At 42.4% G+C, this 144179-nt stretch overlaps 1 long non-coding RNA gene across 4 annotated transcripts; it reads right to left on the reverse strand.

The window, feature by feature from the left end:
- Nucleotides 1–20704: 20704 nt before the first annotated feature.
- Nucleotides 20705–77928, reverse strand: LOC127685378 (uncharacterized). Of its 4 annotated transcripts, XR_007977863.1 has the most exons (6): nucleotides 77799–77928; nucleotides 32093–32181; nucleotides 30444–30502; nucleotides 26139–26261; nucleotides 21835–21977; nucleotides 20705–21523 (listed from the first exon to the last, which is right to left on the reverse strand). It is a non-coding gene; the product is annotated as an uncharacterized LOC127685378 (long non-coding RNA). The 4 variants fall into 4 exon arrangements; XR_007977856.1 differs by having other exon boundaries at nucleotides 20705–21977; XR_007977862.1 differs by lacking the exon at nucleotides 77799–77928 and adding an exon at nucleotides 35146–35362 and having other exon boundaries at nucleotides 20705–21977.
- Nucleotides 77929–144179: the final 66251 nt, after the last annotated feature.

Genomic DNA, 144179 nt, shown 5'->3' on the forward strand with positions numbered 1-144179 from the left:
ATAGTACACTACAATCCTCCCACATGAAAGAAATTTGGGAAGAGTACCCCCCAGTTATTAATAAGACAATTCCCCCTTTTAAGATCTTGTTGGCAAAGAACTTGAACCTCAGTCTCTGCCTGGGGAGGCCACCAAATGCCTTTCAGAAACCAAGTCATGTGACTTTAGAGTCCCAGATCATGTGGCCCTCAGAATTACATGTTCTAAAAGTGATTGCTCCCTTTCTTTAGCTCATTTCAGCAGGCCCTGACTGTGGAAAGGTAAATTAAATGGGCTTCTTCCTTTTCTTAGGGTCCATAGCCCACTATAGCTAGAAATGGTGGTGTTATCTGAAGGTAAAATCTGTCTGGAATTTGGGTTGCTCCAGAAATGGACCCTAAGCAGTTCATGTTGGAGATTGCTCTAGGAAGCCAGGCCAGAGCCAAGGAGGTGAGCTAGGGGAGAGGGAAAAAAAGCCCAGAAATATGTTGCAGCAAGGAGGCTGCCACAGCCCAGACTCAACAGAGAACCCCAAGACAGTAGAGTATGCTTTAGGGTTGTCCTACCTCAAGAACAAGGAAGAAGGGGTGTTTTCTTCCGTGTCCCAGATGGCTTTGTTTGTAGTCCACACTGTAAGGCTTCAAAATCCTCATGCTCTGGCTCAGTCTGGGAACAGCTAAGACCCTTGCAGATGACACATTGACATGGAGAGAGTGCCAAAAGTCTGGGGCTACAAATGGAGGGACCACAGCTTCTTATACAGGGCCTGTAGTAGGCTTAGTAATATCCTCTACAGCAAATGCTCTCATCGTGGGGGGTAACAACCCCTCTGGGGGTCTCATACCAGATGTCTTGCACATCAGGTATTTACATTACAGTTCATAACAGAGGCAAAATTATAGTTATGAAGTAGCAACAAAAATAATTTTATGATTGAGGGTCACCACATCATGAGGAACTGTATTAAAGTGTCACTCCCTCAGCCTCTGCTCAGTCTTAGTCTCTGCAATTCTTGTAGGCAGGACAAACTTTGGGTCAAAAGTTTTGTGGGTGGGTTGGTGTCCTTATCCCTCCACTGGGAGGGCTACCTGGCTACTGGAAGTAGCCACTTCCAGCTCCATATCCCCCACTGCTAGGAGGAGAATGGCCACAGTGGGAGAGAATATGTAGAGTCTTGCAGTGGCTTGCAGTGCTAGAGTGAGTTGGTACCCAGGGGAGCCTTTCCCTTCTCAGAAGAGAAGAGAGGGGTGGTGGAAAGGGCTATGTGGATGATAGGACTGGGAAGAGAGGGGCAGTTGCAATCAGGGTATAAAGTGAATAATAATAAATTAATGGATGATTTTAAAAAAGGTCACAGCATTAGGAAGGTTGGGAACTACCGCTCTAGAGGCTTCCTTGTAGCCCTGACATCTGTGAATGTTATCTTACATGGCAGAAGTTTGCCAGTGATTAAGGATCTCAAAATAGGCATGTTACCCTGAACCATCTGGGTAAGCCCCAAATGTAGTCACAGTTGTCTTCACAGAGATTCCCAGTGGAGGTGGGTTCAAATAGAAGAGGAAACTTTTCTTTGACCTCATGAGTGGGGTTTGATTTGTTGTGGTCACAAGCCAAAAAATGCAATAGCCATTGGAACTTAAAAGAGATAATGAAGAGGTGCTTGGGGCTTCCAAGGAAGTGAGAGTGTGGTCTTGGTGATACCCACGTCTATCCACAAATGTCAACTTCTGCTGGATTGCTAGCCTCCAGAACCAAGACAAATTATGCTTTTGTTTTAGACCACCAGAATTATGATAACTTGTTACTGTAGTCACAAGAGAATAGAGTTCACATAGGAAAAGGTTGGGTCACAAAGGGAGGATAGATAGCATATGGGTAGAGAGAGCAGAGGGAAGTCTGCAGGTACACACATTATCTCATCTGAAACTGATGTCCATTTTCACATCATTTCTGTTCCTTCTCTTGCCATGACTGTACTTTCTGAAAATCTTTGCTCAATTCTTCATCTTTCTCAACAAATGCATGCACAGGTGGTAGCCAGACAATGTTCCTTTTTGCCTGGCATGTCTAAAAGGAAGCCATCTTTTGTCTATGTTTTTCTGTGTCTCATCTAAGTAGACACATATTCTACCATTTCTAGATCCTCCAAATATACTTACCTGGATCATGTGTGTGTTTTAATCCATTCCTGAACTCACCTGTTTTAGAATTCCACCTAAGTTATGATTGAAAGGGACCACTCAACTTTGAACCTATCCATGAGATATCCCCTAGACTGTGCAACAACAACAACAACAACAGGAGCAGCAGCAGCAACAACAACAACATGGTCCATTGTGTGGCCTCCAAGGGGCTCTGAAAGGTAAAGAAATACTTCTTGATAGAAATAGTATAAGACTAAAGAGGGAATGTTCATTAAAAAGTAACATCAGAAACCTCTTGATTATTTGGGACTTGGATCACAGATGGGAGTCCATCTTATTAAAGAAAATCTGCTGAGTTGTACCAGCTGGGGGCAGGGGGTGGAAGGAAGAAAATCTGAAAGAATCACACATTGCCACCCACAGGAGGAGCTGTATAAAGGAAGGAGGGGAAAATTTGCAGATCAGTTAGCTTCTTGGTGCATCATGTGGCCAGATGAGAAGCCTGAGTTACATCTGCAGGCAGATTGTACTGGTATTAATATTCATGCAGAGACTGTCTAGAAAGCTGTTTCCTCTGCATTTTTAGCAGCATGGTAGGTCTGGAGGAAGAATCGTTTCCTTTGTGTTGAGGATTTTGTGTTGCATTACTTTGGAGCTTTGTGGGGATTAATTTTAAAAGAACATTGTGAGAGAAAATACTAGGCTTGATGCAGGGAGGATGCTCCGAATATACAGTGGTTCAGGCCAGAACTGACCAATCAGGGCAGATGCTGCCCTGGAGGCTTTGCTGGGTCAGGTGCTAACCTTGTATTGGACTATAGAGAGGGGTGCATGCTTGCATGTGCATGTGCAGGTGCTGTGTGTGTGTGTGTGTGTGTGTGTGTGTGTGTGTATACATGCTATGGTGTTTAAGGATGTTAGGGACACTTGGGGGGTAGGGCTGAGAAAATCAGTATGTCCATACCAGTATGTGTGTCTAACTGTGAGCCCTCATCTTTTGAAAAAAAAAATAATGTGATTTGGGGTTAGAGAGATGGCTTAGTGGTTAAGAGCACATATTGCTCTTGTATAGGACCTGAATTCAATTGCTACCACCAGTATCAGGCAGCTCACAAATACCTGTAACGATGCCTGTGACTTGTGTAGGCACTTGTGCTCATGTTCTTATATCTCCTACACACACATATATGCACACATATACACACATACACACACAAATAAAATCTTTACACACCATGAGATCTATTTACTTAATGCTTGTTGTTTGTATCTACTCTGTGTTAGGGAATATGCCAGTTAAACTCTTGAGATCAGAAGCTGCTACCAACTAAGAAGCAATTGGACATATGTCACTGGTAATTAGTTGAACTGTCCAAGCACTTGTCTTATTTCATGCTTTTTTAGCTGTAGGTGATGAAAGTCCCATGCTATCTACCTTAAGTAAAATTGAAAGAGGGAAGATATTTCTTAGCTCAAATGACAGAAAGCTAAGATGCTGGTGCTACTGGGTTAGTGTATTAAGGGATGTGTCATGTATCTGTATGTGCTTTGCTTACTTCTTTTGGATGCCCTTCTGTTTGCATTTCCTTGATGCAGAGCCTTGACAAAGACCTGGGTATAAATTTTTATTAATTGTTAGAGTGCAAGAGGAAGCAGACAGAAGAGAGAGGGAGATGGGCAAAGAAGGAAGACAAGCCCACATGCACCAGAGGAAATGTGAAAAAACTGCTATGGGTAACTGAGACTCAGTCCTCGGGGAACCCTCTGAGGATATGATGCATCTGGGATCTCCAGAGAATTTTTCCTGAAATGCAGAGGGAGAAGGTTGGACTATATCTGTAAACCTTTTCTGCTTCTGGGACGAGGGTTACTTGGGGTTACTAAGTCCTCCGTGCTTCAGGGATCCCTGCGTGGCCCATATGAAGCAGTCAGTGTGAAACTCAGTATCAGGATGTGAGTGCCCACTCCAGTTGCCCTTATAACCTGCAGACTGTAGGAAAGTGACAAGATGCCTCCTAAAGACCTGTTAGGTTGAGCTCCACTCTGGATTCCTCATGATACTGCAGAGGGCTTCAGTGCCATCACAGGCATGGATGGGAAGCCAGATACAAATTCTTCTCCCTGCTGTCCATAGTTCATTCATCTGAATCCAAATGCTATAATTTCAGAATGTCATATCTTCGTGTTAGACTAAGAGCCATCCCACATTCTATCTCTCCTTCCACTGCATTGTGGGTGACATTCCATGGGCCCTCCCTGATGGGGCCCTCTAGGGTGAATTTTCTCCAACTGTGGATCTAGCAAGATGGTGCTCAAGGAGCTCCGCTCAGTGGCGACTGTTTGCAGTTCTGTGGCTGTGTGTAGGCTATGAGCTTAACCTTTTAGTTCACCCTCTTTGAAAAACACTTGCTAGTCTGCATTTGCACTGCCCTTCTATTGGAGCAGGTTTAAATGTCATTTTATGCTGGCATATTTGCTTTGTCTTGGGGAAGAGTGAGGTGAAAATTGCCTTGGTCTGCATCTCTTCCAAGCCTCATTTGTTAGTAGGGGTTACCTGCCTGGCTCTTGGGCCTAATGTGATTCTTCCAGGCTGATTCAATTTTAATGTCAACTTTCTTCTCAGCGACAGTCCCTGTGGGGTCTCAGACACCTCAGCCAAATCTCTTCTCAAGCGCTAGGTGTATGACTTGTAATCTGCTGGGTCCTGAACTCTGACTCCCTGAGCTTGGTTTGCCTTAGAGTCTCTGCTGAGGTCAATTGACTTAGGTTGGTGAATTATTTGGGTCAACATTTTTTTCCCTTGCAGGGAGGGCAGGAGGAAGTGCTGGTCAGACAGAAAGAAGTATATGTTGCCTCTGACTTAGTCTATCTTGGCAATCACTTCAAATCCTCACTGCAATTGGTCTGTGTTGATGAAACATGCTGATATTCTTAAGGCCTGGAAGGTCAGAACAGTTGCTTTCTGCCTCTTTTCCCTGTGAGCCTGATTGAGTTTAAGAAATAGGCTTTCCAGATGGATTGCTGGCCACAGAGCTTCGCCTTGTGGTGGTATGAGGGATGCTGATGCTGGATTTTACCTGCCCCTGGGAACCAATAACCATGAAGGTTTTCCTCTTTTGAGGTGGGGGTTGGGCATGACAGGGCTCAAGGCTTGAGGCTGGAACTCAGTATTAGGACATTCTTGTGACCACATGTGGAGCCAGGTTCCTCTCATTCCACAGTCCATCATGATGGAGGGCACTTCCGCAGAAAACCTTTGAATTAATCTCTTGGTACCCATGCCTTTTCAAACTTGGTTCTGGACTTTTATTAACTTTTACTTCAAACACAACAGTCAAAGGCACTGAAAACCTACAGAGAGACTTGAGTGAACGCCTCCTCTGTCTTGGAGGGGCTATAATTTATGTCCTGTGAGGACTGGCTTGCGGAAAGCGTGTATTCACTTCTATTTCTGCCTTGGCTTTGGGGCGGATCTAATTCTTTATCACCATTTAGCTTATGAAACACCTATTGGAGCAGTTTGCATTGACCTTCTGCATTCCTGCTGACAGTTGAGAGATAGATAGGCATAAATTAGGAAACAGAAGTTTCCTTTTTGAAAATCAGTGGCTATTTAACCCTTCTGAGGGTTAAGTAGGCAACTAAGATCCTTTTTTAAAGGTTTTATTACATTTTCTAGTTTATCCTATGTGTGTGTGCTCATGTGTGCAAACATATGCACACATTTACCTTTGCCATTGTATATTTTGAGGTCAGAGGGTAACTTGTGAGAGTCAGCTCTCTCTTTCTACCCTGTGGATTCCCAGAATAAGACTCAAGTCATCAGATTTGGTGGCAAGTACCTTACACTGACCCATCCCACTAGCCCACAGGATCATAATCTTTGAATTTAAAATGTTCTCTTAAGTCCCTGTGTTGTATTTATTGATATTTCCAGTTGAGTTTTTAATGTAATCTAGTATTGGCAAGTCTTTCTTCTATAGAATCAAACAGAACTGCTAATAGGGATAATTATTGTCTTGGTATTTGCTACACAGTAGAACTAAGAATTATGTTCAAGGAAACAATGTTTATAGCCACCTGACCATCTGTTGATTCACAGTGGTAACCTTTGTACCTCACCCTCTCTGTTCCTCACTTTCCTACAATGAATAGATAATGATACACCTACCTAGAGTTGGGGAAGCTGAGCATGGGCTCAGCAGTACAATCTCTTGCCTTGTATGTGCACAACTCTTCTCTCCATCTCCAACACCAAAGTAAACAACAAGAACAACATCTACCAGGCCCTATCTGATAGAACTATTGAGGTAAACACTAACCCAGACTAAGAGCTGAGATAAGAACAGTATCTAGTGTACAGAGTACTAGGTAATTTTTTATTACTATGACTTTTAAGTTATTTTAATTTTGGTTCATGCATCTGCAGGCATGTATATGTGTGAGTATGCATGTGTTTCTTTGTGTTAATGTGTGCAAATATACGTGTTCTTACATGTGCGCATGGAAGAGGCCAGAGGGCATCCTTGATCACTGTCTAGCTTATTTTCGAAACAAGGTCTCTTAATGGCCAGGAACATACCCATTAGACAAGGCTGAACCTGTCTTACGAACCCCTGAGAGCTGCCTGTCTCCATTTCCCCAGTGCTAGGATTACAGAGCAGCATCAACATACCCAGATTTATTTTTTTCTTTCTAAAGCAGAATAGAATTCAGATCCTACTGCTTGCAATGCAAATACTTTACTGACAGACCTATCTTCTCAGCCCTCAAATTAGTTTTAATATTATTTTAAGTGCTTGTCACTTAAATAATAATTATTTTAAGTGCTTGTCACAGGTTACAGCTATGCAGAAGCAAATGATGCACAATTGATAATTTAAAAATGGACTTCAATCCTCCAATGTAGGACCTAGGCTTGAAAACACAGTAGTGATTGAGGGAGTCACTATCCTCCTGGCAACCTAGTGGGACAGAAAGAGGATGAGCATAGGAAAATGTGATTTTGCTAAGAGGAAGTGAAGTAATTAATTGGACTGAAAGGTATGTGTATTTGGGATTCTTTGTGTGGTGACTTTCTGTGATTTGGTGTAGTTTGTTTCCATCAGTCTAAGTTTGAGGAGTTTGGGCCCAAGCTGGTGGTCCCACAGCTGGCAGGGAGAGTGTGTAGCAGGAGATGGATAGTAACACTGTATCCACAGTTATCAGAGGGGGCAGGGAGTGGAGCTACTTTAAAGCTTGTGTTCAACTCACTGTATCCTTTTTAGACAATCTGGTACTCCAGCCTATGGCACGGTACCACCCACATTTAAACTGGATTCTCCCACCTCAATTAACCTAATCTAGATAATTCCTCTGATACAAGCCTAAACTTTTGTTTTCACGGTAATTCTAAATCATATAAAGTTGACAAGATTCATCAGGGTTATCTTTGCTAAGAAGTGAGACTCTAGAGAGAACTTGGAAGAGAAGAGTGAAAATTTGGATATCTCACTGGAAGAACCTAAGTGTAAAAGGGAGATGTGCTAAATAGACATAATATTGAGGGAAACAAGTCTATGGTAGAATGTTGAAGAAAAGAAGCTGATGATGCCAAACAGCTCAGAGTTGCATGATGAGGAACTCTGCGGTATTTAGCCAAATGCTCATCTTCTCTGAATGCATCTTCCAGCAGATTGCAGGAATTGGAAGCAGCCAATGCTTTTGAGATTGAGAACTATCTGGAATAGAGATAGTGTTAAAGACAGTATGGATTCTGAGACCATGGCCTGCTGACAGAAAGATGGAGATTAATTGTTCTAAGTATCTACAAAACAGGTCCATATAATAACACATATCTTTGAATAACTGGTGATTTTAGGACTCAAGATGTGGGAGAAAAACTGTGCAATCTTGAGTGTGTGCTTCACATATTTCTTGATTTATTAACCGTGTGCACTAAGCAGAGGCACCAGGCTAGGCCACTACAGCAGCAAGCTCAGAGTCAAATAAAATCCATTTGGGGTAGAGCCCTGAACACAGCAAGCCTAAGGTCTTGAGAAGTTTTCAGTGCCTCCATTTTTATTCCGTCTAACAGAAAGACCATGATTCCTTAGGGCGGGGCTTCTTAAGCTTTCTAATGCTGAGACCCTTTAATATAGCTCCTTATGTTGCAGTGACATGCAACCATAAAATTATTCCATTGCTGCCTCATAACTGTAATTTTGTCACTGTTTTGAATTGTAGCATCAATATCTGATGTGCAGAATATCAGATATATGACTCCCACAGTGGGCATAACCCACAGGTTATGAAACACTGCTCTTCAAAAGAAAGACCTGCATGCTGTTCATTTGCAACTTAGGTTCAAAGATCTACTCAGGGCTGGGAGGGGTAACCCTGGTGACAGAGATTTACTGGTATAGAGATGGACAAATGGAGAACATGATGCCAGATAGGTCCTATACATGCCAGACAATGCCATGTGTCAAAATTTTCACCCCTCCCCCCCCTCACCTCCTCAACCTTCCCCAGCATCATCTACTTGATGGATGAGGACAGATATTCTTTCCTCCATGAATCCTTCCCGTTGGTGCCCTCCCATCTGAGGTTGTCCCTCTTTAAGACCCACACTCCTGTTCCCTTCACCCACAGTCACCATGTCAATCATGTGTGTTCTCTAACTTAGCCATATCAGTTTAGTGATACCTGGTTATGTTAATATTATATGCTCCTTATTTACATGCTCACGTGTAAACTAACAATAGCCCATTGCTTAGTAAATGAATGTGAGAGTCAGGGTGTGCAGAACACCTGATGAAGATGGGGGAGACACGATGGTGGAGAAAAGCTGCTTCCTATGTGTCTTAGAGGTATCATTGTGCCTGAAAGAAACCCAGACTGGACCTTCTGGATGTCACATTAGTGGTTTTCAGGAAAGACAGCTCAGAAGTCAGACTAGCAGAACCTGACACAAAGAAAGGGCTTTGGCACAACATCAAAAGCACGGCAAGTGAGTGAGCATCCATGTGTTTTAGGTTAAAATTAAATCTCTAAGGTATGTATGTATCGCATTTTATGATTCACTGCTTTAATTAACTTTTCCAGCGGACTCGCCAACTGCCAGCCCAACCTTACTGGATAACAGTAAAACTCTAAGGGCTACCTCTCCGTTATTACAGACGAGCACCCCTTGTGAATCCACTGTAAATATTTTAAATGCACGGCGAAAATAAAAATTACTAATCCAGAAGCAGGCGCAAGCCATAACTTAATAGGCCTCATCTTTCAGTCGTTTAGTTAATAAATATACTTTAGATATAAGATTAAGGAGCTGGTGAGATGGCTGAGATGGGAAAGGCACCTGCTGCCAAGCCTCATGACCTGGCTACAGTCCCTGGGATCCACATGGTGGAAGGAGGGAATTGATTTCCACAAGTTGCCCTTTAACCACCACATATGTGCTATGACATACAGATATACAGAGAGAAATAAATACCTGCAATTAAATAAAAATAAAGAAAGAATAAGATTATGATGACTTTAGCTAAGCTTGGTAAAACATTCCTGCAATCCCAGTACTCAGGAGACGGAAGCAGTAAGTAGGAACAGGAGGTAGGAACAGGAGGTTGTGGCCAGCCTAAGATAAATGAAACTTTTTCTCAAAAAATAAAATGTAACAGGGATTCTATTTTTTTGTACTCTGATTGTTGTTGTTAGATGATAAGCATTTTTTAGATTCCACAATACTCTTTCATTGGCTTTATGTTTATTTTGAATAACATCATGGTCTGTACACTTCAATCAATACTAAAAGTGTGTGAAACAAAAGTCCCAAGCCAATTTGAAGCCAAGAAACATGCAGAATCAAAGTTCAATAAATCCTACCTAGAATTAATTTTTCACAAACATATGGAGAAAAGTATAAATGGCCATGCAGAATGTATTTTTAGGAGCCTCTTTATATGAAATTACTTTAGACCTACTGAGAAGTTACGAATATAGTACCTCACATCCTCATCTCCTCCTTCCTCTGACTCTGCTAATATTAACACACACATTGCTTTGGCACATGTGCCATAGCTGAGAAACCAGCACTGAGCTGGTTCATTGCTGCTTATGAAACTAGGTTTTATTTGAATTTTAACAAATATTATACTGGTATTCTTTTAAATATTCCTTGGTCCAATTTATCATCCACTTGGCATTCAGCACAATATTTTAAAGTAGATACAATTTTACTATTTTAAATTTTTTTACTGATTATTAATAATAAAAAGAATTTAAGGGAGCATCTAGAGCTTTGAAACTACAGGCATTCCTATCACATGGATGATTGGTTACTGAATGTCATTATATTGACTCCTTTGTTTTTCTGTGACAGAATTTCCAAATGCTTCGGATGATAAACTTTATTTGGCCAAAAATTTAAGAGGATTCGTGTGTGTGTTTGTGTGTGTGTGTGTGTGTGTGTGTGTGTGTGTGTGTTTGCATGTGGAGGCCACAGGGCAACCTTTGTGTCCTTTCTCAGGTGCTTGATTTTGAGACTGACACAGGGATACTCACTGGCTTGGAGTTCTCAGTGTAGACTAACCTGCCTGGCCACCAAGCCTCAGCCATCCACCCACCTCTGCCTCTCCAGCATCAGAATTACAAGTGTTTGTCATTATAACTGACCTTCCTTCACACAGGTTCTGAGACATCAAACTCAGGTTCCCATGCTTGTGGCAAGTCCATAATGATTGCACTATGGTCAGGTTAAGAGAGTTTTAGTCTGTTGTGGCAGTCTTCACGGTATTAAGCTGATGACTTTGATTCTTCACGTCATGGTGGACCAGGAAGCAGAGAACACGCCACAGTCAGGGCTGGATAGAACAGTTAAAGGCCCACTGTAAAGACTCCCTTCAGCTAGATAGGACCCAACTCCTAAAAGTTCCACAACCTCCCCAAGCAGTACTGCCTACTGGGGATCAGGGCCTCAAATTGTGGGCCTCTGGGGGATGTTTCAGATTCAAACAATAAAAATCGCTATGTATTTTAAAGTAATTATGCAAAAGTTTTAAGAAGTTAGTGATTTCATGATACATCTTAAATAATATCTTGTCTTTGTTAAAGATACAATTCTGTTTTTTAAGATTGTAAAATCTTAAACCCCCAACCTTGATCTCATTGGTTACATGGCTTTGTAAAGTTTCAGGTTTTGAGTGCATATTTTCTTCTTTTCTTTTTAAAATTATTTTGTTTATTTACATTTCAGTCATCGCCCCTTCCCAGCCCCTCCCTCATGGTCCCTCATCACATTTCTCTTCCTCCTTGCCTCTAAGAGGGTGTTCTCCCACCCCCCATCCTTCCCCTTCTCTGGGGCCTCAAGTCTCTGGGGAACTAAGCACATCATCTCCCACTGAGGCCAGACCAGGCAAACCTCTGCTATATATGTGCCAGGGGCCTCAGACCAGCCTGTGTATGGTGGCTCAGTCTCTGGGAACTCCCTGGGGTCTGGGTTAGTGGAGACTGCTGGTCTTCCTATGGGGTCACCCTCCCATTCACCTTCTTCAATCTTTTCCCTAATTCAGTCATAAGGGTCCCCAACTTCAGTCCAGTGGTTGGGTGTAAATATCTGCATCTATCTTAGTCTACTGCTGGTAGGGGCTCTCAGAGGACAGCTATGTTAGACTCCTGTCTGTAAGCACATCACTAGCATCATTAATAGTATCAGGCCTTGGTGCCCCAGCCCATGAGATGGATCCCAATTTGAGCCAGTCATTGGACTGCCTTTCCTTCAGTCTCTTGTCCATTTTCATTCCTGCAGTTCTTTTAGACAGGAAAAATTCTAGGTCAGAAATTTTGACTGTGGATTAATAATCCAGGTGGATTCTCACCTCCTTGGTCTGTGGCATTTTCTAGGGGTCACCCTTGACCCCCAGGACAATTATTTCCATTCCTTCTTCTGGCCCTCTGGGCTTCACTATTGTCCCCCTACCCCCTTACTTGATCCTGTTCCCCTTTTCCTCTCCCCCTTCCCTATCCTACCCATATCCCTCCCTCCCCCTGCTTCCCATGATTATTTTCTTCCCCCTTCTGAGTGGCAATGAAGCATCCACATTTGGGCCTTTCTGCTTATTATACTTCTTACAATCTGTGGATTGTATCCTAGGTATTCTGGACTTTTTGGCTAATATCCACTTATCAGTGAGTATATACCATGCATGCTCTTTTGGGTTTAAGTTACTTCACTTAGGATATTTTATAGTTCCATCCATTTGCCTGCAAAATTCATGATGTCTTCATTTTTTAATAACTGAATAGTATTCTGTTGTATAAAGAAACCACATTTTCTATATCCATTCTTTGGGGCACATCTGGGTTGTTTCCAGCTTCTGGCTATTATAAATAAGGCTGCTATGAACATAGTGGAACATGTGTCCTTGTGGTATAGTAGGGTGAATCTTTTGGGTATAATCCCAAGAGTGGTATATCTGAGTCTTCAGGTAGAACTATTTCCAATTTTCTGAGTAACCACCAGACTGATTTCCAGAGTGTTTGTACCAGTCTTTAATCCCACTAACAATGGAGGAGTGTTCCTCTTTCTCCACATCCTCATAATCATCTGCTGTCACCTGAGTTTTTGATCTTAGCCATTCTGATTGATGTAAGATGGAATCTCAGGGTCTTTTTCATTTGGATTTCTTTGATGGCTAAGGACTTTGAATATTTCTTCTGTGCTTAGGCAGTGAAGTGAAGTGCTTCTTGGCCATTTGAGATGCTTCTACTGTGAATTCTATTTAGCTCTATACCCCATTTTTAATTGGATTATTTGGTATTTTGAAGGCTAGCTTTTTAAGTTCTTTACATGTTTTGGATATTATTCCTCCATTGAACGTAGGGTTAGTGAAGATTTTTTTCCCAATCTGTAGGTTGCTGATTTGTCCTATTGATAGTATCTTTTGCCTTACAGAAGCTTTTCAGTTTCGTGAGGTCTCATCTATCAATTGTTGATCTTAGAGCCTGAGCCATTGGTGTTCTGTTTAGGAAATTTCCATCTGTGCCAATGAGTTGGCTCTTTCTCTTCTATTAGATTCAGTGTATATGGTTTTATGTTGAGGTCTTTGATTCACTTGGACTTTAGCTTTATTCATAGTGATAAACATAGATCTATTTTCATTCTTCTACAAACAGACAGGCAGTTAGACCAGCAACATTTATTGAAGTTGCTTTTTTTTTCCACTGCATGTTTTTGACTTCTATCTTAGTTAGGTTTTACTGCTGTACAGACATGCTGAACAGACACCATGACCAAAGCAACTCTTACAAGGACAACATTGAATTGGGGCTAGCTTACAGGTTCAGAGGTTCAATCCATTATCATCAAGGTAGGAACATGGCAGAATCCAGGCAGGCATGGTGCAGGAGGAGTTGAGAGTTCTGCATCTTCATCTGAAGGCTGCTAGCAACATTCTGGCTTCCAGACAGCTAGGATGAGAGTCTTAAAGCCCAAGCCCTTCTAATAGTGCCATTCCCTGGGTCGAGCATATACAGCTTCTTTGTCAAAGATCCAGTGTCCATAGGTGTGTAAGTTTACTTCTGGGTCTTCAGTTCTATTCCATTGATGTACCTGTCTATCTCTGCATCAATACCATACAGTTGTTTTTTTTTTTTTTTTAAATCACTATTGCTGTATACAGCTTGAGGTCAGGGATGATGATTCTCCAAGAAGTTCTTTTATTGTTGAGAATTGTTTTGGCTAGCCTCAGTTTTTTGTTTTTTTTTTTTCGTATGAGGTTGAGAATTGTTCTTTCAAGGTCTGTAAAGAATTGTGTTGGAATTTTGATGGGAATTGCATTGAATTTGTAGATTGCTTTTGGTAAGATGGCCATTTTCACTATGATAATCCTACTAATCCATGAACCTAGGAGATATTTCCATCTTCTGAGTTCTTCTTTGATTTCTTTTTTCAGGGATTTGAAATTCTGGTCATATAAATCTTTCTCTTGCTTGGTGTTACAGATTGTGGGTCTGCTGCAGGATAACCAGGATTCTTTGGTCCAGGAAGACACAGGTCCGGCAGAAAATGACAAACTGACGTGACTACAGAGGTGGTTTGAAATCTGAATGTATTTTCAGGTATCTCCCAAAGTCCAGTCAAGTTAACATCTCAAATTAAGCATCACATACATCTGTAAAAGGCTAGCTAGGCTTTCTCGGGCAATACAGGGTGTTTACCCAAAGTCCAGGCCCATGCAGCTAAACTGCGTCTTCATCTTGGTCTCGGTGTCGCACTGGCCCGGGAGCTGAAGGATGATTCTCGTGCTTAGCCTCCTGGCGAAAATGGCGACATTGTAGAGCTTGGGAAGCTGTCTGGCTCGTGCTGTCTTTCAAGAGTACTTCTGCCTAGTCTGCCGGTTGCATTCTTCTCTGTGCCATGCCTGGGGCCATCGTAGGCCCGAGCCCAGGGCCATCATAGGCTCCTGGTGATCAGCTCTGGTAGCAGCCTCTAGCCTCTAACCTTCAACTTGATGAATTAACTAACTGGCTCCAGCTTTTTGGGCCAGCCTGGTAAATTAACCAGCCGTTAGCCCTTAGGCCCAGCCTGAAATGAACTAACTAACTTATTCCTCCTCCGAGTGTCTCCCTGAGTAGCGAAAATCTACTGCCTCTCTGAGTAAAAGTTTTCTACTGCCTCTCTATTCTCTCTTAGACTCAATTGAGTCTTCTTGAGTATTAAGTATATACTGTATCTTGAATCACACCTGGATAAGCTAAGAAAGGCTGTTTTTCTCAAGGACTCCCTGCGTGAGGCCTGTAACACAAAAGGACAGTTCCTTATAAACTTCCCTTGCTATTCAGGTGGGCCTGAGATAGCCTGTCTGCAAGCAAAATCAAGAGTTAAAGGTGGAACTGGATTAACTTGTGGGGGAAGGTAGCTAGGGAGCCAACTCAAATGTAAATTCTTTCTACCTTGCCCAATATTCATCGTATAGCAAGGACCTCATAAGATTTTTAAATGTAAATATCCTTAGTCTGGGCTATTGTTTGGAATATGCCTGCCCTGAAGGGAGTGACTAGAAAACCAAAAAAAAAAAAAAAAAAAAAAAAAAAAAAAGAACTTGTTACTGGAATTTTTGGAATGCCTTTTCTACCATAATAACATAAATGGTTGGAGTAAAGCAAAGCAGAAGTTTTTGGCTATAAGATAAATATTTACATATCTATATTTGCTTGGTTATACCATGTCTCAGCTATAAGGAAATAGAGTTTAGGAAATTTCCAAGTGAGATTTTTAACTTCTAAATATACAGTGAAGTCTGTTATTCCCAGGAGACATTTTTTCTTTTGACTCTGTCTGTAAAATATCATGTTTACAGACTTCACTGGGCCACGGCGGCAGCTTGGTAAGGGCTACACTAAGATATTTTATACTATTTGTGTCTATTGTGACGGATATTGTTTTCTTAATTTCTTTTTCAGCCCATTTATCCTTTGTGTAAAGAAAGGCTACTGATTTAATTTCTTATCTAGCCACTTTGCTGAAGTTATTTATTAGCTATATGAGTTCTTGGTGGAATTTGGTGGGTCACTTATGCATACCATCATGTCATCTGCAAATAGTGATACTTTGATTTCTTCTTTTCCAATTTGTATCCCCTTGATTTCCTTTTGTTGTCTAATTACTGTAGCTTGAACTTTGAATACTATATTGGAGAAAGAAAGAGAGAGAGTAGGCAACTTTGTCTTGTCCTGGATTTTAGTGGGATTGCTTCTAGTTTCTCTCCATTTAATTTGAAATTGGCTGTTGGCTTGCTATATATTGCTTTTATTATGTTTATGTAAGTGCCATGAATTCCCAACCTCTACAAGACTTTTAACATGAAGGGCTGTTATATTTTGTCAAATACATTTTTAGCATCTAATGAGATAATTATGTGACTTTTTCCTTGAGTTTGTTTATATAGTTAGTGTATTACATTGATAAATTTTCTTATATTGAACCACTCCTGCATCCTTGGGATGAAGCCTATTAGATCATGGTGAATGATGGATTTGATGTGGTTTTGGATTTGGTTTGTAAGAATTTTATTGAGGATTTTTGCATTGATATTCATAAGTGAAATTGGTCTGAAGTTCTATTTTTTTTTTGTTGGGACTTTGTGTGGTTTAGGTATCAGAGTAACTGTGGCTTCATAGAATGAATTTGGTAGTATTCCTTCTGTTTCTATTTTGTGGAATAGTTTGAGGAGTATTTGTATTAGCTCTTGGCAGAATTCTGCACTAAAATCATCTGGCCCAGGGCTTTTTTTCTTTTCTTTTTCTTTTTCTTTTTCTTTTTCTTTTTCTTTTTCTTTTTCTTTTTCTTTTTCTTCTTTTTCTTTTTTTTCTTTTTCTTTTTCTTTTTCTTTTTCTTCTTTTCTTTCTTTCTTCTTCTTTTTTTTTTTTTGGATGGGAGGTTTTTGATGACTATTTCTATTTCTTTAGGGGTTTGGGGACTGTTTATATGGTTTACCTGGTCTTGATTTAACTTTGGTACATGGCATCTGTCTAGAAAAATCATCCATTTTATCTAGATTTTTCAGTTTTGTAGAGTATAGGCTTTTGTATTAGGTTCTGATAATTTTTTAGTTTCTCAGTTTCTGTTGTTATATCTCTCTCAGTCTACTCTAAATGAATCTCAGTATCTCATAAACTCAGTCATTCCTCACAGTGTGGAAGGGTGAGGATGGCCCGACATGTATAGAGTGCTTGCCTTTCTTTCTTTATGCGTGTGCACATGTGTGTCTGTGTGTCTGTACTCGTGTATGTGAATGTGTGCATGTATGCATGTGTATGAGCATGTATGTGTATGTGCATGCATGTATGCATGCATGAGTATGTTTGTATGTGCTCCTGAGTGTGCTCATGTGTATGCACGTGCATATGTGTGTATGTGTTTGTGTGTGCATGCATGTGTGTTTGTGTGTAGGCTAGAAGGTGTCCTCCTCATTTGTTCTCTACCTTATTTTTATAGACAGGGTGGATCCTCCTGTCTCTGCCTCCCCAGTGCTAAGATTATACATGCATTCCCTTGAACCAGTTCTTTTGTGTGGATTTTAGGACAAGGAACTCAGGTTCTTGTGCTGACTGGGCTTTCTTGCTAGCCTTTATGAGCATTGCTTTGATACAAAATGGAATGAAAAGTCCCATCCACCAGGCCTAGATTCTCAGCCAGTGCAGAATTCAGGACCAGAATCACTAAGAAGGCAAATGTGAGGTGAAAAGACAAACAAACAGAAACTAGAAACACTTTAAGTTTCCAATATGTTAATTGGGTCTATAAAAAGCTCTTAGAAACTCCCCCCTTTATTGTTATTATTTTTTTAATTCCCACTATCTGCTGTTCTTTCAGTGTCTGCTACAGCAACATAATAGTCTATTTTCCCTCCATTTTTATCTCCCACGAAGAAAAATCAACAGCATATTATCATGTTTCTTCAACACAACTGAACTCATCTTATTAGGGAAAAGCAAAGAAGGAAGTGTCATCTTATTAGACGTGACATGATGTATATCCAACCATATGTTTTCAAAGGCATTCTGTCAGTGTTAATCAAAACTCTTCCAAATTTATGAACCTACAGAGCAGCATGTCAACCATATGGGAAATCTCTCTCTTCAATACAGAGAATCTGAATTAATAATAAACATTACTTAGTGAACCTAAATGAGAAAAACACATCAATGTTGAATCTAATAGAACTGGAAACTTATAAAAAATAATCCCTTGGGTGTTATTTTTTTTCAGTGTTCATCATTAAAGGGCTGTGTGCATACTCTGATTCTATGTGCTCATTTATTGGACAGAAGGTGGCTAAAATCTATTTCATGGTTGCTGCTGAAGTGTCAATTACTTTATTTCTCCCTTATATTTTAGAGGAAAATGTTTGACAAAACTGGGATTGAAAAGAAACCAAGAGGGCTGGAAAATATTGAGGGAAGTGCTTGCTGTGCAAATATGAGGACCTGAGTCCAAATATGTAAAGCCAGGGCCCCTGTACCTATGGTGCCAGGGCTCAATGGCAATGGGAGGTGAAGACAGCGTATCCCTGAGAGCAAATGAATAGCTGTCCCAGTGAACAGACCCAGTGGCAGTGGAAACACCCTGTCTCAAACAGAGGAAGGTAAAGATCTACACCTGAGATTATTCTCTGGCCTCCGCACTTGCTCCATGACATGTTCCTGTGTTCCCACATGAATGCACATGCACATGTGCACATACAGATACACACAGCCCCACACACAGACTTACACACAGACACACACAAAAACACACACACAGACACACATACAGAGGGGGGCAGAGAGAGAGAGAGAACGAGAACGAGAATGAGAATTAGGAAGTTTCTTTTCTCACTACTCAGTGTTTAAATTCTGCCACAGAGACCTTCCCTAATCTTCACCCATGAACTTTCTACAGAAAATGACTAGTCTTTCTCAAGCCTAGAACTCACCACCGCCCTTTGGTTATCTTAGGATTTATTAATATTTCAGAGTCTATGCTATTTGACTTAGACGATTCATAGCCCCCGATGGATTGGGAGCCTGGTAGGGTCTCAGCAGACCATCAAGTTCCTCTTAGTTGAAGAAACATTTTTCATTCTTGCATATGGATCTTAAATATGAACTTTCATAAGACTTGGGGGACAGCCATAATTGGGAACAGGCTTAATATGTGCCAGAAATGTACAGCTGTTGACCATAAACCCAACATAATGGATAGGGGTTAGGAACTGGGCCAGAGGTGGTAGGAAGGAGGAGCTAATCCATCCATATAGTACCTTCTCCATCACTCAGAGATAATTTGGATGAGGAAGAAGATGGTGATATTGATGAGGCTGGTGTCCTTGATAGCATCTAGATGGTGCTGCTAAAATTTCAGAAGCCTATGGAAATTAATTTATTTTTATTTAAAAGTTTCATTTTTAAATAATCCTTCATGAAGCTCCTTTTGGGTGTGGATGGGACTTAGTAACTTCTAGCCAATAGAACATAGCAAAGGTGAATGGAATTTCAAGAGGTACTTAAGGTTGATTGTATGTGAAAAGAGAGTCCTGGGTGGATTTGACTTAATGAGGTGAAAACCTGAAAGATTTCCTTTCTATCCTTTCTCTGGAATGAATAACAGGACACCTACACCAAGAGGTAAGACATTCACTAAAATCCCTGTAACTTCTGAGTAGCCAGGGTAAGTTAAGCATCTTTTGTTGTGTTATTTGACCTTTGTTCTTGATTCCAGACATAAGAGTTTGTAAGTCTATGGAGTTTCTGTGTGATGGAAGTGTCTTTGTTTTCATAGGGACTGTCTTTCTTTGCTCCAGAATTCATTGCAATGGGTTGACTTAGAGAAGAACCCCTAGTTAGTCTCAGGATGGGTCTCATAATCAGAACAACCAACTTATTAAAGGGTCACTGATTTCTAAACCTTTGGAAAGGCAACAGAGGGCTGGGGAATTTAATCTGATAGAGCTTTTCACAGGACTTGATAGGTTTCTGGTTTGATGAAGGAATCCAGGTTCAGTAGATGTTCCTGGGTGGTATTTCCTTTCCTTTGATCCCTTGCTGACCACGCACTTTATGGCTCTGCACATTAGTGTTTATATTCATCTATTAAAATAGACCAGTGGATGTGAATGAAGTACTTTGCTAAGCTCAGTCAATCAAACTATTAAAACTGACAAGGGTGTGGTGGGAACTCCCAGACTTTATATTTCATTAGTTCCAAATCACAATGGGCCTGGACTTGTGATTGATCTCTGGGATGGAACAACCATGTGAAACTGTGCCTTCAACTGATGGAATCTACTAATGTCCCAAAGTAGATGGCGTCAGAGCAAATAAAATTATTGGACAGCCTTATTTTTGCATCACCATGGCCATCATTGCTGTCAAAAACAGTTCAATGGAGAAAGTATTCATTTTGCCTTATAGAATAGAGGGATTTCAGTTCAGCATTCTGGGAAAGATATAGGTATGGGAACATCACCATCTATTAGTGGTGGTGACATCATAATGCTATAACTGTTCACACTGTGGCTGACCAAGAAACAGAGAACACAACTTGGAAATAGGGATAGGTATAACCATAACTAGTGACCTACCTAGAGATAGTCCACAGCCTCCAATACATTGCCACAAGCTGGAGAAAAGTCACTTGAAATGTGAGCTTGTGGGAAACACTTCAGAGTCAAGCTGTAACAGTCAGTGTAAAGGAAAAATTCCACACACACATTGGTGTCAGAAGTATTCCAAGTACAAGTGGTTCATAGGGCTTTGTGGCCAGGAATGGCAGATGGTTGCTGGCAGCTGAGAGCAGCTCTTGCTGAGACATATAAAACAGGGTCTCAACCCATGCACCAACAGTCACATGACTCAATACTCTGAGCTCCTCAAGGGGGAAAAAAACAACTTGATCAGTATATTATTATTATTAGTAGTAGTATTAGTATTATTTTCTATATTCTTTGTTTACATTCCAAATGATTTTCCCTTTCCCGGTTCCCCCTTCCCCATAAGTCCCATAAGCCCTCTTCCCTCTGTCCATTCCCCAATCAACCCCCTCCCGCTTCTCTGTCCTGGCAATCCCCTACAATGCTGCACTTGATTAGTATCTTGAGGACACTCTTTAGAGCACAGAGCCCATCTAAGCTGGAATAGAAGCCTGACCCTCAGAGATGGGGTTATAAGAAAGATGTACTCTACCAAAAATGTGAAATTTGTGGTAATTCACCATGTACCCAATGTCTTTATATGAAGGACAATCAAATTAATATGGAGATTATAGGTTTGGTCCAGGAATATGGTAATGAAGTTAGAGAGAAATGAAGGCCATAATTCTATTTTCAATTTTTTAGTATAAAATATTTTAAGTAAAAAATTGATCACCAGCTATTCCAAGACCACAGACAACCAAACAAAAATATGGTCTTTCTATTTTTTTCCAGAGACTCTTGTCCCCAGAGAGCATGATCTAAGTTCTTTTAGTTAGTTGCTGGGCACTAAAAGGTTTCAAAGGTGACTTCAAAGAGACTCTAATGGATACCCTGGGGTTCTCAGTCCTTCCAGGAAAGAAAACTATCCTTCCTCAATCTACTGAGTCTATTGCAGGTAGTATTAGAATCTAATCACGGCAAGATAAGCTCTTAAAATGGGCTTTAGACATGCCAATGGCATGTCCATGGGAATAGGGATAAGAATATCTGGAAAGAAAAATAGACTAAATCAAGGGTAGGTGTGCAGGTAAAATGATCCAGTCTAGAAGGTCTGGTGGGAGTCCGAGAGGATGTTGGCTGAACATAAAGCAATGGTCAGGCCCCTCTTCTCAAATATAATTTCTATCACAACGGCATGCAGTCTCTCCTTCCTCTTTCCCATATTCGGTGTTAATGATTTCTTCCCTGCATTCAAAAGATGGATTTAAATTGTCAATCAAAAGCCTTTCTGGCTAAAGTAGAACATATCTAAAGATTTAAGAATCTAGAGCCATGGGCAATGGTAGATGTGTCTTGAAATACATTTGGGAATCTTCTGTTGGGCCCTAGAAATCTCAAAGGAGATCTTCAATGAATTGAGTAAAGCAATTTGGGGGAAATACCATTTGAGCAGTGGCTTGGAGGATCTGACCATGAAGAAGGAATAGCTATCCATACTAAGGAACTGTGTAAGTCAATGTCCGGCTACCAATGCTGCAGTAACAAGCATTACTAACATCTTAGCACAACACAGGAGTATTTCTAGCTAGTGCTTCTAAATCATCTTCATTTGGCCTGAGTGGTTTGGTGTCCATCCTCCAGGTCTTTTCCTGTGTTCCCAGTCAAATTGGTAGATGGAACTTCAAACATCCAGTGATTGCTGAAAGAAAAAATTTAAACTATATATTTGGCTCTTAAAGCTTCCAGTAATACACAATACCTAGGTTGAATATGAATCCCAACCAGCCCCTTTAATGTTTATAAGATATTTATCTCAGCACTATCAATATATTTAGAGGCTAAACTATGAAATAGCAGGAAATTGTGCATGTTTCTGTGTTGCAAGAAAGAGTAAAAAAGATCAAACTGACACATTCCCACACTCATGCCTCCAACTCTGCCCCTTGGCAGCCTGGACAGCCATGCACTTGCAGGCAATAGCCAACTTGTTTTTATCTCTTGGAGACTCTCTGACTCCGAACTCCACAATCTCTCCACCCAGCTCACTAGGTTACCACTGGCAGGTCACTACTACACCAACCCCGTGCTTCAAATCTCCCATGGTCTTTGGGTTGTACATCTAGCAAACCCACACTTTGCCACTGTTATACCTTTCTCTCTTAAACCCAGACGAGCCACCGCATGAAGGAAAATTCAACACAAACTTAGTTCAGAAACAACGGTAGCTCAATCTCTGGGCATAACAACTAAAACCTAATCTTGTAAGCCTTATTAAAATCTGATTCCTCTGGTGGCAAATCCTTGTGGACCCGCTATGATACCAAGAAACTCCAGCAGCTACATCTTACCCATATGCTGTCCCTGCTTCCTCTCTTCCTCCATCCAACCTGGAAGTCCCACCTACTCACCCAGTGATTGGCTCCTTTGTTCATTGGTTCACAAGAACAGCACCAGGCCCATCCACAACATTTCTTCTCTTTTATAGGTTAGGGCATGTAGTTTCATGTAATTCAGTGAGTCAGGGAAGGATGATCTTGTATTAAGGAGGATGTGCTATTTGACTTTCCATAGCCAATACAAAGAACATTTAATTTATTTCAAAAGTTTCAATTCATGTTCATAAGGTGGAACACACCTGCTTATTTCATAGTGGCCAGGAAGCAGATTAAGATACAGGAAGGGTCCACATTACTATATATTGGGCAATTGCATCTTTTTCAAGACATAGCCTCACTATATAGCTTTGGCTGGCCTCGTACTTATTATGTAAGACCAGGATGGCATTGAACTCACAGAGATCTGCCCAGTTCTACCTCCAGAGTGCCAAAATTAAAAGCATGTGCCACCGTAGTTGGCCCTTTCAATTTCTTTTTGAATTATCTATTAATGTGTTTGTGCTGAATATAATCAAATTGTTATTATCCAAGGTAGCCTATAGTCTTGATATATCCCTTCAAAAATTTTGAATTAAAAATAGTGACTATTAGGAGCCAGAGAGATGTCTCAGTATAAGAAGAGTACTTGATGCATAAGCCTGGGGACCTGAGTTCAAATCCCCATAACCCACATAAAAGCTGGTGTGTTTGTGAATGCCTCTAACCCCAGCACTGGGTATAGATCCTGGGAGCTTATAGTCAGGCATAAGGTTCCATGCCTCGTGAGAATCCTTGTCTCAAAAAAAAAAAAAAAAAAAAAAAAAAAGTTAGGCTGTGATAGGACAGGATACCCAGCATCCTTCTCTGGCTTCCACACCTCTCCACACACATATAACTATTATACTGATGGTATGGTATAGCTCAGTAGTAAGAGTGCAGGCTTAGCATGTCCTCTGATCCTCACTTCTAGCAACTGTTACCATATCACAGATAGATTATAAAGTTTAACAAAATGTCCTTGTAGCTGAGCCAGTTGGGAGCCACTGATGTAATGCTAGACCTGACTCAGTGTGCAACTCATCCAGGTATCTGTCTCAGGTAGCTTAAAAAAACCAGGCAAATTGATCAAGCTGAGATAAATGTCTTGTGGATATTCAAGTGGCTATTGAAACTTATACTTTACGTTGGTAGAATATATGACTGAAGCCACCTTATAAGCTAGACACAATAGTTTCTTTTACTCATCAACTTCTTCCATATATTCCAGAATATAAATTTGCTTTGGAAATCCAAAGCAAACTCCTTAGGCTAAAGAAACAAGTAACTTCTCTTTGCATGCTTTTGCTGACATCAGTTGTCAATAAATATCTCATACACCTTAATCTCTGTGGTCAGGTCAGGAAAACAAATCTGCATGAAGAGTTTAGCATTTTCTAAATGTCCACCTGTATTGAGTCTCTGCTAGGGTAAATGGAGTGGGGGTGGGGGAGAGGATCTTTGTTCTTAAATCTTTTCAGAAATATTCCATCGTGTTATTTTCTTTCTGCCTTTGAATGTGCCCTGCCTCCAGCTCCTTTTATTGGTGTGGGCTGAAAAGATGTTGAATTCACTCAGTATATTCTGAGGGACACTCCCCCTGCACCTGTTCCTTTCTTCTGTTAAAGATCAGTCACAAAGGAATAGAGTGTGAGGAGGAGAGTTCTCAGCTCTCTCCCCTGATTACTACTTCCTCAGCCTCTGGAATTTTCTTACACTATTGGTTATGCCATATGATATCCTGCAGAAGTCCAGCAACCCCAAGAATTTTCCCTAGGCTTGGATTTTGCCATCCACCTGCAAGCTGCTTCATGACTAAAAGCCAGTCAGTGTTCTTATCTTGGGTGGCTATTTACTGTTGTGAAAAAAAAGTTGTTTTGGATCTAGTAGGAAAGAACAGCCCCCATGAAATTGGCATCTTTGAAAAATTTCCTGCATCAGACGAAAGCAAAGAATTTCCCAAATTCAATTGGCTGTTACACACACAATAATAATAATAATAATAATAATAATAATAATAATAATAATAAATAAAGTGGGAAACAACTTAAGCCTCCAGTGCAGGTGTGCTGGCAAAATGTTCTACACAACTTTCATGTGCCTCCTGTGCCAAATGCAAAGAAAAAAAGAAGAAAGGATGAAAGGAAGTAAAGTAAAACTGTTTGTACTGAGGGGTGGTGAACTGAGAAAAGGCACCTTCAGGAATGTTCTCTAAATTCCTTTACAATTTTTAGTTCTTATTTCTGACGGCAAAAATTATCTACAGTTCTGAAAAGATTTGAAAAATCCAAACAGCAGCATCAACAACAATAAAGACATTCCTTCCCCAAGTTATCATACCAGTTAGAGATAACTCTTAATTTTTGTATATGTACTTTATAACACTCTTATATGCATAAAAGACAGACATTTAAATTAAAGTTGTGTTACATTGCCTGCTATTTTTTGGATACAGGATCTAGGACCACAGATTGCACTTTATTTAGTTTATTGTACAAACAATCAAGTTTTTTTTCTTGGCATTTGGCAGACAAGCATCCAGAGCAGCATGTTAAAAGTGTTCAAAATCAATATTAATTTATCAATTTCTGGTTGTTTTTAAATTTCTCTCATTCTTTGTATTTTAATTTTTAACTTTAAATTCTATGATTGATACATATTTAAGATATGCTGTAGTTCTAAATTCATCTTGACAAAACTACTTGACAAAATACACATACTCTACTGTGATTTTTTTTTTATCAACTCAAAGACATTTATTTGCTTATTTGGAGAAAAGTAGAAGAAAGAAGCAGTATTAAATGCTGTTGTGTTTGCCTATCTCAGAATGGCCTCTGTTGATTCATTTGACACTTTAAGTTTGAATTGCATTTCATCTGAAACAAATATTTGATCTGCGCTCAGTTTTTATTGATGACAATTTTGCTTCTACTGACATTTTAAAGGTACTTCAGGATATTTTCTTTGGAGGGAGTGTATGGAATATGTCTTATAGAGTGAGAGAGTTTGGTTTTTATCCTTACTAGAGATTCTACCCCTTGAAGAGTTGTGTAATTCCCTTTGCTACTAATGGGAGTTGCACAGTAGCAAGGTGTATCTGTGCTGTGTTTGCTGCTGCCATCTATGGAGTTTGTCTTGCTCTTTTAAGGTCTTTCGGCTCAGCAGTTTGGTTCCAGCAAAGAGGCTTTTTTTTTCTTCTCAGTTCCAACATCCATGCAATCAGTGGCTTCTGGGGATTCCCCGAAATCGTGCAGAATTGTTTGCTTGGCTAATGGTTGAAGTGGTGAGCATGCACATATGCACGTGTGACTACGTGTGCACCATGAGCTCTAATTCTACCCCAGTTACACTTTTCATTCCTTTCTCCCCATCTTCATGTTCTCCTAATGTTAAAGAAGCAACAGGTAGAAGAAAATTACCCTACTCTGGCCAGTTGTCTGCCAACTTACCTCATGCTGTGAGGTTGTGAAGGAGAAAGCATCTTCTCTGGAAGTTCTGTTAGGGTCAGGGAAGAAATAAAGATTCCCTCACAATGCTGGTGATGCTGAAGAAGTCTGACTTTCAGTGTCTGTCTGGGAAGGTGGGAGGGGATGGTGTCAGTTAGAAAAGATGTAAGTGGAGGAGTGTCCTCTTTCTCCACATCCTCGCCAACACCTGCTGTCTCCTGAGTTTTAATTTTAGCCATTCTGACTGGTGTAAGGTAAAATATCAGGGTTGTTTTGATTTGCATTTCCCTGATGACTAATGAAGTTGAGCATTTTTTAAGATGTTTCTCCACTATCCAAAGTTCTTCAGGTGACAATTCTTTGTTTAACTCTGTACCCCATTTTTAATAGGGTTATTTGGTTTTCTGGGGTCTAACTTCTTGAGTTCTTTGTATATATTGGATATTAGCCCTCTATCTGATGTAGGGTTGGTGAAGATCTTTTCCCAATTTGTTGGTTGCCTATTTGTTCTTTTGATGGTGTCCTTTGCCCTATAGAAACTTTATAATTTTATGAGGTCCCATTTGTCAATTCTTGATCTTAGAGCATATGCTATTGGTGTTCTGTTCAGGAACTTTCCCCCTGTACCAATGTCCTCAAGGGTTTTCCCCAGTTTCTTTTCTTTTCCTTTTTTTAATTAGATATATTTTTTTTATTTATATTTCAAATGATTTCCCCTTTTCTGGCCCCCAACTCCCCGAAAGTCACATAAGCCCCCTTCCCTCCCCCTGTTCTCCCACCCACCCCTTCCCACTTCCCTGTTCTGGTTTTGCCTTGTACTGCTATACTGAGTCTTTCCAGAACCAGGGGCCACTCCTCTGTTCTTGTACCTCATTTGATGTGTGGATTATGTTTTGAGTCTTCCAGTTTTCCAGGCTAATATCCACATATTAGTGAGTGCATACCATGATTGATCTTTTGAAACTGGGTTACCTCACTCAGTATGATGTTCTCCAGCTCCATCCATTTGCCTAAGAATTTCATGAATTCATTGTTTCTAATGGCTGAATAGTACTCCATTGTGTATATATACCACATTTTTTTGCATCCATTCTTCTGTTGAGGGATACCTGAGTTCTTTCCAGCTTCTGGCTATCATAAATAGGGCTGCTATGAACACTGCTGGTGGGGTTGCAAATTAGTACAACTACTCTAGAAATCAGTCTGGCAGTTCCTCAGAAAACTGGGCACGTCACTTCCAAAAGATCCTGCTATACCACTCCTGGGCATATACCCAGAGGATTCCCCAGCATGTAATAAGGATATATGCTCCACTATGCTCCCTCCCTCTGCCTCCTATGACTATTTTATTCCCCCTTCTAAATGTGATTCAAACATTCTTGCTTGGGTCTTAGTTCTTCTCTAACTTCTCTGGGTCTGTGGGATGTATCATGGGTGTCCTGTAATTTTATGGCTAATATTCACTTACAAATGAGTACATACCATGCATGTCCTTTGGGTCTGGGTCAGGGTTTCTATTCCTGGACAAAACATCATGACCAAGAAGCAAGTTGGGGAGGAAAGGGTTTATTCAGCTTACACTTCCCACATTGCTGTTCTTCACCAAAGGAAGTCAGGACTGGAACTCAAGCAGGTCAGGATGCAGGAGCTGATGCAGAAGCCATGGAGGGATGTTACTTACTGGCTTGCTTCCCTTGGCTTGCTCACTTGCTTTCTTATAGAACCCAGGACCACCAGTCCAGGGATGGCACCACCCACAATGGGTCCTCCCCGCTTGATCACCAACCAAGAAAATGCCTTACAGCTGGATCTCATGGAGGCACTTCCCCAACTGAAGCTCCTTTCTCTGTGATAACTCCAGCCTGTGTCAAGTTGACACATAAAAACCAGACAGTACAGTTACCTCGTGCAGGATGTTATTTTCTAGTTCCACTTATTTGCCTGCAAAATTCATGATGTCCTTGTTTTTAATAGCTGAATAGTATTCCATTGTGTAAATGAACCACATTTTCTATATTCATTCTTTAGTTGGGGGGATATCTAGGTTATTCCAGCAATGGGTGTTAGGAATAAAGCTGCTATAAACATTGTGGAGCATGTGTCCTTATAGCACACTAGAACATCTTTTGGGTATATGCCCAGGAGTGGTATAGCTAGGTCTTCAGGTAGAATGATTTACAGTTTTCTGAGAAAAGACCAGGTTGATTTCCAGAGTGGTTGTACAAGTTTACACTCTCACCAGCAATGGAGGAGTGTTCCACATCCTCGTCAGCATGTGCTGTTGCCTGAGTTTTTTATCTTAGTCATTCTTTTGGGTATAAGATGGAGCCTCTTGGTCTTTTGATTTGCATTTCTCTGGTGTCTCAGGAACTTGAACATTTCTTTAAGTGCTTCTTGACTATTACACAAATGATAAGTGGGCAGAGAAAGAAATCAGGTAAACAACACCCTTCACAATAACTACAAATAATATAAAATATCTTGGTGTAACTCTAACCAAGCAAGTGAAAGGCCTGTGTGATAAGAACTTCTAGGCTCTGAAAAGAGAAATTGAAGAATGGAAGTATCTCCCAGGTTCATGGATTAGTAATATTAACAGTGAAAATGGCCATCTTACCAAAAGCAATCTATATAATCACAGCAATCCCCATCAAAATTGAAACATTTTTTTTTTTTACAGACCTCGAAAGAAAATTCTCAACTTCATATGGAAAAACAAACACTCGGGATTGTGACTTTAATTTTTTCAAAGCCTACCTTTAATGGTGGTTCTTAAACACTTTAGTCCTCCTTCTAGCCCACCACCCACTAGACGCAGTGGAAAAGAAAGGATACAGGGGAAGTAGACCTGTTTAGAAATTGTTCTTTAGAGTAAATTCCATCTGTGTTGTCAGGAAATTGTTTTTGCCTAATCACAAGAGAGGGTGATTATTTTCCCCTTTACAATTTCCTTAGTTTATCATTTTCACTCACAGGAAGTCATTCATGTTTCCTCTTGGAATCTCCGGTCCCTGGCAAAAAACTTGCAAGGACTAAGAAATCCAGCAGGCATTTACATGATGGATTGATGGTATGCAAAGAGAAGCTGATGGAGTGGGAACTGAACTTATGTTCAAAGAGATATTTATGGAGCATTCAGAGCTCTGAGTAAAGTTTTCCAAGCTATGTGCCCTTATTAACTGTATATGGGCCACTGTGTCCCCACAGGCAGATGAGTCTTGTTTAAACTCTTCAACATCTATCTCTACATAGTCCCTCCCATTTGTCCCCCAAAGCCTGGACAATTACCACACACCTCATTACCTCCCAGCCTCCACCAGTGTCTTCTCTTCTAAGTCATAGCACATTTCTGTGACAAAATCTTTTCTGGCTCCATATCATGTAAACAAAAAGGACTCCATATTCATGTTTTCTGAATATGCTTTTTCAAACCTCAGTCCTTTCCTTCCACTGGCTCCTTGTCAAATCACTACGTGGTCCCTAGTCCCCAGTTCTTAACCCTAAAGTCCCACACTGTGGCCACACAGACAGCTCCCTGGTGCCTGAGCACACCTCAGAGTCTGCACTTCCCCCCTTGATCTTGCTTTTCATGTGCATATGGTTTTCTACCAGCTGTTCTTGTTGTGTTTGTCAATCTAACCTGACCCAGGCATCTGGGAAGATGGAATTTTAACTGAGAAGATGCCTCTATAAAATTGGCTTTTACACAGGTCTGTAAGGGTATTTTCTTGACTGGTGATTGATGTGGGAAGGCCTAACCATAGTAGGTCCACCGCCGTGCAAGTGGTCCTGAATTGTATAAGAAAGCAGTCTGAGGGAGCCATGAGGGAGCAAGCCAGAAAGCAGTGTCCTCTGCTACCAGGTTCTCCACTTTTTTTGAGTTCCTACCCTGACATTCCTCAGTGATACATTTTTATTGGAAGTGTAAGATGAAATCAACCTTTTCACCCCCAAGTTGCCTTGGATAACAGCAATAGAAATCCCTAGACACCACCTAGACTGTAACAGTTACCTGTGTTCTTCTCTTTCCTTCTTATCAACACTGTCATAGCCTTAGTTTGTCAAACTCAAAGCTCCTTATCCCAGACCCCTTTATATACTCATGAATACCACATTTATGGTGTGTATGTGCAGGCATGTGTATGCATGTGTGTGTGTGTGTCCTGTGTAGGTGCATGCACATGTGAATTCCTGAAGTTTACAGTTCTCCCTTTCTCACTAGAGTCTCACTCATCCTCTGGACACTAGCACTGAACTTGGCATGTGTCATTTGTAGAGCTGAATATAATCTCTGGGTCACACTTTTACCTGTAGCCATGATCATAGCTCTTTCTTTCCCAGTGTCCATGTTCTGTTCCCAGATTAAGCTGAAAAGCAAATACAGAGTTAAATCTTCCCACACACAGAGGCCCAGAGTTTTATTTTCATAAAGAAGAAAACTCTTGATTATGTTTCTGAGTGACAGATGACCCATCAGCTAAAGTAGAAAAAGAAAAGATGCCCTTGTGGCAGGAGTCAGGGAGGCTTAATGTGGCCTGAATGCCAACCAGGGAACCCGTGTCCCAATCAGACTTGTGATCCCCACACGCAGGACAATGTGGGTTTGACCTCAGCAGAAATCAGGTCTGCTCAACATGTCCATGATGATAGCAAACATATGGAATTGATTAAATGAATAAATAACCCTACTTAGTTTTGCATAAGAATATGTGGTACTCGGGTCAAAGATAATCCCTAATTTTTCTATGCATAATAGATTCCAAAGTGTAAACATCACCAGTAGCTTGAACCAAACTAGATGCTTTAAGTCAACAGTCAAAGGTGTGATTGTAAACTCAGAAATATCGACAGTGTTTGTGAATATCACTACTCTGAATTAGGTGAGAGGTCCCAGCTGATGTGGATGTCTTTCTGACATCTCAGCATCAGGCTATCTGTCAGCCTCAGTCTTCCTCCTAGGGCTCAACTGGAAAGGATATCTCTTGATTCCTATCTCCCCTCTTTTAATTTATAAAGGTCATTCAGAATCAGAAAATCCATTGGAAACTCCTAATTCCTCGATATGTCTTCTGGAGTTATTTCTCAACCTTGACAATGCAGATATTAAACTTGTTTAAAGATGATTTCTGTTGATGGTAATTTTATTTCACCCTTTTACTTCCTGAGAGCTAGATCAATTCTTTAGTGGTGGCAGGCTTGGGTTTGTTAGTAGGGCATTCCTTGTTGGAACCTAGGAAGACCATTTAGCACCCAGCTTCAGGACATCTGGTGTGTGAGACTGGGATGGTCTGAGGAACAGCATATGTGGAAGAAGGCAGATGTCAGGAAATAGATTGAGAACTCAGGAGTTGATATTAAGATCTCAATGGTAAAATTCAAGAAAATTCTCTCAGATAATCAGAACTGACAGCCTGTATACCCAAGGTAAGCCCAAGTCCTGACTTATGTGTAAATAGAGCTTTGGAATGAATGTCTCAAAACTTTATCATAAAGGGAAGGGTTGTCTGCAACTTCCATCCAATGGTTGGTGCCATGGGCAGGGAAAAGGATATGATCAGAGACACAGAGACACTGGGAGGAGGGCCGTATGAGAAGGAGGCTGAGGCTAATGCTAGACCAAAGTGTCTGAATTCCAAACAAGGGTTCCTAATAGCCTCAAGAAGCTAGAATACTATGAAATATGGAATACACCCCTGCTAACCTTTTGGATTTGTATAGTGTTGGGATCAAACCCTGGCTCTCTCACATGATAATCCAGCATTCTACCATTGAGCTATATCCCTAGCCTGATACCTTGATACTAGATCTCCAGTTTCTAGGACACAAAATTATTGGATATTTAATGAGGCAGACCTAGGTTAAAAACAAACAAACAAAAAACACCATGTCTGCACATATATGCACTCGATACAGAATTCTCAGGAGCTACAAGAGAATAGACTTCAAGGTTTACTCACTTTGCTTCTCTGGCTTGTAGTAGTATCTAGCTTCTAGAAGATTCTCCATGGGTATTTTGGAAAGGCTGAGTGGATCCGTCTTCCTCCCCCTAAGAGAGACAAGAATGAGGGTGGATAACACCTTCCCTACAGACTCCACTGATGAGATTCTTCAGGACTGCAGGAATCAATAATAATCAGTAAAAATGCTACAGATTATAGGAATTATGCCCACAGGTTGGTACATCTTTATCATCTTCTCTTACATAAATAGTCAAAGGCTTTATGAGGCATGAAAGTAGAAAGGGTATTTATTATAAGAGGGTGAGGATATGGAGGAGAGGAATGAGTGATATTGATAGCCAAACAAAACAGTGTGTGAAAATGGAAGAGGAAGTTTGTGACTTTGTATGCTAATTTATGATTTATAGAGAAGTTCACAGATTCTTTCATAGTTAAAGAAATACAAGAAAGATTACCTTGCTCTATTTCCACTCAGACACATTGACAGTGTGAGTAAGGTAGAGGGTTTGCTCAGGACAAGACACTCATTCATTCAAATTTACTTCCTGAGCCCTGTAACTAACTACAGGAGGGCTTTTGCTCAAGATTGGGTCTAAGGCAAAAACAATAGTCAAAAGCTCATGGAATCTGAGGAAAAGGGAGACAGTTAATAAAGTAACTGCACTTGTGTCTCATCAGGATGTTATAAAAGCTAAGAGGAAGAGGTGGCGTGTGTGTGTGTGTGTGTGTGTGTGTGTGTGTGAGTGTGATGCATATTCTGGTCACAGGACATTGATTTGTATGTGCCTGTAACTCACCCATGAAGAGAAAGGCCATGAGCCATTTTCTTTTCACACCTTTCTGATTGCCCAATTAAAGAAATATGTATACATTAGCATTTGATCATCTAGAATCCTCCAGTTACAGTATTCTGCCCTCTTCTAAGTGGCTTTCATTATAGAAAGATAAATGCTTTCTTCTCAGAGGATCAAAGAGGAGCCAGAATTTCAGGAAACCAGACATCTGTAAAGAGGCAATGAGAACCTGAACTCAAGGGCCTGCCTCAGAGGTGAGGACAGTAGGCAGAATTGCAGGGACTAGTGTCTTCACAGCAAAAGGAAACCTCATCTGCAGTGCCAGGATCTGCCAGGCCATCTGCTTTGGCAGCCTCAGGCACCTGTTAGAACAAGTGGCATCTATATAATGCCACTATCCACACATACACAACCTCCGAGGGAGAATTGCCCGTTGAAGGGGAAAAAAGAAATCAAGGTAAACTTTTCATGAGACAATTCTAAGATGATTTTTATTTGTGTCTGTTGTTGATGATATTGATTGACAATTAATATGGGTAGGTGCCACTCACTTGGGGTCCAGGTGAAACACCTACCAGATGCATAAACAATATTTGGCCCTGAAGAAAGCAAGCCGATTTCTGTTCCTGGGTTTTCTTATTTTGGGGTGAGGCAAGGAGCTTCTTGCATTCTAGAATGCTTCTAGTTGGCATTTCTAACTGCAGAATTTCTCCCTTGTGCTTTGTGTTCACCCTGGAATGTGTAGCTTAGATCAAACCAGTCAGCACCATTTTCTCTGTGGTCCATGAGCTTTGTCTGGGAACATGTTACCCAGATTTCCCAGTTTCCAGTGGAGCAAGCCATGGGAGCTATCAAGAATCACCTTGTGCCCATGTGCAGCTACGGAATGATTTTACCATGATAAGTATACAACCGAGACACTGAGACAGGAAAAGCAGATTTCAAGCACAGCATTTAAACTCTGCTCAAACCTCATCTGAAGCCAATGACCCCATTAGGTTCAGTTACAAGGATGAACCAATTCCATTTCTATGTTTTTTTTTAACTTGTCTAGTTTGGTTATTTCTCAATCACTGGCAACCCAAACAAAAATCTTAACTTACACGGAAATACTATCCACAGGCTGTGAGCCAGAAATGCACAGGCCATGAGAATGGCCCACATGGACTCTGTATAAAGTCATGGGAGGCAAAAAGAAAATGTCAGGGCTCCTCCAAATGGGCTCATGAATAGACAGTATGATTTAGGAATATCTCAGAGGGTATGGAAGAGACATGATATTAAGGCCAGTTAATTGAATGGTTAAAATATGCATTTGGAATTGACCTGGGGACACTGAGGCCTTGGACCTTTTGGCATGGGAAATGATGTTATAAGGAGAGATGGTGTGTTAGTGTCCTCCTTTGTACATAGCCAGGAGAGATGGCCAGCCTGGGTAGAAAAGCAAATGGGTGACTTGTTTGTTGAACTGTCCTTGTTGGAGGTCTATAGCCGACCACAGAAGAGGGGTTAAATCGAGATAGTTCTCTTTAGTGATAGAAAGCAAATATCATGAGAAGCTGATATTTTGCCCACTGGGGAGAAAGAGCCCAGTAAAGGTACTAATTCTCTCCAGTCTCTACATACCTGTACTCTTGAAAGTGCATCCAAGATAAGACAAGGGAAGTGACTCAGGCAGGAGGCTTGAAACCTTGTAAGTTAAGGGCCTCTCAGCACCACTTCCTCAAAGCATAGAGACAGATGTGGCTCGACCACACCTGATTAAAACCAGACCTGTGACTTGTCTTCAGAACACTTCGGAGTGAATCCTACTGTCACCTCATAGCCCTCTTTTATTAATTGGGTGCAGAAGAGAAAAAAATCAGAAGGGACGTTTTTATTCCCTTCCAGTAGATCTGTGGACTCTGACTCTACCACTGGGGTAATTATCTTTCAACAGCACTTAATTTCAGAATTACAAAGCAGTAGTAAACAGTCCCTTTTTAGTATGGCCTTCGTTTTAATGTATTATCAGGACCAGAGAGAAGGGGAGGGGAGCCATCCTACTGGTAATGTTTCAAAGGAAGAGAATGTGATTTCAGAGGGGCTGTCTGAAATTTTGTAGGGTTTTAAGGATAACATGAGACTCACAGTGGTATTATGTGAAAGAAATGCAGGAACATCTGTTATGTTAAGTATAACAACAACAAAACCAAAATAAATCTCTCGAGAAGAAAAACTCATTGTAGATTTCAGAGGGGCTTCTGCACAACTCACAGGAAAATCAGCAGAAAACCGTGGCAGTGGGAACGTGACCGGCAGAAGTAACCTTCTAATCTGAATGAAGTGGTGCCAGCTTCCGGGGTCTGCTAGTTCAGCCCTCTCATGCTTGGCATATTTGCGCAACGAGTCCTGAGTTACTGCCGCCAGCTCCCGAAGAGACCGACCAGCTGTCAGTCACGCACAACTTTGTTCTTCTGTGTTTTCTTCATTGTTTTTGATATGAGCTCTTTTTCTTCTATTAATAAGAAAAGTGTGATCTGACTGGTGACAAAAAGAAAAAAAAGTGTGCACGCACACACACACACACACACACACACACACACACTGTGGAGTCAGTCTTTCTCCGTTCATTTTAATGTGTAGCCGTTCGAGATGAAAAGACTTTAATCTGCCTAGATATTGAGAAACAAACAGATGAATTGCTAAAAAGTCACAGCAAATGTTTAAAATCCAGATTGGCTCAATCTGATTTAGGAAGATGGTTCTGAATAATTTCCCAAGTGTGGCTAATTCAGTCATACACCCACACCCTCAGGGTAGAAAATGCCCCTCGTTTGACTTGGATCTGCAAAATTTTAGCAGCCTGTGATACATTTCAGCATTTTGTATGTGTGTGTGTGTGTGTGTGTGTGAGATAGAGAGAGAGAGAGAGAGAGAGAGAGAGAGAGAGAGAGAGAGAGAGAGAGACTGTGCAAATTGAAAGGACTAAATAGGAGAGACCCAAACTATCTAAACAGCAACAGCAACATGTATAGATAGCCCTTACACCCTGAAAGGGATAGCTCTTGAAAAGTTGATGAGCTGCAAGTCCCCAGTAGAGTGTGACCACATAATACTGTGCCACTTTTTTTTTTTAACATTTATTGATTGATTGATTGATTGATTGGCTGGTTGGTTGGTTGGAGGGAGTTATGTGCATGCATGTGGAAGTCACCATTTGGGTCCTGGGGATCAATATCAGGCCATCAGACTTGACAGAAAGCTACCTTGTTAGCTGAGTCAACTTGTTGGCCCATGTTGTCACTATTAATGTAGAGAGTATGTCTCTTTGGAACAGAGAAGCTGCTGTCTCACAATTTTGGTGAATTTAAATAAGAAGAAACTGCTAGACAGATCTCTTAAGTAACAACCTGTCGTCTACTGTGAAAAGTAGGAACTGGAATGAATTTTTAAGCCATTGTCCTAGAACATTCCAGTGAAGAAAGTCTTTCTCAAGTCTCCCACCTCACTTACAGTGCTTGCACCCTGACCCTTCACCTAGGAACACGTTGTCCAGGTACTTGTCTCTTATGAAAAGGGTACTTCCTACTCTGATTTTTGCCTGGCTAGCATTTTTAAGACCTAGGACCTCCATCCAGAAGACCTTGTATGTACCTCTTGTAATCTATTAGAGACTTTCTATGCCTTGCCCTCAGCCAATAAGATGTTGAAAGAAGCTGCTCAAGCCTTCCCATGAAGCTGAAAGACATAGACATAGCTGAAGTTCTGATGACTGGCATAAACTGTAGTATGAGACTAGTAGCCAGTAAAGACCAGCCCCTACATTCTTGGAAGCAATGGGAAAGAATCACAGATCTTCCTATCTCTCTTCTTTCTCCACCCCCTTTCTTTTTCCTTTAACTGATTTGAACTAGCATTTTGTATCTTCTCCTCCCACTCTCTTGGTAAAACAACTTTAACCACACTGCATGCTGGCTGTCTCCTACTGTAACATAAATTTCATGAGATGTTCAGAATGCAAGAGTTGGGAAATAGTTTATTAAGTGACCATTGTTGTTCCCATAAAGGAATATGTACAAAGTAATGGTCAAATTTGAGTTTGCTTTAAAACAGACACACAAGAGTTCAAAACAAATGTGTTAGGAGATGGCTGGATGCATCTGTGTGTCTTAGAAGTCTGGATCTGCTGCCTCTGTTACTGCAGAAGACATTATAAGCTTAGTAAGAACAATATTTCAGGGCTAGAGAGAGAGTTCAGCTAGTAGAACCTGAGTTCAATCCCCAACATTCATATGAGAAAAACAAAGTAAACCAAAAATAGGTGTGATGAGGTAATCCCAGAGCTGGGGAGGCAGAGACAAGATCTCTTGGGTCTGATAGCCATTCATCCTGTGATCCATACACCAGTCAATGATGTTGTCTTTAAAAAAAAGATGGGAAGTTCTTGAGGAATGAATACCAAGGTTGTTCTCTGGCCTCTACAAAAAAATGTGCATGAAGACTCACATGCAGAAGTGTATTTGTGTATACATATGCATGCACACACATACACGCAACACACACACACACAACACACACACACACAGATGGACAGATAGTTTCATTATGAGGTCAACTAAAGGAAGTGTTGGCTGAGCCTTGAACTTCCAACCTCCTCCTGTTTCTCACCACCACTGAACTGATGAACTGAGTCATCCCATCTCTCTGGTTTGGGGTGGGACATAAGTTCAGGGAACACTTTGGGAGCCTTAGCTTGACTTCTGTTGCTGCTGTTTAAATTCTAAGTAACTTTTAACAAGAAGCTTCAAATTTTCATTTTTTCTGGGTCCCATGAATTACATTGTTGGTCCTGCCTACGGGGTTTTGCAAACACACATGCTCAGGCCCCACTCCAGAACCTCTGATTCAGAAGATGTTGTACTATTCTCAAAGAGGCCATTTCTAGTACAGAACCTAGGCAGTGCTATTTCCAGCACCCTCTTGGGAGAGAGCTGCACCAGTACTGAGCATGGACTCCCTTAACAAAAGTCTATGGAAACCTGAGGTCTGGGAAGAAGAAAAGCAGGCACCAGAATTTCAGTAAACAGGAGAAAACACATCCCCCAATTCCTCCTGGAAACAACTTCATCTCTAGCTTGTCTCTGACCATTGCTTGCAATATTTGATTCCCTAACTTGTTAAGAGATTTCTTTCATAGACACACAGAAATGCCAAATCATTTTCCTCTGCTGTCCAAAAAGGAACAAGAGGGAATACTGTCCAAGAGGAATACGAGGCTCCTAAGTTCATGAACGATTCTCATGGTAAGTAAACAAAGGGCAGATACAAAGAACTGGTCTTGCGTGGGCCCTTTCCCTAGCAGACATTACCAATCATTCCCCCAGATAATACTAATCAACCACGACATTCATTTCCTCTGAGTTCAGGTCTTGCCTCAGCTCCAGTCTCCATTTAGACAGCAGATACAACCACATTAGACTTGACAATGCAGTTTAGAACTAGTTTCCATGTGTACCAACTGGGAATTTGAGTGGGAAGCTGAAGCAAGGCAAATATAAAATAGTAAGGTTTTTGATGTTAAATTAGAGCCATTAGAAAGGTCATCCTTTAAAGGATAAATTTACTTACAAGTTTCTCATGTTGAAAATAAACAGAAACCCAACACTTTGGGAGAGGACAGCATCATTGTTAACTTTTTCATGTGGGGTGGTAGAAATCGGGGCCCAGGCAGTGACCTGATCAGTTTTGATAGGAAAAGTACTGGCTAATTTTTATTAGCATATTTATCTCTAGTATGGAGGACCTCTCAAAGCTGAGGAAACTACTCTCTGTAGCCATGTTCATTAACTACAGCACTCTCAAAAGAAAATTAGGGAATTTGCATTTTTTTTTTCTGAGACATGGCTTCTCTGTGTAGTCCTGGCTGTCCTGGAACTCACTCTGTAAACCAGGCTGGCCTCGAACTTAGAAATCTACCTCCCTTTACCACTGCCACCACTGCTACCACTGCCACCACTGCCACCACTGCTACCACTGCTACCACTGCCCAGCAGGGAATTTGCATTCTTTGTTGTTGTTGTTGCTGTTGTTGTTATTTTCTACATTCTTTGTTTACATTCCAAAAATTTCCCCTTTCCAGGGTTCTCCCCTCCCCTTAAGTCCCATAAGCCATCTTCCCTCTGCTCATTCCCCAATCAACCCCCTCCCACTTTTCTGTCCTGATAATCCCTTACATTGCTGCATCAAGCCTTTCCAGGACCTGGGCCCTCTCCTTCCTTCTTCTTGGGAATCATTTGAATGATTCTGGGAATTTGCATTCTTAAGTCAGAAGTAACAACAGCCTTACCTCTGAAGTCAGGATCTCATTAAGAGGCAAGAGCACACAGTTGTGAGACTCTCACCAAACTGACATTCCTCTGAACTTAGCTTTTGGCTCCAAAAATGTCACACATACTAAAACTCACTTGAAAGTATATTAAATTCTGAGACTCTGCTGTTAGTTATGGAGGAGGGCGCATATGGGCTGAGAAGATTCTAGGATCCAGAGCTCTGGTTCCAACCACCACACTGTTATTGATCACTTCATCAGGGCAGGAAAAATTTCTCTCAATCAAACAGATCAGGCACTTTCTGACATGATGGGAAGTATGGGTTGGGCAGGGCCAGCTGTCAATCCAGATGCATCCTTGGGAGACTGTCAGAGTAGAAAGTGGAGAAATGAACCACTCCCCCTCACACACTGAAGCCAATGACAACAAGACCCTTTAGTGGCTTTCTTTAATGTTCATAATATGATCGAAAGACATTGAATCAGGTGTGTATAAAATGTGAACCTAGAAAGGAAGGTCATAGAGACAAAGATATCAGGCAGGAGGGATTTGTACATTTCAGACCAGAGGTGATTCATGCTATGACCTCCATCCATCACTCTGGTGGTCTTTATCCTTAGAACATGTTTCCTTCAGTCAAGGGCATCAAAGCCCTACATGACTACACATATGCAAATGTACAGAGGAAAGACTGGAAGGCAGTAGCATTTGGCAAACACACAAATACAACAGTGTTGGGCCACCTTACAAATGGGAAGCCATGATGCTGATATCACTGAGAACTTGGCTGGATCTAAAGTCAACTAACAGACAAGCGTTTAAGCATACCTGTGAGAGATTGTCTTGATTAGCTTTAAGTGTCAAGACCCACTATACTTTGGTGAAAGGTAGGAGGGAGAGAGGAAAGACCTGGTCCATGGGGAAAGTTTATCTTTATATCTTCCTGTCTTGATGGTTCATTCATCTACTATATTGTTGCTTCCACTACTGCTGCCATCTTGTATTGAGGTCACAATCCAGCTTCTTTGGTGTTCCGACACAGACTTGTGTTGAGATCTAAACCTGCCCTTATACAGCAACATCCTGAACCTTACCAGAAATGGGGAAAATGACAAACCTGTAAATTAACTAACTGTACATGGAAGAAATGAGAACAGAGTGAGCTAGGGGGCCTGGTTGTAGTGAAGGCAGTCAGGAAACCAAGCAGACTTGAGCTGCATTTTGTTTATGTGCATGTGATGTGCATGCCTAAGGAAAGGTACACTCCTGAACACACATTCAGAGGCTCGAGGAAGAAGTCAGGTGTCCTTTCTATCACTCTGTTTCATTTCCTTGAGATAGAATCTTTCACTGATCGTTACCCAGCTGGTGACTAGCAGAGCCCATGATCTGTCCTGTCTCTGGTTCCAACTACACTGGGATTGCAGGTATGTATGTGTAAGCAGTTATACTCAGCCTTTTTATGTAGGTGCTGGAGATTTGAACTTAGGTCTCCATGCTGGTACAGCAAATGCTCTTCTTACCTACTGAGTCATCTTCCCAGCATTGTGGGAATCTGGAGGAGTAGGAATGAGAGTTGGCTGGTGAGAATTGTATTAGTTACTTTTGCTGTGGTAAAGCACCACGACCAAGGCAACTTACAGAAAGAATCATTTATTTGGGCATATAGTTCTTGATGGCTGAGAGTCTATCATAATGAGGAGATACAGCAGCAGGCAGGCAAGAAGGCAGGAGCAGGAATCTGGGAGCACATGTTCTCAATTGCAAGTGACAAACAGAGAGTACACTAAAAGTGACACAAGACATTTAATCTCAAAGCCTGCCTCTGAAAACATACTTCCTTCATCAAGTCTTTACCCTCTAAACCTCCCCAAACAGCACCCCACTGGGGACTGATTATACAGGTGTCCAATGCTACAGGAAACATTTTCTATTGGGGTTGATATAAATTTTTAAATTTAATTTAATTAATTAATTTGTTTGTTTGTTTATTTGAGACAGGATTTCTCTGTATAGCCAGCTATCCTGGAACTCACTCTGTAGACCAGGCTGGCCTTGAACTCAGAAATCCAAGTGCCTCTGCCTTCCAAGTGCTAGGATTAAAGACATGTGCCACCACTGCACTGCTAGGGTTGATCTTCTAGAAGCAGCTCTGGCAGAGGTCAAGGTTGGAGAAGAGGCCATCTACACAATGTTAAAGAGACCAGCTACAGTATGTTGGTGGCATCAAATAACAGGTTGGGCGAGGCAGTAAGACTGAAGGAGGAATGAATGAATGAATGAATGAATGAATGAATGAATTAGAGCTATACTCCCAGTCTTGTCTGTGGACAATCCAAAGACGATATCCTGAAACCTGGTGACATCACTGGGACTGCCATGTATCAAGGGAGTTCTCTGACTATCTTAAGTTCTACAGAGACATCACAGAGGAATAAAAGGAACTTTGTATCCAAATATTAAGATCATAACTCACACTGTTAAGTGCCTGATACTGTAGCTGACTATTAGAATTTGCTCATTTTAAATTCCTCAGAATGTAATAGGTCAATTCCTCAAAACTAATACATGATTAACTCCCTCACAAGTATTGATCCTGATCCTTCTGAAGTTAATCATAGGTCTTGATGTATACTTTAATCAGTACTGCAAAGACTTTTTCCTATATGGCTATAAAATAGTCACACATTTCCCTTTTGAGTGATGATAGAGCTCATATTAAATAATGTCATTAGTGCTACTCAAACATCAGTGAATGTTGTTTCCACATATGAAAGGGCATTGGGGTAAAAGCCAGATACTCCCTTTTGCTTTTAATGAACGACTGAGATATCTTCGGGCCTGCTGCAGTAACTTGTCTCAGAAGGCCACTTGAATCATTACTCAAACTGTACTACAAGCTATGTCTGTATTTAAAGGATTAAGTATTTGTGCATATTTTAATGACAATTACTTTCATAACTGATTATCATCTGAGAACAGAGTTCTGAATAAAATCTGCCCACCCCAAATGAACTAGGGACACCCTTACTAGTTCTTTTCTGCCAAAACCTCACCAAGAGGGTTGTGCTTCTGCTGAATAAGCTTGGCATGTGTCAAACATGAAATGATATGCTCTGAAGATAATCACACTGTATGTAAGAGAAGTACCCCACTCCAGGACCATTGTCAAGCAACTAGACAAAGTGAACTGATCCTTTCCCTCCATCATCCAGACTAAGTGTCCTCATGATGACCCTGTTCTCATGTATTTTCATGTTTTATGCAACTTTGATAGATATGGTGCTATTTAAAGATTTAGTTTTTTTAATCATATGCATGCATGTGTATCCATTTGTGGGTATGTGCATTTGAGTGCAGGTGCGTGTGGATGCCAGAAGTGGGTAGGGGGTTTGGAATTGGATTAGAGGCAGTTGTTAGCCAGCATATATGTCAGTCAGCAATTATTAATTGTCTGAGCCATTTTTCTAGCCCTAGTTGATGTTATTTAAAATGGTTTAATGTGCACTGGATGCTTAAAATTAGTTGGTGCCTGTTCCATCTAGCTACCACTGCATTTATACAAAGGCAATGGTGATCCTAATACCTAATGTCTGTGCCTGAGTGTGCATGTGTGCCTGTGTATGCATGTGAATCTGTATGTGCATGCATGACTGTATATGCATGTGTGCCTGTATGTGCATGATATGCACTGAAGGTAAAACCTTAGAGAAAATGCTAAATGAGTATCCAGACAAAAGAATGGCTGTCATCTCTTCAGTCCTACTATGTGTTCAATGCTGTATGATGCTGTTTATACTAACTAGATCACTTTCATTTACAGCTGATCTCTGTCTCTGTTTGTCTGTGTCTCTGTTTCTCTCTCATATGAGCCACCCTGTTTGTCTCTATCTCTCTCTCTGTCTCTCTCTGTCTCTCTCTGTCTCTGTCTCTCTGTCTCTCTCTCTCTCTCTCTCTCTCTCTCTCTCTCTCTCTCTCTCTCTCTCATAAGAGCCACCCAAGACTCCAGAGGGTGAACTGACCTTTTAGAGGAGCATCCAGCTGCTACATGTCAGGACACAGATTCAAGTCCAGGTCTAGATGCCCAAGAAAATGCTCTTTCTAAACCATCACCTTCCTACTTCGCTGTAAAGAGGACTTTGCCAGGCACCAGTAAGTTTGTCTAAAGTATCTAGATTTTTCTGGTTAGAGATCCCAGAATACACACCTTTATGTAATAGTTTTGGATCAGACTTCCTAGAATCTGTAAACAAGAAATGTCTCACATAAAATTTCTGAAATACAAGTCAAGTGTTGAGTCCAACTTGTTCTCAGGTGAGGAAGCTGTTTGTCCACTTCCGTTAGGCTATAAGGATGGTTCTTATCCATGGTAACTACCTCATTCTCACCTTGCTCCAGAAGAAACTGAACACATCCATCTGAAACCACTGCTTATTTTTTCTAGACTTGAACATATTAAAGCACATAGAAACCCACCAACACCTCCAAAACAAGAAAAGTCTGTCTTCTATTATGTGTATCTCATGACCAAAGGTTCCCTCATTCATCATTTCTTCTTGTACTGGGTATTTGCTCTGGTCATGCAAATCTCTCTTACCACACTAGCCTGGGCTAGTATTGAATATATTAACAAGATTATTGGTGTCCACTATTCAATTAAATATAGGAATACTGAAAAATCTTTGTATTCAAAAAGTTTGATCATTTTCAGATTGCTCTTCAGACTGGTACTTAACCTTATTCTATCCTAACAACTCTCAAGTATGCATTTCCTCAAACTCTGAGTTTCATAAAATGCAGTAAATAACCTTAAAGCCCTTTATGAATAATTATGAGTTTTTAAGTTTTTGTGAATCTGCATATTAATTTTTTCCCATAAATAAAACATGAAGCAAAATCCACCATGTTCAGTGTCAGGGGAATAGAAGAAGAGAGAGAAGGATAATTATCAGTTTAATGTGGGAACAGACTTAACCTAAAAGATTACCTCCAAAATTGGTGACATCCTAAGTATATATAATTTACAAGGATGTTTTCATTTAAATAAAAGGAGGGACAGTTGATGCTGAGGCTCTGAGCCCTTTCATAGCTCCCTCAATGGTCTCTGGTTAGAAAAGCAATTGTCAGAGTTTATTTGCTGGGGATTAATTCTCCTCACAGGTGTGGTTTCTTTCGCAAGTGGAGTGTATCGTCATGATGCTTAAATTACATTTTCACATTCCTTGTGTGTTACGGGGCTACATATCTGGAGTTATAAATGTGCTTGGAGAAATGAATGGTTACAAAATGGCTTCCTTCTGCTCATTCTCAAACCTTGAGCATAGACAACAAGGAAGGAGCATGGTCCTGGGGGCTCATGCCTGAAGTCTTAGCACTCGGGAGGCTGAGGAATGATTGCTGTGTGTTTGGGGCTAGCCTGGGCTACAGAGTGAGAGACAGTCTCAAAACAACAATAATAGAGGTAAATAAATAAGCAAGGTAGGAAAAACAGAGCAAGTCCCCATGCTATTGCATGTCACTTGCGTTTGCAGTTCCTGATGTAGGCAGCACATGACCAGCAACCTCCAAGGTGAGAATGGGGCCCCCAGATCTCTCCAGGGTGGGATGCTTCTGGGCACTGTATTTGTTTCTTGCAGCAGTTTGCACACACAGAGATGATGATAAGCCAAGGCTTATGGGCTCACCATCTTACCACACCAGTTTGTTCATGAAAATAGAAGCTCAACTCAGCATCCCACACCTCAGGTGTCTGCTCATTTTCTAGTGCCTCTGAGGACCACTAGAATGTAGTTAGCTAACATCTAAGAAGAGAACAAAGTTCTCTAAGACTTAGAAGGTATCACACTTGCCTCTATGTCCAACCCAGACTTTCTAGGCAAATTTATACTGTCACCAAAGTGACCTCTCTCAGAGAGTCTGAATTGATTTCTCTGGGACATATGGTCACCAGAACCACACGGGGTAGAAATGGATTTTAAACAGGTCCTTGCACTGCTTAATGGATGAAAAATAATGTCAGACTTCTTGAAAGTTTAGGAAGGGCTACTCAACTAGCAATGATTTCAGAGTGCTGCAGAGCCCCATATGTGTAAAAAAAAAATGTTCTTCCTAAAATATCGTTTCCTCATTTTCTGATTCCCACAGAGCAGAGCAGATGGGCACGGAGGCATCTTCCCCAAAATGGGGCCAGCGTGCATGAAGTCACATTCTGACACAACTGGACTTTCTTCCTGATGTTTTTTTTTCCTCACTGTCTCCTAGTTTTTCCTTACCAAATTATAAGGAAGTGGGACACTTCAGAATCTGTGGGACAATGAGTAGTTTACAAAAACAAACAACTCTGACCTCTCCAGCAGTTAAGGCACACATTTTATTCAGCTGCATAGCCCATACAGACTACACACAGAATTCATCATACATTGAGAAACCTCTCATAGGAAACCCTCAAAAAATGATGGTTTGATGCTAAAATTCACCAACTAGACTTAAATTTGGCAAGAGAAGGGCAGTTTGACCTCATTTCAAAAGTGACTCTAATCCCATAATGCCTCAGTATCTAGACAGAATGGGCTTGTGACTTAGTTTCTTGGAGTCTTAGTTTTGAGATGTATAAAATGAGATCACCTGAAAGATGCTACAGGGGTGGGGTGAGATAAAAAATGGAGTATGCATACCATCTCTTTGAGAGGGTCTCTGGCTGGATGAGAGACAAGGCTTTCTCCTCAAGACTGAAGAATAGCATCCCTGTCCAATCTATGTCCTTTGGAGACTTAGATCCCTGATACTGTACTTGGTTTGAGGGACTCAGACTTAAAAGTCACAAGGTCTCTGGCCTCTAGGAACTCAAAGGATGTCTAAGGTCACAGACAGACACAATTAATTCATCATAAGCCGGGGCAGAAGACATTTTTTTTTCTTTTTTTTTTATTTGATATAATTTATTTACATTTCAAATGATTTCCCCTTTTCTAGCCCCCCCCCACTCCCCGAAAGTCCCGTAAGCCCCCTTCTCTTCCCCTGTCCTCCCTCCCACCCCTTCCCAGTTCCCCGTTCTGGTTTTGCCAAATACTGTTTCACTGAGTCTTTCCAGAACCAGGGACCACTCCTGCTTTCTTCTTGTATCTCATTTGATGTGTGGATTATGTTTTGGGTATTCCAGTTTTCTAGGTTAATAACCACTTATTAGTGAGTGCATACCATGATTCACCTTTTGAGTCTGGGTTACCTCACTTAGTATGATGTTCTCTAGCTCCATCCATTTGCCTAAGAATTTCATGAATTCATTGTTTCTAATGGCTGAATAGTACTCCATTGTGTAGATATACCACATTTTTTGTATCCACTCTTCTGTTGAGGGATACCTGGGTTCTTTCCAGCATCTGGCAATTATAAATAGGGCTGCTATGAACATAGTAGAGCATGTATCCTTATTACATGGTGGGGAATCCTCTGGGTATATGCCCAGGAGTGGTATAGCAGGATCTTCTGGAAGTGAGGTGCCCAGTTTTCGGAGGAACCGCCAGACTGCTTTCCAGAGTGGTTGTACCAATTTGCAACCCCACCAGCAGTGGAGGAGTGTTCCTCTTTCTCCGCACCCTCTCCAACACCGGGCAGAAGACATTTAAACCAGAGAAAAGAGAGCTGCCTGCAAAATCTGGCCTTTTCAGTGAGAGACTTGACAGTTGAATTGAAAAGTTAGAGGTAAAGTTGTTAAAGATATGGTTGTAGGAATGGGAATTTTAACTAGAATGACTTTGCCCACCTAGATTAATCGGAGAAAACAATGTGCATCTGAAAAGAACCCGTTTTCAAAAAAAAAAAAAAAAAAAAAAGTAGATGGCAGCTTCCCATCAGTTCCTTCTCAAAACTTAAAAGCAATGTAAAATCAATAACTGTAAAACCAGAAGCTGGTGTGGGTGTGTTCTGTGGGTGGGAGTTTAGACTGACAAGGGCGTTCTGAAGAACTTTGGAGCTGAAAGAACTCATTTTAACAATCATGCTGTAGCTTATAAAATCTGTCACTTAATTATCAACTTCCAATAGAGGCAAATCCCTGCTTTGAACTGTGCCTTTGACCTCATTGTTGAAACCTCCCTTAATTGAATCAGCGATTTTATTGACAGTACATAAATCCTATCCAGGCTGTGTTTTTCTACTTGTATTCTAAGATAAATCTTATATGATGAAACTTTACTTTTTATGGTGCCAACATAACTGTCATAAATTGTTAAAAAGATGCACTGTGCTGCGGACAAAAAAAAAAAAGGCAAAATTTTGGTTATGTGCTTCCATTAAACAAAATCAAAATGCATCCCATCACTCAACACAGTCAACAGATACTGTGCTTCATTTGGAAGGGCCCAGGACTGTCCTCCTCTCCCTATATTACGGCATTTCCAGCTTGTGCTCTGTGGTTAGCCACATACTAATTCTGCCATGTGCAGGACACTTGTAAGCAGCAGGGACTTAATGGTGCAAGCTCAGCTGCAGTTTAAACCATGGAGCAAACCCTTTTCATGAAGCTCCAACACTTTCAAAATCCACAACAAAAATAGTAGGCCAGATGCCCGGGCTACACGGAGAGACCCTCATTAGATGTCATTTGCATTCCATTATCTGCCATGCAGTAGGCCGGTCACTGCCTGTCAGGCATTCAACTCATTCTTTTTGTGTTAATTAGTGGAGAAATAAGGAGTTAATGAAGATCTTCTGATCTGCCATAACTCATCTGGCTGATTCAGCCCAGTCCCAGGCTGGACCACTGACTACAGTCACCCAGCTAGGATGCTTAGAGCAGGAAAGGGAGGCAGGTAGAACCTGGGGCTGGCGTTCTCAGGTTCTCAGGGGTCTTCGGCCTGGTGGGTTTTGTTAGCTCAAAATTGGAAGCAGTTAATTGCTTCAAGATCACTGGGAGATTAGGTTACTGGGTGGGATGTATCTATGTAAGCATATGTCTGCACTAGTTAGAAGATAGGAGGTGCTTATTTTAATAAACTTATGAAAAGAAGAATTAATTTGTCATTACATCGGAAATCTTATTTTATTAACTTAATTTGAAAATGTAAAGCTGTCTGAAATGCTGGGTTTTTACTCACTTCTTCTGAATATGTATGAACTACAGATTAGTTCATGTGTACCCATGGTCCCTAAGGGTTTCCTTCCCAGGCTCCCCCCACACACAAACTCAGTGTGGTAGAGGATCTGGCTCTGGGGGAGCAGGCTGACCACATGAACCCTGGGTTCTTCTTCTAGATAGAAGTGTCTTGGCCTTAGCGAGACATAATCTATCCTGGGAACTGACTGGAACCCATCTACTTCTTTTTACCCAGCTTCTTTACACAACAGTGACAATCAGGGAGAAGTTGCTATTTGTACTTAGGCCTAAAAAGATGAAATATATTAATTAGTTTTTCTTGTTGTGATGACCAAACACCTGTCAAGGAGGGGCTTATTTAGGCTTTCAGTTCCAGTGGATACAGTCCATCATGGCTGAGAACACACAGAAGCAGAAATATGAGATGGCTGCTTATATTGCATCTTCAGTCAGAAAACAGACAACAGGAAGAGGGGACAAGCTATCAAACCTCAAGGCCTGTCCATGCTGATTCATATTCTCCAGCAAGGCTCTGTCACTTAAAGATCCCAAACATCAACCTTCCAAGATGGCATCACTAGCTGGGGTCACTTGTCCAAATACATAAACCTGTGGGGAACATTTCAATTCCAAACAATAATACAAAAAGAAAAGAGAGGCTACAAGGAATCTTTAAACCGAAGTTGCAGAAATGTTTACTAAGTGCTTCCTTTACAGTTTGAAGAGAGAATCAAGTAACCAGCAAAGCCAAATGTTTAAAGACAAGGCTCAAATAGTCTAACTCTTCCACATCCTTAGGACCAGACCTGTTTATAGAACAGCTACTGTGTGTTCATGTTATTGTCAACAGAACCTAGAATCACCTGAGACATAGGCCTGTGAACATGCTGTGGGGAACTGCCTTGATTGTATTAAGGCAGAAAGGCCTGCCTACTGTGGACAGAACTATTCCTTGATTGGGATCCTGGACTGTGTAAGGGGAGAAATAGAACTAAGCTGACTGGTGCTTTGACTCCTGGCTGCCTGATTTCTGGTTGTGGATACAATGTTACAAGCTGCTTGAAGCTCCTGTGGTCTTGACGTGCCCTTGAACTTTGAGAATAAAACATTTCTCCATTGATTACTTTTGTCATGATACTTTATAGCAAGAGAAAAGTAGATAAGGCATCAGGCAACTGAGATACATACTTTATCCTTATTACTTCCTTCAATCGTTGCAACAAACACACATAGCAGGGTGAATAAGTGTCTGAAATTTTCAGACCAAAAAGGGACACAAAGGGATTTAAGAACTTGCCCCAGGGGATACATGAGAACTACCAGCTGTTACCTTTCAACTTGCCACTCCTGAAAATATCTTTATACTTTGTGACAAAACAGAAGGATCCTGGCCTATAAAAGTTGGGAGGGATGTGGGTGGCAGTGATGCTGATGGCATCTTCCCTAAGAACATGGTTTGCCCCAGTGCAGTGTAGACAGGGGATAGTGTCTGTAAGGATGAGGATTGCAAACGTTTCTGGCCTTTGTTTTCTCTCTATCAAAAAGGCTAAAATTGTGGAGTTTTAAATAAAAGCACCAGAGTTTTATATTTGTGCCAATTTTTCTAAAGTACTATGCAGGTCAAAGAAAAAAACACGTAGGCAACCACTATAGAATTGTAAAGCCTTCCAAGATGTTTCCCACACAGCACCTTGTAGGGTCCTTGAGAAATCAATGAGCAAGGCAGTGGTTACAGGGGTGAGTCTTTGCCCTGTTGACACAATAAGGCAGTATGTTACAAACCTGTAATTCAGCATTGCAGCTCCCTGTACCAAGAGTCCCTGTATCTCATCTGCTAAGTGGAAAGTTATTGGAATTATCATTTCCATAGAAATTACTTGAACCCTCTTCCTGGACACCTCATTCAGTTTCCATTTCCTGACCAAGGTGCATATGAATTGGGCCAAAAATAATCCTCAAGTAGTTAGCAATCATACTGCAATGAGTGTCTCAGTGGCTTACTCTTGGGGCCCTGAAGACTACCACAAAATTGTGTGATCTTTTGCATGAATGGTCACATGCTTGGGGCTAAATTAATTTTACATCAACTCTGCAAAGTGGTCTAAATTCAAAGAAGAAGGAAAGGTATGTGGTAATGATTCTCCACCAGCCCTAAGCGAGATGGGAGTTCTCATTGTAGGTACCTTGCCCTTATGATTTATGAGCAATGTTGAATTTTGTATAACATAGATGATACAATCATCATCACCATCAGTACCATCTTCATTACCATATTGTTCTTTAGATAAGGGAATTGTGTTACTTCTCAGGATGACACAGATAGAAGTATACATGTGATAGAGTTGAGATCAAACCAACCTTGCTCCCTTTACAGCCCAGGCTGTCTGTGTGCTCAGGGCCAAAATTTAGTAGTATTTATTTTCCTCTTTCCTTTTATTGAAAATTGATTTTTTTCTCATGTATTCTAACCTTAATACATTTTTCTCTCCCTTTCCTTTTCCCAATTTCTCCTCACCTTCTCTTCCATCTGGATTCTCTCCCTTTCTATCTCTCATTAGAAAACAAACAGGCTTCTAAGGGACAATAATAAAATTAAATTACATTTTAAGTGAAACCAACACATCAGAATAGGACCACAGAGGTAAAAGAACCCAGAGAAGGCACAAGAAATAGATATAGATGTAGAGACCTGCTTGTTTGCATATTCAAGAATTCCATAAAAATACTGAACTAGAAGCTATATGTGTAAATAACCTATAGAGTAGAAATAGAGAAAGAAAAATAGATAAATAAAATAAACATTAAAAAATAAGATTTTTTTTTAAGAAAGAAAAGGTCATGACACACCATTTTGAGACAAGAGACTTCCAAAGATGCTGTTGAGTTTGTTTTCTGTTAGACATCTACTGCTGGGCAATACCCTTAAGAGTTGTTTTTTTCCTGATCAAGACTCCCTTGGAGAAAAAAAATTCATTTGCCAGTGGCTATCAATTGGAGATTACTTCTGGATAGGAGCTTGTGTCCACTTCCCCTTTCAGCTCTAGGAACCCAGGTGTGATGGCACATGCCTTTAATGGTTCTTCCCCACCCCCAGTCTAAATTTATTTTGATTTTATTTTACTTGAATATTTTTCTTTTCTTTTTTCCTTTCTTTTTTCTTCCTTCCTTCCCTTTCTCTTTCTTTTCTTTTCTTTTCTTTTCTTTTCTTTTCTTTTCTTTTCTTTTCTTTCTTTCTTTCTTTCTTTCTTTCTTTCTTTCTTTCTTTCTTTCTTTCTTTCTTTCTTTCTTTCTTTCTATTGTTTCTTAGTGCCAGGGTCTTATACATTGTAAGCAAGTACTCTGCTTGTGAGCTACCTCCTGAACCTATAATAATCTAGATGGTTTGCTGTGATGACTCAAACAGGTTTGTCATAACCATAGAACTCTGATGTACTAGAACAAAATCATCTATAAATAACCTATAAGTAGAATGTATACCAATAAAACTTTATTTAAAAGAGTGTCAGACAGCATCTGCGTTTGGCCCACAGACTGTAGTTTGCTGAGTCTTGCCCAAGACTGTATTGTTTATCATGGCACACATTCTATTTGAGCATCTTCTCACCTCCGATGCCTTTAAACTTACAATGTATTTGTACTGAACAGGTGGATTTCAACTTTCAATGACCCTTTCCAAGTTGTTGAGCTTAGCCGTGTGGTCCCAGTAGGTTCTTCTTCCCATCAGGGACTCACGAGAGGCTGAGGCTTTCTATCATACTAGCTCAACCACACACAGGACTCTACCCATTAGGGCACCTCATCACTCAAACTATGAACCTACATCATCAGCATCTCCAGGAGCTAGGCAGGGGAAGAGAGTGCTGAATCCCACTTCATGCCAACAGAGTCAGCTGTGTATGAATTGTGGTTTATATGTATTAATTTAATTGAGAAGCGCTGACTGGCATAAAGGAATTTAGAAGCAAAATCTGTATGTTATTTGACTTTGGATCCAGATGTGACACAAGACAGATGAATGAGACTATCAGGCTAATACTAAGTTATATAATAGAGAATTTCTCAGAGGCCATTGTTTAGAGAACTTTCTGTTAGGTGCTTGGACATGATAGCTCATGTTTCTGAGTCTATCTGTTGTGCTAGGTAGGTGGTATTCAGGTAACACATTCAAAGGCCCATTTCTGTGGCCACAGAAAAACAGATTGAGAATTGTATTAAAGATCATCCCCAACAAATACCAATAAGAATTGAGATAGAGTATGTGTCAGCTTTTATCTGTCACCCAGGTAAGAAATCTGAGTCCTGCACAGCAGCTGGACCAGCCCTGATCACCTGGTTCATGATGATGCAACAGATGACTCAGGGAAGTGTTCATAATGCAGAGGAGGAATTAGCTTAGAGAGGCAAGACCTCTTTTTGAGACAGACATTTTCATTTTTACATCATTTCATCCCAGGGGCTTTTGTGAATGACAAGATTTTGATCATGATGTATGAAAATTGCAAAACAGTTTGAGTCAGTCTGTGAGTAGAGTTGGCATTGATTTGAATCCTTCCCTGTCTGCTTCCCTGAGTTCTCCATTTCTCTCTTTCCTTCCTTTCTTCCTATGAGAAAATTTAAACTTTGGAGTTTAAATCCCTATGCTCCTAGCCAGGTGTAAGTTCATGTCTTCTCCATCAAGGAACAGTCTAAGTTGTTGTCAAGTCAAGGAATGTTAGGCAACTGTGAACAACAGGAGTATCAGAGGGGTTAACTCCAGACTGGTTCTAAATCAAGCTTTGGCCAGATTTTGCATCTCCATCTTCTGGATTAGGGCTGCTCTGGCACAGACTTTGTAAAACACCTGTGCCCAGTGACTTTATAGCTCAGACAAAGACTGGCGTTTACTAGTGTCAAAATTGCCTCTTGTTTTTATTTTTTATCAGCAAATATATATATTTAAACCCCAATATTCTCTTTATCCTGCAGCCAAAAAGTTAGTAGAAGCAGATTAGGAGGGAAAGAGAAAGAGGAAGGGAGAGAGAGAGCGGGAGAGAGGGGGGAGGAGGGAGGGAAGAAGGAAGGGAGGGAGGGAGCTACCTACTGAGAGGGAACTTTGCACAAATATGGATATAGAAGTTGTAAAGTATTTACAGTTTTTAAAGAATGTACCTCTTTGCAATTAAAATGTTCCTGTCAAATTTAATCACTTTTCCTCTATAATCATGGGGGCTTCATGAAATATCCTGGCTTTACAGAACCATAAAGGAGTTGCTGAAAGATCATAAGACCCTACATTACCACCTGAAGAAAGAGAATTGTCTTCTCAAATGTCTCATATTTTCTTTTTTATCTGACCTTTGCCAAGGAGGCACAACCTATAGGTGGTTGAGAAAGGCTGAAAATAAATGATGCATGTGTTTATTTGTGTAAGGAGACATATGGCTGAAACCTAGACCAGACCTGACAAAGCCACCATTCCAACTCTTCCTCAGGTTCTTCTTGTGTTAATGAACCATTTTGCCAAACTTTAGCTGCCATTTGCCTTTGGTTGTCAGTGTCCTTGAAATAAAATTCCCAGAAAAATTACAGCCCCCTAAAATCCTGTTTTCCAATTGGTTCTTGATTTGTCAGTAAAGCAGTCTGGGGGCCAATTGCTGAATGTTAGGTACAGATGGGACCTCTGAGTCCCAGGAGGAAAAGGCAGATGCAGGAGAAGAGAGAGGAGATTTCTGCCATACTTTGAGGAAGAAGAACATAACAACTATGTGAAATCTGGGGGTGGGGGGAGCTAGGCCTGTGACCACTGCTACAGGCAGGTGGACAGGTATATTTGGCAGGAGCTAGGTAGGACTAGCCACAAAGTTTAGGGTAGGTGGAGAGACAGATAATAAATTGGTAAGAGCATGCTTTTTTAGGCGGGAAATATCTGTGTCCATCAATTATGCCAAGAAGGCAAATTGTAAAGAAACAACCTGTGTGTGTGTGTGTGTGTGTGTGTGTGTGTGTGTGTGTGTGTGTGTGTGTCTTTAATCTGAAGATTCAACGGTCCCTGGAGGAAGCTGGTAGCATGGTCACCTCCTGGAACAAAGGCAGGTAGAACAAAATTGGAAGCCTCAAGGGGCTAGTAGTATGACCAGTTCTAGAGCTAAGGTGGTAGCTTTTAAAACCACATGCAATACTCTTGTATTAGTAATTTTTATCATCGCTATGATAAAATACCTATTAAAAAGCAACCTAAGCACAAAGGGGTTTGTTTTGGCTCATAGTATGAGAAGTTCATCAGAGTGGTGAGGGATATCAAAGCAATAACAGTTCTGGCTGTAGAGGCAAGAATGTTGCACTGCACCTGCAGTCAGGAATCAGAGAGGAGTGAATGCTGGTGCCCCACTCTCTTCTTATAATACAGTCTAGGGGCAGGACTTCCCCCTCTGGAAACACCCTCAAAGACCAACCCATATCTGTGTCTCATAAGGGATTGTAAGTTCCACCACATTGACAGTCAAGATCGGTCATCTCAAGTCTACCACTTGCTAACTTGACACCCCAGAATGGTACTTTTAGATTGCACCATTTTATCTGTGGTACTCATAGTCTCATGAAGATCCCATAATGGAAAGTTACACTTAATGGTAAATTTTCAGTTTGTCTTTAGTAGTTTTTAAAGTCTCAAGCATTCAAATATTGCTCGAGTCGAGATCTAAGACCCATGTCCTCTGCTTGCCTGTGTCTTCTGCCCACCTGTGTCCTCTGCCCGCCTGTGTCCTCTGCCCACAACTCTCACCCTCCGCAGGCCTGTGTTCTCTGCCTGCCAATGCCCTCTGCCCGCCTGCTCATGTCCTCCTTCTGCCTGCATCCACCCTCTAATGCCCTCTGTCCACCTGTGTCCTCTGCCCACCTGCACCCTTTTTGTTCATTCTTGGTCTCCAGCATAAGGAATGGTGCTACCCATTTGCATCAGGGTTGTTCTTCTCTCCTTAGCTAAATCTCTCAGAAATGCTTGCCCACACACCAGCACAAAATGTTCTAAATCCCATCAAGCTGACAGTCAAGATTGTCACACCATTCCCCACAAATAATCCTTTTAGCAATAATGCTTTGGACATGGGTTTTCTCTGCCCACTCCTAATCCTGCAATGAAACTCACACAATTATGGCAACATATTCTTCCCCTTACACATGACAGCACTAAAAATACAAAGATGATGGTGACTGCCTTGCTTTGCAGAATCCATAACCTACTGGTATGGAGAGACAAAGATATAAACATAGAGTCCTTTATCTAGACAGTGTTTGTTATATGTGCTTCATGTGCAGTATTGAGACAGGTGATTATAGCATAATGTGGTTATTCTAGCACACTGGCAGAGATGTTTGCTGCCTATCACAGGGAACTCAGAAGGAACGGGAAAGAAGGAAGGAGTGGTCTCAATGTCTAGGAAGAGGTGATGTTCTGCCAAAAGTCTGACCATTTGATAACTATCTACAGAAAGAGTGTAGAAATTCCGGGGAGTAGGAAGGAAAGACAGGATCTCTAAAAGAAGAAACAGACAAGCATATACAGATATGGCAAGTAATTTGATTTTGCTGAACTGTGAACTAAAAGGCAAGAGCTGGGTATCATTTCTCATGAGATCAAGAAGATCACTGTCCTCAAGCGTTTCTTAAGCTCTGCCATCTTTAGTCACACTTCTGTGTATCTGCTTGGTAGCACTCATCACAATATGGCTGTGCCATTATTGTCACAATCCAATGATCGATATCTTCACCTGCTTCCAAATTATAAGTTCTACTGGGACTGGACTGGAATCATCATGTGATTTCTTACCTAAGGTCTCCAGGCTCAAAAGAGACACTCATGAAATGCAGACAATGATCGATGAACTGGCCAAAGAAACAGACTCAAGATATTAAGCACAGGATTCAAGTTGTAATTTGGTATTCCCTAGAGGACACAGTGAGAGTGCTGAGGGAAGGGATGAGGGGCACAAGTAGGAAGTTGGAACGAACCATTGTGAATTGGACCAAGCAAGAGTGCTGGAGTGATATTGCAGAGGCCCGAGACAGTCAGGGTTCCCTAGGGAAGGAGGTGCTGTCAGTGGGTAGTGACTATGCCTGATGGGATTCCAGCAGCCAAGCCACAGGTTAAAGTTGGCAAACTTTTCAGAGAACTCCCAGCCCGTTAGCCTAGAAAGCTTCCCAGATGATGCCATCCTCTAACACAAGTAGTGAGGCAGGGGTGAGAGGACATCTTGGTTTTCAAGAGGATGAGTGGGCAATGGTTCAGTGGTTCAGAGGGCTTGCAGATGCAGCTACAAAGTGAAGAGAGGGGAGAGAGAGAGACAGAGACAGAGACAGAGAGAGGCTGAAACATAGATGAAAGTTAGATGTTGTAGGAAATAATTAAAAAATGAATCCATGTTACTCCTGGCAAGGAAGACACTGGTGGGCTGGCCAGCCAGGCACGGTAGGGCAATGGCTGGCCTGTTCTCATCTCATGGAGATTCTCTGACTCAGAGCTCTGAAATCTCTCCACCCAGCTTGCTAAGTTCCCATGCCAGCCCCATGCTTCAAAACTTCCATGGCCTTTTGGGTACACTTCTGGAAAACCCACCGTACCTTTAAAGCCACACAGAATCTGGGTCTTCTTCCTCCTCCATCTTCCTTCATTCTCCCCCCCAACTTTTTATCTCCACCATCCCACTGCCAATCACCGGCTCTAACCTTTATTTTACAAGTTAAGGTGAGGAGAAGGTTCGGTTCACAAGAAGTTACCTGCGTACATTATTCTCTCCCTGTCCACAGCCCCTCCTGGGAAAGCAGAATTAGCATCACAACACAAGCTACACCAGGGCTATCCACAACAGAGAAGCTGGAATTGATCAGGAGTCACTATGACCGAGAGCATCCTCTGGACTTCTATTTATAGATGAGGAAACTAAGGCTCTGAGTGGCTTTTGGACTTCCATGATATCCAGACAGTAGGTGGTGATGGCAGATTTCAAGGTCTAACTCCAGAGGCCAACTTTCTTTCCTCTGATTTCTCAAACAGTTGCTGACTTATGTACTTTCCTTATCTGGGTGGTTCAGGCAGGTTCTAGTCCTCACTGTTAAGAGATGAAAATGCTGATGGTTCCTAGAGTACACAGAAGTTCTTGACTGCAATACTGATTCTGTAGCCCACTATCCACTTACTCTATATGTTGGGTAAGAAGGACCATTATAGATTTCTCTTAGTGTCTGAGTAGAGTGGACGTTCTTCTCACTTAGAAAAAAAATAAGAACATTGGAACCAAGCAGTAAGTATTCTGAATTCCATCTACAGTCCACTTCACGGCAATGGCTTCTGTCCAACTGTTCCAAGATCTAGTTTTCATGAATTCCTTTGTGATTCTAATGGAGGGAATGAACTTCAGTATTAAAAATAACTTTATGAATAGCCCAGACTGTGCACAAATGACTTTTTAAAATGTCTGCATGGATCTGTGGATGTAGGTCAGCTGGTAAAGTACATGCTGAGCATGCAGGAATTCCTTGGCTCTACCCAATACTAAAGCAGAGAGGCTTACTGGTGGTGGTACAGCCTATGGCATCAAATTGTTTCTGTCTATAATATGAACTGCAACAAAGCTGCTGGGCTAGGTTTTTTCCCCAAGTTTGGAGAGTATGTGGAGAATGGACTGACTAAAATAAAGGCCTCTTATCCCATACACAGTCACCAAACCCAGACACTATTATGAATGCCAACAAGCGCTTGCTGACAGGAGCCTGATATAGCTGTCTCCCGAGAGGCCCTGCCAGAGCCTGACAAATACAGAGGGGGATGCTCTCAGCCAACCATTGAACTGAGCACAGGGTCACCAATGGAGGAGCTAGAGAAAGGAACCAAATTGCTGAAGGGATTTGCAGCCCCATAGGAAAGACAACAATATGAACCAACCAGTACTCCCAGAGCTCCCAGGGACTTAATCACCAACCAAAGAGTACACATGGAGGGACCCATGGCTCCAGCCACATGTGTAGCAGAAGATGGCTTTGTTGGACACCAATTATAGGAGAGGCCCTTGGACCTGTGAAGGCTCAGTGCCCCAGTGTAGGGGAATGCCAGGAAAGGGAAATGGGAGTGGGTGGGTTAGTGAGCAGGGGGAGAAGAGATGGGATGGGGGTTTTTGGAGAGGAAATGAGGAAAAGGGATAACATTTGAAATGTTAATAAAGAAAATATCTAATGAAAAAAAAAGCCTCTTAGCATACAGAGAAAAGTTAATGGCATTAGATGCTAAGAACACTTCATTAGGCAGTGATCTTCCAAAGCACCAGGAACTGCATCCAAATGAAGAAGTCTTGAAGACTTGCAGAGCCCTGTCCTGCCCATGAAATGCTTGGATGAGAAAGTCAACAGAGCGAGCCTTTCAAGTTTCAGTAGAGGTGAAATCAGAAGGTGGCTAGGGCATGTGCAGTGTAAGTACACGTGCTGTTTCTCACCCAGGGATTTACATCAGCCCCCCCCACAAAGAGCAGCAGGGGTCCTCATATACTCAGCAATGCCCAATGCTCCCTCTGAGCAAATCAGTGTCTGGGATGACTGACAGCTGCTTACTCTAAGCAGTTTTCACTTTATAATGAAGATGACATTTTTCACCGTCACTGGGGAAAAAAAACCAAAAACAAAATAAAACAAAAACAAAAACATCAGTACTATGATGTGCTGTGTAGCTTAAAATTCTAAGGCCTGAGGTTTATTTCCCAGCAGAGCAAGGGCAGTCACTAGCACCCACTCTGTCTTACGGTCACTGGTGCAAATATCAATCCCTACTGACATTTACCACCTTTAGCCATGAGACTCAGACACTAACTGCATTTCTTTGTCCTCAGAACTCAAAGGAAAGCCGTACACAGAGTTTTCCTCCAAGAAGTAAGAAATTGACAAAAACCCCTCTTGGTCTCAAGAACAAGCCAGAAACTCAGAGATGGATGGTCCAGAGTCAGGGGTGCTTATTATTCATGAGGACTGTCTGACCACATCATGAATGGGTAATGAGGATGCCACTATCACCAAGGGATCAAGCCCAAAGCCTCGGAATAGCTAGGAAATACAGTATTGTGTTTACACACTGTAACCTCATCCCACAAATGCGAACAGCAAAGCCAGGCTTCTGTGTCCCGCAGCTGAGCTTTCCTCTCTCTGGGTGGGCAGTACCCTGGCCTGACCTGCCTATTCAAGAAGCACCAAATGAACAAGAGGAAAAGGAAAAACCAATCAAAACTCTGATACGCCAACCTCAACAAAACCAGGCTGTTGACATATTTGGAACTTAACAGCAGAAAGAACATACAACAAAACCAGTTTGCATTCTTTGATATATACGCGCGCGTGTGTGTGTGTGTGTGTGTGTGTGTGTGTGTGTGTGTTTGTGTGTGCATATACATATATATATATATATATATATATATATATAATCCATAAATACTTAGTGATATTTTGCTAAAGATATCCTGATGGTGGATCTGTATATGATTTACATAAATGAGGTATTTGCATAAGTTAAATTAACAAATATAAATACATGCTTATAAAATGCTGATACCACTTACTACTCTCATAAAAATAAATTATGAGGTCTGACATTTGATAGGTTATGTGGTTTCTGGGTAATTGACTCATGCTCCTGATGAATACTGGACTCTGTTGCCAAAAAGTAACAGAAAGCTACAGTCTGGCATTTCCAGAGGCCTAGTTCTCCTAGGAAAACTAAAAACACTAGGAAAAAGGCAATATATGCAATGGACAGCTCAGATTTGAGCCTTGACTATCCTGGTGGATGTTGGAGCCAGATTTCCCAAATTCCTGTCCTGACTCTACAGCTAAGTCAATGTTCAGTTAGGACAAGTCAGTTCATATTTCTTCAGCTTTCTCATCTTATAGATATATAACTGGGATAGAGACTACACCTGCCTCTAAAGCTGGTTCTTCGTTAAAAGGAGTTAATGTATGAGAAAGAACTTACAGTAACTGTCTGCTCTGTTAGTGTTCTTATGTTGCCACTGACTTGTTGGAAAAATAATCTCCTAGAGCCAGATGCTTGCCTACTTACTCCTTCTAGCTCTTGACCAGGAACACTCTAATTTCCTAAGCCTTGAAGCCCTGGAGTTGTAAATCTATTTGCTCCAATTGAAACATTCATTCACGCTTTGGTAAGCAAACAAAACATACAAGAATAAGAATGACCCTGAAACTCACAGGATTCCTAAGCCCCTGACCCAAGCAGTAGCAATTGCTGAGGAGAGGAGACTCTCCACCCAGCAGAGCTGGGACCTGCAGTGATGAAGCTGCCTTCAAGTCATAGATGCTCCTGAAAGCAAGACCAATAAACCCAATCGTTCACTAAGTTAGACTTGGCTGCAATTATTTCTTTGGATTTTTTCATTGGTAACCTGTCTGGGTTGAAGTTTGTCCATGTCTCCCCAGGAAAAGTCACACAACACCTGGAATTTGAGAAAGAAGAAGGAACACCAGCTATAGCTGGAATATGTCAGCTGGCAACTCTTTGGGGTGGGTTATCATGAGGAATTGCAGATTACGATATGAAACATTTTAAATAACACTCCAAGTGATTGATTTGCTTTTGATGGATTCATGTGGCTGACATGTGATGAAGAGGACTATTAGTGGTTAAGTGGCTCGCCCCATTCAGATGGGGGAGAAGACAGGAGAACCTCATCCTACCAGTGTGTGTTTCTTGTGCCCAGTTCTGCTCAGCTTTTGTCACAGCATAATTACCACATTACCCAGTGGCCTTTAAGGCAGGCTGCCTCAGAATTTGAATGCTGAATTCTACAGGGCTTCTCAAAAAAGTTTCACTGCTAGCTATCATCTGCTTCTATGCTCACCTGTGGGATGATCACTTCTTTGAAGGGTGTTATTTTCCTCCCTAAATTAAGTTGGGTAGTTACTTATCTACACAAAACTTAGATGTAAAAATATTGGTTCTCCCTATTACTTTTGGGTCACTGGAAAAATGAACTGTTATCTGGTGAAATCTTGAATTTGTTTATTGATTCTGGACCAGTCCAACTACTTATTTCTGTTTATTAGCTGTTCTCCAAACCATTTTACAAATCAATCTCTAATTTCTCCTTGATGGTCTCCCCATTTGAGAACATAGTCACCACAATGCCCCTGTTAATCAGGTCAGGTCTCCATGAAGTTATTCTGGGACCAATGCTACCTCCAGCTGTGGGGTCTGAGGGCATCAGAAGTATATCCCGGAATAATCATACCTGTTTCACCCTGGACCTGGCTGGATATTCCCTAGGGCAATGTACGTGTTTTGGGGTCAGAATGGTAATTATCATAATAACAGTTCTCAGTGACCCAGCCCTCAATATGGCCAGGCCATGTGCTCTGCACATGCTGTCTCAACTACCCTGTGAAGCAGCTTTGTAATTGTATGCTAGTAGAGACAGAATGTTGTTGGAATTAAGGCTGTAACAAGTCCCATGTCTTGCAATGTACTCTTGTACTGATGGTAAGTCTAAGTTACCTTGATGGGACCATAGATGTCACGACCACAGTGGGACTTAATGTATAGAAAGGGGACTATACAGTGCTCTGTTCTCTCCAGGCCATGTTGATGTTCTGAAGTCCTACTGGCCCCAGGCCCATGATTTCCATCAGACCCTCTGCATGGAACTAATGCACAGCTTCTTACCTGACTACTCTTAGGCCTCTATTTTTACATCTGTAATATAGGGAAATTAAGGTCTGGCTCAGAAACTCAAAGAGTTGTTGCAAAGATCAAAAGAGTAAATGAGTGAGCAAAACACTAGCACCAATTCTAGCCATCAATATTAACATCCCACTGGGACTTAGACATTGGAAGAAAAATGACACATGATTGAGACTGCTGCTTGAATTTCAGTTGTAGGATTCCAACCCCAATCCTTCTCCTAAGTTCCAGACTTGGATATCCACTGCAAAGGGGACCAACATCTGGATGGAACAACACCAGCTAAGGGACCTCATGTTAAAGGAGCACTGACCGGTTACTACTCAGGGGCAGGACATGACAGTTCTTCTCTTCCCTTTCCTACATCTAGGACAGAGTTCAGAGGCTTCTCTGACATGTGGATTTTAACCTGACAAGATGCTCTGGGAAACTTCAAAACAAGTTGCAAGTTCCCAAAAGAGCAGCATCAAGACTCCAAGGGTGATGGATACTGGACACAGCCCATCTGTTGGAACCAAGAAAATATACTTCATAAGCTTCTTAGATGTTCTGGAACAAGTGTGGTAATGACCACTCTACTGGTTATCTCTTTCGTTTCTGGGTCAAAATACCTGCAGTTTAAGGAAGAGGTTTCCTTTTGGCTTTTAATACTTCAAGAGGATTCAATGTATCATAGGAGGGGGGGGCAGCAGAACAGTAGGAGGCAGCTTGTCACCTGGCAACTACCTGGCTGGAAACAGAAAGAAAACAGGAAGTCAAGCTTGCCTATAAAAATCTCAGGTCTTGCCTTGAGTGGCCTACTCCCTCCAGCAAGGCTACACCTTTTAAAGACTCCACAATCTTCCAAAACAGTGCCACCAGCTAGGGACCAACATTTTTTACATTCAAACCACAGCCACCACTGCGCTCTTCTGTACTGCCTCATAGTAAGCTGCAGTGACGTTTACACTGAGCACTTAAAAAAGAATGTTAAGTGGTGTTTAAATTTATTTTTGTAACTTAAATAATTGTGGAGCTTGAAGGCATTAAGAAATGGATAGGCTTTTGAGAAAATCTGCATATAGATCTGGATTTTATTGCTTTTGGTCCCAAGGGGGATTTTCTTTAAAAGAGAATGCAGTGTTTACATTCATTCATTCACGAATGCATACATTCAGTTCACTTAACACTTTTATATGTCAGTTGATAATGAAATGGGTGAAGAAGACACAATTCTTGTTTTGAAAATAAGAGCTGTCATCTGGCAGAGGAGAAAGACAGCTTGTTTGGAAGGGTAAAGTGGCACATCTCAGATTTCCCTCTGGGTTAAACCCCACTCCCCCAACTCAGCCATACTGTTCTTTCATGTGACAGTGGGGGGCTGGGACCAATGCTTAGCAATAATGGCTTGAAATAGATTCCTGCCACTTGTCTTATTTAGTATGATGCTATAATCAGAGTCTGTATTTTATCCAAATGGAGGGATGGAATTATTCCACAGAGCATATGACACTACCCTTGGCAATGGAGCTCCAATTTAAAGCAAGCTTCCAATCTGGCAACAAATCAGCAAGAGGAATAGGTGAGTGGGATTTGGGATGTGTACCTGAGTGAAAAATGAGAGGCAAGATTCCTCAAGAACATCAGGCTGAAATTGTATAGCTCAACAGTAGAGTGTTTGCCTAGTGAGTGTAAGGTTTTGAGTTTGACCCCTAGGTGAGTAAAGATGGTGGTACACGCCTATAATTCCATCACTCAGGATGCTGAAGCAGGAAAGTTGAGAGACTGAGACTAGCTTGGGATATATAATTCGAACCTGTCTCAAAAGAGGGTGATGGGGTATAGCAGCACAGTGGTAGAGCACTAGTCCAAAGTATACAAGGCCCTAGCTTGATTCTTAGCACCACCAAACCAAACCAAACCATCCATCCATCCATGCATACATACATACATCCACCCACCATCCATCCATCCATCCAACCATCCAACCATCCAACCATCCATCCAACCAACCAATGGACCAACCAACCAAAACCCACCAAACCCACCAAACAAAAAAGCTGGGAGAAGTGCTCTGTGGGTGTGTGTCCACATGTCAGATGGAAAACAGAAGGCATGGGGAGGGAAGGAGGGTGCTACAAAGAGATTAAGGTATGGTTGCTAAACTCAGGCCAATTGACCCACAGGTAAGGGCTGGTTCTCGTTCCCATCTCTCTGCCATCTCACAGTGGCCCATTCAATCCCCTCAAAGTGGAATCTTCCCACAACAATGACAGCAGCCACCAAGGAGGGAGCAGGAGTGGGTTAGAGTGGGCGCCCCCCTCTCCCTGTGACATCCATCAGAAAGGGCTTGCTTTTGAGCACTGAGAGAGGAGGGAAAATAAGCAGAAGTAATTTATTCGGGATCTTTGAGAGGATAATAGCCAATTATTTGTTTATAACACTGGTTAAATTTTCATTAGGCAGATTAATGGAATATCATGTACTGTCAACATTGGACTGAGGGGTGGTCTGTAAGAGATAAACGGGCAAACAGGCGCTGTGTCTCTCTGAGTAAATTAGTTTCTGCTTTCCTGTTTTTTATATGAAAATGGGAAAGGTGGTCAAGGTGGCGCATTTTAAAGCAGGTCTCGAGATGGGCCAAACTGGTTAAATAGGAAAGCAATCCGGGTAATAAATACATTATAATAACTTAGCATCTTGGACATAATTTTGACTTCATAAAAGTCTGGGATAATGTCGATTTTTAACCCGCTCTCTTAATATACATTTCCTCTCCCTGAACTCAAATGCTGCTTGCTGTGAGGTGAAAACATATTCCTTCGGGGTGGGGGGGGGGGCTAATGTGTCTGTGTCACAGGCTCAGCACTACAGCTGGGAAGCTAAGAGGATGCTTGGAGCTCTTGAGTCTAGCATTGTCAAACTGGATAGCAGAATATGCTCCCCCCTGAGGGCTGCCATCAGGACCAGAATTCCCCTTGCTCAGCAAGTCAGGAGAGTTGCTTATCATCCTGGGAAGGAGACTAGAAAGTACGTACTCAGAGGTCATTTGATGCCACCTCTTTGGTTGAAGTTAAGACTCTTAATGGCAGGTGCAGAATAGTGACCTTACTCTATGAAAGAATCAGCAGGTTGAGCTTTAAACAATTCTGTTGGCAAATTGGATATTATCCCTCTCATCATGTCTTTGTCTCTGTCTATTTGTATCTCTTTGTGTATATAATTCCCAATTAGCTGTTTCATAAGAATTGATATCTGCACTTAAGAAAAGCAGTTGGCAATTACAAATATTACTGTAATTAGCATTCAAAAATCATTAGCTTCCTCATGTATAGACTGCCACAGAAAACATGTTTGCAGCAGAAACCAGGATTTTTGAAGAGCCATTATTCAAGCTGAGGAGATGGCTCAAGAAGTTAAATGCTTGCTGTACAAATGTAAAGAACGAAGTTTAGATTCTAGCACCCAGGTAAAAACAGGATGTGTCAGTGCATGCCCTGGAAAGTACACAGGGAATCCCAGAGGCTCATTGGCAAGCCATGTGAGTCAAAATGGAGAGAATCAAGTTTAGTAAGAGACCCTGCCAGAGAGAGAGAGAGAGAGAGAGAGAGAGAGAGAGAGAAGTGATTGAGGATTTTTGACAACTTTTTGTCTTTGTATCAGCAAGGGACAGGGGCGTGCATGTGTGTATGTGCATACAAACACACATACACACATGCACACACACAAACACATACATGCTCACACACACACACACATTTAGAAGGCAGATGACAGAATGTAACTTATGTCATCCCATGAGGCAAGGAGAGTTTGAAAGATGAAAGGATTGAAGATATGGAGGGAGGGAAGAAAAGAGGGGAGAAAGGGAAAGAGTGAAGGCAGGTTATGGGTGAGAATGAACATTTGAAGCCTGAGGAATCAGCAGAATGAAAGCTATTGGTTTAGGTTTTGTTTTTGATAAATGCCATTTTCTTTTCAGCAAGTAGACCTTTTCTGGCCCACCTCTAGATAAACAAGAAACTTGTAAGCTGTAGCAACATCTATAAAGGGACACTTTTGGAAGGGGGACACTACTGGACCTGTCTGCAATGCATTTTTCCAGTTTGTTTATTGGTTTCTCTTCACAGGAAGAATGCAGCCCTGAAGTAATTCCCAGCATGAAATGATTGCAAAACTATACCTGTTTTTTAAAAAGGAAAATTGATACAGGTTGTCCTAAGGACACCTCATACTGGTCCAGTGTGAAAAGTCCTTTTGAAAGGTGTTACTAGATTACCAGCTTCCTATGCAGCTAGAATGAATGAGAAGACAAGTTGTGTCTACTCTCTGGACTCTTCTCATTCTTCTCAACCATATTTCTATGCTTTTTCACAGCAAGGGCAGAAAGGATGGTGGATGAGAAGTCACTTGAATAGACAATAGTAGGTATCAGGTGTGATTGTGTGACCAGGGTTTACAGGGGAAGCTGGTTGGTTGTCCTGCTTTCAAACAAGATTACATCCATGCTTAGTTGTAGAGTCTAGGTCAGAGAGCAATTAGGATGTTTGTTATTAACAGGTGAGCTGTACTGCAGCACTCTGAAGATCCTGTCTGTCTGCAGGATTGATGCGGTGGGGAGATTATTTCACAGCTCGGGGAGCAGGACCACAACCCTCCAAAGACTTTAGGGAGTTCATTTGGTCCATGTCTAGTATCTGTTTGTTATACATGGATTGCCTCTTGACCACAACTTTGCGTAGAGGTATCACCACATTAATGAAAAGTTCAGTTGGAGGGCAAGGTGACCATGGGATTAAGTCTCTGAGAATTAAGGAAAAACATCTTCAGATAGAAGCCATGTGAGTCTCGGTTCTCACTGGCTGGACTGTAAGAACTCTCCTTTGATTATTTGAGAACTAAAACCCAGAGCCTGGGGTTGAGTGAGAAAAATACTTGCTGTGCACACACACATTAGGGCCTAAGTTCCCATCTCTAGAACTCAGGTAAAAGGCTAGGCATTTGGGTGTGGGTTTGTAACCTCAGAACTAGGAAACAAAGGCAGAAGAATTCTCAGGCCCACTGGCCAGTCATCTAGCTGAATTGGTAAGCTCCAGGCTCTGTAAGAGGCCCTGTCTCAAAAAAAAAAAAAAAAACAGAAACAAAGTAGGGAACAACTGACAATGACAACTGACATCAACCTCTGGTTCCACGAACACCTGTAGGCACATGAGCACGCGTGCAAGTGCACCACGTACACAGAGGTAGAGGAAGGGAAGAGAGGGGAGAGAAAGATGGATGGAGGGAAAGGGAGGGAGGAGAGAATAAAGAAATAAGAGAGGGGGAAGGAGGAAGAGGGTGGAAGAATGAGAAGGAAGGATGGAGAGAGGAGAGAGTGAGATAGACAGAGAGGGGAAGAAGGGAGAGAGAGAGGCAGAGACACAGAGACAGAGACAGAGAGAAACTAAGACACCTTTAGCCGAAATATCCTTAAAGATAAAGCCTACCAACCTCTTATTAGCATCGTGAAGGATGGTGGCAGAGAAGAAGGCAATGTTAGGCTTCCTAATTTGAAATGTGAAAGAGATTCTCTGGGCTATTACATCCTTTTAGTGAAAGCAATTCACATTCTTTTGGTGGTTTATCCTACTTATAATGATCAAATCCTAGAGCCAGAGCTTTTAACGCAAACCACTTTTGCAGCTGTAACTGGATCTAAGGAGAGTATAACCACCAAGTGGCCCAGAACTCTCTGGCAATGTTCAATCAGGATATGATATCACTTATGAAAGTGATAGCTTACTATTGATATTTCTCCCAAGAGCAGCACAAATTGGAGACATATTCCCACGATTTCAATGCCTCGCAGACAGCAACAGCATATGCCACTGTGAAAGGGGCAGCTGGAAATACAGTCAGATGCACATGGCAATGTGGGCATCCTGTGGACGGGGGCTGGGATGGGGAAGAGTTCTAATATTTATGGGGCCTCCTGAAATGTGGTTCTTTAGAAAATTCAAGAACTGATACTGCTAACAGCCTCTGAAGGCAGACTTCGAGACAATGGGATACATGGTCTCAAAGTGAAAACACATGGCCCTTCCACCATGGTGTCCACTGGTACAGGACTCTGCTCTGAGCTCATGCATGTATCCACACAAGTCTTCTTTCTCCCCGCCCCCCTCGCTACCTTCCTCTCCCCTCTCAAAATCCGAGAGGCTTGCAGATGTCACTAAAGATGTCCAAGGTGCCCACATATGAGCTCTATCAAGGCATGTCTTTTGCTTCTGAGATTTCAGATGCTGACATAATAACAGGCATTCATCTCAGTCTGCAGATCTGAGTCTATAAAGAAACAGGATGCCATGTTGATATTTCATAGATGTTAGATATTCATTTTATGGTTCCTGTATTTTGTATAATTTCTGATCTTACCATAATCTCACTTGCTCTGTACCCTCGTCCACCCTGAGGGCTGTGATACAACTCCAGGGTCTTATTCAGTGAAGAAGAAATGCCAGGCATCTGGACCACTTCACATCAGCCTACACAGGTTGCAATTGAGACATTGACTGTGCCTTCTCATGTGGTTCCTTCAGGTCTGAGCTCTCTGCTGCCTCTTCACCGTTCTTGGGAAATGGGCAAATGTCTCAAGTTGCCTTATTTTTGTTTTGATTGATACTCCTCTATAGTCTGGCTGACTTGGAAGTACTGGCAGGGGGTAAGACCTCTCTTTGCAGCCATAGAAAGAATTACTTGCTGTTCTTCCATTTAGACCTCAATTTCTTCATTTGTACAATGGGAAGAATAAATATCTTTATAAATGTTAACATTAAAATTATTATTAAAGGGGGCTGGAGAAATGGCTCAGTGGTTAAGAGCACCGACTGCTCTTCCAAAGGTCCTGAGTTCAAATCCCAGCAACCACATGGTGGCTCACAACCATCTCACAACAAGATCTGACACCCTCTGAAAACAGCTACAGCATACTCACATATAATAAAAAAATAAATCTTTTAAAAATTATTATTAAAGGATGTTTGAATAACCATGAATAGAAACCAAGAGTTTTAGGACCTGACACCACATATTTGTGTGTGCACATGATTTTACCTATATTTCTAGGCCTAATAGTGCTTCTATGCTGTATGTTCCCAGATGCTACCATGGTCTTTCTTCATGATTTTTAACCTTTAAACTTATTTTATATTTAAAAGCACAAGTTAGTATATAGTTCAGATAGTGATTCAGTCAGAGTACAGAACACAAACTGGTCCATCAGAACCTCCCCAACCACAGTCTCTTTCTGATCACCTTTATCCTTCCAGGATGGACACTGTCCTGATTCCAAACAGAATAGAATAGAAGCAGTTTAGTTGTCTTTACACTTTGTATGAATGGGGTCCTAAGCCATATGCTCCCAGCATCCGCTGTCTTTTAGTTCTTTGTCTATAAGATTCAACCCTATTCTGTGTGTAAAGCGTTCTGTCCGGTTACAGGGCACTACTCCATTTTCACATATTAACATTTTGGGATATTTATAAGTAACAGTTTTAGAGTTAATGGCCCCGCAAATGAGTCTGTAATTTGCAATGAAGCCTGGTCACAATGTAGGTGTCTCTTGCATATCACCAAAGCTGGGTGTGCTTGGCCTTGTATGCTAGAAGTTCTCAGCTCCTTGTGTCTTCAGCACTGGTCCTCCTGATGTGTTTCTAAGATGAGCCCTGAGCCTTGAGTAACATTGTATGGGGAACTCTCATGTGGCCTCTGACAGACAATAGCTAATGAGGATATAACATTTGTATGGTAACAATGATATGACTTATGCCCTACAACACATGTGTGTGCACATGTTACTACCTTTAAATATCACAAAACCTTCTGCCATAGTTACTCAGTGAGTTGCTGTTTTGGACAGGTTCTTTCTATATAGTCTGGGAGAGCCTCCAACTCATGCATTTCTGCCCTTGCCTCCCAAGTATTGGGACTGACTACAACCCTGGATCATCACTACCTGGCATAATTTACTCTTTTTTATTATGTTTATTTGCTGTTATTGAATGCCTACAGAACTTTCTGTGCCCCTGGACTCCAAGAGCTCATGGTCTGAAGAGACACATGGGTATGAATGAGCCATATTAGTTATATCAGACAAGTGTTCAGGGACAGGAGAGTGGAGACCTAAAAGGATAGAAAGGTCATAAAAGGATTCCTGGAGAGAGTGATAATATCTTTCTCACTTCTCGTTCTCTAAGGCTAGAAGAAATTTACCAACAGGTATAAAGTCACAAAACCAAGGACATCTGGGGTGGGAGGCAAAATCTTATGTTGACCTCAAACCAAAATTGATGGAGAGAATCATCATTTTCCAGCTCTGTTCAGTTCACTGACAGTCTGAGAGAGGAGCATGGAAAAAAAGGAGGCTCCAAAGAAAGAAAAGCTAAGCTCAGATGCGAGGAGAGGTAAATGCAAGACAGGACAGAAGCAGGATAAGCCAAAACTCCTGGTGTTTCTTCCATCCCCTTCTTTTGAAACTTGTGAAGAGATCTTGAGGAGAAGCTTAGGGGCAAAGTATTTGAGGCACAGGCATGAAGACCTGATCTCAGGTGTCAGAATCCATGTGAAAGCCTGGTTTGGAGGTTCATCTGTCATCTTAACCCTGAGAAGAGTTAGGGGGATTCCATTCATAAAGCTTATCAACCAGATAAGACAGTCAGGTCAATTAATGAGACCAGGGTTAGCAGGAGACATGCCTCAAAATAAGATGAAGTGTGATTAAGATTAAAGAAAAAACCCAAAGCGAACTTCTGGCCTCCATACATGCTCACACACACACATGATGGTTTGTATATGCTTAGCCCAGGGAGTGGCACTATTAGAAGGCATGGCCTTGTTGAAGTAGGCGTGTCACTGTGGGTGTGGGCTATAAGACCCTCAATCCTAGCTGCCTGGAAGTCAGTCTTCTCCTAGTAGCCTTCAGATGAAGATGTAGAACTCTAAGTTCCTCCTGCACTATGCCTGCCTGGATGTTACTATGCCCCCACCTTAATGATAATGGACTAAACCTCTGAACCTGTAAGCCAGCCCCAATTAAATGTCGTCATCGTCTTTGTAAGAGTTACCTTGGACATGGTGTCTGGTCACAGCACTAAAATCCTAACTAAGATACTCACACTAACACATATACATGAATAGAACACACACAAATCACAGGCAGATTTTGGAAATCTTATTGTTGGAAGTACAGTTCCATTTAAAAATTCAAAGAGGGTAGCAGAAAGAATGGTGTCAAATTCCTCTATTCTGTTTAGATGAGAAGCAGATAAGAGAAGGACTAGGTTTTGAGGTGGTTTGACCTCCTCCACCTATGTCGCCTCCACTGCTTTAGTTCTCTGACTTCAGAAATGATACAGGGTGTTAAGAGCTTGGGCTGCTTGCTCTTACAGAGGACAGAGGCTGTTTCCCAACACATATCAGCAGGCTCACCATGGCCTCTAACCCCAGCTCGAGGAAGATCTGATGCCTCTGGTAGGCATGGGCACCATTACTCACATGCATAGACAGGCAGACAGACAGACAGACGGACAGATGACTTTCCTTAATATAATAAAACACAATTTTGTTAAAAGGTTTAAGAAGAAATAATATAGTCCACATCAAATATAGTCAAGTAATGTAGTGATGCATATAAAAAAAAAGCAAAAGTCTCAGCTCTCTTCTGCTTCTTTCTCTCTCAATATGTGCAATGCCTTCCTTGGTCAGCCCTTTCCTACTACATATGTGTCAGCATGGTATATGAATCAGAGCCTGTAGAACTGACAGTGGTCTCAACCCCAAGAGGTGAGGTCATGGAGATGATCATCTCCAAATTGCCTCTAATCCCATAATAGCTTCCAAACCACATATTACGCCACACATGACAGCCTGATTGCTAATAGTACCATTTTCACATATGTGAAGGACAGCAAGTTTTTCAGCTCTGCAGTGAGAAGGATGCCCTTATCTGGTCATTTCAGTGCAATGGAAGGAAGCCAGTCATTCTTAACCACATTCCAAAGAGAACTAGAACCAACCAGCTGTGGTGAAACTGTCAGTCAAACAGAGTCAATCAGCAAGATAAAAGAGTCTGTAGATTCCCTGCCTGTGCCCAAAAGGAGGGGCACTCGCTTGGGAAAAGGTTAACAGAGACCCACAAGACAGATGAACACTTTCTGAACTAATTTCCCCATTCTGATTTATATAATTAAAAAGGGAATGAAAATAAATCATTTGTGTCAGTTTCAGAGGCAAGATTTTAGTTATCTTCTGATGGGCCTTTTAGACCAACCAATCCCACTAAGTCAGATGAAGAGCCAGTGACCATATCCTACTGTTCTTGCAGAGGACACAGGTTCGATTCCCAGCACCCCCATGACAGCTCACAATTGTCTGGAACTCAAGTTCTATAGGATCTGGCACCTTCACACAGACAGACATGCAGGAAAAACACCAGTGCACGTAAAAATAAATACATTGTATAAAAGAAAGAAAGAAGAAAGAAAGAAGGAAGGAAAAAAGGAAGGAAGGAAACAAAGGAATGAAGAAACAAAGAAAGTAAAAGAAAAAAGAAATGACCTTCTAGGGAAGACTTTCCCCACCCCACCCCCAGATTCTCCTGTGCTCTGTGGAGATCAGTAGCAGCTCATCTGGCTTAGACCATGTTTGTCTTCGTTTGTCCCTGGGAACCCACAGTTCTTCAGTAGCTGCTCAAACATATTTCTACATCAGGTTTCAAGCTTTCCAACCACTTTCCACAGTCAGCTTCATATTTTCTCACATCTTCTGACTCTTTTATATCAGCATCCCCAGGAAAGGCTGATCATCCCTACTCTGTCCCAGTACCTCTGCTCCACCCCATGTATGACATCCCTTATATACTGCATTATACAGATATGACAACCCTGGGTTCACTTTAAGATGGATTGATCCTAGGATAATGGACAGCTTTTAGCTTTCATGTATTTTTATACAACCCACAGCACATGGAGGTACTTAATAAATATTTCCCCAATGAATGGATGGTTGAATGAAGGAGGAGAAAAAGATATAAAAAAGGGAGGAAAAGAGGGAGGAAGGAAAGAAGGAAGGAGAGAGAGAGAGGAAGAGGGAGAGGGAGAGAGACTGACTTACATTCTGTTTTGGTGGTCCAGTTTGCTTCAAAATCAATGGAAAATTTCATAATCGCCTTCTAGGTGACCCAGCTTCTAAACATTCTACTTTAGGGAAATATAGGGTCCTTGGGTTGTGCTGAGAAGTTGTGTTCTCTGCACAGTGGATATACAGAAACAGACTTAGATTAGAGCCGGACAGGCCCAGATGGATGTGGTCGGGGTGTGGAAGAACATCTTGAACTATTTTTCAAACATTTCAGTTTCGGCAAAAACCAAAACATGTTTTGCCAATCACTTTCCCTTAATTTTAAAACCCACGGATTTCAAAGGAAATTTAATCTGAATGTTTCTACTTCATTTACCCCCCATCTTTTCAAAACGTTCTCGTGCAAAAGTGAACTGATGTCCTCAAAGCTTAGAGGGCCTTTACTTTTTATTCTTTTGCTAGTTTCTTTTGAACAAGGACTCATTTTGAGATGAGGGGGTGATGGTCGGGGTTAGTCAAAAATCCTAAACCGTGAAGTCAAAAGGGAAAGGCGGCGATAATTTAATTCAGGGTGAGGAAAGCAGAGTGATATGTCTTCCCATGTTGAAAAAAAGTAAGAAGAAAAATGGCTAAAATGTAAAATTTAAACAAATGCAATTCTTTAAGAAGTGGAGGTAGCCTGTATGACCAATCAAAAATACAGAGATCATTATAGATACTGGCTTTTCTGTAATAGAAAATAATATAGCCTATGGGCACACCAACCTACTGTGCCTGATCTCAGCGGAGCTCCAATCTTGCAAGTTAAGCAGGAGCAGCCTTGTTAGTACTTGGATAAGAGAATGTTACAGAGGTTATTACACATAGAGATTTGCCTGTACTACTTGGCTCATTTGCAATGGAGTCTAAGCATGTGCTGTCAATAACTCTTTAACCAGAAGGTCGGTGCATGGCCATAGCAGACAAAATGCCACGGGGCATTAAGGGGAAGGCAAGTCACAGAACTGAAGGTGTACAGGTCCCCTGTAAACTCCTTATAATCAACTAATTATCCTTATATCACTCTAAGTTATATGGGATGTACCAACAATCTGCTTCCTGGTGTTCCAATGCAGAGCAGATACTCCCCAAAGACCTTACCTGATAGCCTCTTGTTCTGCCAGCCCTTTTGCTGTGTAAGTTATGCACCAGGAAATCACTGGAGTCACAAGAGGACATTTAAGGGACAGCAGAGATCCAGTCAACACCCTCATTCTCAATAGTTAATATAGTGTTTGACACTATTGTGGCCAACAGAAGAGTGAGTCCATCATTCCCAGACCACCCGCACTGCTAATGGTTAATAGCTAACACATGGGGAGACCATGGCTAATACAGTCCCTGGGTTTCATGGTATGGTATGTTTTGATCCCCCACCCCATTTATTAGCATTCGTTCTTTCAATTAATTATCCACAGAGCACTGCTGAATGCCAGGTGCTTAGCAGGGCATTTTGGAGACGAACATCAAGATGAAAAAAAGGATAGTTCTATGAACCCACCTTCATGACCACCATTATTAATGAATGCATGCTAAGAATGTTTTATTTTTATTCAGGCAATTCTACATTTGAGAGAAAAATTTTGTCCCAGTAGGGATAGCTCCAGAAGAATAAATTACATAGCCTCCAAGAACCTATCCATTCGACAGGCTGGAGCAATGCCAGCCTAGCTACAGACTCATAACTTAATAAGGCTTTATTTGGGGGCAAATATAAGCTGGAAGCATTGTCAAAGCACCATCTCAATAAATAGGAGTCCCGGGAACAGTCAGCCAATATGAGAAAGATCACAAATCAGAGATTTCTAGAAATGACATCCTTAAGAAAGCTGAGAAAACTGCCACACAGAACCGATGATAGAAATCTCGCATCAATCTGAGCACCTTCTGAAGAGAAGTTATTGACTTCTGTGAGCTTGCCAAGCCTAGTTCACACCACCCCTGCCCCACATTAACTTGCCTCACAAACAAAGATTCTGAGAACTGCACGTTTTTAATTATATAAAGTAAAGGCTGTTGAATGATTCATACTACTGATCTAAACTTGGGCCAGGTTAAAATAATACCATGTAATAACTTATATTTAGATAGCTTGTAAGAGGACTTTCCTTCAGTGCTAAGAGCTATTTCAGATGCTATAACAGTCCTACGCATAATAGCCCCCTGAAAGACAACAGAACCCTCCTCTCCTTCATGCATGAGACATAAAAAAGCCAGCGACCTTCAGAGTGAATCCAAGCTCATATGGGATAGCAGACAAAAGTCAGGACTATGCTTGTGCCAAGAGGTCAGTTCAACATCCAGGAGACCAGAGGACAGGAGACAACAACTAGAAGAGACAGTTGGGGACACTAGTAGTCGGGAGTTTTGTAGTGACAGCTCTCAGCTATAATATCCTATTTTGATAGCTTTGGAGTATGTCTGGGGCTATTTGAAGTATACCTCTGTGAGTTTCACCCATAGTACATCATCAATTCCAAACATCCTCAGTAGTAGGTGAAAGATAGTAGCTTTGTAGCAGTCATCCCTGGCTCCCTCAACCATCCTTTTCTTTATATATATATAGCATTCAGTGTCCTGTCCCCCTCTGCTGTACCTGCACAGTTATATCTCAGTATCCCAGAAATACTTTGAGTAGGAGACCCAGGAGAGACAGAGTTGTTCCTGATGCTTCTCAGAATCTACCCATGGGCCCAAGTCCCTGCCCCCAAGTGTTCCCTACTGTGTACCATACATTTTAGACCAATCTACCCCCGCCTATCTCATCCTGTGATGGTTTGAATATGCATGGGTCAGGAAGTGGCACTGTTAGGAGATGCGGCTCTGTTGGAGTAGGTGTGTCACTGTAGGTGTGGGCTTTCAAACCCTCATCCTAGCTGCCTGGAAGCCAATATTCTGCTAGCAGCCTTCAGATGAAGATGTGGAACTCTCAGCTCCTCCTGCACCATGTCCACCTGGGTACTGCCATATTCCCATCTTGATGATAATGGGCTGAATCTCTGAACCTGTAAGTCAGTCCTGATTAAATGTTGTCCTTATAAGAGTTGCCTTGGTTGTGGTGTCTGTTCACAGCAGTACCTATTGGGACTACTTGTACAAGATTCCTGCCTCAGGTTATGCTTCTGGTGGGGAAGGGAGGGGGATGCACATGATATCAGGCACCCTTACAAATGCCATCCTGGATGCTTTAATGGTTTGTGACCTCCATCCATATACCAATCCTATACAGAAGCCTGCACCTGCCCATCTGCCAGCTTCTCCAGCTCCCCACACACCACAGACCTGTTGCAGAAGTAAAATGGAGAGTGAACACAGATGTGTGCTCTGAAAGCATCTCCACATCTATTCAGATGTCTTTGCAACAGTCATATTTGTGTTCAGAAGTCAGCAATGAGTGGACTTTTGAAATTCATATTTTTCCTAAGTAGCTGAGATTATTTGCTTTAACTTACCGTACAGCCAGGTTATTTGCTTTAACTTACTGTACAGCCGGTGACATGTGTGAGAGGTGCCATGCTGTTTGAATTCATTCATAGTTAGGTATGACAACTGAATGTGGCATTGTGAAGACTTGTCCTCTGAGTGCCGAGACTATTTGCCCTCTAGTGGCCTAGTATGTATATGCAGAATGTCAATTCACTCCTTCCTTCCTTCACAGACACATCCAGGAGCCCATTGAAAATGCTAAATAATAAATCAAATTAAAAGTTTTTTTTCCATCCCCAACTTTGGAGAACTTACAGCTTCATGAAGGAGACAGACAGGAAACAAACCAGCACTCATAATCATTGAAGACTTTGACCAGGCCAGTGAGGGAAAATCACTATGAGAAAAGCAGAGCACAGCTCACTTCCGTGGGGCAAGATTCACAGAAACTTCTCAGAGGAATGTGTGCTGAATAGCCAGTTAGACAAAAGGTGATGGAGGGCATTGTGGGAACAGGGACAGGCATATCTGAAGTTCTATAGAATGCAAAGAATCTAGAACATTCTCAGAGGGAATATAGACTTGTGGTTAAGGCATTCTGTCTGATCCTAGCAGACTGTGTGCAAAACACACAGTTTCTCTTACTAGCTTGGTCATCTTAGGCAAACTTTCTGTTTCCCATCTCTAAATCAAGTTGTGCTAACACAGACAATATCTCACAGATCCCAGCACTCTTTGGGGACTCAAAGTGTTCTCTATGTCAAAGCTATTTATCGGAACAAGTGTGTGAGGTAACTTAGAACTGACCAAGACTTAGGAAGTTATTTTTACCACATCTCTTGCCCCCACACACACTCACACTCACACTTGCACACACATACACACAGACACACAGACACACACAGACATACAGGCACACACATATGCACACACACATACAGACACACAGAGAAACACAGATACACACAGAGACACAGAGACACACACATATAGACACACACAGACACACAGTCATACACACAGACACACAGAGATGCACACAGACACACACAGACACACAGACGCACACAGATGCACACAGACACACACTCACACATATACACAGACAGACACACATAGAGACACACACAGATGCACACAAATGCACACAGACACACACACACTCACAAATATACACAGACACACATACAGCCACTGACATACAATCACAGACACATACACACTATTCTTGAGGCCCTACCTTTCATTATCTTGAACACCAACATTCAATGCTCTTTTTAGCTCTTAATATCAGGATGAAGTCAAGAACCACGGTGGCAGCAGCCTTATTTTTTGCTAACAGTGTTCAGTCTGTATCTGCTGACATGGAATTTGCACTGACCAAGGCTCTTCCTCACAGTGAAGATTGAGAAACACTACTTGAGAGACTCCAAACACCGGGCTACTCAAAGTCAAAACAGAGCACATGCCACATGGTTATTAGAGGCCAGGGGACATCACTTCACTATTTTGACATCACCACAGTGACTCTGACTCTGAGGAGAAAGGATTCTCTTCCAGCTCATTGGAGATTGCGATCAGTATCATAGTGGAAAGGCCAGGGAAGGGAAGACTGAGAGAAAAACTAAGGGCAGTATAGCTTTTCTCTGTTCTACTTCCAGTGTGTATTCTATCTCTAAAAGTGATGGATGGATCTCCCTTCTCTGGCATGATTGGCAGCCATCACAATTGAAGTCTTCTCTACTCTCTTGCACCCGGAACCCGTGATTGACACCACCATTCTGATTGTGAAGACATGCTTCTGTTGCCATAAGAAAGAGAAGACATTTGTTAACAGATGATGAACACACGGAAAAGGGATGCCTATTTGCAGTCCAAGACTAAAAAGTATTACTTTTTTTAAAGTCATCTAATTTTTGATCTGTGTTTTATAAATAACTCACACACTTGGGTTACAGCTAATATTATTTACAACCCACGGCACTAAAACACAAAGGCTTATAAGCCGCTTATCGTGTGAACATCAAGCAGAGGTTTGCATGCCTCCTCTCCTAGCTGTGTACAGTTTCTTTTTTGCCACATTTGGTGTTACTTTGAACACTTCATGGGTACAGCTCAAAAGATTCCAATGTGGCATTTCCTTTGATGGCTATTGTGCTCTGTGGGAGCCGTAAATCAAATCTCCTTGTTACCAAATGATATTTCACAGGAGAGGTTTCTTGGAGCTTATTTGCAAAATAGATAAATAAGCCCACAGTCATTTCGAATGGAGACAAATCAAAGATGCAGTCTTAGTAAGTTTATGGTATACTCAGCTGTCTTTAAGATAAGATTTGGGTACCCCTTAGCAGAGGGAGATCGGCTGGAAAGTAATTTACCAGCTGGACGAGCCAAAAGTCTTTTAAACGTGTATTTTAAATGACACCCTTTCCAGGATGACTCTCTACCTGGTTTAAAGGCCACTTGCTGGGAGTGTTTGAAGGGTCTCTGTTAGAAACTCTTCAGAAAGCTTTCCTCTATCCCACTAGGAGCCAGATCTCTGTATCTGAGGCAGCTGACAAGGGGAAGAGTTCTGAATTGTTGAAATACTGAGTACTCAACAACTCTTCCCAACCTCAGTCAGAAGTCTTTCTGGGACAGTTCAGAAGATGTGCACACCCTGAGGGAGCCTAAATTTGAGAAGCCATTCCTTCAGAACTATGTTAATAAGGAATGGGTACAGGAAACAGAAAGAATTTTTTTGACAGCCTTGGTCTGTCTATATGCAGCCCAATGAATATTAAATAAGAGCCACCAAGAATTTTTAAATTTTAAAATATAAGATATGCACTATTTTTAAAAGTTTAAAAATGTATTTGTTTTATGTGTATGAGTGTTTTGCCCATGTATGTACCTGTGCCTCTTCTGCAACTGGAGTTCTAATGCCTTCTTCTGACCTCCAAGTGCACCAGGCACAAACGTAGCACATACACAATATGCAGACAAAACTAAAGATGCAAATAGTTGTGAGTCACCATGTGGGTTCTGGGAACTAAACCTAGGATCCTCTGAAAGAGCAACAAGTGCTCCTAACTGCTGAGCCATCTCTCCAGCCCCCTCTACATTATTTTAAGAAACTGTAGACAGTTGGTACATGGAGATGTTTAAGAAACTGTCCCTAAAGAGGCATCACTCCATCCCTGACATTACGTTTCCAATTATTCTTCCTGAGGGCTGCAGGGGGCTTCAGTTCTGCTAAATATGTCTGCATCTCCAAAGAGAAGGATGTGTGTCTCATTCATTGTCATTCTCTCTGTATCTGACACCAGATAAGTGATCTGCGGAGGATGAATGGATAGATTGATGGGTGGATAGATACTGTTGTAGCTCTTCAACTATGTTTACATTGTGGAAAAACACATATGAAATGAGATGAAGGGCTTATTGTTTAAGACTGAATTCTTTTGATTTAATATTACAGTTGCCTATGCAAACTGGTCAGAGTCAAAAAGGAAAAATAAGAAAAGTTTATGGGTTATCATAAAATATCGGAAGGACATCCCTGAGGCGTCCGCTGCTCACTCTCTTCTTGCATTGTCTCTGTTTCTGTCTGGGTTGTCTTCAGTCTCAAATAGAACCGGGGTGGTGTGGCCCTTCCAGGGCTCTCTCCTGCTCCCATTTGGCTTCTATCCCTTATTTCCACACCAGCTATGCACAGAGAATAGTCGCACTTAGAAGTATGTGCAGCATTTTTAAAATAATGTTGCAGCATAAACTCATGGATAATATGCTGTAAAAGATTATTTTGGAGTGCACTTGACAATGTTCCTGTCATGAAGGTGAAATTTTTATCTCCAACACCCTTAACTATGATTTCACACTGTTAACCAAACCTTAGAGAAATGGTATCTTGGTGACAGCTGAAGTGCAGGGTGCCTAAGAAGACCTGCCTAAGTCCACCCAGCTATTCAGTGCAGAGCTGGGTTACAAACCAAGAGAGGTTCTCCCACAGAGACTGAGCCATGAACAGTTCTGCCCTTGTGGTACAACATTTGGGAGAATAATAGTGGCTTCCCACAGGGTTATGAGGAGTCTATGTATTCATGCACAAAAAAGTACTTATAAAAGTGTGGGACACGCAGTGGCATTTAATAAATACCAAACGTTCTATGTTCTTGTGCATCCCTGGGCTGGAGTCTAGGCAAGTTGAGAAAGAGGGAAACCAGAGCCTAATTAATTGAGTGTTCTAGTTAGTAGGTTTCTGGCTCACTGATAGTAGACTATATTGAGTTGGCGGATGTCAAACATTCCTCTGTCAGACTGCATTCAGCACGTGTTTAGGCAGCCTGGCCAAACCTCACGGAGTAGGCTCTCTCTGTGGGACCGACTTCTGCAGCCAATCAGAAACACAGGGTTTTTTTTTTTTTTCTCCAGCTGAGGATAATTTTAAGTCTGTTATGGAAACTGTGTGAATACCATGCAATAGAATTCCAAATGCTTTACTTTGTAGGGGGAAAAAGGCATTAGAAAATAAGCATGTAGCTTCTTAGGGGGAAAAATCTGATGCCAAAAGAATGCAGAATTCTTAAACTTTGAATTCTGTAGCAGTGCCCCGGGCTCATGTCCCTCCTCTTTTCTCCAGCTTCAACCCAGATGCTGGCCTGGAGAATGGACACCTGACCATCTGCCTGCATAGGAATTTACTCCATATCTGGCAACTCACACAGTCACAGCTAACATTGTCCTCCCTGAGAGTCTCCCATATCTCCCCACACCAGGGCTTGCTTGTCTGTGGTGACCAAGTATTTATTTTATGAATGATGAATTTATTCCTGAGATGAGGACGTTGAACTCCCTGCAATTCGAGGATTACTTAAGACTGGGCATCTTTCTAAACAGGCTCCTGACTGGCTCTGACATCTAATAACAAAAGGCCAGGACAGGTGTCTTGCATTTCTAACTGAGAACAAAGAAGGGGGTCAAAGCATTATGATAACAAGGCTATCCGGGTTGCTATGGGCTGTAGTTGTGTGTTCACACTTCCATAATAAACCTATTTTCAGGGGCTTATGATTCAAGCGTAAAAATCTGTTCCACGCTTGAACTTGGCAGACTGTGAGCCAGGAATCCCTCTCTTGCTTTCAGACATGTTTTGAAGAAGTGTTTTGAAATGAGTTTAAATTTACACTGACAAAAAATGTTAGGGATTTGAAGGACCCTTCTTCTTTCTTTGAAATCCAGAGAAAGCTAATCTATTTTCCTGGAGAAGGAGCTTGGGCTTTGGGGAGCAGGTTTTCCAGAAAGGTTGTCAAGTTAGAAAGAAGTTAAACACCAATCTGAAATGAATTAGAGAGCATTAGACAATAATTAAACTGAAATTAGGGCATCATTTATTCATCAAGCCATCACTAAGAAAGAATCCAACCCTCGTAGACACCTTTGAAATATTTAGATATCTTAAACACCTTTGCAAGAGGGAAGAGAACAATGGGATTGTTTCTGCTCAGAGGGGTTTGCCAAGGACAGGGGCTGAATTTTAAATGGTACTGAACTGCAGGTGGGGGCAGTGGGAGATGGAGCCACATTCCAAAAAATGCCCTACCTTTGTGTTGAGAGGTACACCTGGAGGCTGATGGTTGCAGCATCCCTGAGGTCCTAAGGTGCAAAATCAGTGGATGAGTCCTCTAGCTTCCTCCTATGACAACTAGGGAGTGCCCCAGTAGGGTGTCCTGAGGAGTCCCACATAGAACGCAACTTAAAGATACATAGAAAGTCTCGGGGGTAGGGGAAGCAGATGTGGCTTGGTTGGTAGGGTGCTTGACTAGCACTCAGAAAAACCTGAGTTCAAGCCACAGCACTACATAACCTGGATGTAATGATGCCCACTTATAATCCTAGCACTCAGAGGCAAGAGGAGTTTCAGGACATCCGAGGCTATATAGTAGTCTGAGACCAGTCTGGGATACAGGAGACACTCTCTTTTTTAAGAAGAAAATTACTCTCTTAAGAGAAGAGGCTAGGCTCATCGTTGGTCCATCTGCAGGTGGTAACTCATTCTGTCGGAAGCTTTGACTTCTCCGTCTGCACCAAGCAATCCTTTATAAACTTGGGTCCCAGCATTTTGGGGAAAGCCTTGGTGCAGAGAAGACAGTGCCATGGTGAGGAAGAGCCCTTCCAATCCCCACAACCCATGATCTGCTCTAGTTGTATGTTTATCTGCCCGTGGGAACCTATGACAGCTGCTGGTGGTCTAGCAGGTGGCCACTATGGGGACTGTTCTGAAAAGAGTGCATTCCCGGGACCTCAATTCTCTATCTCAATGAGACAGAGACTAACTTGGACACTGCAGGTGCTGGTACTTCTGGTTGAGGCTCCAGGAATCAGCTCCTTGCTTTGATTTTCATTCCTTCAAATGGATACTTCATTGCGTCCAAATGGATACTTCACAGATACAAAAGACATTTGCAAGAAAGACTTTCTGCCTTGCCCAAATCTCTCCCTGTGACTCCTACATTTCCAGTCTTATATCTCCAACCCATTATCAGGCTTCAGGGTACCACTGTGGCCTACACTGGCCCATTCCTAGATCCCTCTGTTTCCTGTGCTACAAACTCAGCTTAATCACAACCACCATAGTGCCTTCCTGACATGTTTCTTCTGGGGAGCCTGACCACCACCTCATGCGTGTTCTTGTTTCCCGTCTAAACAATCATCAAAGTCTTCAGACTTTCCTTATCTAGCTCAGTTCTGCACAGGACCATTCCCTCCTCTAGGACCAGAAGCCCCTATTGTAAGGGAGTAGCATCTGCCCTTTTGTTTGTTTGTTTGTTTGTTTGTTTTTGACCAGGCAAAAGAAGCATGTCCATTAATGAAAGTGTGCACATCTTTTCCAAAGGCAACCTGTTCCTTTTACAAACCTACCTCAGATGAATATGTGTTATGGAAACTTGTTCACAGAGCAGCAAGAACATGGGTGTAAGTCTAGAGTCAAGTAGTCTGAAGGGAGACACATAAGCCATTCCTGTGAATGTGCCTGGTGGCTTGTAATTTTGGATTCTCACTAGAGGGTTTGTGACCATTAGTGGTGCCCAGTTTCCTTCCTTCACTGTGTTCTTCTTGTGCTGTAGTATATCTGAGGTCAGAGAGCTCTCCATTCACAGTTACTGTTTCTGAGAAAGCAGTGTTTCACAGTCCCAGGCTTCTAGAATGGCCCTACCTGGTGGGAACTAACTAGAACAATGTCAGGAAGAAGTATTTTCTGTACAGTTTTCAAACAAGTGCTCTTTGTAGTTTCTTTGCCTTTGAATATGCTGTTAAATAAATGGACTTCCTATTTTAAAAAATCTAGTGTCTCTATGCTGAGCCTTACCCCTCAGTCCTTCCCTCTGCCTTCCTGGTGGTATTTGTTTTTAGTGAGGTTATAGCTTTAAATCATATCTTAAAACTAACTCAAAAAGAGAAAACACTGAAAGATTCCTTATTTGCAGTGATCTATCAATAGAGGTAGGTAAAGCGAGTGTTTCCCACATGATCACTCAGTAGATCCCAGTCACCTTTCCTTCCAATATGTTCCTCCAGCTGGTGGGGTTCATGCAGTTCACATTCTGTGGATGTGGGGAGAGGAGACAGTTCCTTCTGCTGAGCCAGGAAAGTCCCCTCAGATGAGGAACAGATGAATGCTCTAGAAAGTGTAGCATTTCAAAGCTGCCCAAAGCTTGCAGAATACTTTACATTTCAGGGGATTCATCTGTTTCACAGCCATTGTGCGCCTGGTGCGTGCCCCTTCAAGACATGTGCTTTTGGTTTGGCCCTTTATTGGGTTTGTTCTTTATTTCACTCTTTCCTTTACACGGGCTTCTAGGAAATCACGACTGAAATCATATTCATAAAGTTCTGTATGGTGTGAATAGAAACAAATATCCCTTTCTTCTGAGCAAGAGACAAGTCTAAAAACAGTTGGGGCGATTGATCATCCATCCTGCTGCTGGGGCTGCCTTTGATAGGCACAGAGGAGGAAGAGCCCTGATTAAAGACCATCTCCCACTCTGCTCCATGAGGCCAGTGAAAGCTCCAGAAAGTTCAAATCATGGTCATATCCATGTGACAGCCATAAGAACCAAATCGACACTTCTGTATTCATAGCTCCATTTACTGCCCCCCCCAAAACACACACACACACACACACACACACACACACACACGTGCTAAGCTGCATAAAAAATGTAGGTCTTTGACCATATTAACTTATGCCAAGGTAGTTATTTGCTTTGCTGGCTCCTATAGAGGAGACATAGCTGGTTCTGCATGTGTGTGCTGCACTTAGAAGATGTGGGATTTTATACTAGATTGCAGGTTTATAGAGAAAGTGGTAAGAGGGGCACCTGAATCCAGTAGGAAGAATGAAATGAATAGTTTTAATATCGATGCCTGTGCGTTCAATTCTATGAGCTAATAAGATGACATAGCAAGGGTAGTCACTAAACTAAATTAACATCCAATTAGAGCCAACCAGAACCTCGTGTCACAAAATTCACAGGCTAAAGCCTATGCAACACTCATCCAGCACACCATGTACACAAATGATCAGGAGATTCATATACATGTTTTGGTCAAGAATAGATAGCAGTAGTCTCATGACATTATAGTGGCACTGAAAAAAATCTTACTATTTAAAATTTTAGCATATTTCTCTGTTATGGTTGGATCTGTAATGTTACCTCTGGCTCGGATGTTACTGTTGAAATGTGTAGTGGAAACTTTTGGCATAGGGGTGTCATTGGGAGTGAGCCCTTTCTAGTCCCTTCTTTTCCCTCTTGGTTTCCCGGCTACCAAGTAACACTCCTGCTCCCATGCTTTATGTCACATAGGTGTAAAGCAACTGATCTCAAAGACCATGGACTGAAGCCGTGAAGCAAATAAGCCTTTCTCTCTCCCTTGTTGATCTCAGGTACCTTGTCCCAGCTGCCAATTCATCTCCATATTGAAATAGGCTTAGGTATACTGATACTTACTATTGGGCTGTAGTTTGCCCACAGCATTTAGCTCCCAGCCTCAGAATAACAAACAAATACAGCTTAGGTGTTTGGTGGGCTATACTGCTTAGAGCTGCGAAAGTCTGATGTCCTAATAAGGATGAAAGTGCCTAAGAAACACTTCTCAGAATGTATCAAAGTCATTTAGTAATGCATGGAAGTGTGTGTGTGTGTGTGTGTGTGTGCGCGTGCGCGCGCGCGCGCGCGCGCGTGCATGCATATGTGAATGTGTATAAGGCATGTGTGTACATGTGCATGTGTATATATATATGTGTGTGTATGTATGTGCATGTGTGCATGTGTATGTATGTGTATGTGTGTGCATGTGCTTCCATGTGTGTGCATTTGTGTGTGTGTGTGCATGTAGGTGTGTGTGTGTGTGCATGTAGGTGTGTGTGTGTGTGTGTGTGTGTGTGTGTGAATAGCAGTTGTCTTCCTCGGTTACATACTACCTTGGAGTTAGTTTTTGGTTCTTGGTCTGTTGTGTTTTGTTTTGTTTTTATGACAGAGTCAGTCACTGGCCCAGAGATGCCAGGGATTCCCTCTCTCCACCTCCCCAGCACTGGATTACAAGTGTGTACCACAATGACTGACTTTCTTATGCAGATTCCAGGAATAAAACTCAGGCCTCCACAATGGCAAGGCTAGAATTTTTCTGCCTGAACTATCCCCCAACACATATTAATCAAATGTTATTTTAAAATTCTGAGTCTGACAGATTTGGACTTGATAGATTGGTTAAATTATAATTATTTAATCTTATCCCCTCATGAATAACAAATTCCATCAAAATGCACACCTAGTCTAAGCTAACTAAGATGCTGTATTAACTTGAATTATTACCATTCATTCATTGGTTCATTTATTCAACAACCACCTCTGTGTTCTCTCATAGGCATTTGACCCTCTGAAAGGCACTGGGACTAAGGCAGTAAACACACCATGCACAACCCAGTGCATTTGGTTTATGCTCAACTAGAAGAAACAAGCTTATGAAGCAGAATTTTTTTTCCTGAAAGCCAAATACTTCTTTTGTAAACCAAGGTTATCTTTAATTTCTCTCTACCAGAGATGTGTCCTGTAACTTTCTAATGTAACAGATGCATTAAAAAAAAAAAAAGATTTGCCTCATGCATTTCATAAATTAAAACACCTCTGGTGATAAACTTTACTAGTCACCTAAGTCTTTTTAAATAGCAGAAAGGATAGTATCTCACTGCTAGAGCTTTTGCCTCCTAAAAGGGGATCATTTGCAAATAATTTGCATATAGTTCATATGGTAACTAAATGAACCCAGATTTGCCTACTGTGCCATGGATTCCTTCTCTCTGTCCATGGTGTTTCTCGCCAGTTTTATAACAATGGCCACTGAGATATTTAGACTTTGTGACTGGGCAGGTCTTTGATTGAGGCTGTATGATATTTTGTGAGCTCATTATAATGAAGTGGCAATTTTTACGATAAAACCTGTAGTTCGAAATGTGCCTTTTCAGTGGCATACAGCTGAGTCTATATAGTCTTCCAGCTGGTGGAATTATCTTTTTAAGTGGGATTTTTTTTTGGGTGGGAGCCATTTTTGCTTCATAGTAAATTTGAATTTTTATATAGTCTTACGACCTCCCTGCAGCTACTCTAGAGAGTATCATTATCACCACCAGCACTATCATCATCATCATCATCATAATCATTGTTTTGTAAAGATGTTTGAGAGAGAGAGAGAGAGGGAGAGAGAGAGAGAGAGAGAGAGAGAGAGAGAGAGAGAGAGACTCTATTAGGAGTAGACTTTTTGAATCAAGATCACAATAAATTCAAACCACACACAAATGACAAAATGCTAAAGTTGTTTGCATGATATATCACAGGGTATGTTTTATCCTCAGTTCTGCTAAAACTGGTTTTAGAACTGTTGCTATTGTGATAAGACAGGAAAACAAAATAGTTCCTGTAGGGGAAAATGAAGAGATAGAGCCATTTCTACCTACACTTGGCATATGGGTATAAGAATACAAAAGATTCTACTGAAACCTCTCTCTCTCTCTCTCTCTCTCTCTCTCTCTCTCTCTCTTTCTCTCCTTCCTCTCTCCTCCCTCTCCCTTTCCATCTCCCTCTCCCCCTCTTCCTCTCCCCACCTGCTCTCTCACACACATACAATTTCAAAAGAAAAAAAGCTTAAAAATGTTTTGTTTTGTTTTTGTTTTTTAAAAAAAAAGACTTGTCAGCTATGGCTATTGGGACAATGTGGTGTCCTGCCCTACAGAACATTGTAGGGTTGTGACCAATACCACCATCACCTTGTTCTGGTCCATATGGTCTATGCATTCCTTTCCTGCATTCAGCACCTATGTTGGCCTGGGTCCTTTCACAACAGAACAACTCAAATATTTTGAACATTCACCCCAGTGTGTTTTGAGCTACTGGTTAGCTAACCTCATCAGAATGTTACTGTTCAGTTGTCTTTGTCACTGGATACCAAGAATTAGTGGAATCCTGGGTATAATCCTTGCCCTCCCTATCATGAATCAGAAACTATCTGAGTAAAACTGGGAGTCTAGTTACTCCTGATAACACAGACCCCTCCCCTTCACCCTCTGAATTAGTTACTTTCCTAATTTCTGTAACAAAATATCTGATAAGAAGTAACTCAATGGTGGAAAGATCCATTTCTGCTTATAGCTTGAAAAGAGGAAATCCATCATGGTAAAATTTTCAACCCAAAATTTATCCTGTCTACGAGCAATGCAGGCATGAGGGAGGGAACAGAGAGAATGGCCAACCAATAACCAGCCCAACTTGAGACCCATTCCATGGGCAAGCATCAATCCCTTACACTATTAATGATACTCTGTTATGCTTGCAGTCATGAATATATTGTCCTGTGAGAGGCTCTGCCCAGCAACTGACTCAGACTGATACAGACACCCACAGTCAAACCGTGAATGGAACTTGAGAACTCTTATGAAAGAATAGGATGATGGATAGTGGGCCCCAAGGGGATAGGATCTCTACAGGAAGACCAACAGAATCAACTAACCTGGACCCTTGGGCTCTCAGAGGATGAACTACCAACCAAGAACATACATGGGCAGGACCTAGGCCTACACATATGTAAAAAGTATGCAGCTTGGTCTTCATGTGGGTTCTGAACAACTGGAGCAGGGGCTATCCCACAAACTGTTGCCTGCACTTGGGATATGTTCTCCTAGCTGGTCTTCCTTGTCTGGCCTCAGTGGAAGAGGAAGTGCCTAGCCTTGCAGAGACTTGAAATACCAGGGTGGGAATATATGGGGAGGGGCATGCCCAGAGTAGAAGGGGAGAGGAGGGGAAAAGGATTGTGGGAAGGGGTGACAAGGAGAAGGTCAGTAAGAAGGATGTAAAGTGAGTAAATGAAAAATTAAATTAATGAAAAGGTATGTGGGATATGGCTGGACATATTGCGGCTGTAGTCAGGAAGCAGAGAAATAAATGCTGGTATACATCAGCCTTTCTCCTTCCCCTGCCTTTTATTCAACCTAGGCTCCTACCCATGTTAAGTTGGCTCTTCCCCCTTCATCTAAATCTCTGGGTGAATATTCTCATAGTTCACTGGGTGCTTCTAACTCCAGTCAACTTGGCAATGAGCGTCAATCAGCCCAGGTGGCCTTATGTCAGACACAGAGATCTTCACATGAGGAGCCTAACCTCTGGGACACACCCACATATCTCCCCTCTAGATTTCTGTCTCTTATTTTTCTCTTTTCTAGATTTTTGACCAACCAGATGACTATGTATCACTTCCTAGGAGTTCAAGTAACATCAGATTAGCTTACCTTCTACTACAGGCAAAAGATGCTTCTTAGAGCAATTCTCAACAGGAGGAGCTTCCCTTGGGCTCTTTTCAGGGGCTCCCCTAGTGGAAGTGTAGCTTTTCAGCATGTGCTCTTATAGAAGTTAGGTCTGGTTCTACCCCCCAGCACCATGCTCCCTGAAATAAGACTCAAACTCAAAATAAATTTACAAATACTTTGGCCACATAACTAAGCTCTCATCTGACTAGATGTGATTTAAAATAACTCATTTATTTTAACCCACATTCTGCCACATAGATGGTTACCTGTGCTCAGGTACCATGTGTCTATCTTACCTCATCTTCCCAGACAAATCTCCTGCACCTCCTTTATCCCAGACTTCTTTCTGCTTCCTGGATGTCCCACCTTCTATTCTACCCTTTCCTATAGGACATGAGTTATTTAATTGACAGGTCATGCATCCATACAATACACAGGACATTCTCTCTACATGCTTTGGTCACCATGATCTTCTGAGCTGGGCTTACCCCTCCATCAGTTGGTCCTAGGGAACTTCCTCTGTGGACATGTGGGGCAGAGGTGCACATCTGGATGTTAACTGTATTTTCCATCATTCTTGAAGAGAAATTGTGTTCTCTGACTGTCAATAAAGTGTAGTTGGGAGCAAAGGCACAGAGCGATCTTGAGAACGTGATATAGCCCAGCACAGCAGAGCCTGTAACCCTAGAAACAAGCAGTTACAAAGTTACTGTGGGTGCTTAACATTAGCGTTCAGAAAGCTAAAGAGGAGGATTTTGAGTTCAACATCAGCCTTGTCTGCATGGAAACATTATCTCACAATCTGCAACAAAAGAAAATACAGCTTCAAGCTAGAAATTAAAAAAAAAAAAACAACATACTTAGCTGGTGACAAAGTTAAAGGCAAGGTGGTAAGCCTATATGGAGAAAGCTATAAAATCTTACTGAATATCTTCAAGTGAGAGCTGAAAAAAAGATAAAGACATATGTTTAGGGTGCAGAAAGAAATCATAAGACTGTCTTCAAATTAACTTAGAAACAAAATGTAATTCGGTTCAGCATTCCAACACTGGTTCTTCTGGGACTGGAGTGTATGAAACTACTTAAGAACTTTTATAGAGTAATATCTAAGAATGGTAAGGAGAAGTTCGCAAAAGGAGAGTATTTGGGAGATCTCCTGAAAAATTATAAAATTATATTATATACACATATTTACATACACATATAAATAATACTAAATTATATTATTATCTAAACACTATGCCTCCCATAATGAAATGAAGCAATAGATTAACAGTAAGACAGACTCAGAAATGGTTTGCAACCTTTGTGGGGACAAAACACATGTACCAAGGACACTTACCTGCAATATGAGGAGAATGTAACACTTAAGGGGTAACTGACCATTTGGGTTGGGGGCCTGGAGAGAATGTCAGACCTCAATCCTCATACTAGAAACAAAAATGAATCACAGATAAAATACTGAGAAACCATGAATTTAGAGGAAGCTACTCTCAGAGAAGTGGGAAAGGGTTCTGTGATCTCCTGGGAAGTCAGTACTACAGTGTCTGATGCTCCACTACTTTGTGACAAACAACTCCAGGGGGATTGTAACAGTGGGTTCATCATCCCAACGTGAACCTGTCTGGGATTATGCATATTTCAATCCAGCCATCTCCAGAACTCAATGACCCAATCCAGGAGAGACTGGGCCAATCCCTTGGAGACTGAGCATGCACCTCAGTGGTAAAGCAGATGTCTATCATGGTAAAGGTCCCAGGAGGAGATGGCACAAGAGTCATGCAAGACACTGTCAATACTCAGGGAACACTGGATGGGACTTTTACGTTTATTTGTACTCTTATCTTTGGTGTGTCTTCTAACTAACTAGTCACTCCTGGGAGACCCCTTGCCCCACATCCTAGACACAAATGACTTCTCTTCCAGTCATTAATATCCAGGCACTGGCTCTGCCAGAAGTAGCAGAAACTGAAGCTGATGACCCACTCATGACTAGTATCACTGCCCTCTGCTGCTTGGTTTAGTTGTTCCACAGTTGGTATTGTGATATTGCTGGCTCAATAGCTTCAACCTGTGGGATTTTCCTTCACCATTCTTCCCGGTCTCATACTTCACTCTTGATGAAAAGTCCAGCTTGCCTAACCTACTCTCTCATTTACTAATGAACTATAGCTTTTTTTTTTTTCTGGTCAAGAACTTTGTCTCCACTGACTTAAGACACCATTGAGTTAGACCAGTTCCCACATCACACTGGATTCTCCTCATTAATTGTCCCAGCAGCTTTTTCAGGACCAAGCTGAGATGCCTTGAAGGTCTTAGAGAACCTGAAGTTGTCCTTTCATAGAGTAATCTTAGAAAAGCAGAAATCCTGTAACACAGCTGCTTCTTTATATAACTGAAGACCATGTCCTAACAGGAGGCCATGTGTGTTTTATACCCCAGACGTCCTTCCACAGGGTCTGGTGCTGCCATTTTCTATTTGTTTGAGGGGGTATCTATTCCTCTATTGGCTTGAGAGTTGTAATTTCATTCACCTTGGTAAGTGAAGGAGACATTCTAATAAAGGAATAACCACTAAGTGGCTTCTTGGTGACCAGGTACCATACTCAGTTTTTTCCATGTATACCAAGATACCGAGAACTATTAATAATTACTTTTATTTTATTTTATTTTTTGCATATGAGTTTATGTGTGCATGTATGTATGTATGTATGTATGTATGTATACCATGTGTATGCCTGGGTCTTATGAAGTCCAGAAGAGGGCACTGGATTCCCTGAAATTAGAGTTACAGACAGTTGTGAGCCACCATGTGGTTGCTGGGAATGGCACCCGGATCCTCTGAAAGAGCAACAGGTATTTTTTTTTTTTTTAGTGGATATTTCTTTTTTTATTAGATTTTTTTATTTACATTTCAAATGTTATCTCTTTTCCTGGTTTCCCCTCTAAAAACACCCTAACCCGCTCCCCCTCCCCCTACGCACCAATCCACCCACTCCCTCTACCCTGTCCTGGCATTACCCTATACTGGGCCATCCAGCCTTCTCAGTACCAAGGGCCTCTCCCCACTTTGATGACCAACATGTCATCCTCAGCAACAGGTATTCTTAACCACTGAGCCATCTCTCAGCTCACTCCCAGAGTTTTACATTTTAATCATCGTGAAATAGTTTAAAATCTACACAAAATGGAAAGACAAAAGCTGAGAAGGTTTCCCAGCTGCTCTCACCCTATTCTCCTGTGATGGTTAATCTCAATCAATCGCTAGCTTGCTTGAACTGAGATTCAAGCGGCATCCAGTGTCTGTGGTTGTGTGTACAGAGATGGGCAGAGTATAAGAACTCTGGCCTAATCCCTTGATGATTCACAATATGGGGGCATTGCTGGAAATGGAGAAAAGCAGGCAGTCAGGCCTATGGGGGAAGCAGGTCAATGAGTGTGTGCTCTTGGGAGCTATAACTCACCCTGGGTCTTTTCTGCACCTCCTTTTCTCTGCTTCCTGTCTACAAGGAAGTAAGGAACAACCTCTGCCACAGGCTTCTTCCATGATGCTCAGCCCAAGTGCCAGGGCCAACCGAACATGGCCTGAGCCCTCTGAAACCATAAGCTAACGTCTTTCCTCTTTTGATTTTTTTTTCAGTTATTTGCTCACAACAGCACAAACACACCCTTTCTCGATGATTAAATATTCTATAACCACAGCATAGTTTCAAAATGTGACATGGGTTGGTAGTCATCTGCCTGCTGATCCAGGCAACAACCTTTTAGATATCAGCTGTGCTGATTGGAATTGGACCTGACTCTATGCTTATTAGCCATAAGCAACTCTGGAAGATTCCTGGTGGCCTCACTCTTTCATAGAGTGAGGTTTAGCCTTCATGTGTTGATAGTGTCTCCATGGCAGGACTTGGACTGGAGTGTGATGACATTAGATACCCTCTGAGGCAGATCAAGTGGGAGGTTAGCTGCCAAACTGGCTTCTGTGGCTTACTTTCTTAGATCTGCATCCCCAGCTATGGGACTTTGCATTTCTTCCCATCTAAAGTTGAAGTCTATTTTTTCCTCCTTTGACTTCGGGTTTGATTATATAAGAGGCATTTCGGCCAATTGAACCTGTTAAGATGTAGCGATGGACCAGTCTGAGGGCTGTATTCTCACCATTTGTTTATGAGAATATGGCTTCTGAGTAATCTAGTCTGAGTAAGCTCAGGCTAGACTGCATCCTGAGACAAGACTCATGACCAAAGTCACTTTATAACCTCAGCCTCCAAACCATGGAGGCAAACCTTCCTACTGACTAATAGAAAATAAAATATCAGAGCCCCAGGATGATTCAGCTGGATCTAGCCAGGAACTTCAAATCTGTCAGAAACCTCATGTGGGGGAGCTCACGATCTTGGTGAGCCTACTACTACTATTTTGCCAAAGGGACATAGTGTCAAACTGCACTCTACGTTCATATCTCTCTACCCATAAGTGAGTGCAGCTCTTAGATCCTATCAGAGAAGTATTGTCGCACAGTGGACAGTGATTAATTAGCACAGAAGCTCGAAACTGATCAAAGTACTAGGAAAAGATACCCGTGGAGTGGTCAACAATACATGGGACAGCTATATGACACCATCTCCCCAACGCCACAACCATAGAGGGGATAGAAATACCATAAGAGCCAGAAGTCAGGAAAGGCCAGAGCGAAACAGTGTCTTCTAACCATGACAGGAGCCTGAAGTCATGACCTCACAGCAGCTGTGGTAGCCTGTACAACACCTGCACAGGATCAAGTCAATCAGTGTTCCTGTGAGAGTGAAAAGGGTCTGTGAGCTTGTACCCTTAGCTGAGGATCTGTGGACAGTTGATGGAGTCTTGTGGAGGAAAAGTAAATTTCCTGGGCTCCCAGGAGGTTAAACATGCACACTAACACATGGCCAGGTACCTAGGGCCATGAACAGCAATAACTGAAATCAATGGATTGTTTTTAAAATGGCACACAAGGTTGTGTGAACAGGGAGATGGGAGTAAATCTGCCGATGAGTTAGGAAAAGTCAAGTGTAGTAAAAGTACATTGCATAAAGCTCTTAAAGAATTGGAAAAGTGTCTTTGTTTGCCAGCAAGCAGCTGAGCCTAGCCCAAAGATGAGTTTGATTCTAAAGCTCTGTGCTGTTTCCTAAAGGAAAATCTCTCTCTGCTCTCCCCCGTGGAATAGCCATGCTAATCTAATTTACCAGGGTTAAAATAGCAACACAACAAAATCTGATCTCACCTTTCCCCATTCCACAGTGGAACCCACAACATTTTCATACTCAAAAGTTGGTAATATGAATACTTATCTACACCCATATATTCACAAGCAAGGGAAGTTGTTGGTAATGTGTAATTATACTCATTTAAAATGAAAACATTCGAACATCTCAATGTAGGAGTCATATGGGACAGGCCCCAAAGAATCCTCCATTACTGTCATAGTTGGAATGTAACAGTTGTTGTAAATGCTAGAAGAAGCCAGTTGAATGCTGTTTGCGGGTGGGGGGAACAGAATGAAAATCTCTGGAGTTCTCAGTAACTGTCATGTATTATGTATTATAACACCTTGGTGCTTTTCTGTCTCAGGGGAAGGCTATTGTGGGTGGTGGGTCAGTATGGCATAGCATACACCTACTATTCTAAGTAAGTAGGCAGAATTCCAGCACAGGATGGGGAAGGGGGAAGCATTGTTAACTTCACTGGCATTAGGGGGAAGGGAGAAAACTAAAGCAGGGTTGGGGGAGGGTGAAGTATGGGAAGGGGATTTAGATGAACTGAATGCACTGTTTCCATTTTGATGGCCATTGTTTTTTAAATACTGCCAATGACCAAGTGTAATCATAGCTGACAGCCAGTTTGTAGTAATGCTTGTCTGAACATCTTGGCTCTCAGCCTGATTTCCTTCACTTAATATTTGAGCGATGGCTCTAACTTTGCCTTGCTTCCATTTCCTCATCCCTGGGGTCTACAGAAGCATGTGGACACATCACAGGTGAGGTCAGGTCACAGAAAAAGGACCTACTGCAATGACTGGCTACCAGGAAAGTCTGGTGACAAACAGATGTGTTTGCAGAAGTGTTAAGGGTAGACTAGATACGGATAGTCTTATTGACAGCTGTGGTATCATTTGTGGTAATAAGCGAGCTGGGAGCTAGCATGGGAAGTACTCTAAATGCTATTATAAGATCTTTGGATTCTAATCTATGTAAAGAATGTATTCACATCATCTTGAGATGGATAGTAACATAAGACCATCCATATAGTATTGTCAGACAGACAGTATTGGATAGATTCAGTGTTGGAGATGAAATTAACTTGATATCAGTTATTAGCTTTGGGGGCAGCGGGTGTTAAATGGAAGTCAAGACTGTTATTTGCTCAGAAATTAACTCAATATCCTCAGCAACAGCAATGAAAGGGTTCGATGGGGTGGAAGGTTGTTTCCTGCATGATGTCTGCCCCATGGGGGTTGACTGATCCCCGAGTGGGAACTTATGATTCTTCCTTGACGTTCCTGTGCTTAAGCTCTGGCTTGGTTTGCTCCACAACTCCCTCCAGTGGACTCTTCAGTACCTTCTTTAGTCTACTGTGGGCACCATAGTTGGTTAGTTCGTTTGTTTTTAACTCTGTCATTGCCTGTCAGCTTCTCTGAAGATCCTGAAACATTTCAAATCCCAGGTGCAGCAACTACAGTTGTTCCAGACACTAAATCACTGAGAGAGAGAGAGAGAGAGAGAGAGAGAGAGAGAGAGAGAGAGAGAGAGAGAGAGAGAGAGAGAGAGCACATTCTTCTAAAGCCATCTTAGGCTTGAAACAGGGAATTGTGATTTGCTTCCAATTTTGAAGCTAGTCTTCTGGGTTCTACCTTCAAGGAAATTATGTGTTACATTTTAGGGAAGTGTTCTAGGCACAGGCTATGCAGTGTTAATGGTCTTGTCAGAGTTAGAATACATAAAAGCCACCATTGAGTGTGAGTTACTTCCTCCTCTCCCATTTTGATATAACCAGAAATCCAAAGTTATAAATTAAGAACTGCCCCAGCTCTTTAAAAACCTGATGAAGGATTTGAGCAAAATGTCATATATGGCCTCTGCTTTTACAAATTTATGGGTCCCCAGATGTTTGGACTTGAGAATTTTTCAGCCTCTGGGATGTCATTGTCTCAATTCTCTCTGCTATTCTGGGAAAAGAAAATCCTGCCTAAGACTGAACCAACTATGTGTCATCTGGAAACTCTGTGTTTCCAGGACCAACACTGGCCAGCTAGATGGGACTTCTTGGAATTTGTGTGCTGAGATTGTGTGAGGACCTAGAGGTACAATGGACTTACATATATACACATATACACATACACACATACACACATACACATATACACACACATACATTATGTGTGTATGTATATACATATACATGTGCATGTATAGACATACAATAAAGAGTCATCTACAGGATATGATCCTTTCAAACTGCTTGTTAGTACCAGCTTCCTTGCTAAGGCTGATTCTATCTTTAAACAATACTCTGAATTAAGCAGCCAATGTCACCCCAAATATAAAATTAGGACTCTGAGTATACAGAAAATTAGGAGTTTTCCCAAGATCAGAGCTTTAGTGAGAACAAAAGCAAGAGAAGCAAGTTCTGAAGCTTATGGTGAAGCGGAAAGGCTAAGGAAAATGCTACTAGAATAAACAGATTCAACAAAAAAACACCAGCCCATGCCTGTTGTAGCTCTTGGGTAGCTGTATCACCATAAACCCCACCACAACATGAATGCTAACTAATGAAGCTGTCTCTCTGAAATGCTCTGCTCAAGTTGCAGGCAGATCTATTGAAGAGTCTCCTTTTCTCCAGCAACTATTTGCTGCTTATATAACCTCTGAGCATATCCTTGTGAGCTCTGATTCTCTGAGCCAGGCAAGTCTCCTTAACTTCTGGAGTCTTACAAGCCTCCCTTCTTTCTCATTGAGGGAATGCTTCTCTGAGAGTAGGTCTCATTATAGCCCTGCTATCCACAACCAATAAGATAGGTTTTTCATCCTGCTTGTGTTTCTGTCTCCATAGTGTTATCTTCAGGACTGGCCAGTAGACAAGATGAGGCTAAATTGGAACAATTATAAAAGGCAATGGTAATTGGGTCCTATTAAATTCTTGGTTTTACTATATTCTCCAGCATTGTCTGGGTCCCTATGCCAAATTTAAGCCGTCTGGTCTACCACTGAATGTCCAGAGTAACTAAAGAACACAAATGCAAACAAACAGCAAGATGTACCAGTTGCTATCTCGAGGTTAAAGATTTGTAGCCAACCTTAGAGCTGCATCAGTCATATCCAAGACAATTCTCCTAGCCTGATCTTGAAAGGATTGACCCCTCCTAGCCTGATCTTGAAAGGATTGCCCCCCTGCCATGAAATCAGGCTGGAAACTGTTTGCAGGTCCAAGGAAAAGCTCTGGAAATCTTGTAGTGAAAATATTCTTTTAAGTGTTGTCTGTGAGCCACCACCAATAGCATCATCAGAAAGCTGCTTAAACAGGAAATATATACACACCCAGAATTGATGCAAAAGGACCCAAATTCAATCCCCAGAACCCAGGTTTTTAAAAAAGGCTAGACATGGTGGTGTATGATTGTAATCACAGTGCTTGTGAAATTGGTCACATGGATCCCTGAGCCTTGCTAGCTAGCCAGACAGTCTGGCCTATTTGGTGAGTTTCAGATCAAAGAGAGACTGTCTCAAAAGCAAAGTGGTCAAAGCCTAAGGAAGAATACCCATTGTCCTCTGTCCTACACACACACACACACTCACAGGAGAAAGAGAGAGATGGGAGAGAGAGGGGGGATGGAGGGAGAGAGAAAAAGAACAGTAGATTTTCAAACATTTAAAAACTTCTGATATCTGCATGCTTAATTATATCAGTCAAACACCTTGGGTGGTGTAGGAAGCTATCAAGGCTCCCCCACCTAATTTTAAAGAGTGGCCTATGTGGGGAACCATCACTTCAACACTATCTGCCCCTTATTCTTACATCAAACTCAGTATTGCCATTTCTTGACATGAAGTGGCAGCACCATAGCAGAGGAAATCTCCATGTGATCTAAGAACAGCATAATGAGTTTCATAGACATAAGCTGATTCCATTTAGAGCGTTGGCCTTTTCTTCTGAAATTACGTCCTTACTATTTCCTTCTGTTGTGGTTTAAAATGTCCTCTCTTTTATGAGATGACATAAGGCATAAAATACTATTCATTACAAAATAGAGAATGAACCTGATTTAATCCTGAATTTGGAGGGTATGTACGGCAGGGAGAGAGGGTGTCAAGTAGTCTGACTGGCCTCTAACTTGTAGCTGGGGTTGCCTTTGAACCTATCCCTAATAACTTAGGGGCATTAGTCTACCCCTAAGGACTGGAATAATAGGCCTGTTCCAGTACACCTGGTCGATGCAGTGCCTGAGGCTTGAATTCAGTGCTTCCTGCATGCCACACAAGTACTGTGCCCCTGGAGCTACCTCCCCAGCCCACAAAAGATGAGATTGTGCCAATTGATAAGTCCTGGATGGGAGGGGGACTCTTGTATTGGAACCAAGGGGCCAATTTCACGGGGGAGTGGTCTTCTTTGAAGACTAGTGGGCATTTCCCTGAAATCCAACCCCTACCACCTTGACCGACTGCAGCAAGCTGCAGCCATACAGCCTGCAGCATCCTGCTGTCCAGTGCTGACAGCCCCCTCTGCATTGTTCAGGAGTCCTGAGCAGCAGCTCCACTTTAGGGTGCACCTGCAACCTGATGGACAGCCATCAGGCTTCCAAAACTTCTTAGCCAAATGAGGCTATCTTTCATTAGCTATCTATCACAAGAGGCCTCCACCAGGCTGCAGGATATGAGGGCCATTTAATTAGGCCCTGCACCACTCTCTGGTGTGAAAAGGCTCTCAAACGCTTTGATTCCCCACTGCTTCTCAGCAGGAAGTTGTTGGCGATAATTGACATAGGATTTCCTTGTTAACCAGCAGCAGACATGCCGGATTAAAGCGACAGAGATCTCAAGAAGAAAGTGGAAGAGATAAGGAGCTTGGGAAGACTTCTGCTTATTTGGCACTCGAGGACTGGGGGAAACAGCAATAACCCACTCGAGTGGTGACTCCGGAGTGGAAGGGCTTCCCCTTATCAGACCCATTTCAGCTTGGCTGATCAAAGATTGACTCCCCGTAAAATCACATAGGCCTGGGGTTTGTTAGTTTATTAAGCGGCAGGTTTTGGGAATTATCACAGGTTTAAAGATGGATTGCAGTTTATGTGAAGGGGGAGAGGACTATCGGGTTTTCATCTTAACAATTATAAAATATCACAGCTGAAAGCTTACTTGCAAATGACATAATTTTCCACTGCCGACTAAACAGGTCATTGTGAGGCTGTGTGTAGGCGTTCTCCAGGAGGGAAGAAATTAACTCTGGGGAAGAGGAAGGACCAGAGGCCTCCAAGCACCTTGTTCTGCTTCAGGAGCCCGTGTGATCTCATTTGCCCTGTGCGAGCCTATAGGTAATTATATTTAATTTCTTACTGGGGCCATTTAGGTCAGCTTGCATTAAAAAGAGAGGTACAAGACACACAACCCGCCGAGACGAGCCTTACAAGACCATTGTGATAAATGCTAGGGAAATAGAGCCTCGTGTGTGGAGAGAAATAAATGTCTACTTTGGAGTAGAAACAATTATTGTGTGTCAGTTAATCACCCAACCTTATGGGAGCACACGTGGCATTAATATAGGGCTGGGAGCTGTGAAGGCATGTTAGGAGCCTTCCTTTTGACAACTGTATACAGGTCCTAGAACAGCAGGGCCAGGAGACACATTTGTTCTGGTACCCTTGACAGAGAGTCCACGTTTCAGATAGAAAATGAGATCACACTAGTAAATAAATCTGCCAGCTTTTTAAAAATGACATCTATTGGTTTGGGATTTTAAGTTATCCAAGATATAGGTGTTTGTAGTAAAGAGTTTCAGAAATATGACTGTAGTGTGTAATTATTAAAAACAATCCACGCTAATGGCTACTCTCGGCAGTCTCCCCACCTCCATGGCTATCTCCATGTGACGGTCTGCCCAACTTCCCGTGGTTTGCTTTGGCAAAAATACAAAGCATTACTAAAAAGTATAAACACTGCAAACGGCGTGGAGGATTGTGTGACTTGATTGTGATAAAATCAAGCTTACTCCTTACTTTAAAAAATACACAGTTCACCCAATAAGCCGTATTTTCCTCTATCTGAGGAATTTCCTTAATAAGACTTAAGGGTCTTATTTGGGTTTGTGGCATCACATATAATAATATAATTTCCTTAGCTAGCACTCAGTGGGTCAGGCGTTAGCCACTCTGTTCAAAGCTGAAATGACCAGGTCTGCGGGTCAATCTCTGTGTACAAATTTTACTGCTTCCTTGGCAGAGTTAGACTTAAAAGCAGAATTCCAAAGGGCCATGGATGTGACAGTGAGACTCAGGTTTGCATCTTTTCAACCTAACCTACAAATCATTTCCTATGCTGAGATCCGAAAGCATTTTGTATCTTCTGACAATGTGAAATGAGAACAGGTGGGTCCCATTCTTTTATGGGCCAAAGAGCCCGCATTCTGTCTCTCTCGACTGGGCACTCTGGGTCAGAAATGACCTTCTCAGCTAAGTCCTGTGACAGTGATAATAAACAGTGCTCAATAAACCAAGTTCAATAATCCAAGTTCATAGGGCCAGAGTCTAAAGGTAATCGCGTCAGCACTGGGGACTTAAATACATCTTGTATTCAAGAACTCCAGGCTCATCATCAAGCCCGTATGCAAATAGGGTTGATTTAAACAAACCAACAAACTGAAAATGAACCGGGGAGATGGGGGAAGGGGAAAACACAATTTCAACCAGCCTTCAAATGGGAGGAGTTGAAAATAAACAGAATAATGAACCCCGCCCCCAACTGATCCAGCGAGAAGTCACTGATATTACTTTTTCTTGGTGCCCTTCCCATCATTCTTTGGCAAGTTTCAAAAACTCCAGGGGCTCCTTGCTCAATATCTCTGGCGTGAGGCTGCGCAGAATGAAAAAGGTCTGTGGAGACCAGAGATTTTTCTCCTTGTAAATTAGTCCTGGTGATACACTCTTGTAATCCCAGAAGTATAGATGAGAAAAGAGAATTCAAAGTTCAGTCATTTTCAGCTACCTAAGGAGTTCAAGGATTGCCTGGGTTACTATATAAATTGCCTTCTTTAAAAAATAAATAAAATAAAATAAGATTAAATTAAAAAATTGAAACAGTTTTGCTACTAAAAGATTTTTTTTCCTGCATACTTTGTTGTGAAGATGTGGGGAAAGTAGCCTTAATACATAGTTCTATGAAAATAATATATACATGTGTAAAAATATTATTTAGGAAAACAATTCTATATAATATATATCAATGAAAATACTACTTATGGTTCTTATTTGTTCTATGGAACTATTTTTAAAACAATTGTCTGCTAACATATTGTCAGAAATATTTAACTGTCTGTTATTCCGAAGTCCTTTGTACTCTTCCACCTACAAACAAAGCTGGAACCTGGCCACCAAACTCCTCAGATCCAAGTCTGGAACCCACTGTTTGCTGTTCACAGTGAGCCTGGACACAGGCTGTCATGGGCCAGGCACCAATTAGCTGATTCTAGGCTGACTGGCATGACTTTTTTTTCCCCCATCATAAGATTTCTGGTTCCTTTTAGTTTGGTGAGTTTCCAGTAACATCATAAGACAGATGCAATGACATCTTTATCCACAGTGTAGCCTCAAAGACTTAAGGCAGGTGTGTCATGTTTCTGTACTGGTAACCTTGACTTTCAACACTTTGTCCACCTAAAGGGCTGAAAGGGAGCTTGTCCCTGACCCTGCTGATGGGTGACTTGAAAATCCTCTCAGCAGCAGATTTGCTCAGACAAACATCTGTCAAGGAAGGCATGCAAATGGAGAAGGATCAGAGACCAAAATAAAATACAGCAAGGATCTATCACCCATCCACCTGCGCTGAAGCAGACCTTGGGAAGGATATCCCTGGACCCTTCGTACCTCTTGTACCACTTGTAATTCAGGGTGCGGGAACAAGAGACAAGTGGATTTGACTGTAATCATTTCCTCATCTTGATCTTGAGAAATTTCCAGCTGAGTCTGGGAAAATAGCACAATGCCCTCAATCCTAGTAACACTGGCCAACATGGGATTCTGAGTTCCCTAGCTCGATGAATGAGAGACTAAAGTCTAAGCCAGAGTTTAAGGCTATATGTGCAAATCACATCACAGAGGTAGCCAAGAGGTTGTGTCTGAATGTTAGTGGTGAGCTTGCCTTTATAAAGGAAGAAGTTTGGACTTTCAATTTCATACACAAGGGAACCCCAGTTCTCAAAATCCTTAGCTCTTTCCTTTCAGAGTCCAACAAAACAAGATTTGTTTTTAAAAATCCTCCTCCTTGAGAGAGCCTTAGATTGCTTTCATCTATTATTAAGCTGCTTTTTTTTTTTAACCCACAAAAGAAAGGACATCATATAATATATGTTATAGTCTATGGTCTCAATATACAATCAGCAAAATATATGTAGCATATAGTATACAATATATAATATAATTCTATATAATATAACATAATTTTTTAAATGTGAATTTGTGCAAGGACACATTGTTAGATTGTTATCTACCTCCTAATCCTTCTATAGTAGATACTCTGCTAGAAGATTTTTCTGTAGGTTTCTGGGACAACTACAGAAGGAGCCAGGGGAACATGCTCACAGTTAAAACAATTTTCTCAGCACCCATAATGAAAGGGGCACATAAAGGATGAAAAAAACACAAGGAACGTAATCATTATTAGTATCCTTAGTAATTTAACAGCCCAGAAAAACATTCTAGAATAACAAGATTTTAGACAAGAAGTTTCCATTTGCAACCTTAAAGCATTACAGAGTTATAAGATTTTACAAAAACAAGTTTCCATTGGTAACCTTGCTCTCATACCTGAAAGACTGTCTAAGACTTTGCAGTGGTTTCTGTGCCTGTATCCCAGAGCTGATGAGTGAGCACCTTCTTCATTCTGCACTCCCATCCATGAGATATACATGAACTTTTTATGTTCTTTTAAAAGTTCATGTGTGTACTATAATTTTTCCTTTATGTATAGAATAAAGACATCATCCACAGAAGGATAGCAGGAAGCCTACTGGAAATCCTATACAGAGAACCCCTCCCACAGTTATTGCATGATCAGGATGACTGGAGCTCACTGCATAGTACTCAGTATCTTCCTTTAAAAATACAAAACTCAGTTTCAGCCTAAAAAAAAGTTTGTGTGTATGTATGTAGTGGGAGTGTCTGTTTTCATTTTTTAGTGGCAATTAGGGTCTGTGCAGTACCTGTTTGAGCAAGACTTGAAGGTTTAGTAAGCCAAGCATCTGCTTTTCATGTCTCAGACACTGGCATGGAAGAGACGTCATCTCTCATGTACTAGGTCTTCTTTTTCTTTCTTTCTTTTTTTTAAATAGCCAGAAGTCTTGATGATAAAGACAAGCAACCATCTAATAGAGAAATGATTCCAAGACAGCGTGTTGTGGCTGCCTGGTGTTGCCTTCCTGACAACCTATAAAAGCGCCATATTGATGAAGTGAATGAGACCCTCTCTGGTCATTTTCAACTAGGAACTAATAACCCCCTCCCATGCTATCAGGCATGCAATAACTTCCATGAAAAGTTGGATCATCCCATAAATCACTCAGGAATTCTTCTATTTCTTTCTCAGGACACATTGCACATCTGCTCAATGAAAGGAGGAAAGAGGCAATATTTCTTTGATCAGGATCTCTCTCTCTCTCTTTTAATATTCTTGTATCTATCCCTCGGGATGCTATCTTTTCAAGTGGGTGCAGAGAGTCCATCACTTTCTAATGAATGCAGAGAATTTATGAATTTGAGCTATAAAACCAAATATGAGGGATTTTAGTTCATCTCAATCTATATTTTACATTGTCATGAGAAAATAAAGCGGGCCACAAAGCCGTATTGTGCCCTGTTCACTAAATCTCCTGATTTCTCATGACCTCTCAATGTGTTCCATTTGTGACCACATATGGAAGAGGGTTACAAACAGATGATTGCTTCATGTTTTCCCTCAAATATGTCTAAATGCGTAGCATGCTTTTCAGACCTTGGTTGTGGACAGGGAGACTTTGGTTAACACAGCAGACATCAGCCTCAGCTAATATTGTCATACATTAACATCTTACTGATTCAGTTACTGTTTGCTAGGTACTGGAAGCACTTTGAAATTTGTAAAATGAACTTGATTGTCATCTTATGTCCTGAGGAGGTTTAAAGCCTTAGGTCAGCTCCTGAGTTACAAGGAATTATGGAGAAAAGACATCTTTTCTCTGTGTGAAATAAAAGAAGCTGTGTAGACAGCTAGGGGAACTGTGAGCTTTTTGCTCTGTAGGAAATGAACAGGCCACTCTTCCAGAATGTTCCTGCTGGCCTCTTGCACTGGTATAGAGAGGCTGATGGCAGAGCAAGCACAGTGGTCCAGAATACCCACATTCTTCTAAAACTCCAGAAGCCATGGGAAACACTTATCATTCAAACCACCATACCATCTGGCATTGCCATGGTAGGACAATTCTACTAACCTGGAGCCCCTCATTGGGAAAACAGCACTGATCTGGTGGAATGGCTACAAGATATTCAACAAGTTAAAGAACAAGTTTTCAGGCTGGAAAGAACAGCCTTACCTGTTGCATAGTAGGTGTCCCTGGACCCCTAGAAGGTTGCTACAGAGATACTTAGAAGCAAAATGTGGAGGACAGGACCTGGCACACAGAAGGTGTTACATAATGTTACTTTTATAAAAATCAGATACTAGGATTTCACCTTAGCTGCTACTGTTCCTATTCCTGTTTTTTGCTTGTTTGTTTGTTTTCCTAATGGGCTTCCACTTCTTTCCCTGGTACGCAAGAAGATTGGGCCTAGCCACACACCCATCCCTTCTTGTTCAAAGCTACTGTGACTGCCTGGTAAATAAAGTTGATAGGAACCATAATCCTTTGTGAATTACCAAGAAATGAAAGAATGTTTTCCACATTTGCTTTTCCAACCAAAATGAATAGTCATAAGTGTGTGTTGAATTTGGCATGTTTGTTTTAGTTTAACGTAATCGTAGATTTTCAGAAACATCACAACATAGACTTCTTGTGTCCCCTCACTGAGTTCAGTGTCCGCTTGGGCTACCATCTTATGTCATTGTGGCACATGTGTTTAAAACAAGAATCCAACTGATAATGCAGATTGAACATTCCTAATCAGGAAGTCTAAAATGTTCTAAGAGCAATGACTTGTATTGATGCTAATACAGTCTCACATTTATATACATATTCTTCTAATCTACAATTTAGCCCATTGGTTTTGCCCTGTCCCCGCTCTCTCTCCTCTCCCCTCCCTCCCTCTTACTCTCCTCTCTCCCTCTTATTCCTTCCCCCACTTCTATCTCTGTGTGCATCTGTTTGTCTGTCTGTTTGTCTGTCTAACTGCCTGTCTCTTTCTGTCTCCCCGTTTTGCCTTCCTTTGCTTTACTCTATGGTGCTGCTGGGGCAGCCTCACTAGCCCATTTGCAGACCAACAGATAAGGTCGACACAAACCAATTTCATTCCTGAGCTAGGACCCAAACTTGATTCTCATTGTCTGGGCATAAGGAGGAGAGCAGTCTAAATTTCAGATGCAATAGACATTCAGCACTAAAGTTCTAAGGTGACTCTGGAATGTCCAGAGCATCCCACTTCTGAGGTCCCTGATCTCTATGAAGGGAGAGACGCCAATGCCTCCCTCCAGGGAATCCTGGACAGATGGCCTGCATCCAGAAAGGCTTCCTTAATGCTGTAGCTTCTCTAGTAACTATTAGGAATGTTCTGATTCAAGCCTCACCAGATGCAACACTGCTGAACAGTACCCAAAAAGGCTATAAAACTCTCTTTGGTGCCTCATTATTAAATGAAGAAATTGGGCTTATGAAATTTAAATATTATGAATAAAATAAACGCATTTAAATGAACCAGGCTAGACCAGGCATTTAAGCTCATTATATACTTTAAATCTAGAAAATGTCTGGACTTGGGGATGTGGCTCAGTCAGTAAAGTGTCAAGCAAGCAGAAACACCTGGGTTCAGTTCTCAATTCTTTTTACCCATATTTATTTTCTAAAAATCTGGGTCTATCAGCATGTGCCTCTAAACCTATCACTGGGGAAATGGAGACAGGAGTATCCCTGGGGCTCATTAGCCAGCTGATATAGCCAAATTGATGGCCCACATTGCTCACAGGGGCCCTGTAGCCCATAGAAAATGCTGTTCAGGAGTTTCATTGACAGAGGCACCTTGTCTCAAAAAATAAGATTGAATAAGACCCCTAACATCAATCACATACACACTTGTGTGCATACAAACAAAAACACACACTAATACACACATCAAACAATTTTCAATGGTAATTACTTTTCTATTTTGAAGGAACATTTAACAAAACCACCATAGTAGTTTTTTTCATGCTAAGCATTGGAGAATTTCAGTATATAACTTAGACCTCAAAATTCAGCAAGGTAAAGAAAATCTACCCAAGGATTCCACGTTAAAGGAAGATTTCCCTGTGTAAAAGATATATTAGAGTGCGTCTGTGTATTTTTAAATCATTAAACATTTAAATCTCTCCAATAGAACTAATGTCAAAGAAAGATACATTTTATCCTATCAAGTTCAGTTTTACTAGCCTTGCCTCTGATGGATTTGCCTCTAGTGTGAAACCAAGGGTGTTTTCTGAAATTTAAGCATTTTTCAATAAGAACTTGATATGACCCAGCTGAGCTGTAAAACACCTGTCAGGCCTGTCCCCCAGCACCAGGATGACAAAGGAGGTCTGCCAAACACAGAGGGCTTCGCATGAGCCCTGTAGAACACACCTTTGTGGGGGCCCCTGGGGACTCTGGACTAATGAATTCAAAGCTGTGATTTGTAATTAGGGCAGTGTTAGAGCAGAGTGGGTGTTTCCAGATTGACTGAATGTATGTAAGTTGGAAAAAGCTAATGCTAATTACATGGGGCCTTTTCCCTTCCCCTCTAAGAAAATCTATTTTCTGTGGACAAAAGAAAGAGGTGGGTAGCAGCTATTTATTAGGAGCCTACTATGTGTTTGAGCATCTACCATGTATTACCTTACATGAGTGCCACAGAGCCTGTGGGAAGACAGTCCATTCTGAGATGAAGGGCATTCAAATCCAAGGTTTTCAGGACTCTGAGGAAAATGAGATCATTTTCTATAAAGCCATGCTGCCTTACAAGTTTCTTGTAGCCCACAGAAAGTGCTGTTCAGGGGTTACATTGACAGACACACCCAGGAATTATATCTGAAGTCATTGTCCACGTTGGGCAGCCCAGGTGGCACCTTATTTAAACTCCTGTCCTGTGGTGGGTGAAGTGATAGTCATATGTTATTATCAGGTGTTCTTATGATATTTTACCAAGACCTGGCCCAGTGGCTCCAACATTATCCACATTTACCAAAAAGGTTCTGAATGGCTGCCTCAAGGGTTAAGTCAGTTCTCACTACCTTTAAAAGCACAGTGTGTGTTTGTTGACACATGGGCACCCTGTGCTTTGGGTGACATACTTTGTTACTTTCATTTCCTAATATCTTGACTCAATTCCTGGTAAGTAGACTCGGGAGAGGAAGAATTTATTCGAGCTCCTGGTTTAAGGGGAGTGAAGGCCTGGCCTCGGGAATGAGCAGGCTGCTTATAATTTATCAGCCGCCCACAAGCAGGCATTGGGCAGGAATGGTGCAGAACTATAACCCTAAAGGCTGACCCTTTGTTGATGTACAGCCTCCAGATGGCCTCCACCTCCTAAAGACTTCACAACATCCCAAAATAGTGCCACCAGTTTCAAACATACAATCTGCAGGTAACCTTTTACATGGATGTAATCATGTGTTTTACGTGTAACATAACCACAACACAAGCAAACCCTTCACCCTGGCTTCCGAGTGCCACATGGTCCCTCCCTTTTCAACTTGCAGTCCTCTTTCCTCCTACATCTGGTCCTACCTCTCAGCTGTGCAGCACTCCACCCTGTATCCTGCTCAGCAGCTCCCTTCCCCCTTTCTCATCCTTTAGCTCTAGTCTGACTTGTCAAAGCATCTGTGTGTCATCTTATTTAACAGCCTTCCTTGGTGGCATCAATAGGTGCCTTTTCAGTTATGTTCTGCTTCATGCCCTGGCTATTTCCTTTGTAGCATTTATTCTGACCTCTAATTACATAGTTACACATTTGCATACTTAGCTATTTTTGTTGTTGTCTTTGCCTATTTCATTTTGCTATCTACAACACCATACTGGGGCAATATTTATGTCTGTTAGTCCTTCCTTTGCTTTCGTTACCCAGGGAGTCCAGCACACCTCAGACACCAGAAACACATCTACTGAATGACTGAAGATGACAACACTTGAACCAAGTCCTGGAACCAGAGCACAGCCCTCATGATGGAATTGTGCATGCTCGGTAGCCTTACATCCCTGTAGGCTCAGCATCTGCACCCTTGTATGAGACAGGAGCTCAAGACTGGGGCAGTCCTAGATTCTTTCTCTGAGGGTGACAGGAGGGAGAGTTGCTCCACCTGAGAAGCAACCTCTGCTTTCCATGTCTACTTTCGGGTCTGGGGAACTCTTGCCCAGTTGCAGTCCATGGATACTTCATGATTTTCTTTTCCTAGTCAGATGGTCAGCCATGAGAGATGCCTCATATCACCAGACATTGTGATTGCAGCCAAGTGTAAGGCCCAGATGGTCCAAGGAGGATCATCAAAGGTCCTGCAGGATGGGAAATGGGGACAAACACCTAGGTAGAGGAGAAAAGAAAATGAAGATCTAGGAAGGAGTGGCATATGGAAGCTACCGTGGTAACTGCTTTCAATGCATAGTGTATCATGCTAGAAATAGGTCCTTTATTTAGGTCCACAGCAGACATGGTGGTACAAAGTGCCCGGATTATCCAGTGACTAAGTATCAGAGCTGAAATCAGATATATTGAAGATGATATAGTTTTCTAACAAAAATCTTTGTTGGCTGAACAACTAGCCAAGCCAATTGCACCCTGGGCTCCACTCCTTCTCAACTCTGCTTCCTCATACAAGGCCTTGTACAGAGCTGATGATCTGCCCTGTGACTCTGAGGGACTGAGAAGGGAGACCCAGACACCAGACAATTGAAGATTAATAACAGCTACTGGGGCATTCTTTCTATGGTAATCTTGTGCTCCTGTTCCTGCGAGGATTCTGGTCACAAAAAGGATAATGCTGAGTCATGGTGGTTATATATGACTGAACCAACAGTCACCATGCTAAGTTCTAGAAATAGCCACTTGCCTTATTTTGCAGATGTGAAAACTGAGGTGTCACACAGCAAGGGAGGCTTAGGACCTGCTCAGTCTCCCCCCCCCCCACAAGAGCTATAACAACCCTAGGGTGCTTCAGGGAGAGTTGTTAAAAGGAAGACTTAAATTTTAAATCATTGGCCATTGTCTGGTCATCTTTCTTGAGACATGGGGCTTCCAAGGTATGACTAGAAACCAGTGTCCACAAACTACAAGCAGCTCCTGGAATGAACAGTCCCAAATTCACTATCTTGTCAAGTCTGCTTCCCCAATATTCCACCATACCACAGTGAATTCTCTCCTCTGAGCCCAAAGCCCCTCTGTCACCTCCTTCCCCAGTCACGATAAGGAAAGGCCAATCTAGGGTGTTTTCACTTTGATATATCTCACCTATTTCTTGGTAGTGCCAAGAAAACCATTTCTACTCAGAGCAGGATCGAAGACGGAGCCCATCCACAGGCAATGACTGACATTTTTCTGACCAGCACCACTTGGTACACCTTTCTGGTGAGGACATCATGAGGACAGAGCAGGAGTATCATAGCTGACACCACTGCCCCCTTCAGTATTGGCTTGTTTGCCCTTCCCCATCACCCCTCACCACCCCAGGGACATAAAAGCATAGTGTTTATATCTGACCAAGCTAGATTTAGCTTCTGTTCTACAACCTGTGCCTGACTGACCTTGCAAAAGTCTTTGCATTTTATCTTTCAATTTTTTCAGGATGAACTAACAAAGCAAGAAAAGCTACATCAGAGGTCTTGGCTGTTGGCATTACTCAGAGAAGGAACCACCTTGTCTCCAAGAAATTACCTTGTCTCTAGGAAATCTCATCCTGCGTGGCCTATCCCTCCAGGAAGTCTGACCCAGGATATACAAGTCCCTGGGTTCACAACTCTGGACGTTAACCATCACACCCACCTCACAAGTCCTGTATTGTTCCAGTTTGGGTTCCCAGGTGAGGAGAAAGAGCCGCCTACCTTTTCAGCAGCTGCCCTGCCCTAGGAGGAAGATGCTGCTATCTCTGTGCTTCAGGGACTAGAAGAGGAGAAGGTCCTTTGAGTGACACATGTGAGGGCCCCACCCTGGGGGAATTCCCAAGAACAGATTCTTGGCTGACACTTTTAATGATGGGAGGGAATGGGAACAGGCTAAATGGCAGCTTAGGCCTAGGGGTGAGGAGAGCTTGAGCTGTTTCCAGGTAGCTGACACCTTCTCCTGTAGGTTAGCTCATTGTGTCTGGCCATTGTTTTGGAACCCTGTAGGGGTGAGAAGATAGGCAGGTAGAGGACAGATTTAGCTGAGGCTAGAGATGGGTGTCCTGGAGGGCTTCCATGAGAGGCAACCCTGAGAGTTCATCTCCTCTCTTGTCCTCCTTCTCTGAATGGCTGATTCAAGGGAACAATAAGACCCAAAGCCTCTTCTTCTCTTCCTCGCCCTGGAGTTAAGAGCAAGGGCCTGGAGCTGGATATACTCCCTTATCCCTGATAACTTATTATCCCTTATCGCTAATTCTCCAAACTCGGCAAGGGCCTTGGCCTTTGTGAGTCTTCCCACTATCACTTAAAAACAGAGGCAATGGTAACATCTGCCAAACACTCCATGAGAGAGCACAGGTGACTTACAAGCACATAATAAAGTCTCGAGATGTACTATGTGATTTTTTTTTTAATTAAAGCACCAAGTTGGCCCTTTAAACCTTTAGGTTGATCTGGCAGGACCCGAGTAGTGGACTTCCAATGGTAAAGCTATCCTGGCAACTGAGCCCGGGGAGCAGGACCCCAGCACCCTGCAGGGTACTCAGGAGGAAGACTCTGAAGCCAGTTTGACATGATGGACTGGGTGAGAAGACACTACAGACAACAGGGAAGATGGAGCTTTGGAAGGCAGGTGGGGAATGTGCCTCATGTGGGGAGGTGGTGAATGGATGGAGTGTGAGCAGAAGATTATGGGCTGCTGAGAGCTAGCACAGGGCAGCGAGGAGGGAGGAGGCAGAAAGAAGAGGCAAGAACTTGGCCAGGATCAGCCGAAGGATCAGCGGTAATGACATGCCAACTGGGAGCAGGCACGTGGGAAGCAAGAAAGGGAAATCCGAGCTATGCTTCTCTCTCAGTGTGGCTGAGAAGCCAGACTAGCAGGATGCGTATGTATGCCACTGTATATGGTATATGTATGAGCACGAGTCCCCAAAACATAGACAGCAAAGGGTGTGTGTCCTCAAGGATGTTGCAGTTGTCATGCCATGGCTTTAGCAGTTGAGGAGTATAGGAGATGATGATAATTGGGAACAACAAAAATATCTCCTCACTATCTGCTTATGCACTGGCCCTTGTGCCAGAAGCCTCTGGCGTACATCTGGATCTCAATGCCCAGGAGGAGTCAGCACCATTATGTCCCCATTTTAGACACAGGAGCCAACACTCAAGGTCACGGTGCTGTGAGAGCCAGTGCCAGAATGCCGCACAACCTCACTGACTTGCCAGTACCATGGCCCCAGACCATCCAAGGCAACAGGCATTCAGCCAGGAACCCCAAACTCCCTATTTGGCATTGTCACAGAATAATTGTTGTGTTATTTGAGACAGGGCCTTGTTTCGTAGTAGAGGTGAGCCAGGAAATCGTCGAGATCCTCCTGAGTTCTACTACGTCTGACTCTCAAAATGCTTTTTAACAATCCTATAGAAATATAGTGTAACAGTGACTGGTAGAGTTTGAGAAAAGTGGTCCAGGGGAGGGGTGGATAAGGGAGGTTTGGTTTTCCGGTGCATATTTTATACAGAAGTAGAAATATCCCACTTAACCCAACTATGCATGCTGTTAACGCATGTCAACATCAATGTATTATTGTATATGTATTATCAATATGAAGTGAAAGAAGGACATTAACAAATCTCCATTTCTTGGTTGAAATTAAATAGCCAGTGACCACAAAGACAACCAGGGTTTACAAGTGAAAATGAATGGCCAATCCCCCAGGAGCTCTCGGAGCTCAAAGTGACCCTGACACCCACAGAGGGTGTCATGAGGATTTGATGCTCCTTTCTCTGACAGGATGTCCTTTAGGGTTTATTGCACTCTGAGAATGGAGCAGTATTCTAAGCCTCCTGTTAAATCATCAGAAATCGGTTACAGCAACCTTTACAATACACAGACCTTGCAGACTGAATCAACCTCAGATTGCCCCTGACTGTGGTAACACTTGTTTCCTGACCTCCACTTATCATATTCATTGTTTAAATTGGTCTAGAGGTGGCCAGACACTCCTGCATTGTAACACTTGGTTGAGGTAAAGCACTCTAACTCCAGATCTTACATTTAGCCATGTTTATTAAAAAATAAATAAATAAATAAATAAAAGCAGCCAAAAAAAAAAAAAAAACCAAAAAACAAAAACCCACCAGCCCTGGTCAGCTGTGGAGGGCTCCCCTCATTTCCCAGTTGAGATGTCATATCTCAGTGTTTTACCTTCCCTGCCTCCTTTGAGAATCATAGGGCATAGGAGGCAGGGTATGGGAATAATAGGCGGATTGGAAGACAGAGAGTCTGTCACGTGTTGAACATGAATTGGCCATGTGGGTTTGAGAAGCCAAGCTCACAGGTCTGCTGTAGGTATAAAATGGGATGACCTATGTCCAGATTCCAACAGAGTGCTACGTGGTCACCACTGTGTGCAAGTGAGGCTGTTCTCTTTGCTTGTCCTGACTTGCTTAAATAATGCTAGGGATTCGGCTGATTCTGAACTTGAACCTGCATATTTTAATTTCACTATGCTTCTGAAATATTCATTTATTGGGTGTAGAGAGGGTATGTGTGCAGGGAACAGCTGATGTGGGGGACCACGTGAGTACAGGTGAACTTGCTCATGTATATTCCTGTGGATACTACAAGCTGAAGTCAGGTGTCTTCCTCAATCACCGCCTTGTGTTTTGGAAAAGGTCTCTCATTGAACATGGAGCTCACAGATTTAGTTTTATTGGCTGTCCACCAACCCATGGGGATCCTTCTGTTTCTGCTCCTCCAGATATAGAGTTATAGGAACATGTCATATAGGAAATCCAGACTTTGGGCCTCATGAACTATCTCCCTAGTCTCGTGCTGCTGTCTTTACAGAATTCAGAACAGAGGTCCCCAATTTAGAGGAATATATCCCTACTAAATGTTACATACCAACCTTATACAGGTCCTAGGATAATCACTGCATGTCAGCTGGCAGTTAAGGTCCTAAAGGGTAGGGACCATAGACACTGGAACAGCTTCCTCTGGTCCTTCCTTTAAGGAAGCCAAGTCAGATGTTCAGCTCTGGTCTTGGGATCTTATTTATTTATTTTTCTATTGGCCAGTGCTGCTTATGCAATTGGGAGGAGGAGGTAGGGGAGAGGTGTCTTTTCCCTTTCCACCATGAGAACAGTGTGTCTCCAATATGGATAGTAACCACTCACAGAGGGAATAATTGCCAAAGATTGGGGACATTTTTGGTTGTCACAAATGGGTGGGACTGCAGCTGGCATCTGGTTGAAAGAGGTCAGACTTACTGTTAACATCCATTTGAGGACACCCATAGTCAAGCTAAGATATCAATAGTGTCAGGAAACACTGCTTTAAAGATAGATCTGAAGCCAAGTGGTGGTGGCACATGCCTTTAATCCCAGCACTTGGGAAACAGAGGCAGGCAGATTTCTTAGTTCGAGGTCAGCCTGATCTACAAAGTGAGTTCCAGGATAGCCGAACTACACAGAGAAACCCTGTCTCACAAAAAACAAACAAACAAACAAACAAAAAGATGGATCTGAGAGGCACTGAGGTACCAACAACTTAGACATGTTCACATTTAAAGAAAGGCAGAGACCCAAAGAGACCTCCATGGTTAGTGTGTACCACTTGGAGCTGTGGACTGTAAGAACTTGACCAGTCCTGGGCTGTCCTGGTGATCTCAGGAAGCTGCTGCTACCAACACTCTACAAACATACTCCCATCTCAGGATTCTGATCCCTGATGTAGCCAGATCAAACACATCAAGAAGTAGATCTCTAGACAGTACTTACCAACAGCTACAGTAGCATTCAAAGTATACCTACTATGTGTCCAGGTCAGCCTGTGCTACCATGTGAGACCCTGCTTCAACAAAACAAGACCAAGGTGCCATGAGGACACAGGGAGAATGGGACAGGGTGCCCTCCAAGTCAGTGCTCAATGCACGGGAAGACTGGGGAAGACACACACTCTGTGCATGGTTAGTTCCAAAGGGCATGGGTGAGACCAGATTGCTTTCATTCCATTCAGGCTGCCAAATCCCCAACATTAAATGGGCTTCTATAGGGTCCTCACTTACTTGGATATAATTTCAAACTTTAAAAATCAGCTACTAGGACACTCCCAGAAGCCCACACCCAGTTTTACAAATTGGGTGCATTTTTACTGCATTTGTCCTGTGAATCCCTGCCTCTTCTCCATTAGACAATAAACTGTAAACAATGGGAATATTTTGTAGGTGAGTAGCAGGTGCTTAGAGGGGAAGCCTCACGATCTCCTGCTCTTAGTCTTGATGGCTTTGGAAGAGTCTATGTTTTGTTTGGCAAAATGCCCTTGGATTTGGGTTTGTCTGTTGTTTCCTGTGCACTAGACTCAGGTTATCGATTTAGAAGAGGAACAATACATGTGTTCTTCTAAATCATCCACTGTCTTTAAAAAAAACAAAAAAACAAAACATGGGGCTGGAGAGATGGCTCAGCGGTTAAGAACACTGACTGCTCTTCTAAAAGTCCTGAGTTCAAATCCCAGCAACCACGTGGTGGCTCACAACCATCCATAATGAGATCTGACACCCTCTTCTGGTGTGTCTGAAGGCAGCTACAGTGAACTTAAATATAATATAATATTATGAAAAGACATATATATATATATGAAAAGACAGTGGAAAAGACCCAGTTTGACCTTTATGTGCGGCTTCCTTGCTGCCAGCCCTCCCAAGTCTCATTTCTACCAACACAGGAGCTTGGTTCTCTCTCCCTATCCTGTGTTCTGTCTGTATTGAGAATTAATCTATTTACTTTTATCCCATCCTCTCCATTTGGTAGCTGTGTCTGGAATACTAGCTCTATCCTAGCTTAGGTTATGATTATACCCCAGGCATAGGAGGCAATTAACTTCTTACTGAATTGAATTATAGCTTCCTGCCTCATCCTGGCACATTCGTGGAACTTTCTGGGGGAGACACATAGTCTTTTCTACTTCTCCCTAAATGCTTATGACATGACATGATATCAAAATATCAGTTTCACTGACTGGTGTCTCTTTTCAGCTCTGAGGAGGCCTGCCCAGTGCCTAAGTCACTCACTGTTGGTGCACACGTCCAGAACACATGACATTTGTACAGCCACCCAGCCTGAGGATGGGGTGCATTGCACCCTGAACAGGCTTCTTGAGAGCTGGCTTCTCTGAACTAATCAGCATGGGATATAATTCTGAAGAGGCCAACTGCCACAGTAGAAAAATGTAGTCTCTTTGTCTGCCTCTGTCTGTCTCGGTCTCTCCAGTCTTGGTGCTACCACCTAGAGCACATGTCTTGAATCAGACTGTCCCACTGTGCCCAGCCTGGTAAGTTCTGTGCCTTCTGCATCTAAGGAGTGAGGAATCATATTGTTTCTTTTTATTTGACTAATGTTTACCTTTTTGAGATTTTGTGTGTGTGTATGCTTATGAATATGATTTCAGGCACTCATGTTCTGTGGAACAGGTGTGGAGGTCAGAGGATATGCTAGGGTGTCAGGGGTCACCTTCTATCTTATTAAGGCAGGGGCTCTCATTTGATGTTAAGTTTGACATGCCCAGCCCGTGAACTTCTAGGGTTTCTCTATCTCTGCCCTCCATCTCTCCATAGGAGTGCTGAAATCACAGGCATGTGCAACCAGTTCTTGTTTTTATCCCCATGGGTTCTGGGGATTTGAACTCATACCAAACACTGTGTAGTGTTTACCCACTCATTGGTGTGTGTGTGTGTGTGTATGTGTGTGTGTCCATGTGTGTGTGTGTCTGTGTATATGTGTGTATGTATGTATGTATGTATGTGTGTGTATGTGTTTGAACTTGCATGTGCATGTGAATATCCTGCTCTATTACATTCTGTCTTATTCCTTTGAGACAGTTTCTTCTCTCTGGTGACCAACAAACCTCAGAGATCTTATGGCTTTTATCCCGTTCAATACAGGGCCCTGCTTTTTAGGCACTGATATTTGAACTCATATTCTTATCTTGGTGCAGAAAGCACTCTTACCAGCTGAATCATCTCTCTGCCCCTCCTTGCTTGACTTTGGAAAAGGGTCTCTTATAGTTTAGGCCTGCTTCCAACTTCCTGTTGCTGAAGCTGGCCTTGAACTCATGATCCTCCTGCCTGCACCTCCCGAGTGCCAAGATTATATGCCTGTACCACCATAACTGGCAGCACCATTTCATTAAGTCACAGGAATTTGAGTGTGGTCATTCTTAAGCTATCTCTGGCACTCAGAGCCTTGCATCTTCATTTTGTAACTACCGGTTTTTCTGGTAACATTCTTCACTTTTAACTTTAAGCCCATGCAAAGTAAATGGGGATGAGTTGCTTTAAATTAAAAAGAAGAAAGAATTAGATTTTGACAGTTTAATTGCATTCTTTCTCCAGCCTAAGTTTCTAAACAAGGCACTATACATATCAAATACACCAACTGTATTTTTAGATTCTCTTGCAATTAACAAGAGTCCCCAAAGGAAACAAATTAGGCTTTGTGTCCCACTCTTGGCTCCTCAATGGTAAGACATGATCTCAGAAGGCTCTAAAGAGCAGTGCATACCCAGTGGTAACTATGGGATGGTGGGTTGAGTGCAGAGTTCCTCTCCTTCATCTTTTTATAATCAGAAAACAAGTAGATATCCCATGTCTTTCTATATTCAAAATGAAATAGCACAGTTGTGTAAAAGTATCAGACTCTCCAGCAACTAGAATTTGAGCCAAATATACCTCTCAATGTCACCTAGCCTTGGGTATTTTGTTAAAGCAAATACAAAATGAGCTAACAATTCAGCATTGATTGAGTACCTCCTGTATACAACCACTTTGCTCTGAGGTAATGAACTGAGCTCAGATCTTGCCTTGCAGGAGTAGAGCTGAAGAGACAGGAGATGACCTGCTGACAGTTCAGTGCAGGATCAAAGGGTCATGAGAATGATAAGGAAGAAGTCTACTCAATTCACATAGCTTCATATCCCACCCCTCACCCACTCTAGGAACAAGGGAATTACTGGTGCAAGGTATGAAATGCTGGTTAACAACAGGCTTGAACCCTGTTCTCTATCTCCTTTTTCTACAACACCTAGCCACTGCCAGAAGCACTCCATGTGATTTCCCTACAGTTAGCACAAATGCCAAGGGAATATTGAGCAGGTGCGTGTTGTATTCACACCTGGGGATTAGCAAAGGCTGCAGGTGCATTGTGAAGCAATTTTAAAGGCTTATGTTTTCAGCATGAGGCTCCTGAGTCACACAAGTAGAAGGGGCTTATGAGCACTGAGCCAACAGGACAGGGAGCACATGGCCAGAGCTAGAGCTGCCTGACAGAATCGCATTGGCCCTGGATATTTTCAATCTCTTTAGATGTGACTGTGTCCCTGTCAGTCTTAGAGCTGCATGGGCTTCTCCATGAATAATGCCTCTGTGTGTGTGTGTGTGTGTGTGTGTGTGTGTGTGTGTGTGTGTGAAGCTAGAGATCAACCTTGATGCTGTTTTAGTTACTTTCCACTTTGTTCTTTTTATTTTGCTTTTATGCATCTGTGTGTCTATCTATGTATGTATGTGTATATGTGTGTATCTGAATGTGTTCATCTGTGTGTGTATGTGTCTATGTATATGTCTCTATATGTGTGTGCATGTGTATGTGTGTCTGAGTGTCTGTGTGTGTCTATATAGATATTTGTGTGTCTGAGGTGTATGTGTATATGTGATGTATGTGTCTGTCTATGTGTATATATCTATGTGAGTATGTAGTATGTATGTGTGTGTATTTGTGTGTGTGCGTGTGTCTATGTGCGTGTGTCTATGTGTGCCTATGGGAAGGGTGTCAGTGGGGGAAGTTGGGGGTTCTTATTGTTTGTATATTTGGGCTTTATTTGTTTACTTGCTTCGTGGGTTTTATCTATTTTGGGTAAGTGTCTCTCACTTTTAATGGAACTCAGTGGTTTGGCCAGGTTGGCTGGCTAGCAAGCCCCAGGGAACCACCTCTCTGTCTCCCCAGCTCTGGGATCAGTACATTCCACTACACCCAGCTTTCAAAACCTAGATTCTGAGGATCAAATTCAAGTCTCCATGTCCCCAGCCCTTTCAGCACCATTTATATACATGTGCTTAATTGTTCTGTTTTTACTTTTGACAAAATAACTGGTACAAAAGATTCCACTGTAGAAACTATAACAAAGATAAAATTCGACTAAAGTAGGAAATAGACCATTTTGTCTCCATTGATAAGGAGAGCCTGCTGACTGTGCTACCCCTGCACTCTGTGGTCTAATGGGGTTTGCTCAGTACCTGAGACCATCTCCTTCATTTGACTCAGAAAAGTTGGCTTCTCTCAATGTCTTTATCATTGTTAAATATGGCTAAGAGGTAGGTAAGATAAAATCTTGCCTTCTGAACAAGTGAACTGCCGCTCCCCGAAGCTGTCCGCCACTGCCTGCACCAACCAATCCTAGATTCGTTCCTCCAAGGAATAGTGGCTTCCTGCACCCCGCTGGCCAGTTCAACACCATTCTACTTACATGTCAAACTCACTCAGGCCTGTTAGTCTGACCGCCCCACAGGCCATCAAAAAGAGGTACCAGATTCTATTATAATGTCTCTTAGCACTTTCTGCACTTCTGTGCCTTGCTGGTGGGATACCTGGCTGAGTGACAGGGGACTGCAAATGGGATTAGAAGCATAACATCACCTTGTCTCTCCCTCCAGCCGGGTGAAGGGGAAGGCGGTCACACTGAGTGATCATACACATCCTTTAGCTTTTCCCAGTGATCTCATGCCAGGTCTGCAGCCTCCGAAGTTCCACTCTGGCGGATGAACCAGCAATCCTCAACTCGGGGCTGCCACCTAGTGCTGCTTAGCTTGGACGACTGTGGAAACTGAGTCACACACAAGAATCAGAGCATTTCTGGGTGCAAGGAAGGTTCTGGCACCTTATTTCTGCTTCATCTGTGAGTCATGGTGGTCGTGTTTGTTCTTGGGTGAGGGATTTCTTTTTCTTTTCCTTCCAGTGTCTGCAACAAAAATATGGTAGTCTAGAGAAAGGGCACATGGTGTCCCTGTAAGCTGAGGCCAGGTTGTGGGTGGAGTTGGGGGACAAATGGCAATATAAAAGAGAAAACAACAATAGTTTGCACAAGTCACTGGGATTCACCTCCGAGGATGGGAGGGGGAGAAGAGGGAAAGAGACCTGATCTGAGTCACCAGCCTTGCCTACCCAAGTTCACCAGAGTTGACAACTTGAGGTGTACTTGGTGCCATTTGGACCTTGCCCGAAACCCTCCCAACTGTCCCAAGCAGAAGAGAACAAGCCCTCAGCTAATTACCCCAGAGGCCAGCTTTCTGCTCCTTTGAAGAGCTCGCTTTGATGTGATGCAGCTCTGCTGCCAGGCCCGGCTGTGCCCAGATTAAGCACATAATGAGCAATTATCAGCCAGGCTGGAGGAGCGTGGCTGAGGCAGCGGAGTGGAAACCTGCCCTATGTCTGCCTATTCTGAGTTTCCTCTGAGTCCCTTTGGGCTGGAATAATTCACGTACCCACTCCCCCAGCCCCTGCACCCGTGCCCTTGGTACGGTTGTTCCCATCTGCAAAATGGGAGCAAGGAGGCTCTGGAGATCACACACCTGTGGTTCTCACTTCTGTTTCCCCATTGGAAAAGTGGAATACTGAGAGAAAACTTGCAGATTTGTCAGGAGGAGCTCTGCGCCTATGCGCAGCCGATTCCCAGTCAACGGTCCCTTTACTGGCATTGTTAGGGTACTGTCACAATTTTGCACAGTGTGTTGGTGTTCCTGGGGTCATTATAAGAATAAAGCATCTGAAGCACTGGCTATCTATGGATCCATTAGGTCTGGCTGACTGGATTAAAGGCCATTTCAATGGCTGTAGAAGGAATCTCACCAACACTTTTAGGCTGTTAGGGATGGAGTCTGGGGATGCTTGTGTGACTGCTAGCCAGTCTGACTGCTTGCCTCAAGGAATGAAAGGCCCAGACCTTCCAGGACCCTTCTGCTCTTGAAGTGCCTTTTGTCCCCACCAGACTATAGCCAGAATTCTCTAACCCCATGTATTAATTACCCTTGTCTTTCAGTGCTGACCTGTATCCTATCTGTAGCCTATCCAATGTATCTCTAATTCCCACCGCCTTGTTCTTGAGCTCTGACCTGTCAAGGACCACAGATGTACCTTTGGGAAAAGTTAGGAGGCTCTGAGCATCTTGGAGAAAAGGCCACATCTTGTCCCTGTGCTGTAAGATCTATCTGGTTTTTAAAGACAATAGGCTGACATTATCCCTCAGGGACAAATCTGGTAATGAAGGTAGACAGCAAAGGCAGACACAGGAGGGAACTAAAGCCAGGCCACCTCTCAGTTTCATGGAAAGCCAGTTTTTGCCAGCTTGGCAGGTTCTAGAATCTTCTGTCTGCTCACCCTCCAAGGTTCTGCCTTTACCCCAGACCTCCTTCTGGGCCCTCAAATGAAGCACACGCTTCCCTTGGCCTGTTTCTCTCACAAATCCTGCTGCTGTTTGCGTTCATTTGCAACTGAAGTCCTTCACAAAGAACCCTCTCCTCAGGATGGCTACATTTCAGGTGGCCTCCACCTCTCACTCCTCCTTTTCCTTCATGGTCCTCAAACCACCATGTTTATTCACAAGACCACCCGATGGATACTTCTCTCTATGGCACGGAGGCCCCCTGGTTCTGCTCCCCCAGCTTCCCTAAAATTTGTGGTTGGTGGCAAGAGTGGATAACCACCATAACTTTGGGTACAGCTATCAGTGTTACCCAAAAACCCAGAACATGTGGCATATAAACCAGAGAGAAAGGAAGGAACTTTTATCTGCCCAGAGAAAAGCACGTCCAAACTCAAATGGACCCCAGACCTTCCCCTCTACTTGTGATAATCTCAGATTTATGCTCCAGTGGAATTTTAACAATAGCATTCACCTCCTTTGGGGTTAGTCACATGCCCTGTACCCCAGCACACAGCTATCTTCCCTCTTATTAAACCCAATGCCGCATCTAGGAAGCCAGAGAAAGGGGGAGGGTGGTAAGTGTGGGGGAGAGAAAGCAAGCAAGCAGGTTTTCACATCCTGCTCTGAGATGATTGCCTTTCTCTCTTCTCTCTGTGGGTGGGGAGGTGTGTTATGAGCTGGTGACTTCAGGCTGGGTCTAGAGACAGGACAGCCACAAGCCACAGCAGTAGTCATAAGCGGTTAGCACATCCTTCCACACCTATCACAACTGAGCCTCGAATCGATCCACAGCCCATCAGCAAGTCTTTATGAAGGCTGATCTGGGGCTACAAGAGGATGGTCAGTGGGTGCCCCAGGGAAGGGGCCTGCTCCACAGGGAATGCATGGCCTTGGAAAAAAATGACCTTCTGAGGAAAAGCGTCCCCAATAGAGCTTCCTTATGCTCTGAGAAGGCACAGACCCCTCATAAGAAGTCATCCTCATGTCTCCCTCCATATCTGTGGAATCAGATACTTGCTCTAACACATGAAAGCTTCATCCATCAATGGACATAATGGGGTTTAAAGGACAGTTCAGGGTTCAAATCCACACACGTAACCATTAGCAGCCAGATGATCTTGAGCAAGCCCCTGTTCTCTCTTAGCCTCTTTCCTGTGGTTACATGCATCCTCTGTGAGGTTGATGTGAAAGTTATGAGTGTCCACCCCATGTGCCTAGCATGAGGAAACACTAGGCAGATATCCATGGCCCTGACTGGGCTCTGTTGTTGCTCTCCATGTCCTTCCTCCTCAAGACAGAATTCACCTGTCCTTTCCCTGAGCCTGAAGCCTGCTATTGTTCATCTGACAATTCCTGTGCACCCTAGTGTTAGCACACAGAGAGAAATATGTGTACACAACACCATGGGATCCAAACCCAGTGCCAGCATTCTGAACAGTACCTCAGAGTTGACAGAGCTCCTCATGGTTGAACGCTCAGATGAGCAAAACAAGCAGATTTTTTTGTTGTTGTTGTTGTTGCAGTAAAGGTAAAAAGGAGGTGGGAGAAAATCAGTCAGAGGTCCTGAACCAAAATACAATGGGGAGAAAGCCACTCTCACAAACAAGTAGTGTGCCTCTGATTAGAGGTGTCCTCCCAATGGCCTGTTTTCTCTGTCAGACGCATCTAGGGGCCTTTGGAGAGGCTGGAGTGCAGGCCGTAGCTGTCAGGTTGCCAATGTTTCCACACCCAGACCCAGTCTCTTTCAGATGAGTTGGTATGACCTACTGAAAATAAAGAAGTACCCACAGACATGTGCCTCATGCTGTTTTCAGCAGCAGCAGGGGTACTTGTGACAATGGTCCCAGAGGTTTATAATGGGGATGAAAGACACCTACTGTCTCCTGACAGTGTAGATCCGACAATGTAGCTTAAGGCATTCCACACACCTTTGCAATTGCAGTGGTAAATGCAAACACACTCCACTGTGAGGTGTATAAAGGCAGAGCACACATGATCGTGTGCCTATGTGATACTGGATATCAGCAACTCCTATTGGACCACAGTGTTTGCTGTGCTCTTTGCAGAAGCGTACTCCTGCCTTAAGCAGCATGCGGTGCTTGGCGAGCAGCAGTCATACCTGGCTCCCGCTGGCCCAGGTTTGTCACCAAGAGGCCAGGTAGGGTGCCAGGCCCACAACACTGAAGCTTGTGAAGTATAGGCTATGCTGCTCTCATGACAACAAGAGTCACCTGATGACACAGTTCTTATAATATGTCCTCAACCTATGAGTGGACACATGAGAGAGTGTGAGAAGGGGCGTAGGGAGAATCATTTTAAACCTGGGTAAGTCTAAGGATTCAGGTCACAGAATCTGGAGCCCTGTGTGGGGTCCCCAGATCCAATGATATGGAGAATCGGGTTTCTCAAATCCCAAATCCCATGGACTAGAGCAACTGCAGGTAGACACAAGCCACAAGTCTCCATAAAGCTGGGTCTCACCCCACAGTAATACTTTACAGTGAATTTTTTTCTTGACTCAAAACCCAGACACCTCAAACCCAGACACCAACTACCTTTAGAGCCTATGGTCTCAAGCATCTTTTTTTTAATCTGGTAATTTCCTAACCCAGGTTTCAGACTATTTCCAGCCCCAGGGTGCAGTGTATCCTTGTATCCATCAGATTGTGGAAGAAAGCCAGACTGAGAGGATCAGGCCCAGCTCAGGTGACTATTGTTACTCAGGTGTCCACAGTTTTGCAGTGCACCTGTCAGCATGAAGACATGTGGGTAGACTCCTCCTGTTCACAAGAGGCCAGTCTTTAAGAACAGAAGACAAGTCACATAGTCCATATTTTTCCCTTTTCCTTTTTAATGTGGGGGCAAGATGACTTTGAATCCTGACAAATTCTCAAAGACAAGTTTACCATTGGGGAACGGGAAGGGGAATGGGAAGGGGAATGGTACAGTTTCACGGCTTCATTAACATTTTTTAATTCCATAGCCATATTCTTTGTGTGAGAGCTTCTTCAGCTCTCTGTGAACTTTCACCCCATTGCATCCAGACTTCCTTCCTTTGTAAAATGGAGCAATACTGATACTCACACTTGATCTTAGTCAAAAGGCCGAGAAGCTATAATACTGATACTAACATGCAGGAGTTAGCACGTGGTCATAGAAAATGTGTGCCCAGTTCTTCACCATGATGTCACTCAGTAAGTTCTCGCTGAGGTCGTTCAGACTGACATTGTGATGATAACACAGTTTTCAGACAGTGTCTATCAACCAGGGGCAATTTAGCCTTCAGAGGATCATTTTTGTTATCATTAACCCTGAGAGAGGATGCTGTCAGCCAAGGATGCTGCTAACATACAATGTGAGAGATAACTCTCACCAAAAAGAACCACAAGGACCAAACTGCCAGGAAAGCAAAGGTTAAGAGTCCCTTCTGCAAGGCATAAGGCATATAAAAGGCTCAGAACTAAATTCTCGAATTTCCTTTTTAAAAAAAAAATTCCATTCTATCACCTAGGGAAAACAAACTCTTAAAAACTGATTGGTTATAATTTAAGTGATTTAATTTTAATTAATTAATGTTTCATTAAAATAAAAAAGGTCGATGGACTAGGGAGATGGCTCAGCCAGTTAAGTTCTCACCTTGTAAGCAAAATGACCTTAGTAGATATCTAAAATCCAAGCAAAAGACAGGCATGGTAGCACAGGCTTGTAATTCCAATAGTAAGCACATGGAGACTGGGATGACCCTGAAGTTTGCTGGAGAGCTAGCCTAGCCTATTTGGTGATTTCCAGGTCATTGAAAGACCTTGTCTCAAAAAAGGAGGTGAGTGGTACTAAGGAAAAACTGAGGGTGTCCTCCATCCTCCACACTCATACATGGGCCTACACACACACACACACACACAGAGTGGGGTTGGAATTAGTCCATTGTCAATGCACTAAGTGGCTATGTAATTTGACTTAGTCTGTTCATGACTCAGTTTATCACCTGTGAAGTAGTCTGGTAGTGTTCATAGATTTCTAAGTATCCTTCTGGTCCCAACTCACTCAGCCTTCATGATTTTAATTTTCAACAGTCCTCTTTGGAACATGAAGGAAGAGGGGCCAGGCAGAATTCCTCCTGGCAATAAATCATCTTTCCATATAAAATCTTCTGAAGACCATTTCGAGAAGAGTAATAGGGCTGCCAGTTCAACACCTGCAAGGTGGGTCATAATTTACTTAGCCCACTGACTTAGGGGCAGGTCTTTCTTTTGATAAATGGCCCAATTAAGCGTCTGTTAATCAGAGCCCTATCTCATCAGAGGGTAGAATACCTACATCTCCTGAAGCAGTTTCTCAGAGAGATAACATCAGAAATTCTCAAAACTGTGAAGGAAAGGGAATGAGCAGCCTTGGGAACGGTCAGTCGGTGCCCCTGCCCTCTCCAGGGCTTTGGCCCCTGCAGGTTCTAGGAAGAGTCCAGTGCTCAGGCCTAGCCCTTCCCCCAGCAACCTCCCCATAACCTCGGCTCCTGAACCCTTGTGTTCATCTGAGGCCTTGATAATAAAGCGACATCTGCAAAAACCTACAAGAACTTTACTGCGCTTAATTGAGTAATTGAAGCAAGATGCAGGGAGGGGTGATCTATGGGCCTGAGTTGAGGCCGAGAAAAGGAGACAATAGATTTATTGCAAAGGCCGTGGGCGGCCTTGGGTCCGGGCCCTGGTTCACGGGAAGTTTGAGGTCATGTGGGATTAAAATATCTTTAGAAACAAATGGAATAATTTGACTGAGATATCAGGAGTGCTGTGCCAGTTTATGCCAGGAGAAGGAGATATGATTTATTCTCTGATGCACAACACTTTTTTTTAACATGACCCTTTAGTTTAAATGTATAAATTGGTGTCCTTTGTGTCTGTCTGTTTCTGTCATCGTGTTGGTTGCATGAAGTCAAGCTTTGTGGAGTTCAAGAGAGAATTATTTCTTAAAGAGACTGAAGAACCGGAAACCAAAGGGGGTAGGCAGATCCAAAAATATTTACAATCTAGCAGTTGGATTTGCTCAAAGTGTCTTATTAGAACGAATTGGTATTGGTGGTAATAACTTCTTGTAATCTGAATAAATCCATAAATCTATGTGTAAGCATAGTTCAGCACCTTGAAGTCATTGGGAAAGATGTAATTGACTTGCCTGCCTTTCGAATGCCAGATAAACCCGTTATAGATACACTAACTTGCCTGTGTGAACACCTGGAGTGGGCCCTGGCCCAGGCAACCAGCCTGGGCTCATGACCCCTGCACGCAGGGAGACTGGCCTGGCTGAAGCTTATTGTTCCTTTTGTAGTTTCTCTGCTGTTTTATTAAATCCCAAATTCCTTGCAAAACTGTACAATTTTAATAACTCAAATCCGTGTGGATCATAAAGCTGTCTAAACATAGCTCACGCCCGGGGTATCAGACAAATCCGAGGGCGATGATGTCACAGGGCCTGATTAACCAGAACAGGTCACTGGACAAGATTTTATTACAAGTGTCATTTAGGTTTCTGACAGCTTTACAAGGCTTAATGGCTTTTTATTAAATACATTGTGTTCAAGGAAGCTGACAGTTGGGGATGCCTTGTAAATACAATACAATGGAATTTCCTTAGAAGCTTCATGAGAGAAAGCAGAAAAGGTTACGGGACATCCCTCCCTGTCCCCAGTCCCATTGCTCAAGAGACCTTGGGTTCACTGCTTCCTGAAACAAAAAAAACCCCAAAGACCCCCAGATATCAACTCCTGACAGCTCTCTAAACCTAGTGGGTCTGCCCAGGTCAGGCCAGCCCAGATGTCTGTATCAGAAGCACATCAGAAAACCAAATTCCTTACTTCAGAAGGTGACCCTCACCAGCCCCTTCCTGCTGTCCTCCCCAGAGACAGGCGAACTCCAAGTAACTGGATTTCCTGAAAGTCTTTCATGAGTCACTTGGCTAAGTTGTTTCTGCCTCACACCTGGAAGGAAGACAGCAGCTGTACCCAAACTGTCACCCCCGGGGGTGCTGGATTCCACGCTGGATGCTCCAGGTAAGTGGCTTTGCCCAGTGAGTACACGTGGCAGTGGCAGTACCCTTTGCCATCAGCACCCAGAGCGAGAAACTACCCACAGTGGTGCGTGTAGTAAGCCAATCTGTGGCAGCTTCCAGGCAGAAGTGACTGAGGAATGCTGGAGATAGTACCCGAACTTTGTGGCTCCTACTGATTGGTAAAAAGGAAGTGATGGCATTCGACACCTTGGATAGCACCATCATATCCTGAGATATCAGTAAATATGTGACTTCAATGATTGCTGCATGGATGCTGTACTCCAGAGTTAGGATCTGCTGAGCCAGAAACCTAGTCACTCTCCTAGAGACCTGCCCAGAGATGGCAGCTTAATCAGGAAATAATTACCATTTAATGTGGAGTTATCTCCAGGAACTCTGGTGGGCACACATGCCACTTCCAGGTTTCTCCTGTTTTGATGACAGTCTCAGGAGGGAACAGAGGAAAACACCATAGGACCCAAATATGTGCTCCCTGTTCAGATCACCCCACAGCCTGTGGGGCTGAGGTAGAGAGGCCATGCCTATTTTGCCTATTTCTGATCTCTGGAGTAGGTTAGTGTCATTTTACTGTTTCTCAAACTCTTGAGTTCTAACATGTAAGAAAAAGTAACTCAAGGTTTTAGAGATTTCCTTTCAGAACTCAATTTGACACATACTAAAATGAAGGTCCTGTATAGCAGAGTATTGTTGAACCAGAAATTTACTCAGATGTCTTCATTAGAGAATTCTTTGTTGTTATTGTTGTTTGTTGTTGTTGTTACTGAAATGAAAACATGAATTTTCAAGTTTGTGTGGGGTTTTCAGACAATCTAACTTTGGAGTATATTTTGAGAGTATACTTAAGAGGAACCTGGAGTGAAGGGGTCACTCAATACAGGCCAAGACAGCCTACAGGGATAGCTTAAGCCCTGTTCTTGTCACTCATCCATTCCCTCAGGGAGGGAACACCTGGCCAGGACATCTATGGCTACCTCCAGACTTTGCAACTTGGGGCTGATTCCCTCAGTACTAAATCTACCTCCCACTTTTGGCAGGTCAGGGCCTGTCCTCTCTGTCACTTGGAGTCAGGTAAAGTCTTTGTGCTCATTTCCTGTCTCCTTCAGAACAAATGCCATCCATAGGTCAAACCCTTCATGTTAGCAGCTTAATCAATAAACTGGATGTTTTCAAAAATACCCAATGTACTGGAAATCATAAAGTTTGCTATATATACAAATGACAGATCTTCTGAAAATGTGGGCTTCTAAACCTATGTTCCTATATCTTCTAAAATAAGTCACACCAGCCACATGGCACCAACAACCATGGAATGACCCAGAAGTGAACTGGGCCTCAACTCACACTGAGATTCAGTTCAGGGTAAGCTCCTCCCTGAACCTCTGGATTCTATGTGGACTATGATAACTAGAAGCCGAGAGAGGGAACATGGGGCTTACTACCCATGGTTGCCTGAGATAGCTTTTACAGAATGCACATCTACAGTCCAATTCTTGGTTTTCAATACCCTGAGTTATTGAGTCCAGAGATTTAGTTAAATAAATCCAATTATAGTTGAGAAAGGTGTGCCTTCCAAATACCTTCTGAGTTCTTTCTTCCCTGCATTCTACCCTTAAGTTTTGGCTCACCAAATTATCACAGTCATGTCAATGGGGACACTAAGGGACTGTCATGTCCTAGGACCCAGCTGTGGGTGTAGGTATCTCAAATGTCTCCTGGCAGCACATGCATCTAGACTTGGTCCTGCTTACCCCAAGTGTCCCTCTGTAAAGCCCTGGCAATGTCAGACCCCAATCTGGTCACCCTGAACTGTGCATGCTAGCTAGCTAGCACCTTCTCCAGCATGCTTTGATTTCTGGGGTATCTGGCCCTTTCTTAAATATACTTTGACTTATGGGTTATCAGTCTACTTGTGTAGCCCTTTCTCCTCTTAATGCTCATTCATGCTTTGCTGCTTTATTCAGACAAATTCCAGATTTTTCTTTTCTGCCCTTTGCCCAGTGTCCTTCTCCACAAGTTTACAGTTTAAGCTCAGACATGCCCTCCTCTGGGAAGCCTTCTCCAATGCCTTTCCATCACCTACAGCTGGCTGTGTGCCCCAGCAAGGTATCCAGGGAGTCCTGCATTCTGTGACTGTTCACCTGCTTGTCTCTCTTGTTGACCAAATTAACCTGCTTCCTGTGATCCAGTATCTAACCCTGAGTGGAACCATCTATAATAGATTCTCCATGGCTTCTTCTGTAGCCAGTACTGAAAGTTCTTTGGGCATCTCAAGACAAGCATCTCAGAGTTCCCATGATGCTCTGGGAGATGTCAGAATTCTCCAGCCTCTGGCCCCAGCAGAGGCCTGTGGTTTGACTGCCTATGGAAATTGAGCTGGCAGATCAAAGGCAACGATGACTCTGGTGCAGCTTGCTAGCAGCCAGCATTATCAAAATATCAGCATCAGCGGAACTGATAGTTCAAACTTAAGTGAGTTAATGATTGACGTCCATTCGTAAAATCTGACCTGCTGCCTCACCTCCTGCAAACAGGGCCTTTCCTACTCTGTCCCTGCTTCTAGGGATATGCCACATAGACGTTCAGTTCCTGCTTTTCGTGCCCAGCCATGCCCAGGCCTCAGCCAGCATAACTCCCTTGTATTCAAATCCCTGCATCAGGCCTGTTAGATGTCTCAGGAGAGTCTTAGCACCTCTGTTGCCTTTCAGAGCTGAAAGCTCACAAATCTGACTAAAGGGGAAAAGCCTGGTGCAACTTTGCACCTGTAAAACATGAGTCACTTGATTAAAAAAAATACTTCCAAATCAGGTTCATGATCCTCTCTGTGTGGGCAGGAAAGTGTGGGGCTGGTGTAGGTGAGAAATATCTTCAGCTGCATGGCTTAGCAAATGGTGACCTGGGTCCGTATGTTCTCTGGCTGCCTGAATTTTGGAAAAGAACCCTCTTGTATCAGGAAATAGGGCAGGCAAGGCTGTTTCCCATTTCTGTTGAGAATCCAAGGAAGAGGGAATAGGAACCTCAGGAGGAAGAGCTGGGACTCACCACATCATAAGCACTCCTCAGGAAGATCTGCATAGGGGACTTGGAAATCTGTAGCAAGATATCCCTCTTGAAGACAGCCAGCATAATGGAACTCCTAGATCAGACAAGGCTCCAGTTCTCCAGCCACGGACAGCCCGGCAGCAGGGTCCTCTGAAAGCTGGATTGGTCTGGAATGACCCATTGGCCTGACACAGTCCTTGGCACAACTGTCTTCTCCTGCAAAATAGGGATGATCCCTTCAGCAATGGCGAGCATTCATGCAGTGAGGTCATCTACATGAAGCCGTGCTGCACCCTGAGGAAATGCCTGGTGACTAGCCTACTCCCCTCCCTCCTGAGGGGTGGCCACATTCATCCCTAATGTCTGCATGGCACAGGTCACCTGGAGTCACTACAGGAATATGTTTCTTTGTTGCTTGCCTTAAAGCTTTCTAGAAAATGGGCCGAGGACATAGGAAGGCAGAGTTCCAGATTCCTTGTCACATTGGGCCTGAGGGACATTGGGGTACTCTGCAGAGTTCTGAACAACTGGCTGGGTTGATGGCATAGATGTGGGAGGTCAGAGCAACACAGATGGCAGGGAGTGGAAGGTCACTGCCACCCCCTCAGGTCCTTTAGATCAACTTGCCTTTTGGGACCACATATTAATAAAACAATGGAATTTTTATTTCTCTTTCTCATAAATTACATAATTCAAACCTTAAAACACCTTTAATGAACAGTGAGTGCCCATGTGACACTTAATAAAGCGGGGCTCCGCTCAGTTTCTGCTTGACAGGCTACCAGCCGTGAATGTGCCTTGGGAGTAAATGATTAAGAGGTAGAGGCCTTTCCCGGGCTCTACTATTAAACACTTCAAAGGTTTCCCAAGCCAGAAAAAATGGAAAGCAAATGTGTCCACCGCCTCTCAAATGCCTCGAATGTTTTAGCAGGTGCAAGCAATGAAGCCTTCCATGGCGACGGCGGTTTGGGGTCTGCAAAGTGCACCCAACTGGATTCTGGGAATTCTGGACCAGCTTCATAAAAATTCATGATTTCCACAGAGGGGAGATGGTCGTCTTCAGAGCCCATCTGCATATGTGGCACAGAAGGAAAATATCACAGGGCCCTCTGGGTCATAGTTCAGCTAAACCTCGTGGGTTCCTGGCTGGAATGGCCGGCCTCATTTATGCTGGAAGATACGGAGCAATTTTTTTTAGTTTGGTCTAGACTTTCTTTTGTGTGTGTGTGTGTATGTGTGTGTGTGTGTGTGGGGGGGTGATGCATACTCATGCAAGTTCTTGTGTGTGCATGGTTACATGTGCATATGTGTGCGTGTGCATGTGAAGGCCAGAGAACAGCTTCAAGTATCATTTCATTGAACTATTATGTGTTTTGAGACAGCATCTCTCTACCTGGTACTCAACCCAGAACATTTTCATGTCTGATGGACCACAGGTCCTCATGCTTATTAATCAAATGAGCCACCAACTAAGCTTGTAGCCTAGCCCTGGAATCATTTTCCAAAAGCACATTTATGTTCAAGTCAAAGCCATGTCCTCTTTTATTAGTCTGGGGACAGGGAGGTGTGTGGGGACCCAGGTACATTTATGCATGAGCTAGGAATGCTCCACAGACTAACCACCACAGTTATCACACAGAACATGATTTATCCCAATCCACTTCTTGGGATGTGATTTTTTTTCTGGTACTATTGGAATAATGGTCTGCATTTCTCAGACATCGGCAGAATTCAGTATCTGTTCTTAGATTTTCTTAGTGTTCCAATAGGAAAACAGTATGAAGAGTTAGCCTTCTGCCACGTTTCCCTTAAATTTTGTTGTAATGTAGCTTTATAAGCCACAGTCATCTCTCATATAGACATATAATATTTTATAGTTTATAGTGGACATTATTCTGAGACATTACCTCACCCTATTCATCAACAGTGACGCCAGTGAAGAGCCGAGAGATGTCCATTCCTGGACAAATGATATGTCCTGCTTCAGCTCTCTTGCTTAGAGTTGGCCCAGGAGTTGGATGGCTGTGTACTCAGGGCACCCATCTGTAAAATGGGTACAGACAGGCTCCATCTGCCTCTGGCACTCACACGGGTGTCTGCTCAGTTCTCAGAGCTCGCTGACCCTGCCTCTTCCCACGTTTTCTTTCTTATTCATGCAGGAACTCAGAGCTGTTGGCATATCATCTCCAGGATCTGGCCGGCACCTGTTTAGGAGACCTCAATTTTTATTCTTCCCCTGTCCTAATGAGCAAGGTAATGAAAGGGCATTCCAAGAGTCAGTGAAGGAGAACCCCTTCATTCTTTCCTCAGGGAATAGCTGAGCAGCGATTGCTATCAGAGAACGTTCTGATTCCCAAGCAACACAGCGACCTGCCTTGCCTCCTCCCCCACTATACCTACTATCCAGGGTGTACCCCAGAGTTCATGGAGGCTCCAGAATGTATCCCCTAAAGCTCTTCATCATCTTGTGGGTACAACCAACAGCCTCAACTCCACTGGCTTTATTCTTAGTGAACACTCTCTGACAGAGATGCCCGGAACAGGGGTGTCCTTTCCTAAACTCCAGGCTGAGGTTTTGACTCAAACTTGGTTTGCTAACTGGATATTTTCCGTACAATGCAACATATTTCATTCACAAACACTACAAGTGAGGTATGCCTAGTTTTGAAAGCTTATAGGACCATGATACAAATCTGTAAATAATATTTACTTCTCAGAAATGTAAGTTGAGATTTCATATTTTTTTCATTTCTAATCTACCTTTATTTCTGATTTCTCTGTGGGAAATACAAATGTGTTTTGTTACATTGAAATATTTTTGGTCGAAAAAGAACCTTTGATTTTTGTACCTGAGAATGGCCTCAAAGGACGTGTAATGAAAGGGCTTTGTTTCAACGAAAGGAAACAGGACTGAGTGTCCTATATGTTAGTGGCAGAGCCATGACCAGTATACCCAAGTTCCTGACTCATCTCTGCTTTCTGTGGCATTCTGTGATACCTCTGGGACACACAAAGAGGGACCTTATCCAGGAGCAGGCTGCATATAACCATCTCCTGAATATTGTCACCTGACTCAGAAGCTAGAGTACCTCAGACTACAACCGTCTTTACTCCTTTACCCCTGGATAGAGCATACAGGGTTGAGGCCAAGGACTGCAGAGCAGATTTCACCTTGTTCTTCCCCAAACTTCCCCTTCCAAGACCTGATGGAAATGCTTGTGTTCCTCCCTGACCATATGCAGAAGCCTTCATCCTCAAAGGTGGACTTTGAAAGCGGGGTCTTTGAGTAGCAGATGCAATGCTCACAGAATGAAGTCCCTCCAAATAAGAATGGATGTATATATTAGACCTATCTGATCTCTGGGCTTCCCTGTCTCTTCTGCATGAAGACACAGCAAGATGTGCTGTCCATGAACCAGAATGAAGACTCTCTCTGGCCTGAGTCTGTTGATACTTCAGTTTCCAAAACTGTGAGAAATAAGTGTATCACAGCAGTGAGTAAGAATGGTTGTACCCCACTGAAACTAATAGAAAAGAAACTGGGGAAGACCCTTGAGGACATGGGCACAGGGGAAAAGTTCCTGAACAGATCACCAATAGCTTATGCTTTAAGATCAAGAATTGACAAATGGGACCTTATAAAATTACAAAGTTTCTGTAAGGCAAAGGACACTGTTAAAAGGACAAAACAGCAACCATCAAATTGGGAAAGGATATTCACCAACCCCACATCTGATAGAGGGCTAATATCCAATATATACAAAGAACTCAAGAAGTTAGACCCCAGGGAACCAAATAACCCTATTAAAAAATGGGGTACAGATCTTTTTTTTTTCATTCATTAATTTATTTATTCATTTTATATCCCAATCACAACCTGCCTCCCAGTCTCCACTTTTTTTAAATTTTTTTATTCGATATAATTTATTTACATTTCAAATGATTTCCCTTTTCTAGCCCCCCCACTCCCCGAAAGTCCCGTAAGCCCCCTTCTCTTCCCCTGTCCTCCCGCGCACCCCTTCCCACTTCCCCGTACTGGTTTTGCCAAATACTGTTTCACTGAGTCTTTCCAGAACCAGGGGCCACTCCTCCTTTCTTCTTGTACTTCATTTGATGTGTGGATTATGTTTTGGGTATTCCAGTTTTCTAGGTTAATATCCACTTATTAGTGAGTGCATACCATGATTCACATTTTGAGTCTGGGTTACCTCACTTAGTATGATATTCTCTAGCTCCATCCATTTGCCTAAGAATTTCATGAATTCATTGTTTCTAATGGCTGAATAGTACTCCATTGTGTAGATATACCACATTTTTTGCATCCACTCTTCTGTTGAGGGATACCTGGGTTCTTTCCAGCATCTGGCAATTATAAAAAGGGCTGCTATGAACATAGTAGAGCATGTATCCTTATTACATGGTGGGGAGTCTTCTGGGTATATGCCCAGGAGTGGTATAGCAGGATCTTCTGGAAGTGAGGTGCCCAGTTTTCGGAGGAACCGCCAGACTGCTTTCCAGAGTGGTTGTACCAATTTGCAACCCCACCAGCAGTGGTGGAGTGTTCCTCTTTCTCCACACCCTCTCCAACACCTACTGTCTCCTGAATTTTTAATCTTAGCCATTCTGACTGGTGTAAGATGAAATCTTAGGGTTGTTTTGATTTGCATTTCCCTAATGACTAATGAAGTTGAGCATTTTTTAAGATGCTTCTCTGCCATCCGAAGTTCTTCAGGTGAGAATTCTTTGTTTAACTCTGTACCCCATTTTTTAATAGGGTTGTTCGGTTTTCTGGAGTCTAACTTCTTGAGTTCTTTATATATATTGGATATTAGCCCTCTATCTGATGTAGGATTGGTGAAGATCTTTTCCCAATTTGTTGGTTGCCGATTTGTCCTCTTGATGTCCTTTGCCTTACAGAAACTTTGTAATTTTATGAGGTCCCATTTGTCAATTCTTGCTCTTAGAGCATACGCTATTGGTGTTCTGTTCAGAAACTTTCTCCCTGTACCAATGTCCTCAAGGGTCTTCCCCAGTTTCTTTTCTATTAGCTTCAGAGTGTCTGGCTTTATGTGGAGGTCCTTGATCCATTTGGATTTGAGCTTAGTACAAGGAGACAAGGATGGATCAATTCGCATTCTTCTGCATGCTGACCTCCAGTTGAACCAGCACCATTTGTTGAAAAGGCTATCTTTTTTCCATTGGATGTTTTCAGCCTCTTTGTCGAGGATCAAGTGGCCATAGGTGTGTGGGTTCATTTCTGGATCTTCAATCCTGTTCCATTGATCCTCCTGCCTGTCACTGTACCAATACCATGCAGTTTTTAACACTATTGCTCTGTAGTATTGCTTGAGGTGAGAATAGTTTTAGCTATCCTGGGTTTTTTGTTGTTCCAGATGAATTTGATAATTGCTCTTTCTAACTCTGTGAAGAATTGAGTTGGGATTTTGATGGGTATTGCATTGAATCTGTATAGTGCTTTAGGCAAAATGGCCATTTTAACTATATTGATTCTACCGATCCATGAGCATGGGAGGTTTTCCCATTTTTTGAGGTCTTCTTCCATTTCCTTCTTCAGAGTCTTGAAGTTCTTGTCATACAGATCTTTCACATGTTTGGTAAGAGTCACCCCAAGATACTTTATACTGTTTGTGGCTATTGTGAAGGGGGGTCATTTCCCTAATTTCTTTCTCAGCCTGCTTATCCTTTGAGTATAGGAAGGCCACTGATTTGCTTGAGTTGATTTTATAACCTGCCACTTTGCTGAAGTTGTTTATCAGCTGTAGGAGCTCTCTAGTGGAGTTCTTTGGATCACTTAGGTAGACGATCATGTCGTCTGCAAATAATGATAGTTTGACTTCTTCCTTTCCAATTTGTATCCCTTTGACCTCCTTATGTTGTCGAATTGCCCGAGCTAGCACCTCAAGTACAATATTGAAAAGATAAGGAGAAAGGGGGCAGCCTTGTCTGGTCCCTGATTTCAGTGGTATTGCTTCAAGTTTCTCTCCATTTAGCTTGATGCTGGCTACCGGTTTGCTGTATATTGCTCTTACTATGTTTAGGTATGGGCCTTGAATTCCTGTTTTCTCCAAGACTTTAAGCATGAAAGGATGCTGAATTTTGTCAAATGCTTTTTCAGCATCCAATGAAATGACCATGTGGTTTTGTTCTTTGAGTTTGTTTATGTAGTGGATTGCATTGATGGATTTCCGTATATTGAACCAACCCTGCATTCCCGGGATAAAGCCTACTTGATCATGGTGGATGATCGTTTTGATGTGTTCTTGGATTCGGTTGGCAAGAATTTTATTGAGTATTTTTGCATCGATGTTCATAAGGGAAATTGGTCTGAAGTTCTCTTTCTTTGTTGGATCTTTTTGTGGCACAGATCTTAACAACGAATTTTCACCTGAAGAAATTCGGATGGCTGAGAGGCACCTTAAGAAGTGCTCAACATCATTAGTCATTAGGGAAATGTAGATCAAAACAACCCTAAGATTTCACCTTACACCAGTCAGAATGGCTAAGGTAAAAAACTCAGGAGACAGCAGGTGTTGGTGAGGATGTGGAGAAAGAGGAACACTCCTCCACTGCTGGTGGGGCTGTAAGATGGTACAACCACTGTGGAAATCAGCCTGGACGTTCCTCAGAAAACTGGACATGAGACTTCCAGAGGACCCTGCTATACCTCTCCTTGGCATATACCCAAAGGATTCCCTGGCATGCAATAAAGACACATGCTCCGTTATGTTCATAGCAGCCTTATTTATAATAGCCAGAAGCTAGAAAGAACCCAGATGCCCCTCAAAGGAGGAATGGATACAGAAAATGTGGTATATTTACACAATGGAATACTACTCAGCAATTAGAAACAATGAATTCACAAAATTTTTAGACAAATGGTTTGATCTGGAAAATATCATCCTAAGTGAGGTAAACCAATCACAAAAGAATACACATGGAATGCAATCTCTGGTAAGTGGATATTAATTAGCCCAGAAGCTCTGAATACCCAAGGCACAAATTGCATAACAAATGATTCCCATGAAGAAGTATGGAGAGGGTCCTGATCCTGGAAAGGATTGATCTAGCATGGGAAGGGAATATAAGGACAGAGAAAAAGGAGGGAGGTGATTGGAGAAGGGGTGGAGAGAAGAAGGTTTATGGGACATATGGGGAGGGGGGGATCTGGGAAAGGAGAAATCATTTGGAATGTAAACAAAGAATATAGGAAATAAAAATATTAAAAAAAAAAGAATGGTTGTACCCATGGACAGGCATTGGAGCTCTGCTGGCCCTCACCCAGCCTTTCCTGGGGGCTCATTCTGGTTCAGTTATGTGGTTAACGAACAACCTTGCCAGTGCATAGGTTGAGATTGTATCGGCCTGTTCCAAGCAAAGTTTGACTTAGTTTTCTAAGTCCCCAGGCACTTGTAGTCTCTCTCCACCCTATGTGACTCATTCATTTGTGCCGTTAATGTGGGAAGTGGCTGCTCTGCTCAATGGCAATCATTTCTCCATCAAGAAAGGGAGAACCTGCACTCCAAGAGACCGCAATGGGAAGTGATCATGTGAGTGGACTGAAGGTGAGGGCAACTTCCTGCCAAGGAAGCCCAGAAAACAGATGCAGAATAGTACTAAAAGTGCTCACCTCCTCTGAGGACACAGGACTTCACAGCCTCCCATTGACCTCTCTGCTACAGTTTCTGGAGATGGGAGCCAAAGTGTGCTAAAGGGTAAATGTCTTGTGTAGGGGGATGTTTTCCTTTTGAGATGGAGTTTCATTTAGCCCCCTTGTCTTACGTCACTCCTGTATCTACCTCACAAGTGCTGGGATCACAGGCCTGAACAAACACATCGGTTTATTCAAACTGGTATTAAACTCAGGACTTGCACTGTGCTAGGTGAGCTCTCTACCTACTGGGCTATATCCCAGACCACCTTAAAACAATATGAGTACTTGTGGGACCTATTGTTCTGACTCTGACCTTAGAATGACCCCAGGGATGTTTGGAGCCATTTAAGAACAAAGGTGAACAATTCTATTGCAGGCCATGCCCTAACTTCAGAGGCCTCAAACTTGGGGTCTGTGCCACATAAACCATTTCCTGATTTTCTTCCAACCCTTGAATGATCCCAAAGTCTACGAATTTTCACTCCAAGGAAGCACAGTTGCTTTATGGCAAGCATTAGTGGTAAACACCTCAAAATGGCTAGCCACCTGTGTTTGTTGTAGAAAAAAATAAATCCATAGAATAAAATTATTGCTCTTAGCAGTAAATCATTCAAAAACGTTTAATTCCTTCCCCTTATAAGAACCCTGATATTTGACTTAAGTAGGATTTCCCTGATCCACTGGTGAGAGGAAGGGAAGATGCAAAAAAAAAAAAAAATCATGAATCAGACATGAATGAAAGGCATGGGTTTATATCATACATTGGTTCCTTATGATATGATCACAGAATAAAGAGAGTTAGGACATGGAGCAGGTTGCCAGCCTGAGATACAGGTAGAGATCATAGAGGGAAGCAAGGTTTTTCAAAGCCTGTGTTTAAACATGGCCTGTGTGAACATTGTGAGTATAGGCAAGCATCAATGCCAAGCCTAGGAAAGAGGTGGTGAAGCATTCAGACTGCCAGGCTTACAGAACTGCCAAGCCCAAGTTCAAAGCAGGGTAGGTGGGGGAAATGTAGAAAGTGGGATCTTACTTCTGGGAGACCAAATGAGACCCCTAAGGGTGAGTCACAGGTTAAAGTCCCACAGGAAACAGAACCAGGCCGGGAGACCCAGGTGGGATGGACTTGAGAGACCCTCATGTTTTTCCTTATGCATTTCTTCCTGTCTTGCTAATACTTTCCAACCTGTTATATTTTTCATTTGCCCAGAAGTTGACAGATGATTTTATGTGGCACTGTTCCTGCTCTGGTGATTTCAGGGAAACACCAAGTGATTCTCTGTTCTCAAACAGGTGGCTTGTGAGTCCATCCTTGAGTTTAGAAACATCCTGAGCTGGATGCTTTTCGTGACTCCTCTGAGCAGCTGGGCCCTGCTTCCAGTGATCTGGTGAAGGGCTGCAGGTGTCTCCTGTCAGCAATGAGGTGAGGCCAGGATGTGGTACTGGTGGAAATGCATTCCTCTTCAGGCCCAGGGAAGACAATATGCCCTTTGGGGTTCTTTGAAGACTCAAAGAACGCCAGCTTGGTCTGCTCTATACTGCAAGCACCTGGAATCAAACTGGAGGCCCTGTCCAGTCTTGTTGCTATGATGGCCCCAGATGGAGGTGCCATTTTCTGAGGCAGCAGAATCAAGGTTTTGACAGAATTACTAACTTCACCTTGTGCCCGAGTTTATTCTCAAGCAGTCAGCCTGGGATGTTTTACTGTGGTGGGTACAGAGCAGGAATGAAAATGGCCAACGTGAAGGGTGTCTCGATTTCAGGCCCCAGGGCATTCTCACATAGAGAGGAAAAGTTGATGGATAATTCTCCAGATGCAACTCTGACAGACATGACAAAGGTTGATGGGAGACACGCATAGCTACTACCCCAGAGGGAAAGTGCCAGACTCTCACAGGGTGCTCTCACAAGAAGTGCCAGGCTCACATAGAAAATGTTAGCCATGCTAAGGTAGGCTTGGAAGTTAGAACCCTGTGCAGCCCCAAGATCAAATACGCAGCCCTCTACCTCTGTGACAGAAGTAGGCATATGACCAGCAAAAGCTTAATCAAAAACTACTATTTTAGTATCACTATATTTGACCATGAGAGATATGGTTATATAGAGTGTAAAGGTCTGGGAGGCAGAAGAGAAAAACTGAAGCGCAGTCCATAAGGAAGATGACCAGGCCTGGGTCACATGCTTACCCATGGTACATTCAGGGTTAGAAACAATATCCCCCAATCCCATGAGTGTTCTGAAGCACACAATGGCTCTGTGGGTGCAGAGCAAATGTTCTTCCTAGAGAGTTATTATTATCTGTTGCTTTTCAAAATGGCGGCACAAAGTGATTAATCAGCTTCCCTCAAATCACAGAGTTCTGGAGAATGTTCCTTATGGCCAAACCACTGTGTTCCAAATAACACCAGAAGAATCACCTGTTGCTGTGTCCAAAAACATTACCATTTGGGCTTGTATTCTTGGGATCTGAGGTTCCAAGAAGCATGTGGGGTCACCTTTATAAGCATGCCACCTGCCTTGTGGATTCAATAAACGTCCTATGTCCTTCCCTGAACATAGATCAGAGTCATTTCCCCACCCGCAAACACTTTTATTCTTTTTTCTCTCGCTGGGCTAGAACTGAAACATTATTGTAGTAACTATTAGTTTCAAGGAAAGATTGTAATTGCTTCTAGATCCACTCACAAGTTTCAAGAGCAATTTAACCTTTAACTTTCTCAGTACAAAGGGAGGTTTGCCGTGCAGTGAATCTAACAAGACCATCATTTATCGCTGGCAGAGTTCATTAGTCAATTGTAACAGTTTAATTATTAGCATTTTAATGCATGAGCATTTAACTACACAGAACAACAGTCTTGGCACACAGAACAAGACTTCTTAAAGGGAGTGGAATCAGCCTGCACAATACCTTGTATTGTGATGTGTTATTAAAATGAGATAATTAAGCTGCAAGAAACAAATGAGTCCATGTATTTAGCCAGCAAACCAGCACTCTGCACTCTGCTTCCTGGTGTGGATGATGACGTTGTTTTGGTTCTCTCTCTCTCTCTCTCTCTCTCTCTCTCTCTCTCTCTCTCAAGCTTGAATTTTTACTTTAAAATTGTTTTCATTTTTCTGCTACAGGTCCACATGCTGTCAAGAGCACTGGCATGAGATGTAGCTTTTATCAGAAAGAGGGAAACCCAAAGCAGAGAGCCTACACGAGGCCCTGAGAGGCGAGTTGGGAGGTCCTACTGCTGAGGCACTGGAGTGGGCCAGGGTATGGGGGAAGATTTTCCTAGAATGCCCCAGCCAGGCCATGCTGTCAGGAAAAGACATCATATGGGTACAGAGTGGAGCCCAGGAAGATGTTTAAGCTCTCCTTCAAACTTTGTATGTGGGGGTGGAGATGAGGAGGGAGAGATGGAGGGAGGGAGAGAGAGATGTACCCATGAGTGTGTCTACATGTAAAAAAAATTATATTCATAAACTGGAACTGCCAAATGGTTGTGTGCATCAGGCAAGTGCCCAGTGTCCTGTTCTATCACCCTTTACCTCATTCACTTGAGAGGGGGGTCTCTCCCTGAACCCGTAATGCATGTAATAAGACATTAGATAACACCATGTTATTGGCATGATGGGGTAGCCAATAGGATGGGGGGACATCGATCCTCTTATCTCTACCTCCCCCAAATATAAAGTGCTGCATTAACAGATATAAGAGGCTATTCCCAGCTTTTTGCTTGGGTACTGGAACTTTGAACACAGGACTTCATGCTTGCAAAGCAAGCTCTCATGCCCCTTTAGTCACTTCCCAAGCCCCATTTCTCTAATTTTTAATCAGCTTCCCCCAAATCACAGAATTCTGGAAAATGTTCCTTGTGGCCAAATCACTGTGTTTCAAATAACACCAGAAGAATCACCTGTCGCTGTGTCCAAAACCATCACCATTTGGGCTTGTATTCTTGGGATCTGAGCTTCCAAGAGGCATGCATAGAAGTGCTTATAAAGTGCATCACCTTTATAAGCATGCCACCAGCCTTGTGGATTCAATAAACCTAATAGTAAACGATTATCATGTGAAGCCTGGTAGCTCCCTTCTACCACATGAATTTGCAGCACCTCAGCTATATTGATGAGAAAAGAACACAGTTTGCCATTGCTCAGAAAGCACTCTTTACAACAGTCAAAGGGAGAAAAAGAACAGTGTCCACAAAGTTGGAGTAGCGAAAGAGCATGCAGTATACACATATACAGCAAAATGTACTCAGTTTTTAAGATTGATTGAAATCCCAATACACGCTGAAACATGGGTGAACCTTGAAGGCATGCTAAGTAAATATTCCAGGTATCAAAAGACGATTGTCCAATGATTCACATATGAGGTTCCTAAAGCAGTCAAGCTCATAGAGATGGAGAATATGTTAGAAGTTACCGGGCTCTGGGGGAGAGGAAACATGCTGTTATCTAATGCCTTATTACATGCATAAAATTAGAGGCATATAATTCATTATATGCACAACAATGGTAAATTTCATATCATGCATATTTTGCTATAATAAAAATTAGGGAAAGGGAGCTAACCCTCGATTTATTAACTTTATAAAATCACTGTACACACCAAATGAGATTGTAGATAGAAGTCTTTTTAAGCCTAAAATGATACATGCACACACTTGTGGAGGTGGTAGTGTTCCTTAATTATTTGTTTTAATCATGTTGTTTTAATAAGAGGCTACAATATAAACAACTGAGAAGGTTAATTAATAATGTCAAACCTAAACGAGTGTAATTAATGTCACTCAACAAAAGCCTTCACTCGACTCAAAACATTTTCTCTCTAGGGTAATCTTGGCCTGATTTTTCTAAACAGTTTCTTCCTTGACTTGGGTGGGAAGCAGTGGAAAATCTGGTATGTTTCATTTACGGCTAAATAGACTGGAGATATTCATACACCTCCCTTCGGTTTAAGGGTAGAACTGAGGCTCGCAGGTCTCAGAATCACATCTCCTGTGATAAGTGAATGAGAAAACACAGCCAGTCATAAGCACAAGAGCCAGCACTGAGGACTCTCCAAACACTAGGCTTCCAAAAGACATAACCAGGAAGGAATGGGTGGGAAGAGGTAGATCTAGCTCCCCATTGTGGAGCAAAAGTAAGCACACTGAGGAGTTGTCTTGACTACAGACATGTGCCACAGGACCCACTCTGTCCCCAGAGGACACAGTTGCCCCACCCCTTGCTCTTGCTCTCTCTCCCAACTACAATGCTGGATCCTTCAGCTCTTTTCTCCCATAGTGCTCTGCCTCTGGGATTTTAGAAAGCTAAACCTTGAAATAATCTTGTGTGTGTGTGTGTGTGTGTGTGTGTGTGTGTGTGTGTGTCCGCGCGCTCACGAGCTCCCATTCACAGTTGCTTGTGATTCAGAGGACAATGTTGGGTTTTATCCTCAGGCATCATCTTGTCTGGCTGGCCAGCAAGTCCTAAGAATCTGCCTGTCTCCATCCCCTGGTTCTGGGATCACAGGCACCACCAAGCCCAGCTTTTTAAACATAGGTTCTGGAGCTCAGGTCCTTCTGCTTTCAAGGCAAGTACTTCACCAACTTCAGCTGTGTCCTCAGCCCCCTTCTTCGGGCTTTTTGTGTAGAGCTTCTAAGTTCCAAGCTCCAAGGTAGAAGCTGTGTACCTACAGAAGCTGTACCTACAGGGCCTGGGGCAAGGCTTTCAGTGCAGAGTGACCCTGTACTTTGTGGGAGGGCTCTGCCTTCTGCTGTTACTTGGGAGAGGTGCTGCGGAATTGTGACTACAACTGTCT

Source organism: Apodemus sylvaticus, chromosome 1, assembly GCF_947179515.1.
Source record: "Apodemus sylvaticus chromosome 1, mApoSyl1.1, whole genome shotgun sequence".
NCBI lineage: Eukaryota > Metazoa > Chordata > Mammalia > Rodentia > Muridae > Apodemus > Apodemus sylvaticus.